The following is a 144,179-nucleotide window of genomic DNA, read 5'->3' on the forward strand; positions in this document are numbered from 1 at the left end:
GTCTTCTACAATATACAATAAATACAAGGACCACAAATTAAATATTCCTTGGCTTTGAGAGCAAGTTTCATTCAGGAAACGGATTTTCTTGCTTTCGATTTTATTAAATTTCGTTGAGATAGGTTATAGGTATTTGTTGGTAATAAAGTTGACACTGCTTTTACTTAAAAAAAAACGTCAGCACTTAGACCTTCTAATTATACCTTTAGCCATTTGCTTGCATTTTGTAAGGGATTTCGAAAAAAATGGGCATTTTTAGAAAATAAAAAATGGAATATTGCTCTAATAGGTCCAATACTGACAACGGTGATCGGAGTAACTTTCCAAGCTCTCGTAAAGACCAGAAAACGTCAGTGCATTTTCGTTCATTTGTCATTTCTGATAAGACTGCATTCTGACCACAATCAAACCAACTTGTTGTTATTTTCATCGCCGGCACAGAAGTTCATCGAACCCAAATCAAAAGTTACTCCATAGATTAAACATTTTGTAAACAAGAATGAATTATTCTCTTTATTCATCGGCAATTAAATTATTGCAATTCGTTAAAAAAAACTAGGTCACAAATTTCTCCTTATCGTCCTGCTACTGCTTATCAACCAATCAATTGAGAGAAACTAGATGTTCTGTGGTTGGTGATTACCAACGAGTTTTGTTGTTGTTGTTCTTGTTTATTTCATTTCCAATACCCATGTTTGTATGTAGGTACTTAAAGATAATCAAATCTAAACAATAATATGAAAAGACATTAGCACTTGTCCCAGCGTTGTTGTAGATATTGTATTGAAACGATGAATTAATGTAAAGATACGAGCGGAATATTAACTACGGCCCCCTGTTTTATTCATAATCTCAAATCAAATACGTTGTTATTTGTTGCTCTTGTCAAGAGAGCGCTTGAGAGGGAAATGTCATTTGTTAGGCGCCAGGGCTGGAAGGAATAAATTATAAAAAAATTGTTTTTAATTATTGCTGTGAATTAAGTTATTTCGCTGTTTTTTCTAGTCGTTGATTAATGTTATATTTAGAAACGGAATGTAAATTATGGATTTTCCTATGTTATAAATTAAATAAATGAAATAAATTATAAAATATTGTTTTTAATTATGTGTGAGTTATTAACGTGATATTTAGAAACGGAATATGAATTATAGATTTTCCTATGTTATATTAAACTATTATTCTCAACTCTATGGTCAGTATTTTGGTTTACACTCTGTTCGAGAACCTTGAAGAATCTACTATTTCGTATTATCGTGGAAAAAATATTTACATTCTTGTTTCTCTGGAACAGGTTATCAATTGCCTATAATATTCTGTTGTTTCAGTATTCGTTTTTTTTTGGTAAGTGAAAGTCTTGATAATGGCGCTGTGGTTTTCTTCAAGAGCTAGTTCTACCTTTATACCAACATTCTCTACTTCCCATCTCTGTAATATTAACTGCATTGTTGACAATTGTTTTCTCTCTCTCTCTCTTTAAGAGGAGAGGAAAAAATGCAAAAATAGGGAGCCCGCATTGACTTGTCGTGAAAGTAAGGGGGATTAGCGGTAATAAAATGGGAAATTATCGTTATTTTAGAGATATATAAAAATGTTAGCGAAATTGTACTAAAAAGTTTGTTTTAATACGAGTTAACAAATTCACTTAAATTGTCTGAAATTACACGCAAGGAGTTCTTTCTTCCCCTAAAGAAAATTGTCTTTAACGGTACGTGCCGATATTTTATATTATTTTAGCCACATTTTAGAATGAAATTTTCTGAAAATCCTCACAAGGAGTTCCTTCTGAGTACTTTACCCTTTACTTTATTTGGCATTTTGATGATTTTAGCCACATGTTTCCATGAAATTATCTAAAAATCCATACTAGAAATTCATTGTAAGCACTTTTCCCCCTGGAAGAGAAATGTCTATATAGGTTCACGATATCGCATAGCCCACATACTGTACCTCCCACAAACTGTACCTCCCTATACAGGATGAGATGAAAAAACTACAACCAACTTCAGAGTGCTGGCATTCGTCCGACAATTTGTAAAATTATTCCAGAGACAGCTCATTATATTGTTTACAAGCGTACAAAAGCAATTTAGTGAGAATTTTCCAGAAAAAAAAGTTATTCGTGATTGAATTCAAGCGTGATAGTGTGATTTCTTTATATTTGGCTGGAAAACACATGTGACTATCGTTAGAGCACTCCAGCATTTAAATGTGAATAAATCTTTTGTGTCTCGTTATCGTGATACTGGTAGCGTAGCCCGACGTCAAGGAGGTGGAAGTCGACGAAAGAAAAAAGCAACATCAGCAGAAATGGTTCGAAAAATAAATAAGCGACTTGATCGAAACCCGCGTCACAGTGACCGAAAATGGCTCATGAGCTGAACATATCGCAATATTCCATTCGGCAAATATTGAAAAATGACCTCGGGTAAAGCTGTTGAAATTTCAAAAAGTGCAAGAACTTACACCGCAATGGCAAAAAATATAGACTCAAAAGAGTTAAAGAGTTGCTTCGCTTGGCCGAAATTGGCGAATTTGGTTTTCTCCGAATTTGGATGAGCAAACATTCGTTGTCCAGCAGTTTGTAAAAAAACAAAATGATCGTGTTTACTTGCCAAAAAGTTCAGCTAAAAATGTGCACCTTCGGTTGGCCACCAGAACTCAAGCGGCCCACACCATCACCATAACAGCCGATGGTCGCTCCCGCTCGTATTAATCCACCGTGGCATCAGAATAAATGCCGAATGTTATCGCAAAAATATTCTGGAGGGTGTATTAAAGTCTTAGGCACGCAAACATTTTGGCAGCAGACCTTGGACATTTCAACAGGACTCAGCACGCGTCACCCAAGAATGGTTACAAAATGAGGTTCCTCGCTTCATTTCTAGCCCAAAAGGGCCACCAAAATCTCCGGATTCCAATCCGTTGGATTATTGTGTTTTGAGTATTTTGGAAAGCAAGATTGGCACTAAAAAAATCCAAAGTGTCGATCACGTCAAGCAAGCGCTTCGCCGGGAATGGGCCAAAATACAGCAGAGCAAAATTCGGGTAGCGTGTGACGGTTTCATTGGCCGTTTGAAGGCCATAATTCGTGCCAACTTTCGAACAAATCTAAACTTATGCTTTCATTTAATAAAATTTAAAAAAATATATAAAAATTATGGCTTTTGACTTTGTTGTAGTTTTTTATTTTACTCTGTATTTGGTGTTTTGGCAATTTTAGGTACAATATTCACCGAAATTTTTTGAAATTTCGTATTTGAAGTTCTTAAAAGGTACTATAAGGGCTATTTTCGGTATTTTTAAGATTTTAACACAATTTTTGAAGGATTTTATTATCTTCTGGTTTTTCGTTTGGCTCGAGGTCAGAATTTAAAAAACAGACGAATTTGTTTTTTTATATATTAATTTATTTGTCCGATATTTCGACTATCTTCGATAGTCATCATCAGGGATTTGACTTGAAAAAACAATTAACATTTAGTATAAATAAATAAAACAAAACACTATAACGATAATTACATTGGATTTTAACTCTTCTGTTTAAAATCCAATGTAATTATCGTTATAGTGTTTTGTTTTATTTATTTATACTAAATGTTAATTGTTTTTTCAAGTCAAATCCCTGATGATGACTATCGAAGATAGTCGAAATATCGGACAAATAAATTAATATATAAAAAAACAAATTCGTCTGTTTTTTAAATTCTGACCTCGAGCCAAACGAAAAACCAGAAGAAAATACATTGATCAAAGGTCAACAATAACTATACGGATTTTATTATTTTTTTTCCAAATTCGTTCCAAATATTGAAAAATTCCAAATTTTGAAAATTCCAAATTTCGACCCGGCAGAACTTACAAACAGTTAACAGTTTAATAAACTGTTTTCTGATTAAATACCATTACAGAATAAATTCTTATTCCATTGGTAACCCTAGAATTTAATTCATGAACAACAAAAAGTCATGCCGGTCACAAATAAAATGCACAGGATGAGCGATACCATTTCAGAGTACTTCATACATTCGTTGCGAAGAGAGGTTACTCCATTCCGCACAAACAGAACAAAGCGTGTACGTCTTTTTACTGTTGTTGTTTTTATTGTTATTATTTGAAAAGTACGTTTCCAGTTGATGATATTGACTGTTGAATGTAAAGCTTTACACACACGGGAGGTGTTATTGTCGTTATTTTGGAGGTTTTGCCTTTGTTTTTGATATTTGGTTAAGTGGTTTAAAGCAATTCCTAACAACAGCCAGTTGTTCAGCCACAAAATTTAGAGATAAAATCAATTATCAACAACGGAATATTAAAAAAAGATTGAATTTTTTCAATGGACATAGAATTTGACATTGTGTTTTCAATTTCAGAGTGTTTTTTTTTTTTGCTGTATCCAGAGAAATCATATCAAGCCATCAACACCTACTTGCCTATAAATTTCTACCTCATCAGCTCAGGACAAAGGTAAATATATAAATCATTTAAAATAAATAAATAAAAATTGTCCAACACCATAAATGTTTGCCTACTGCAAAGAATAAATGGCAAATATGTCCTGAATCCGGTTTTCGGGTGAATGACCTCCAATATCAACATTCCATACACTCGTTGTTCCGCCCAATATAGTTTTAGGGTTTCCCCACCAATACGAATTCGTACAAAATCATCAGTAACATATTTTAACATTTCTCAATGTCATTTATCTGTCTGACAAGTCGACCCATATTGTGCTGGTTGTTGTTGTTGTTTTCGATGTGCCTTTTATGTGACTGAGAGTTAAGCGCGAGGTCAATTGAACACTTTTTGTGTTTGATTTAATTTATTTAATGTTCTTTGCAAGAGACCGGAGAGAATTTCAATGAATTAGTGAGAGCGACAAAGAAAGAGGGAGAGAGAGAGTTGAAAAATATTGCTGTTTTTGTTTACAAAATATTCTTGCAATTTGAGAGACAATTAAGTGGGAGAGTTTGTGTTAGGCTGACCAGATGGGACAAAAAAGTTGACTAAAACAATTTTAACATCAGAAGCAAAATTAAAGCTTAATAAATCATAACGCCATAGGGGTAGATGGTACTCGGCCTGATTAATTTGCCTGATTGTTAAAGTTGCATAGGTTCGGTAAAAATAAAACAATAATCCTGGAATATTAAAAAAAAATGTTGGTAACGGAAAGAAGATTCTAAATTAAAGTTATTAGGGTTTGACCAAAGGAAAGGGAAGGAAATTAATATTACTAAAGCAGTGAAACATATATATCAATAATATATATTTATACCCTCTACCATACATAGTATGGAGGGTATATTAAGTGCGTCATTCTGTTCGTAACTCATCGAAATAATAATTACTATTAATAGACAAGGCACGGTCGACGAAGGGGTTTTTGTTGTAACAGACAAAACCAACTTACATGGTTATGCTACTTCGTTCAGGCTGAACGAAAGCATAACAAGTGGAGAAAGATGTAAATGTTTATAAGTGCGGTTGTAAGATTTAGAAGACTTTCCAAGAGAATTTTAGTTTTATTTAATTCTTTGGTTCCTCTTCTATTGAGCTTACGATCTCGTCACTTGGGTAAAAAATGTTTTTTGTCATAGAAGTTATTTTTTTAAATAACTTCTGGGGAGAATATCCCAGGCAAAAACAAGGGAACTGATGAGGATTGGTGGCTCTTTCCGAAACCTAGGTATTCCCTGCCTTACCCCCTGGTAAACATTACCATCGTTCTCCACTAATAAACAAACGTTGTTTTTATAAAAACAACAATAAAGGGATAAAGCCAGACCATTTTGCAAAAACAAAATACTACGGTATCCCGAACAAACAAGCCACACTGTTCTATTTTCACACATAGTAAAGTAGATATACTTATTCTTGATCAAAATTCTAAGACCTGTCCGTCCGTCTGATGTAATCACGCTAGAGTCAAAACGAATGAAGATAAAATCTTGCACAGATTAGTATTTTGTCTGCAGGCAGGTCAACTTCGAAGATGGTCTTTATCGATCCACTATATCATATAGCCCCCATATATCAGTACCCCCCCAATATTCAGTAATTTGATGATTGTAGCTAAAATTTTCAATAAAACTGTCTGAAAATCCATACAAAGAATTTCTTCTGAGTACTTTAAGCCCTGAAAGAGAATTTTGTATATAGATTCACGATATCGTATATCCTCCATAAAACGGTACCTCCTTATATTCGGTATTTTGATATTTTTGCTATATTTTTCAATGGAATTGTCTGAAAATCCACACAAAAAGTTCTTTCTAAGCACTTTACCCCCTGGAAGTGAATTGTGTATATAGGTCCACGATATCGTATAGCCCCCGATATTCGGTATTTTGATGATTTTAGCGAAATTATTCACCGGATTTGTTTCAAATTTCGTATTTAGAGTTCGATGTGAGAACTACAGTCTATGACAGAAAAGTGTCTATCCACGTCCAAGTCTTCATATAGGCCACATATATCGGCACCTCCCTATATTCGATATGTTGAGGATTTTAGGTACATTATTAAACGGAATTGTTTCAAATTTCGTATTTAAAGTTCGTAATGGATGCTACAGCCTAGGACAGAAATGTGTCTGTGCAGGTCCACGTCTTCGTATAGCCCCCATATAGCGGTACCTCCCGATATTCGGTATTTCGATGATTTTAGCGACATTATTCACGGGAATTGTTTCTAATTTGGTATTTGAAGTTTGTAATGGATATCACAGCCTGAGTCAGAAAATTGTCTGTGCAGGTCCACCTCTTTAGGGACAATTTTCACCAGAATTGTTTCAAATTTGATATTTGAAGTTCGTTCGTAACATTTTTGTATGCAGCCCGTATAGCCTCCATATAACGGTACCTCCCAATACTCGGTATTTTTATGATTTGTGCTGCATTATTCTCCGGAATTGTAACAAATTTCGCATTTAAAGTTCGTAACGGGTACTTAAGCCTATGATAAAAAAAATTTGTATGTATGTTTACGTCTTAGTATATCCCCCATATAACGGTACATCCTGATATTCGATATTTTGATGATTTTAGCGACATTATTCACCGGAATTGTTTAAAATTTGATATTTAAGTTCGCAATGGATACTACAGCCTATGACAAACAATTTCGTATGTAGATCCACCTCTACGAATAGTCTCCATATAACAGTTTTCATCTAAGTGGTAGCTTCCGGAAGATTTTTGAAATTTTTCAAGCTCCTTCCAAATAGCGGTGGTTATTAAAAGTTCGGCCCGGCCGAGATTAGCTGCTTTTTTTACATGTTTTCAATAAACAAAATAAATAATATATAAATTTTTTTCATTACAGTAACTAAACAAACATGAGACTAGTAATTTTGGAAACATCCGATGCCGTTGGTCTATGGGCTGCAAAATATGTGACAAAACGTATCAATGATTTCAAACCGGGACCAAATAAGTAATAAAACCCCATTGAAGTTCAAAATATGTTTAAAACTTAATTTTTGAATTTTCAGATATTTTGTATTGGGTCTACCAACGGGCAGTACTCCCTTGAGTATGTACAAACATTTGATCAAGTTTCACCAGCAAGGCAAGGTATCATTCGAATACGTGAAAACATTCAATATGGATGAATATGTGGGTAAGTGCTAAAAACTAAGAAAAAGCTATGCATTTTGCCGGAATATACTTGAGCCCTTATCCCTTTTTTTTAGGCCTTCCCCGTGATCACCCGGAAAGCTATCATTACTATATGTTTGAGAATTTCTTTAAACACATTAATATCGATCCGAAAAATGTCCACATACTCGATGGCAATGCTCCCGACTTAGTGGCAGAGTGTAATAAATTTGAAGAGAAAATCAAAGAAGCCGGTGGTGTGGAACTTTTCATTGGCGGCATTGGTCCCGATGGTCATATTGCATTTAATGAACCTGGTTCATCGTTGGTATCACGTACCCGCGTAAAAACCCTGGCCCAAGATACACTGGAAGCAAATGCCAGATTTTTCGATAACGATATGAGTAAGGTACCGCGACAAGCGTTGACGGTGGGTGTCGGTACTGTTATGGACGCCAAAGAGGTGATGATTTTAATAACCGGTGCCCATAAGGCTTTTGCCTTGTACAAAGCCATCGAAGAGGGTGTAAATCATATGTGGACTGTCAGCGCTTTCCAGCAACATCCCAACACTCTGATGTTGTGCGATGAAGATGCCACGCTAGAGTTACGTGTTAAGACTGTCAAATACTTTAAGGTATGCTGTATTGCAGATAATTTTTAGTTGTAGTTGAGGTGATGGTGTTGGTTTTGGAGATAGGTGAAAAGTAAAAAAGTTTAAGTATTGTAAATATTGTTAAGTTTATGGTGTAAATCATGGTCAATTTAATAAGGCCACACAGTAGGGGGATTAAGATCGTATCCTTCTCTTGCTGCCAGAAGTTTTTCTACGTGGAATCTTCTAAAATAGATGGAAACATTTGAAACCGTTTTAATTATTAAATTGTGTGTTTGGCAGCAAAAGAAGGCCTTGTAAATATACTTTTGTATACATTTGATATATAAATCAAAGAAACTGTAGATATTTGACCAGTCTTGAAGGTGAAACTTTAAAGCTATCAATATCTAAGTTGTAATATAATAAATATTCTAGTTTAAGACGGTATACTAATTTTGGTGCTGCAGTAATGGTGTTGGTTTCAAGATCCTTTAGTCAGCTAGTAATTTCTTTCTATTCTATACACTTTTGATATTATTTAAATTTTCCCCTTTGGGATATAGAATATATTCATTTTGTAATTCATTGAAATAATCGTTATACCCTCAGCCATTCGGCTAGCTATACACTCAGCCATATGGCTTGAGAGTATATATCATTTGATACGGCCATAACGTCCCTCATCGAAATAATGGTTTTAGACACTAGGTCTCTTTGGACCAAATCCGTTTTAGGACATTTGGAGTCAATCTAGAGATATCCGTCCGTCCGTCTGTCTGGCTCGAATAACTCGCGAGGGGAGTTACCGATTTGATCCAAAATTGGTACATCGAAATATCATAGTCAAACTTAGATCGAGTTCGGAAATGGGCAATATCGGTCCACTCCTTCTGGTACCCCCCCCCCCCCCACAAAATCTCAACATTTTAAAAGAAAATAATTTACTGCACAGAAAGAGGAACGATAATCCCATTTTGTTCCAACTTTGCAAAACCTAATATTTATATCAGTGCTAGGTCAGGTGCGAAAATGGAAAATATCGGTCGACTCCATCAAGTACCTATCTAACAAAGGGTCAAAAAATTTTGAATAATTATAAATCTTATAAAATGTGATGTAAGAGTCCGATTGTCTTCAAATTTCACACATCTCAATAATTTTATTAACCCAAGGTCTGGTGTGAAGATGGTCCCCCTCCATCTGGTACCTCCCCCACAAAGGGTTCAAATTTTGAATATTCATGAAGCTCATAAAACACGCAATTAACCTCCGATTCCATTCAGACTTGGCACATCTCAATATTTACTTGAACACAAGATCTGTTATAAAGATGGTAGAGATCGAACAATTCCTTCTGGTACCTCCCCCACAAAGGGTCAAAGTTTTAAATAACCAAATCGATTATAAAATCCGAAATAAGCATCCGGCTCTCTTTAAATTATACACATCACAATATTTTTCTTAACACAAGGTCTGGTGTGAAGATGGAGTATATCGGTCCACTCCTTCCGGTACCTCCCCCACAAAGGGTCAAAATTTTGAATATCAATGAAGCTCATAAAACGCTAAATTGACATCCGATTCCATTCAGACTTGAAGACCAGAAGATCTTTCTCCCATAGAAAATCCATAGAATACAAGAAGATCTTCTTCTCATAAAAGACCATAATGTCTTCTTCTCAGAAAAGACCAGAAGGTCCTCTTCCCAGAGACCAGAAGGTTTTCTTTCCAAAGAAGACCAGAACTTCTTCTTCCCATAGATAGACTTATATCTGTCATATCTTGCGACACAAGTCGGTGATTCTCAACAACTTGTTACATCTAAATATATCCCTTAGCCAAAATTTGATATGAATATGTAATTTATCGAATTTATGATTTCGTATAAAATTGGATATAAATGTTCGATTTCCTTCAAATTTTGCAAATACCAATATTTTTATCTGTATTAGATGAAGTATGAAAATGGTATACTTCGGTCTGCTATATCGAATATTATCTCGAAAATATTCTGGAGTGTGTATAAATGGTTCCTCGATTCATTTCGCTCGCATAACGGCCACCAAAATCTCCGGAGAGCAATCCGTTGGACTATTGTGTCTGTAGTATTTTGGAAAGCTAGATTGGCACTAAAAAATTCCAAAGTGTCGATCACCTCTAGCAAGCGCTTCGCCGGGGATCAAAATACCGTAGACCAACATTCTGGCAGCGTGTGACGGTTTCATTGGACGTTTGAAGGCCATAAGTCGTGCCAAGAGTGACCAATTCGAACAAAATCTAAACTTGTTCCAAAATTTGATGCTATTTCCGACATTTTTGCTTTTATTCAATAAAATTTAATAAAAAATGTAAAAATTGTGGCGTTTGACTTTGTTGCAGTTTTTTATCTTGCCCTGTAATTCCTATGTTTGTTTTTTTTAAACACACAAGTTAACACTTTTTTAAGTTATGATCCACATTCTTGCGGATCCACGTTTTAGTGGATCCGACAAAATATGTTGGTTCATTGTGGTTGGACGATTCTTAATATCAGCTTTCCAGAAAAGCTATTATTTAACATTGCTTAAGCATGACAGTTGTGGTGGAAATAATACATTAAGCACGGTCTAATTTAACCCCTCTTTTAACTTCTTGACTTTACGAACTTTTTTCTGTAAATAATTATCGTATAAAATTAATTTTCTTATTTTAATGAACTCAAATTTATGAAAGGCTTTGAAATTGTATTAAACTTTTGACGCTCTAACAGATTTGCTTCAAATTACAATTTTAGTAGAAATAGATTTTCGGTCTGCTTTTGTAGAATTGAGAAAGAACGAATTCGAATGATCACCTGTTTTTTATTTATTTATTTATTTAAATTATTGTATATTTTGGAGGAAAAAAATTTCAATTTAAAAAGCAAACAGTTGTAAAACTAAAAAAAGGGAAAATGTTTCCAGGTACAGAGCATTTTAGAATTCGTTCGATTGAATTTTACAAAAGACAGTCAAAAAAAAAAATATTTTTCTCTAAATTTTTTTATGTTGACTCATTTCATTTGTTTATATCATATAGGGTATTCAAAGAGATAACAGCACTGACGAAAAGGACACCAACTGAAAATTAATTATATAATAAGTATGTGTGTTTTATGTTTGATTTTATAGTTATAAACATATTACAATGTGAATCATAGGAGATTTGTGAATTAGGAGATTTGCTAAACAAAACAATGAGTTCGATGCGTTGAAATATTTTAGGAATTTAAATTAAAAATCAGTTCATGTTTTTATTTCATACTTAATTTTTTACTTATTTTATTGTATTTTTATAAAAATGTCTTTTTAATAACCTCCTTTATATATTCCTTTTACAGTGCCTAATGGATGTCCATATGAAACTCATTGATGGAATGTAATATCAACTGCCCCGATTTTACGGCATTGGAATATTTTTATCTGATACTAACTGTTTTTAGTACAATACTATATATATTTTTGAAAAATATAATTGTTTTATACATTTGCTCTTATTTTTTTATAATAAACACATTTTTCTAACAGAATGAATTAGAAATTAGTGAATATATGTTTGAGTTCGAAAAGTTTAAATATTACCAGTCCTTGGATATTTCTACAGGACTCAGCACCATCGCACTCAGCACGCGCCACCCAAGAATGGTTACAAAATGAGGTTCCTCGCTTCATTTCCAGCGCACAATGGCTACCAAAATCTCCGGATACAAATCCGTTGGACTATTGTGTCTGGAGTATTTTGGAAAGCAAGGTTGGCACTAAAAAATACCAAAGTGTCGATCACCTCAAGCAAGCGCTTCGAGTGGAATGGGGTAAAATACCGCAGAGCAACATACGGGCAGCGTCTGACGGTTTCATTGGCCGTTTGAAGGCCATAATTCCTGCCAAAGGTGACCGATTCGAATAAATCTAAACTTATTCTAAAATTTGATGCTATTTCCGACATTTTTTGCTTCCATTCAATAAAATTTAAAAAATGTAAAAATGATGGTGTTTGACTTTGTTGCAGTTTTTTTTATCTATTTTGAGGATTTTAGCGACATTATTTATCAAAGTTGTTTCAAATCTTATATTTAGAGTTCGGAGCTACATTCTATGCCAGAAAATTGTCTATGCAGGCCGAGGTCTTGGTATAGGCAACATATATCAGTACCTCCCTATATTCGGTATTTTGACGATTTTAGGTACAATATACACCGAATTGAATTTGAATTTCCTAATAGGTACTACAGCCTGTGACAGAAAATTGTCAATGCAGGTCTAGGTCTTCGTATAGGCCCCATATGTCAGTACCTCCCTATATTCGGTATTTTGATGATTTTATCTTTTATTCACCGCTTTTTTTCAAGTTTTGTATTTGAATATTGTTATGGCTTATGACAAAAGTTGCCTATGCAGGTCCATGTCTTCGTATAGACCCCAATATTACGGCTATATTCGATATTTTTAAGATGTTAAAGGATTTTTAACGGATTTTATTTATTTATTTTTTTTTTTTTTTTGAAGATTTCCAAATTCGGGTATTCAAAGTTTGGCTCTGCCGAACTTAGCTCCTTTTTTTCCTTTTTGTTATCTCTGCTTTCATAATCTGCTGGGTTTTTCCAGTTATTATACCCTACACCACAAGGTGGTCAGGGTATTATGTCTTTGTGCATTTGTTTGTAACAGGCAAAAGGAAACGAGATAGGCCCATAGTTCCTTTTGATGATCTGCATAGAATCACATTCTGAGTCGATTTATGCATGTCCGTCCGTCCGTCTGTCCATGTATTTTTGTAAACAAAGTACAGCTCGCATTTATTGCCCTATCCAGATGAAATTTTGCACAGATCATTTGTTTGGCCCAAGGACGAACCCTATTGAAATTGGAGATAATCGGTCAAAATTTAGATATAGCTCCCACACATATCTTTGTCCGATTTGCCTTTTATTGTGCACCAAACGTGTAATATCAGTTCGAATAGTATGGAATTTTGCATATACACCCAAATTAGGCCTGAAAATATGTATGCCAAATTTGATCGAAATCGGTTCAGATATAGCTATAGCTCCCATATATATTGTTCATCCGATGTGTTAATTTTGTCCACCGCCGCCGTAATATGCACTATGCAACAACAATATTTGGGGAAATATATCAAATACAGCTCAGGAATACATTTGCAAAATTTTATCGAGATCGGTTCATATTTGGATATAGCTCCCATATATAACTTCGTCCGATTTACCTTTTATTGTGCACCAAACGTCTAATATTTGTCCAAATGGGAAATGGAATTTGGCACTTACGACCGAATTGAGTCTAGAAGCTAGTATGTCAAATTCGGTGAAGATCGGTTCAGATATAGCTATAGCTTCCATATATATTATTCATCCGATTTGTTATATTTGTTACTCACAACCGTAATATGCACTCCGTAACAACGATATTCAGGGAAATATATCAAATACAGCTCAGAAATATCTTAGCCAAATTTTATCGAGATCGGTTCAGATTTGGATATAGCTCCCATATATATATTTACCCGATTTCAAATTAACTGTGCACCAAATGTGCAATACAAGTCCGAATTTAAAAGATATAAATGCTTCGGTATATTTAGTCCTTTGAACTTTAAATTATAATTATAATCATAGCGTGTATGATTGAATTCTCCCATAAAAACTTTTAATTGTTACGTGGAGCTCTACTAAATTAGCAAAGTGGTGTAGGGTATCATAAAGTCGGCCCCGCCCGACTTTAGGACTTTCTTTACTGGTTTTCTGTTGCATCTGTGATTTGAAAGTCAATAAAATATTAAAAAAATTAACAAAAAGGCGTTATTTTACTCATTATAATTTATTTATATATTAAAAATATTTATTTTTGGTTTTACTTCCAGTTTTTTAATTCTTTTAGTTTTTTTTCATAAAAGAAAGACAAAACTTTCTTCAAAAGTTTACAAATTAAAAATGTAATTTTTATATAGAGAGCTATATAAAGGACATTTTCGTGATTTTTCTCCTCAACATTTCCAAGTTTAAAACTTTTCTAAATTCTACTCATTTTCTTGTTCTTAATTCTATATACAAACTTTATATTTAAAATATAAAGTAAGATAAAAATTATGATTTCTTTTTTCAAATAAAAATACTTCGATCTTCCTGCGGATGTATCGAACCATTCACCATTAGACCCATCAGGGCTTTCATATAGAGAATCGAACGTATTGAGGCCTCCAACACCTTCTCATTGGCCTCGAGACGTTCACGATATTGTTGTTCCACCAACATTTCTTCTAACTTCTTGGCTCTTCGCGTCAGGCGACAGGCTTCGGTGTTACGTTCCCGTTTCAATTGTTCCTCCATGGAACGTTCGCGTTGCGGATGTTGGCGGGCCATATTACCATGATAACGACATACTTTATTGATAACCTGTTGGGAGACTTGAAATACCCCCTCTTTGGTTGCCAAGTGGAGGGCGGCTTGTTTGCGTAGATCATCATCAGCATCACCACCATCCATTTCACCATGTTTCCTTTTCAAATTTTGACTACGTTCGGCATAGATTCTCTGACGGGCTTCATCCAAATATGTTCGTGGTATCTTCTTGATACCCAAATCGCTACGTATGGATTTGTAGAAATAAAATTCACTGGCAGTTCCATTATTACAACTGGGCTTCCGGGATTTTCTTTGGCGTATTTTACTCTCTCGGAATAAACGACGTTTTACCTTTTCCACCGATGCCTGGTAATGACTCAGCTTTTGGGGCATCATCAGGGCGTTTACAGCATTCCAGAGGACACAACGATTAAACTCCACCGGTATGGTGGTCATTGTCGAAACATCACTGCCATGCAGGATATATATCTGGCGTATACACTCGTTGAGAAAGGAACGTTTGCCGGGCGATTTGAAATTCACCTCTTGGCGACAGTATTCACTGTAGTAGCCATGAGGGTCACACGAGTTAATCGATTCTTTGTCAACAACAACAATTTCGTTACTTTCAAACATATCTTTACAACAACAAAAGTCACTTTTGTTACGCGCGGATTTTTTTAAATAATTTGGGAGATGTTTTCCTTTTGAAAACTAACCTAAAAATAATACCTCTACTAAAGTTAACCTAACCTTTTATACCCACACCAGACCTGTGGCGGATTAACGGCCAGGTAGCCAGGTAACATGTTGTGGCATGAGTAACCCTAAAAAGGAGAATATGATTTATTGGGAAATTACATTAGGTTCGTGGAACATCAGGTAAAAGTGTTGTGGTGGCTATTTGAAACTTCGTCGAAAAGGTGTGCAGGGGAATAATGAATTCATGTAATCCCCGTTTAAAACATCTGATTAGAAATTTGCAAATCGTAGAACAGATGCTTTCAAGGACAAGGACTAAAAATGAAAGTAGAAGACATTATGGAAAGGTAAAATATGATTTAGATTCGAATTCGCAAAAAGGAAAGGACGATCTTGACTTTCTTTCTATAAAAGGCAGTTTATAAATTTGTTTCTTTGGTGGATTAATTTCAAGGGTCTTATTTTCACAGAAAATCTGGGAAAGGTAAATACCTTTGAAATGTCATCTTACTATCAGAGGTCTTATGTTTATAGGTGATCCGCCTCTAGAAGACCTTCGAAAGGTCTGATTATAGAATTTTGTTCGATAACTCGAAAGTTCAGTAAATGAGAGGGAGTGAAGAAGAGAGCAATTTTGACAGTTGAGTTATTGAGAGTTTTTCCGAATTCTTACTGGAAATACATTTTCATTATCTATCTATAGTATGTGTACGATTACTATACCCTCCACCTTACTATGGAGGGTATATTAATTTTGTCATTCCGTTTGTAACTCCTCGAAATACTCATGTCGTAAATGGGCCATGTAGGTCCACGTTTTCATACAGCCCCCATATAAAGGTACCTCCCGATATTCGATACTTTGATGATTTTAGCGACATTATTCACCGGAATTGTTTCAAATTTGACTTTTGAAGTTCGAAATGGATACTGCAGCCTGAGACAGAAAATTGTCTGTGCAGGTCCACGTTTTCATATAGCCCCCTATAACGGTACCTCCCGATATTCGGTATTTTGATGATTTTAGCGACATTATTCACCGGAATTGTTTCAAATTTGTTGTTTGAAGTTAGTAATGAATAATACAGCCTAAGGCAGAAAATTGTCTATGCAGGTCCACGTCTTCGTGTACTTCCCTTCCCATATAACTGTACTTCCCAATATTCGGTATTTTGATGATTTTAGCGTCATTATTCACCGCAGTAGTTTCAAATTATGTATTTAGAGTTCGTAATGGAAACTACAGTCTGTGACAGAAAATTGTCTATGCAAGTTCGGGTCTTCGTATAGGCCCCATATATCAGTACCTCCCTATATTCGGTATTTTGAGGATTTATGTACGACACTCACCGAAATTGTTTGAGATGTCGTATTTGAAGTTGGCAATGGAAGCTACAGCCTGTGACAGAAAATTGTCGTATAACTCCGATATAACGGTACCTCCCTATGTATGGTATTTTGATGATTTTAGCTACATTATTCACCGTTTATTTCAAGTTTCGAATTTGGTAATGGCTCGTGACAAACAATGCCTATGTAGGTGCGCGTCCTGCTGACCTAATATAACGGCTAGCAGAATATTTGGCGAATGTTATCTTTTTCGAAAATTTCCAAATTCGTTCTAAATGGTGGAGGGTATTTACTTTAACTTACGGCTTTTTTACTTTTTTTTAATAAAATTTTGCAGACAGACGTATACCCTCAGCCAATGTCCGATTTTTTCAAATATATTTTGACTTATGTTATGACTATTCAAATTGTTGACCCTCTATGGAGTAGCTTGCGATGGACAATATTGGTCCATTCCGATTTGGGCCTAAACAAATATTGTGACGAGCCTGGTGACTAAGTCGACTACTTCTTTCACTTTATATGAGATATATGGTAATTTTTAGAAAATGTTAAAATGTACGTGAGGTACCAGATATAGTCGACCAGAGTATTACATTTTCATGCTTCGTCAAAGCGAAATCATAAATTCCATTTCCATCTCAGGTTTCTGGTTGAGAGAACTATTTAGATATAGCAAGTTGTAAAAAATCGTTGACTTGTTTCCCAAGTTATGACAGATAAAAGTATTGAAAATTGAGACGCTTTGTGGGTGAGGTACCATAAGGGATTCGCAGATATAAATATAATCTTTACAACAGATCATGCGTTGGCAAAAATATTTGGATGTGTGACATTTGAAGAGAGTTGGATGCTTATTTAGCTTTCTTTGAGCGTTTGGTTTTTCAAAATCTTGAACCTTATGTGGGGAAGGTACCAGAAGAAATGGTCCCATCTCTACCATATTTATAACAGAGCTTGCGTTGATGGAAATATTCAGATGTACCAAGTCAGAATAAAATGGAATCGGATGTTAATCTCGCGTTTTATAATCTTTATGGATATTCAAAATTTTGACCCTTTGTGGGGGAGGTAACAGAAGAAGTGGATAAATAATAGGATCTGGGAAATATGAAGACAATCGGATGCTTATTTCGGATTTTATAATCGTTTTGGTTATTAAAAATATTGCCCTATTATGGGGGAGGTATCATAAAGAATGGTCCGAATTCTACAATCCTTATAAAATATCTTGTGTTGATGGAAATATTGAGATGTGCAAAGTCTAAATGGAATCGGATATTAATATCGCGTTTTATGAACTTAACAAATATTTAAAAAAATTACTCTTCGTGGCGGAGGAACGAGAAGAAGTGGACCGACATATTCTATCTTCACACCAGACCTTGGGTAAATAAAAATATTGTGATGCGACTAATTTGATTACAATCGGACCTCACATCACATTTTATAAGAGTTTTTACCCTTTGTGGGCGGGGCACTTGATGGAGCGGACTGATATTATCTATTTTTGCACCAGACCTAGAACTCACGCAAATATTAGGATTTGCAAAGTTGGAGAAAAATCGGATTATTGCTTCTCTTTTTGAAAATTGAAAATTTCAACCTTTTTTTTTGAAAATTTCAACCTTTTGTGGGAAGGTACCAGAAGGAGTGAACCGATATATTCCATCTTAACACCAGACCTTGGGTTAATAAAAATATTGTGATGTGACTAATTTGACGACAATCGGACCTTACATCACATTTTATAAGAGTTGTAATTATTCAAATATTTTAACCCTTTGTGGGGGAGGTACTTGATGGAGTGGACCGATATTGTTGACTTTCACACCTGACGTAGCACTGACGCAAATATTAAGATTTGGAAAGTTGGAGCAAAACCGGATTATCATTTCTCTTTCTGCCCAAACAATATATATTTTTGAAAATTTCGACCTTTTGTGGGGGAGGTACCGGAAGGAGTGGACTGATATTGCCCATCTTCGAACTCGATCTAAGTTAGATAAAAATATTACGATGTACCAAGTTTGGACCAAATTGGATACACCCTTCGAGAGTTATCGTGCGGACCAGCCAGACGGACATCGCTAGATCGACTCCAAATGTCCTGGAAAGGATTTGGTTAATAGAGAGCTAGGGTCTAAAACTGTTATTTCGATGAGTCACATTTTGGCCGTATCAAATGATATATGCCCTTTGTAGCCATATGACTGAGGGTATAAAAAAGATCGAAAATTTTTATGGCTACTCAAAATTGACAATATTTTTGGATTTTTTCAATATTTTTATTGGTGTTCCAATTTTACAATAAAGATTTTGGTGGAGATTTCTTAGATGTTTAGAAGGGTCTGTTTTAAAGATTTTTAAAGCACTCGGAAAGGACAAAAATGTTGAGTTTTTTAACTAATTATAGGAAGATTTTTTGAAGATCCTTAGAAAGACTCAAAAAGGATATAAGCTTGAATTTTTGAAGTTTTTAAAAATATGAGAATGAGCAATAAATATAGATTTCTTTGTGATTGTTGTTGGATCGACTCCAAATGTCTTGAAATGGATTTCGTCCAAAGAGACAAGGGCTCTAAAACCGTAATTTCGATGATCCATTTTGAGTCCCTTTGAAAATCTTTAAAAAAATCCTCGTTTATTGTGCACAATGGCACCTTCAAAAGTTGACGTTTATTGTGTACAATGGATCCTTTTAAATATCCTTCAAAAATCCACGTTTATTGTCCACAGAGGGTCCTTCAAAAATTCTTCCGAAATCAACGTTTATTGTCCACAGGGGGTCCATTAAAAATCCTTCCAAAATCCACGTTTATTGTGAACAACGGGTCCTTCAAAAAATCCTTTAAACCGGCCACGTTTATTGTGCACAGTGGGTCCTTCAAAAACAATTTTTTTGAACTTGTCATAGTAATAATAATAACAAAAAAGTTGAAATTATTAACGATTTTTAGAAGTATATTTGAAGTTTTTATAAGGATTCGAAATGAGCAATAAACGTTGTTTTTTCATAGATTATTGGGAGGTTTCAAAATGGACAATTCACAAGGATTTTTAAAGATTTTAAGCAGGACTCCAAACGAGCCACTCCAAGAAACGAATATTTTTTTGGAAAACAGACGAACGGACAACCCCTAGATCGACTCTAAATGTCTTTAAATGGATTTCGTCCAAAGAAACCTGGATCTAAAACCGTTATTTCGATGAGCCATTTCAAGCCCTTCTAAAAATCCTTCAACACTCCACCTTTATTGTGGACAATGAGTCCTTCAAAAAATTCTTCAAAAATCCAATTCTAGTTTTTGTAAAGATAAGAATGTAGAATTTTTTAAAAATTGTTGGAAGGATTCAAATTAACAAGTAACAAGGATTTTTAACGATTTTTAAAAGGACTCACAAGCGGGTTAAAGCAGACAACAAACATGATTTTATTAGAAGGTCCTATAGTGCCTATATACTATCAGAAATTCATCTACATTACATTAGTCTGCTGTAGAGGACTCTGAGGTTTGGTGCTCTACAGAAGACACCTTTAAGGACAGAAACTCTCCAGTAGAGAACTCCAAAGATCTCTCTTTGGTCTGCTATTTTAGAGTGTGGGCCTGTGACCCCAGCTTCTCTCAGCGTCTTTTCAAACGAATTCCCAACTTCTAGCGCCGATAATATTTTCCAATAAAACTTTTATTTTACCCTCTTTTCTTATTAAACAATAAGGATTTTCCGGAAAATCGCACACTAACATAAGTTAGATACCTGCGGTGAACAGAAGTTATAAGCCATGTACAGCCGCGATGGTGAGTAGCAGTTATAAAACGGATATTCCCGCGAAACAAAACTCCAGGTAGATAAACATGTGATTAGAGGGATAACGATTTACTCATCAATTTTCCAACGACAACGAATCGAATATAAGCGAACTAAATTAGCAGTGCCTAACAGCATAAGCAAGTCAGCAGCGAAGCTGTGCAGAACTTGTCAAATAAATTTTCTCTTAATTTTTTTCAAAATTGCTCCCACCACCCTTCTATAGAATATGGGCAATTACATGGACAAAGGTTCGCACACATTTGAAGGAGATGAGGAGAACATACGTTCCGACATACCAAATGATCACAACAGTTCGGAAGTGGACACCACAACCGATACCCAAAGTATCGTGAGTGCCACCTCCAGCATCGAAGTGGCTCAGGAAGCTGGCGAAAGTATTGATTATCACATCTTCTCGTACAAACAAAATATACCCTTTAAACAGCGACAGGTCTTCCGATGGGCGGCGGCAAAGCTGGCACTGACCGAGGAGCTGATACGAACAAATCAGCTACGATCCGCGCAATTGCAACAGTCATCGTATTTGGAAACGGATACGGAATATTTAAGCGACGATGAAATGGATGAGGTGACCATTGATCAACAGTTACATTCCCTGGAAAAATATCGTACGGAATTGGTACAGCTACTGGGACGATTATCGTTGAATTCTCGTTCAAAGGCCAAACGGAAGAAGACGAAGAAATTTAAACGGCGTAAGCTGATATCGAAGTGTAATAACAACAAAGTGCAGAGCAGCGATTGTGATTATGATTCGGAGATGTCGGAGGCGCCCAAGATTAGTTTGCATCTGACCATATGTCGGGATAAGGTGGTGAAACGTCAGCCATTGAAGATTAAAAATTGTTGAATGGATTTTGAGAAGGGAGATTTGTAAAATCTTGAGATTTTTTTGATAGTATAAGTCGAGCGAGGAAAATGTATGAAATACAATAACAAAATTTGAAGCGAGTTTTAAGATTAATAAATAAAAGTAATTTAAATAAATTAATAAAACTTTATATTAACAAGTAAAATAATATCAGTCGGTTTTGCCGACAGATTTATACCCCAAGCCTTGAGTTATAATTATTAAAACTGTTGACCCTTTATGGTGGAGGTTTTAAAGCAATTGGCCAATATTGACCAATTCGTATCTGACCTAAGACTGATAAAAACATCACAACGTGCCAGATTTGGACTATGTCGACTACTTCCTATACTTTATAATTTTTGAAAAAAAAAAAATATATATAGCGGACCGAAGTATTCCATTTTCATACTTCCTCTAACACAGATAAAAACCGGTAAAGAAAGTCCTAAAGTCGGATGGGGCCGACTATATAATACCCTACACCACATTGATTATTAAGTAGAGCTCCACCTAACAATTAAAAGTTTTTATGGGAGAATTCAACCATACACGCCATAATTTATAATTTAAAGTTCAAAGGAGTAAATATGCCGAAGCATTTGTATCTTTTAAATTTGGACTTGTATTGCCCATTTGGTGCACAATTATCTTGAAATCGGATAAAGATATATATGGGAACTATAAGCAAATCTGAACCGATCTCGATAAAATTTGGCAAAGATATTTCAGAGCTGTATTTGATATATTTCCCTGAATATCCTTGTTACGAAGTGCATATTACGGCTGTGGGTAACAAATATAACAAATCGGATGAACAATATATATGTGAGCTATAGCTATATCTGAACCGATCTTCATCAAATTTGACATACTAGCTTCTAGACTCAATTCGGTCGTAAGTGCCAAATTCCATCCCATATGAGCAAATATTAGACGTTTGGTGCACAATAAAAGGTAAATCGGACGAAGTTATATATGAGAGCTATATCCAAATCTTACCCGATCCCGATAAAATTTAGCAAAGGTATTTCTGAGCTGTATTTGATATATTTTCCCACATATTGTTGTTACAGAGTTCATATTACAAGCTGCGGAGGACAAAAATAACAAATCGGATGAACAATATATATGGGAACTATATATATCTAAATTTTTACCGATTACCTCCAATTTCAATAGGGTTCGTCCTTGGGCCAAACAAATGATTTGTGCAAAATTTCATCTGGATCGGGCAATAAATGCGATCTGTACTTTGTCTACAAAATTACATGGACAGACGGACAAACGGACGGACATGCATAAATCTACTCAGAATGTGATTCTATGCAGGTCATCGAAAGGAACTATGATGGGTCTATCTAGTTTCATTTCGCCTGTTACAAAAAAAAAACGCACAAATACATAATACGCTGAGCACCTTGTGGTGTAGGGTATAAATATTGGTATGTGCTAATTGTGAAGGAAATCGAACATTCATATCCAATTTTATGTGAAATCATAAATTCCGACAAGTTCTATATTCATCTCAGGTTTCTGGTTAAGATAAATACTTAGATATAGCAAGTTGTAAAGAATCGTCGATTTGTTTCGCAAGTTATGGCAGATATAAGTATTGGAAATTGTGACACTTTGTGGGTGAGGTACCAGAAAGGGTTCGAAAATATATAATCTTCACATTATTTCGCTTTCTTTGAGCGTTTTGTTTTTCAAAATCATGAACCCCACGTGGGGGAGGTACCAGAAGAAATGGTCCGATCTGTACCATCTTTATAACAGATCTTGTGTTTATAGAAATATTAAGATGTGCCAAGACTGAATGGAATCGGATGTTAATTTCGTGTTTTATGAGCTTCATGAACATTTTGGCCCTTTGTGGGGGAGGTACTTCATAGAGTGGACCGATATATTTAATTTGCACACCAGACCTTGGGTTAATAAACATATTGTGGTGTGTGTAATTCGAAGAGAACCGGATACTTATTTCGGATTTTATGATCGTTTTGGTTATTTAAAATTTCAACCCTTTGTGGGGGAGGTACAGAAGGAATGGTCCGATCTCCATTTTTAAAACAGATCTTGTATTTATGGAAATATTGAGATGTAACAAGTCTGAATGGAATCGGATGTTAAGTTCGTGTTTTATGGGCTTCATGGATAATCAAAATGTTGACACTTTGTGGTAGAGGTACCAGAAGGAGTGGACGGGTACATCCCATCATCACAGTAGATCTTGTGTTAGTAGAAATAATGGGATGTGTGAAATATGAAGAGAACCGGTTGCTTATTTCGGATCTTATAATCGTTTTGGTTATTCGAAACTTTGCCCCTTTGTGGGGGAGATACCAGAAGAAATGGTCCGACCTCTACCATCTTTTTAACAGATCTTGTGTTGATGGAAATATTGAGATGTACCAAGTCTGAGTGGAATCGGATTTAAATTTCGCGTTTTAGGAGCTTCATGACTATTCCAAATTCAGATCCGTTGTGGTGGAGGTACCAGAAGGAATGGTCCGATCTCTACCGTCTTTTTAACAGATCTTGTGTTGATGGAAATATTGAGATGTACCAATTCTGAATGGTATCGGATCTTAATTTCGGGTTTTATGAGTTTCATGAATATTCGAAATTTAGACCCTTTGTGTGGGAGGTACTTGATACAACGGACCAATATATTCCATCTTCATACCAGGCCTTGGGCTAATAAAAATATTGTGTGTAATATTAAGAGAACCGGAGCCTTATTTCAGATTTTATAATCGTTTTGGTTACTGAAAATGTTAACCCTTTGTGGGGGAGGTACCAGAAGGAATGGTCCGATCTCTACCATCTTTCAGGAGCTTCGTGAATATTCAAGATGTTGAACCTTTGTGGAGGAGGTACCAGAAGGAGTGTACCGATATATCCCATCTTCAGAGCATATCTTGTCTTATTACAAATAATGTAATGTGTGAAATATGAAGAGAACCGGATGCTTATTTCGGATTTTATGATCGTTTTGGTTTTCCAAAACGTTGACCCTTTATGAGGAAGGTACTAGAAAGAATGGTCCGATCTCTACCATCTTTATAACAAGTCTTATATTGATGGAAATATTGAGATGTACCAAGTCCGAATGGAATCAGATATTAATTTTGTGTTCTATGAGCTTCAAGGATATTCAAAATTTTAACCCTTTGTGGGGGAGGTACCAGAAGGAGTGGACCGATATATTTCATCTTCACACCGGACCTTGGGCTAATAAAAAATATTGTGATGTGTGTATTTGAAAGAGAACTTGATGCTTATTTCAGATTTTATAATCGTGTCGGTTACTGAAAATATTAACGCTTAAAGGGGGGGGGGGGGGTTGGGGGTGTACCTAAAGGATCCGATCTCTACCATATTTATAACAGATCTTGTGTTTATTAAAAATATTGAGATGTGCCAAGTCTGAATGGAATCGGATGTTAATTTCGTTTGTTTTATGAGCTTCATTGATATACAAAATGTTGACTCTTTGTGGGGGAGGTACCCGAAGGAGTGGACCGATATATCCCATCTTCACACCAGACCTTGGGTTAATAAAAATATTGTGATGTGTGTAATTTATAGTCAATCGGACACTTACATCACATTTTATAAGAGTTATAATTATTAAAAATTTTGACCCTTTGTGGGGAAGGTACTTGATGGAGTGGACCGATATTGTCCATTTTCGAACCTGACCTAGCACTGATGCAAATATTACGATTTGCAAAGTTGGAGCAAAATCGGATTATCTTTTCTCTTTCTGTGCAGTAAATTATCTTTTTTTTTGAAAATTTTGACATTTTGTGTGGGAGGTACCTATCCGTCAGCCAGACGTACAGACGGACGGATATCGCTAGACCGACTCCAAATATTCTGAAATGGATTTCGTCCAAAGACATATGTGGTTTAAAACCGCTATTTCGATGGGCCATATGGCCGAGGGTATAAAAATTACGTTTACTATCCATTTTAAGTCCACCTAAAAATCCTAATATATTGTGCGTCCGTATAAAAATCTTTAAAAAATGCACTCTATTCTACTACACTCTATTTTTTAAAAATCCACGTTTACTATCTGATATGGGCCCCTCTAAACAATTTTGAAAAATTACTTTTGTTGTTCAATGAAAGGTTTTCCATCTTTAGATAGGCTCCTGAATGGTATTCTGAGTTAGAGGACTTATTTTTTCTCACCTTAAGTATCCATCACCTGCTAGTAGTTGAACGCAATGTCATTGACATGTTGGCTGGTCAGATGCCAGCGCTGTGTCACTCTGATTGTTAACTATTCGATGACCTTTTTTCCTCTTCGGCATTCGTGGCGGTTTCTGGGTTTCCCGTGTGACTTAATAATTAAATAATCTGCAATTAACGTTCGCTGTTTACTTTTTTCTTGGCGCATCACTGCCATCATCGCCAGAGATTGTTGGTTCATCAATCAACGACCATAGCCTTTTGACGGTTTACTTGTTTTTTTTTATTGCGATGGCCGAAGTGAAATAATTAACGAGGTCATTCACCAACCGAGGGCTAATGGAAAACCAAATTAAATGTAATTGAAAGGTAAGTATTTAATATTTTCAATGAATACTGAAATGGGGAGGGAGTCGGGGATTTTTTTTTCGAAATTTTTAAAAAGATCCCAAATTGCACAAATAGCTAAGGATTTTTAAAGGTTTCACTGCATGACAAAATAAAATTTGTTTAAACAATTTTAGGAAAAAACCAGCAGACTATGAAAGTAGAGCTAACAATAGAAGACAATCATATTGGGGATTTGAAAGTTTACATGGAAAAATAAATAAAATAAATATAGGAGGTCTCTCCACGTTTTTTGTAATTTTCGGATTAAGAATCCCTGGAATCTTTACATTGAAGTTATATAGTGTCTTTGTGGATTATTTTGACTGAAAATGTTAACCCTCAAACGAGTCAACTTTGAGGTATTTTTGGTCCTTTTTCCAAAATATGGTTCAAAACTCCCTTTAAACGGGATCGTAGCAACTCAAAATATTTTATAAAATTATTTGTCATAAAATTCTTCTACATGTCCCGAAAGACATCAAAAGTCTTAATCTTATCTAAACCCCGGGAATTCATATATATTAAAAAACATTTAAGGTTAAAGTCGTACTTTATGTGAGTTTATGCCAAAATTTCCTATAAAATAAAGTTTTCAATGAATGACGTCGAAAACAAAAATATTCTTCATAAATTTCCACTATAAGCCACCAACGAAAGGATATCTTAATTTCCACGGCATATCGAAAAAATATTGCAATTAAGGTTAAAAAAAATATTCCCTTTATTTTTTCCGGTCCATTCCCTCACAAAGGTAAAAATTTTGAATAATTATAACTCTTATAAAATGTAATGTAAGATTTTGATTGTAGTGGTAGAGATCGAACCATTTCTTCTGTTATCTCCCCCACAAGTGGTCAACATTTTGAATTACCAAAACGAGTATAAAATCGGAAATAAGCATCCGGTTCTCTTCATATTTCACACATCCCATTATTTCTACTAACATAAGAGACGCTCTGAGGATGGGATATATAGGGAGAGATAAAAAAATGCAAAAAAGTCAATCGCCATAATTTTTACATTTTTTATACCCTCCACCATAGTATGGAGGGTATATTAAGTTTGTCTATCCGTTTGTAACACCTCGAAATATACATTTTAGACCCCACAAGGTATATATATTCCTGATCAGCATAAAATTCTATGTCGATTTATCGATGTCCGTCCGTCTGTCTGTCTATGAAAATCACTCTAGCTTCCGAACGAAATGAAGTAGGTTGATTAAATTTTACTCAAATGTGTACTATGTCTCCAGGACTCTTGGTATTGAAAATGGGCTATGTAGTCCACGTCTTCGTATAGCCCCCATATAACGGTACCTCCCGATATGCGGTATTTTGATGATTCTAGCGAAATATTTTACCGGAATTGTTCCAAATTTGGTATTTGAAGTTTGTAATAGATACTACAGCATAAAACAGAAAATGGACCATGTAGATCCACGTCTTCGTATAGCCCCCATGAAACGGTACCCCCCGATATTCGGTATTTTGATGATTTTAGCGACATTATTTACCGGAACTATTTAAAATTTGGCATTTGAAGTTCGTAATGAATATGACATAGTATTGTCTGTGCAGGTCCACGTCTTCGTATAACCCCCATATAACGGTACCCCCCGATATTCGGTATTTGGATGATTTTAGCTACATTATAAACAGATTTTTTTTCAAGTTTCGCATTTGAATATTGTAATATATTGTGACAAAAGTTGCCTATGCAGGTCCACGTCATCGTATAGACTCTAATATACGGCTACATTAGGGATTTTCAAGATTTTAATAGAATTTTTAACGGATTTTATTTTTTTGAAAATTGTTAAATTTGTACCAAATGGTGGAGGGTATTCAAAGTTCGGTCCGGCCGAACTTACAGTTTTTTATATAATAATATAATAATAAAATATAATAATATTATTATATTATTATATTATAATTTTATTGAATGAAAGCAAAAATGTCGGAAATAGCATCAAATTTTAGAATTAATTTAGATTTGTTCGAATTATGGCCTTCAAACGGCCAACGAAACCCTCACACGCTGTTCGAATGTTGCTCTTCGGTATTTTGGCCCATTCCCGGCGAAGCGCTTGCTTGAGGTGATCGACACTTTGGTACTTTTTAGTGCCAACCTTGCTTTCCAAGGGGTCAACGGATTGGTATCCGGAGATTTTGGTGGCCATTTTGAGCTGGAAATGAAGCGAGGAACCTCATTTTGTAACCATTCTTGGGTGACGCGTGCTGAGTGCGATGGTGCTGGCGTTGGAGTCCTGTTGGAATGTTCAAGCTCTGCGACCAAAATTTGTGCGTGTCCAAGGCTTAAATACACTTTCCGGAATATTTTAGAGATAATATTCGGCATTTATTCTGAAGCAACGGTCGATTAATATGAGCGGAGAGCGATCATCGGCTGTTATGGCGGCCCACACCATCACCATGGCCGGCGCTTGAGTTCTGGTGGTCACATTTTCAGCTGACCTCTTTGGCAAGTAAACACGATCATGTTGTTTGTTTACAAACTGCTAGACAACGAATGTTTTCTCATCGGAGAAAATCAAATTCGGCTGTTCACCACTTTCGCCCAAGCGAAGCAACTCTTTGGCTCTTTTGAGTCTATTTTCTTTCTGTTGCGATGTAAGTTCTTGAACTTTTTGGAATTTCAATGGCTTCACCCCGAGCTCATTTTTCAATATTTGCCGAATGATATATTGCGATATATTCAGCTCACGAGCCATTTTTCGGCCACTGCGACGCGGCATTCGATCAAGTCGCTTCTTTACTTTTCGAACCATTTCTGCTGATGTTGCTGTTTTCTTCCGTCCACTTCCCCCTTCCTAGACGTCGGACTACGCTACAAGTATCGGCTACGGTAACGAGCGATGGTACGAGACACAAAAGATTTATTCACATATAAATGCTGGAGTGCTCTAACGATAGCCACTTGTGGCTTTCCAGCCAAATATAAAGAAATCTCACTATCACGCTTGAATTTTATCACGAATAACTTTTTTTCTGGAAAATTCTTACCAAAATGTACGTACCAAAATGTATTTTGTACGCTTGTAAACAATATAAGGAGCTGTCAATGGAATAATTTTAACAGCTGTCGGACGAGTGGCTTAGAAATTACAGCAGTCTGAAGTTGGTTGCAGTTTTTTCATCTCACCCTGCGAGATGACATCTTTTGGGACCTATAGCAGAATTTTATTTATCATATATTGCTCGAATATTTTCACTGTCCCGTTTTAAGGACAGTTTTTATCCATATTCAAAAAAAGGACCAAAAATGCAAATTTTTTGACTCGCTTGAGGGTTAAAATTGTCGATCAAAATATTCTTCGTGTTTTTATCTGCAATGTTGCCGAAGACCCTATATACCTAAAATATAAGGATTCCAAGGAATTTTAATATGAAATTTTCAAAAAATGTTGAGGGAGTGGGAACTTGGTCCCTGGATTTCCCTGTAATTATTTTTTCAAAAACTTTCAGAAGAAGCCTAGTTGGAAACTAAATGCGGATCTGTTAATAATATTTGGAAGGATTCAAAATGGATACTAAATATGGATTTTAAAGATTTTTAGAAGGATCCTATTGGATTTGGATTGGATTTTCTTTAAAGATTTTTCAAGATTTTGTAAAATGTCCCAATAGATGTATAGTTTTTAAGATTTTATTAATCGACGATAAATCTTCGATAGAAAAAAGATTCCGAGAGTCCTTCTGTAGATAGGAAGCCTGTTAAGAGTTCTTCTATCTCTAAATTGATCAGTTTGTAGATGCATTGCGATAAGCGCAGGCGCATAAAATTCCCATCCTCATTATCCAGGGTTTAAAAGGAGATACTACCACATTATGCACATTATGATGTAAGAATGACGACACAGCACGCTGATAACAGCAGCATAAGGACAATGGCAGACACACATTGTTGCTCCAAACATCCGGCCAGTTCGCCTGTTGAGGGTGTGAATAGACAGAATGAATAATGAAATTGGCTGTACGGCAAATTTCCGCACTTGATGACAACAGTTGGCATTTGTCTTTCGCTTAAAACGGTCGTGTTGTTCGTTCGCCTAAAAGTAGACTTCAAAAATGGATTAAGGGAGTAATAAATGGAGAAATTAAATGATTAGCAAATGGATTTCTATTAAAATGTTGAGTGAAATATATTTAAATTGAAAAAATAAAATATTCAAATATATGTTGTGAACAAATTATTATTTTGTGTAGATCAAATTTTACAAATGAAAAATGCAATTTCTGGATAAAAAGTGAAGATTTATTTTCTTCCGTTGCCATATTGAAAATATTGTGAATTTTTTAAAGAAACAAATTTAAAAATTGCTATAAATATAACAATAAATAAATGTGATAAATACAATACAAAAAAGCCATAACAATAAAATTTAACAAAAAAAATTAAAAAAGGGATAACAAAATACAAAGGAAATAACCACAAAACAAACCAATAAACAAACAACCAATAACAGGACATACATTTCACATAATTGATTGCCACCCAATACCAATTAACACTGTTTTGAGATAAGGATAATACACAACAACAGAAACAACAACAAGATGACAAACACCATACTTGGCAGATTAAAACTGCCGATAATAGTTTTGATATTTCTAACCAATTTTGGTGACAACAAAAGGAATACCTGCGGAGGTAAGTGAAAAACACAGTCTGATATACTTTTTTTTGTAAATATGTATGAATACAACAATAGCAACAATACAATAAGGAATAAACCATGTTATCTAACGTGTTAGCCTCTCCCATTTTTTGTGTTTTGGATTACATTTGACGAATATCATCAGCTTAACTTGTTTTTTTTTTCTGGGTCATTACATTTTAACCACAACCTTGATATGGGAAGGAAATACACTTGGGATTTGCTTTTCACTCGAATCAAACAATTGGTTTAGAACTGTGTACATATGCATGTATGTTAATTATTCAGGAACATATATTCATAAATATATTGAAGCTAGTATTTAGTTAACAATTTAAAGTAGTAGTTAAAGTGTAGTTTTTTTTATGTTTTAGGAAATTAGATTAAAATATATTAGAATCAAAAACCCTGGATATTAAAAACAATATTTTTAATGGAAGTTTAGAATCGAAAACGACAATTAAAAAAAAATAGAGAAAACTATTGAAGTCATTTAACGTGAATTTTTATATTTTTTCAATGGTATAGAAACGTTAATTTTTAAATATTTTTGAAGGGACAAAACTGTGTTTTTTTTTTTTAAAATATTAGAAATATTAGATATGAAACCCTGTTTTTTTTTAATATTTTTGGAGACATGCACAGTTTTTAGTAATCCTGGATTTTTTTTATATATTTTTGGAGGGACGTGAATTTTTTTGAAAAACGCAGATTTTTAACAATAACCTATACTGAAACCGAAGCTTTAAAAAAATTGTTTGAAGGGACGTGGTTTTTTTTGCATAAGAACAATGGAACAATTGAAAACGTAGCTTTTTATACCCTCCATCATAGAATGTAGGGTATATTAAGTTTGTCATTGTTACAAAAACCTTGAAATATACATTTTAGACCCCACAAAGTATATATATATATATTCTTCATCAGCATAAAATTCTATATCGATATAACGATGACCGTCTGTCCGGTCCGTCTGTGGAAATCACTCTAGCTTCCGAAAGAAATAAAGTAGGTTGATAAAATTTTACTCAAATGTGTATTATGTGTGCAGGACTTTTGGTATTGAAAATGGGTCATGTAGGTCCAGGTTTTTGTATAGCCCTCATACAATGCTACCTCCCTTTTTTCGGTATTTCGGTGATTTAAGCGATATTCTTCACCGCAAATGTTTCAAATTTGGCATTTGAAGTTCGTAATGGGTGCTACAGCCTGTGACGGAAAATTGTGCGTGCAGGTCCAAGTCTTCGTATAGCCCCCAAATGACGGTCCCGCCCTATATCCGGTGTTTTAATGATTTTAGTGACATTATTCACCAAAATTGTTTCAAATTTCGCATTTGAAGTTCCCAAATGTGTACTACAGTCTATGACATAAAATTGCATATGCAGTTCCAAGACATCGGTACATCCCTATATACGGTATATTTATGATTTTAGCGACAGATCCGGTGAATCTGTTTCAAATTTCGTATTTAAAATTGGTAATAGGTACTACAGCACATGGTACAATGATATCAAGGTAGGGCTATGATACCATATGATTTCAATTTTTTCATTTTCTTGGCTTAATATGTCATCTTTATTTGTTTATGTATGCGTTTTCTTTTCAATAATAAAAGAATTGTTCAGAAAACATTCAAATTCGGATGTTTTCAAAATGTTTATTTCATCGTATGCATCGACAAAATCTAGAGTTTTTGTAGCGAAATAATCTTTAATAGAAATATAGAACCTGGTTTTGAAAAGAAGTGTTGACCTTTCATTCAGTTTTCGTGGTTTTCAATTATTTATTCAAAATAAATGCAACAAGTTGTATGATTTTTTTATTGTTTTGATACTAATTCTGACATTACAAGCCAAACAGGTAGACCTCTATACTTGCAATTTTTTCAAACTTGGCCTACCTTCTCTTCATTGTACCATGCTACAGCCTGTGACAGAAAATTGCTTATGTGGGTCCACGTCTTCGTATGGACCACAAAATAACGGTAACTCCTTATATTCGATATTTTTCAGATTTTAACGGATTATATTTTTTATTTTTATTTCTTTTTTTTTTGAAATTTTCAAATTCATTCCAAATAGTGGAGGATATAATTCGTTACTTGTTTAAACATATTTTTGAAGAGACGAAAAAATGGATTTTTTAAAAATATTTTTGGAAGGTGTTTAATGTAAACCAGTAAAGAAAGTCTTAAAGTCGGGCGGGGCCGACTTTATGATACCCTACACCACTTTGCAAATTTAGTAGAGCTGCGCATAACAATGAAAAGTTTTTATGGGAGAATTCAATCATACACGCTATGATTATAATTATAATTTAAGGTTCAAAGAACTAAATATGCCGAAGCATTTGTATCTTTTAAATTCGGATTTATATTGACCCTTTGGTGCACAATTAATTTGAAATCGGATAAAAATATATATGGGAGCTATATCCAAATCGGAACCGATCTCGATAAAATTTGGCAAAGATATTTCTGAGCTGTATTTAATATATTTCCCTGAATATCGTTGTTACGGAGTGGATATTACGACTGTGGGTAACAAATACGACAAATCGGATGAACAGTTTCTATGGGAGCTATAGTTATATCTGAACCGATCTTCACCAAATTTGACATACTAGCTTCTAGACTCAATTCGGTCGTAAGTGCCAAATTCCATTCCATTTGGGCAAATATTAGACGTTTGGTGCACAATTCAAGGTAAATCGGACGAAGTTATATATGGGAGCTATATCCAAATCTGAACCGATCTCGATTAAATTTAGCAAATGTATTTCTGAGCTGTATTTGATATATTTCCCCAAATATTGTTGTTACAGAGTGCATATTACGGCTGCGGAGGACAATCTGATTGTACGTGCAAAATTCCATACTATTCGGACTGATATTACAGGTTTGGTGCACAATAAAAAGCAAATCGGACGAAGATATATATGGGAGCTATATCTAAATTATGACCCATTATCTCCAATTTCAACATGGTTCGTCCTTGGGCCAACCAAATGATTTGTGGGGCAATAAATGCGAACTGTACTTTGTTTACAAAAATACATGGACAGGCGGACAGACGGACGGACGGACATGCATAAATCGACTCAGAATGTGATTCTATGCAGATCATCAAAAGGAATAGATCGACCCATAGATCTTGTTTCCTTTTGCCTGTTACAAACAAATGCACAAAGACATAATACCCTGACCACCTTGTGGTGTAGGGTATAAAAACGTAGAGTTTTTAAATTATGAGGACTATTAGAGACGAAAATGTTGATGATTTAAAAATATTTTTGGAGGGAGTTTAAGAGAGATTATTAGATGTGGAGACGTGGATTTCTAAAATATGTTTTTAAGAACTATTAAAAATTATGATTTTTTAAATATTTTTCGGAAGGGACTTTAAAGACTCAAACGTGGATTTTTTACAAATATTTTTGGAATGTCTGTTACAGACTATAATGTGAACTTTTTAAAAATATTTTTTAGTAATTTTTAAAAAATATTTTGGGAGGAAATGAATTTTCAAAAAATAAGAGAGGCTATTACAGACGAATTTAAAAAAAAATTGATGAGACTATGAAGACGAGGATATTTTGAAAAACAAAACGCTCAAAGAAAGCGAAATAATATATATGCTAACCCCTTCTGGGACCTCGCCCAATAAGGGTAACAATTTTCAATGCGAAACAATTCAGCGATTTTTTACAACTTGATATATCTAAATATTTCTCTCAACCAGAAACCTGAGATAAATATGGAATTCATGATTTCCCATAAATTGGATATAAACGTTCGATTTTCTTGTAATTTTGCCCAAGCTACCAAATTACCGCACATTTATATCGTATTTATTTAGGTCCGATACGAAATAGACAATATTGGCCCATTCCCTCAGAACCCACTCCTTAGAGGGTCAACAGTTTGACTAATCATAGCAGAAGTCAAAATATAGGGTATTCGTCAGTCGGCAGAACCGATTGATACTTTTTAACCTGTTAAAATGTAATTTTTGAGATAAGAAGAAGTACATTGAGTGAATTATTCAGGTTCGAATTCTCCTGCCAAACAGCACAAATATATAAATAATGACCCCCGCAACTTAGCTATAAAGGAATTTGGGCTGCATATTGTTAGTTTTTATTAAATATATGTCTCCAAATAATGACAAATATCCATTTCCGTCAGACAGTTATGCCAGTGAAAAATGACCGCAAATAATAAGCGTAACGTATTTGGACAAGGTTGCTTTTAAGAAAAATTTAATATACCCTTATTTCTAAGGTGGAGGAAGGTATAAAAATATTCATAATTTTGGGGATTGTCCGTTGTTTTCAAAATACTTCCATCAGTATCCATTTCCATAAATAGAATTGCATTTTTTATGAATCGTGTGATTTATTTAATAAGATATGTCTGTCGGCAGTGGGGGGTAGGGGGGGGGGGGGGTGATAAAGAAATAGAAAATTTATTCCATTCATATACTTTCGTACATTTAAATAACTCAATTTTGAATAACTTCAAGTTCAACATGAATGGGCTAGGCATTGCTTGCCACAAACACTTGCCCAGGGGGAGATTCCATTGTTTTCGGTTGATGGAGTTAATAATTTCAGTTTTACTTATGAAAACTATTTTTGGAGCGGGTCGATTTTTCATTGTAATGTTTGCCCTAACTAGCCGACGCGAATACCCCGTCTATGTAAATGGAGGCAACACATTTTGGTTTTTTGGGAGTGCCTAAAAGTATGTGTCTGTTTAAGTTTTGGCCACAAAAAAGGGGGCAAATATCATCTGACGACGATGTGGGTAAAAAGAGTGGTGTCGGTGGTGGTGGTTAATTTTATTTACTATTTTGTACTTGTTTTTCATTGTTGTTGTGTTTTTTTTTTTTTTTTTTTTTGTGGGAATACCGTGGAGAAAGACGCACCTCCTTACGTGTATTCCCCAACAAACAATTAGGGTATATATGAAGGGCTCACAGCTATACCGAACTAAGTCATAAAAACATAATTCCAAGATATTTAGAGGTAAAGTAAATGTACTGCAATTAATTTCTGGAAGCAATATTTTAGTCTACCAAAAGAAAATGTAAAAGTCTATATTCAAAATTAACTAATGATATAAAGTTAAAAGAAAAATAATTTAAATATATTACTAAAAAAATATTCAAAAACAAAAAACCTGCTTTGGTTCGTTATTACACTGAATAAAATTCGAAGGTTTTACAGCTAAAGCGAACCAAGTCAAAAAAATAAATAAATTGTTCATTTTATGACTAAATATAGTTGATGTTCCGCTTGTAATAAGCAACTGATGTTGATAGCTTTGGAAAAGGATGGCACTTCTGTATTCAGTGAGTCTCGAGCTAGCTGTGCTGCTTTTAAGTGAAGTTCCTTTTGCCAAATTAAATTTTTATTTTCGTCTTCATCGAATTTTATTTTCATGTTAAGTTCATCACATATTCGAAAGTTATCCTTATTCGGTCAGTGCTCCAGTGGTCCATTCCAACAAGTACCTCCCCCACAAAGGGTAAAAATTTTGAATAATTATAACTCTTATAAAATGTGATGAAATTTTCCGATTGTGTTCAAATTACACAGATCAGAATATTTTTATTAACCCACGCTCTGCTGTGAATATGGAATATATCGCTCCACTACCTCTGGTATCATCCCCACAAAGGGTCAACATTTTGAATATCCATGAAGCTCATAAGACGCGATATTATTCGATTTCATTCAGATTGGGTACATTTCAAAATTTCATTCAAGACAAGATCTGTTATAAAGATGGTAGAGATCGGACCATTTCTTCTGGTACCTTCCCACACAGGGTTCAAGATTTTGAAAAACAAAACTGAAAGAAAACGAAATAATCATCCAACTCCCTTTTGATTTCACACATACAAACATTTTCGCTAACACAATATTTGTTGTGAAGATGGAATATATCTGCGAACCCCTTCCGGTACATCACATCGGTCGGGCCGAGCTTTGAATACCCTCTACCATTTGGAAAGGATTTGGATATTAAAAAATACTTTTAAAATCATAAAAATACCGAATATAGAGAGTTATCGTAATATGGGGGTATATACGAAAATATGAAAAAAATTGGTGAATAATGTCATTTAAGTCATCAAAATACCGATACCAAAAGCCCTGTAGACCAAACACACATCTGAGTAAATTTTATCAACCTACTACAAACGCCTCGGAAGCTAGAGTGATTTTCACAGATGGACAGACAGACGGATGGACATCACTAAATCGACATTGAATCATTGCTGATATCTATATATACGCTGATTCAAAGTGAAACACACTGACTTGGTTCATTTTTGCTTTGAATAAAAACGAAAATGACAGTCGTGGACTTAGGTTTTTTAACGTTATCTTTGGAACGAAACACTTTTTGACATTGTGCTTTACAGAGTAAACAGAGTTGCCATATGCGGGGACATTGGCACTAGTTTCGGCATTTTTTATTTTTCATGACTTGGTTCGGTATAGCAGTGAGCCCTCCATATGCGAGCAAGGAACATCTGTGTGTGTGTGTGTGGGAATGTCGTCACGAATGTTTGCATTTGGTGGGAGGGGAATATGTAGATGTGTTTGCATTTTTACACGCATGTTGTTGGTAGTGCTTTGGTTATTTTTATTATTATTTTAAATTGAATGGTCTGAGGTTAAAAATAGTTTGGTAAAAATTAAAGATTGGTATTTGACATCAAAAAATTTAATCCATGATTTTCATTTGACTTAAAAAAAAATAATAAAAAAAACATAATTAGTTTTTGACCTCAAAAAATAACGTTTTTTTTTTTATACACGGTTAGTTTTTTTCAAAAAAAAAAAAAATATAAATAAATAAATAAATAAAAATCCACGATTAAATTCACAATTACCATTTGAAAAAAAAAAGATTTTGTTTTTATATCCACGTTTCGTATTTCATCCTAAAACATATTTTTATGAAAGTATATAACACGGTGCGACACAAAAAATAATTACAGAAGCTATTCAGTCGATTATGAAAGTAGAGCTAACATGTAAAAAAACTGTAAGTTCGGACGGGTCGAACTCTCCACCATTTGGAACGAATTTGAAAATTTTCAAAAAAAAAATAAAATCCGTTAAAAACGCTGTTAAAATCTTAAAAATACCAAATGTGGGCGATATTAGGAGAATATAGGCTGTAGTATCCCTTGCGAAAGTCAAATACCAAATTTGAAGCAATTCAGCTGAAAAATGTCGCTAAAATCATCAAAATACCGAATATAGGGAGGTACCGTTATATGGGGCTATACCAAAACGTGGACCTGCACAGACGATTTTCTGCCTTAGGCTGTAGTATCTATTAGGAACTTCAAATACCAAATTTGAAACATTTCCGGTGAATAATGTCGCTAAAATCACCAAAATACCGAATATAGGGAAGTACCGTTATATGGGGGCTATACCAAAACGTTGACCTGCACAGGCAATTTTCTGTCATAGGCTGTAGTATCCATTGCGAACTTTAAATACCAAATTTGAAAACAATTCCAGTGAAAAATGTCGCTAATATCATTAAAATACCGAACATAGGGAGGTACCGTTATATGGGGGCTATACCAAAACGTGGACCTGCACAGACAATTTTCTGTCTTAGGCTGTAGTATCCATTAAGAACATCAAATACCAAATTTGAAACAATTCCGGTGAATAATGTCGCTCAACTCATCAAAATAACGAATATCGGGAGGGGAATTTTCTGTCATAAGCTGTAGTATCCATTAGGAACTTTAAATACTAAATTTGAACCGAAAAACTCCAGACACAATAGTCCAACGGATTGGTATCCGGAGATGTTGGTGGTGCGCTGGAAATGAGCGAGGAATTCTTGGGTGGCGCGTGCTGAGTACAATGGTGCTGAGTCCTGTTAAAATGTCCAAGGTCTGCGGCCAAAATGTTTGCATGCTCAAGGCTTTAATACACCCTCCAGAATATTATTCGGCATTAATTCTGATGCCACAGTCGATTAATACGAGCGGAGAACGACTATCGGCTGTTATGGCGGCCCACATCATCACCATGGCCGGCGCTTGAGTTCTGGTGGCCAACCGAAGATGCACATTTTCAGCTGACCTCTTTGGCAAGTAAACACGATTATTTTGTTTGTTTACAAACTGTTGGATAACGAATGTTTTCTCATCGGAGAAAACCAAATTCAGCAGTTCACCACATTCGGCCAAGCGAAGCAACTCTTAAGCTCTTTTGAAACTATTTTCATTCTGTTGCGGTGTAAGTTCTTGCACTTTTTGGAATTTCAATGGCTTTATACCGAGCTCAATTTTCAATATTTGTGGAATGGAATATTGCGATATGTTCACCTCACAAGCCATTTTTCGGCCACTACGACGCGGGTTTCGATCAAGTCGTTTCTTTACTTTTCGAACCATTTCTGCTTATGTTGCTGTTATCTTCCGTCCATTTCCTTGACATTGGGCTACGCTACGTCAGTATCACGGTAACGAGCGATGGTACGAGACACAAAAGATTTATTCACATTTAAATGCTGGAGTGCTCTAACGATAGCTACTTGTAGTTTTCCACCCAAATCATACTATCACGCTTGAATTCCATCGCGAATAACTTTTTTTCTGGAAAATTCACACCAAAATGCTTTGGCACCCTTGTAAACAATATAATGAGCTGTCACTGGAATTATTTTAACAGCTGTCGGATGAGTGGCTTAGAAATGACAGCAGTCTGAAGATGGTTGCAGTTTTTTCATCTCACCCAGAATATGAATTCCTGGCGTTTAAGGTAGGATTAAGACTTTTGATGTCTTCAAGGACCTATAGCAGAATTTTATAACAAATAATTTTCTAGATTATTTGGACTTGATTGATTGACTTTAAAGGGAATTTTCAAACATATTTTCACAAAAGGACCAAATGGATGTGTTGACTTGTTTGAGGGTTAATTTTTTCTACCAAAATAATCGTCGTGTTTTATCTCATTCAACGGATTCGAAGTAATATTAACCCAGCCCACTCAATTGAAAGATTTTCAAAAAATTTTCAACCATTTTTTTTCAAAACAGAATCTCAAATCGAATGATTCGAAGTAATCTTAACCCGAAAAATTAAAAAAATGTCCTCAAAAACATTAAAACAATTTAGTCTTTTTTGTCAATTTTTTTTAAATCCACGATTATGTATTTGTCCTCAAAAAAAATTTGAAAAAAAAAAACAAGATATTGTCATCAAAAATATTTTCCCAGTCATCTCTCCCATTTGTATGGATTTTCTTAATTTATTCGTGACTCAATGGAAAATCTAAAACAGAGGAGTGACTCATTTGGTAAATCATTCGCTAAGTATCCAATTTCCGGCAATAAGATGCCAAACTGTTCTCAAACAAAGTGAATATGTAAGAGCATCTGTTCAATACGACATTCTAATAAAAATAAAATGAGAAAGTTATAAAATCTACGAACAAGAGAGAGAGAAAGAGAGAGAGAGAGAGAATTATAATTTAGAACTCATTAATTATGGGATTACGGTCTACTACACTGCCACTAATGACACACCTGGGGTCAATATTTGGCGCCAGCTATTAATGAGCGATTTAATTTGTAGCTGGGCATGTTATTGATTGTCGATTACCATAAAAATCCCATTAATTATGAATGAAAGAGTGCAAAAAATGTCTAAACATCTGGCCGGCCATTTCTCTTTTAGTCAGAGTTTTCATCTCCATTTTTTTAATAGCTTTTGAATGAAATTCTACAAGTTACCCGGATTATATTTCAAATTTGTGTAACAAATTTTTATTATTTACATTTTCGAATACGTATTTTTAAAATTATTTCAAATTGTGACAAGTCGACTTTCGTATACATCTATCCGACCAAGGCAGTATATCTGCCCGCACCAAAACCAAGCGTGGCACCTGTGTTGGCGGTAGCACCTGTTGAGGCGCTGCCAGCACCAAAGCTGGAGCCACCCAGACCCAAAGAGCCACTGGCACCGCCGAGGCCAAATGAACCAGCAACACCAGCACCCAAACCATGACCCAATAAACCACCGCCAGCAGCAAAACCTCCGCCAAAACCAATGCTACCAGCATTGGCATTAGCCGAGGCACTTGAACTGGCCGAGGAACTAGCCGTAGCACTTGAACTGGCCGAAGCAGTGGCACCCGCAACGGCATTCGAGCTCGCTGAAGCATTTGCTGTAGCACCAGCGGCACCCTGCGAAATTAGAGATGAAATAAATAGAAATTTAACAAAATATAACTTGGAAAAATATGATCTCATACCTTGGAGGACGCTGTGGATGATGCGCTAGCTGTGGCACTTGCACTGGAACCCACTCCAACACCCGAACCACCAAAGTATTTATTACCCGAGCCAGATCCATGACCGATTCCTAAACCAGCGCCGACACCAAAGCCAATGCCTGAGCCGCTACCTGCTCCAACTCCTGAACCATAACCGGATCCATGGCCTGAGCCAGAGCCGCTACCGGTTCCTGCTCCAGAACCATGAGCTGAACCAGAAGCACCACCTGATCCATAACCAGCGCCCGAACCGCTACCGGATCCATGACCAGAGCCAGAACCGCTACCAAATCCATATCCAGCGCCTGAACCGCTACCGGATCCAGAAGCACTGCCAGATCCATAACCAGCACCTGAGCCACTACCAGATCCAGTTCCTGCTCCGGAACCACTACCGGATCCATGACCAGAGGCAGAACCGCTACCTGATCCAGAAGCACTGCTTGATCCATAACCTGCTCCCGAACCGCTGCCAGATCCATGACCAGCACCTGAACCGCTACCAGATCCGGAACCACTGCCTGATCCATAACCAGCGCCCGAACCGCTACCGGAACCATGACCAGAGCCAGAACCGCTGGCGGATCCAATGCCAGAGCCGCTGCCTGATCCATAACCAGCGCCTGAACCGCTACCAGATCCAGTTCCTGCTCCGGAACCACTACCGGATCCATGACCAGAGGCAGAACCGCTACCTGATCCAGAAGCAGTGCCTGATCCATAACCTGCTCCTGAACCGCTGCCGGATCCATGACCAGCGCCTGAGCCGCTACCAGATCCAGAGCCACTGCCTGATCCATAACCAGCGCCCGAACCACTACCGGAACCATGACCTGAGCCAGAACCACTGCCGGATCCATGACCAGACCCGCTACCAGCTCCGGAGCCTACTCCGGAACCACTACCAAAGCCGCTACCAGATCCATAACCAGCGCCTGAACCGCTACCAGATCCAGTTCCTGCTCCGGAACCACTGCCGGATCCATGACCAGAGGCAGAACCGCTACCGGATCCAGAAGCTGTGCCTGATCCATAACCTGCTCCCGAACCGCTGCCGGATCCATGACCAGCGCCTGAGCCGCTACCGGAACCATGACCTGAGCCAGAACCACTGCCAGATCCATGACCAGAACCGCTACCAGCTCCGGAGCCTACTCCGGAACCACTACCAGAGCCGCTACCAGATCCATAACCAGCACCTGAGCCGCTACCAGATCCAGTACCTGCTCCGAAGCCACTACCGGATCCATGACCAGAGGCAGAACCGCTACCTGATCCATAACCTGCTCCCGAACCGCTGCCGGATCCATGACCAGCACCTGAACCGCTACCAGTTCCAGAACCACTACCTGATCCATAACCAGCGCCCGAACCGCTACCGGATCCATGACCAGAACCGCTACCAGCTCCAGACCCTACTCCGGAACCACTAGCAGAGCCGCTGCCTGATCCATAACCAGCGCCTGAACCGCTACCAGATCCAGTTCCTGCTCCGGAAGCACTACCGGATCCATGACCAGAGGCAGAACCGCTACCAGATCCAGAACCACTGCCTGATCCATAACCTGCTCCCGAACCGCTACCAGATCCAGAACCACTGCCTGATCCATAACCAGCGCCCGAACCGCTACCGGAACCATGACCAGAACCGCTACCATTTCCAGAGCCTACTCCGGAACCACTACCAGAGCCGCTGCCTGAACCGCTACCAGATCCAGTTCCTGTTCCTGAAGCACTACCGGATCCATGACCAGAGGCAGAACCGCTACCTGATCCAGAAGCACTGCCTGATCCATAACCTGCTCCCGAACCGCTACCAGATCCAGAACCATTGCCTGATCCATAACCAGCGCCCGAACCGCTACCGGAACCATGACCAGAGCCAGAACTGCTGCCGGATCCATGACCAGAACCACTGCCAGCTCCAGAGCCTACTCCGGAACCACTACCAAAGCCGCTACCAGATCCGTAACCAGCACCTGAGCCGCTACCAGATCCAGATCCAGTTCCTGCTCCTGAACCGCTACCTGATCCAGAAGCACTGCCTGATCCATAACCTGCTCCCGAACCACTGCCGGATCCATGACCAGTACCTGAACCGCTACCAGAGCCATGCCCAGATCCGCTACCTGATCCAGAAGCAGTGCCTGATCCATAACCAGCGCCCGAACCGCTACCAGAACCATGACCAGAGCCAGAACCGCTACCTGCTCCAGAGCCTACTCCGGAAAAACTACCAGAGCTACTGCCTGATCCATAACCAGCGCCCGAGCCACTACCGGAACCATGACCAGCACCTGAACCACTACCAGAACCAGAGCCATGACCAGATCCGGAACCACTGCCTGATCCATAACCAGAGCCAGAACCGCTACCAGCTCCAGAGCCTACTCCGGAACCACTACCAGAGCCGCTGCCTGATCCATAACCGGCGCCCGAACCACTACCGGAACCATGACCAGCACCTGAACCGCTACCAGAACCACTACCGGATCCATGACCAGCACCTGAACCGCTACCGGAACCATGGCCAGAGCCAGAACCGCTACCGGATCCATAACCAGCGCCCGAACCACTACCAGAGCCGCTACCGGAACCATGACCAGCGCCTGATCCATAACCAGCACCCGAAGCGCTACCAGAACCATAACCAGAGCCAGAACCGCTACCGGATCCATGACCAGAACCGCTACCAGATCCAACGCCTACTCCAGAACCACTAGCAGAGCCGCTGCCTGATCCATAACCAGCGCCTGAACCGCTACCAGAACCTGAACCACTGCCAGATCCATAACCAGAGCCCGAACCGCTACCGGAACCATGACCAGAGCCAGAACCGCTACCAGATCCAACGCCTACTCCAGAACCACTAGCAGAGCCGCTGCCTGATCCATAACCAGCGCCTGAACCGCTACCGGAACCATGACCAGAGCCGCTACCAGATCCCGAGCCACTGCCTGAACCATAACCAGCACCTGAGCCGCTACCAGAGCCATGGCCAGAACCAGTTCCGCTTCCAGAACCATAGCCATGACCAGATCCGGAACCATGACCAGATCCAGAACCGCTACCAGAGCCAGCACCGATGCCAACACCAACACCTACGCCGGCGCCAAAACCACTTCCACTACCGGATCCACTGCCGATGCCTACACCGGAACCATAACCGGAGCCGCTACCAGATCCATGACCATTCCCCTTTCCATTGCCGTTACCATTACCTTGGCCTTTTCCATTGCCGTTACCATTACCTTGGCCCTTTCCGTTGCCATTACCAAATCCTTGGCCTTTACCATTTCCATTGCCATTACCAAGTCCTTGGCCTTTTCCATTGCCGTTGCCATTACCTTGGCCCTTTCCATTGCCATTACCTTGACCTTTTCCATTGCCATGTTTGTCAAAATCTTTGCCATGTTCTTTGTCATGACCAAATCCATGGCCATTTCCATGATCGTAATGGCCGACACCTTTTCCATTTCCATGACTATGACCGTCACCATGACCGTGACCATGATCATGACCGTGACCACCACCAGCTAACAGGCCCAATCCAAGACCTTGGCCTTTGGCGCCCAAACCGGCACCAACACTGCCTGCCGAGACACCACCTTTTTTCGATGGACCATTACCAAGACTCAGGCCACCACCAATGCTTGCTCCAGCGCTGGCACTGCTGCTACTACTTGCACCTAATCCACCGCTAATGCCAATGCCATAGGCTGGAATAATTGAAAGATGACATTTAGGTTTAATTATTTTAAAATAAATTATTAAACATATGTATATCTGTATGTATGCACACAGACGTGTGTAGTCTCCAACCTACCATTGCAAACCGCCACACCTAAAACAATTAATCCAAATACTGCTACCACTTTCATGGTCGATAACGACTACCTGTCTGTCGGCACATGCCGGCCATCTGGCTTCTTTTATAGATTTTGCAAAGATGCTGAGAACTCGATTTCGAACATCTTTTCGGCGAGTCTGGCCAATTTGTTTTGCTTCGATGCTATCGCAAACAGTGCTGGTGGTGCAGCGCTTCGTTGGGGGACAGTACCGAAGTATTTAGAATTAAATATTAGTCAAATTCTAGTTTTGGAAAATATTATTTAAAAAACAACACCAAATCACTAGCGTCAGTCGGTAGCCGTTGCGAAGTTCCAGTTTCTATTTTGTATTTGTTTTTTTTTTTTCGAATTTATTTTCGTCTCATTACCATTTGATGAGGTAATAACTCGTTCATCCCGCTATGTTTTTATACCGATTTCTTTTAGCCGCCGGTCATATAATGTGTCAAATATAATTTAGGGTCTATTAGCTTCATTTATTTCCTTTGCGATGCCTTAGGGAATTTTTGCCAGGTGGGGAGTTTTGTGTGTGGGGTTATTTTTCAGAATTAATCAGAAATCCTATTAAGCCGAACATCATTAAAATGGTTTTTACGTCCACATAGGGATATATGGAATCGTGTTTTGAAAGTGTTTGTAAAATTCGACACGAGCGTCATTGCCAAAACGATAGAATTCTGTCCAAATCGTATTGGAGAACTAGATTTTCTGTAACACCACAAAACGTTTGTCCTAGACTCTCAAAAAATAAATGCATCCCGATAAGTGTCCATGGAAGCTAAAAACCCACACAAGTCACAAGTTAGAAAGCTTTAGTTGAAAACCCGACTTGAAACAATGGACCAATATTTCCCATTATCGTTCCTGACCTAAGTTTGATATAAATAATACCAGGGACCCAATTTGGATTTTTTCAAATTTGGTTAACATTAAGTTGGGCCGGACCGAACTTTTAATACCCTCCCCCATTAGCTAAAGAAAACAATTTTTTTTTAAACGTATCTGAATTGAAATGTGTTTCACCTAAAACTAGGCCAGTAAGACCGTTTGGATAATGCCGTCAAACTTTTTAAAAAACCATAAGGTGGCTGAGGCCGTTATATGGGGGGGCATACCAAAACGGGAACCTATATAGGTTTCGCCACCGGAGCTACAATCCATTATGACCTACAAATATCAATTTTTTTAGACAAATCCGTGGATAAATGTGGCAAAAATCATCAAAAGACCGAATATCGAGAGGTATTGTTATATGGCGGATATGCCAAACCGTGGACCGATTAACTCATTTTCAATACCTAGACACAAAAAATTTTTTGTGCCAAATGTTGAAACTCTACGTCAAATAATGTCGGCTGTATTGTGATTTCAACGAGCAGACAGACAGACAGACGAAATTACTTAAATCGACTTGGAATTTTATGCTGATCATGAATATACAGGGTGAGGTTAAAAAAAAACTGCAACAAAGTCAAACGCCATAATTTTTACATTTTTTTTAAATTTTACTGAATGAAAGCAAAAAGTGTCGGAAATAGCATCAAATTTTAGAATAAGTTTAGATTTATTGGAATTGGTCACCTCTGGCACGAATTATGACCTTAAAACGGCCAATGAAACCGTCAGACGCTGCCCGAATGTTGCTCTGCGGTATTTCGGCCCATTCCCGGCGAAGCGCTTGCTTGAGGTGATCGCCACTTTGGTATTTTTAGTGCCAACCTTGCTTTCCTAAATACTCCACCACCAATAGTCCATAATATCGGCCCGAATAGTATGGAATTTTGCACATACAACCAAATTAGGCCTGAAAATAAATGAACAATATATATGGGAGCTATAGCTATATTGTTCATCCGATTTCGATCAAATTTGGCAGATCGAAATCGGTTCAGATATAGCTATAGCTCCCATATATATTTTTCATCCGATTTGTTATTTTTGCCCTCCGCAGCCGTAATATGCACTCTGTAACAACAATATTTGGGGAAATATATCAAATGCAGCTCAGAAATACCTTTGCTAAATTTTATCGAGATCGGTTCAGATTTGGATATAGCTCGGATATATAACTTCGTCCGATTTACCTTTTATTGTGCACCAAACGTCTAATATTTGCCCAAATGGAATGGAATTTGGCATATACGACCGAATTGAGTCTAGAAGGTAGTATGCCCAATTTGGTGAAGATCGGTTCAGATATAGCTATAGATCCCATATATATTGTTCATCCGATTTGTTGCATTTGTTACCCACAGCCGTAATATGCGCTCTGTAACAACGATATCCAGGGAAATATATCAAACAGCTCAAACAGCTCAGAAATATCTTTGCCAAACTTTATAGGTTCAGATTTGGATATAGCTCCCATATATATCTTTATCTGATTTCGAATTAATTTTGCACCAAATGGGCAATACAAGTCCGAATTTAAAAGATACAAATGGTTCGGCATATTTAGTCCTTTGAATTTTAAGTTATAATTATAATCATAGGGTGTATGATTGAATTCTCCCATAAAAACTTTTAATTGTTATGTGGAGCTCAACTAAATTAGCAAAGTGGTGTAAAATCGGCCCCGCCCGACTTCAGGACTTTCTTTACTGGTTTCTTTCTGTTGAGGTGTTAGTTCTTGCACTTTTTGGAATTTCAATGATTTTACCCCGTGTTCATTTGTCAATATTTGCCGAATGGAATATTGTGATATGTCCAGCTCACGAACCATTTTTCGGTCACTGCGACGCCGGTTTCGATCAAGTCGCTTCTTTACTTTTCGAAATTTTTGCTGATTTTGCAGTTTTCTTCCGTCCAATTCCTTGACGTCGGGCTACCCTACCCAGTGTCACGGTAACGAGCAATGTTACGAGACAAAAGATCTATTCACATTTAAATGCTGGAGTACTCTAACGATAGCCACTTGTGGTCTTCCAACAAAATATAAAGAAATCACAATATCACGCCTGAATTCCATCACGAATAACTTTTTTTCTGGAAAATTCTCAGCAAAATATTTTTGTACGCTTGTGAACACTGGAATAATTTTAACAGCTGTCGGACAACTAACTTAGTAGTGACAGCAGTCTGAAATTGGTTGCAGTTTTTTCATCTCACCCTGTATATTTGGTATTGGGTGAAGAAATGAAGATAAAATTCTGAAATTTCATATTTAGATTACTGGTGGTATCTCTGTTTGATATTTGGCGGTGGTTTGGAAATGCGTCCTATATATATGGGGCTGGAATCCTAACAATTAATATTGAGATCTCTGTTACATGGACGTGGTTTTCAAATATGTACTAATTTTGAACGAAAAGTACTAAATAGCACTAAATTTCGTATTGGATGAAGGAATTGGGCTGAAATCCTGAAATTTGATATGGATGTCTCTGTTAGTGTCTGCGGTTAAGATATGAAGGTGGTGTTGGATGTGTCATATAATTGTTCGAAAAGTACAAAGTGGTACTAAATTTGGTATTGAATGAATAAATTGAGTTGAAACACTCAAATTTGATATTTGGGTCTCTGTTGGAATTTAGGATCGAGATATGGAGGCGGTTTTGAAATTGTGTTCTATAAGTTAACGAATTGCACTAAATACTACGAAATTTGGTATTAGGGAAGGGGAGAGAGCAGAAAATTTTATATTGAGATTGTTGAGAATAAAATCCGTTAAAAATTCTGTTAAAATCTTAAACATACCGAATGTAGAAGTTATACTGGGGTTTATACGAAGACGTGGCAACTTTTGCCATAAGCCATTACAATATTTAAATACGAAAACTGGAAAAAATCCGGTGAATAATGTAGATAAAATCATTAAAATACCCCATATGGGGAGGTACCGTTTTATGGGGATATACGATATCGTGGACCTATGTAGACATTTCTCCTCCAGGGGGTAAAGTACTCCGAAGGAACTGCTTTTGTGGATTTTCAGACAATTTCATTGAAATATTATTATTATTATTATTGTTATTATTATTATTATTATTGTTATTATTATTATTATTATTATTATTATTATTATTATTATTATTATTATTATTATTATTATTATTATTATTATTATTATTATTATTATTATTATTATTATTATTATTATTATTATTATTATTATTATTATTATTATTATTATTATTATTATTATTATTATTATTATTATTATTATTATTATTATTATTATTATTATTATTATTATTATTATTATTATTATTATTATTATTATTATTATTATTATTATTCTTATTATTATTATTATTATTATTATTATTATTATTATTATTATTATTATTATTATTATTATTATTATTATTATTATTATTATTATTATTATTACTAGCTGGCCCGGTCCGCGTTGCCGGCCCGTAGTTTTTGTCTATTATGCATATTTGTCAAAGCATAATTATTCACAGATATGACTGATATAAGTGTTTTAAAATACCTGTACCCATATTTAAGCCGTGGGCTTCAAAGGTGTGGATGTGCTATACAAATCTATTAAAAAGTATATATCAATCTTATCCCCATGTAAGGGATCAAATTAATTTTTAGTATGGTAAAAATCGTAGCAAAATCTTCCAGTGAAATGAGCAGTAATTTGGAATTTGCTGTATTTTGTACACCTCATAATTGAGCGCTGAATGAATTAAGAATAGCCAAAGTTAATTACTTTTTTAAGCCATTAGCACCTCAGATTGTCCATTAGCGTTCTTATAAGTCCCCCTAACCATGTCGGTCTGTTTGTCCGCCAAAAAGTGGACTTGAGGGGGTACTATTATATGGAAAAAATTCTAAAATTTGTAGATATGTTCATATTTTTGTGTAAGTTTTCACCCCCCAAATACACATTTTTAGCCAAATCCTTTGAAATATGGTAAAATCAGGAGATACTTTTACATGGGCACTACTCCGAGACATCGACCTACATTGAAAACATTCTTCTAGCCCTTATAATCCAATATGACAAATAGAGACCAAATCAAAAATTTAACAGAACAACATAGCATGTCAAACTGAAAAACATTCCGCGTGATTTAAATGAGTAAAAATAGTTTTATCCACCATATTATCATTTAGATGTATTTCCCAAATCTACGTTTCCAACCAATATTCTCTTGAGAGTTACAAATTCAATAGAATACAAAATTTTCTTTTCTGACCACACATTATATGTGAAAGTGGACTTGGGGATACTCCAATGTGGGGACTTTACTTAAATAAATTCCTATGTGGCAATTATCTGTATGATGGTTCTCTAACCCCTTAGAGACAAAGATGCCAAATATGGGCCAAAATATGAAAAAAGTGGCCAAGACCCCAAAAATAGCTATAGGGTTGTACCCTTATCCGTGAGTTATGATCGATATCATGACCTGCAAAAGTGATTTAAGGTATCTTGAATGTTTGGGAAGAATTCCTGGAAGGATAGAAATCCTTTTCTTACTAAAAGTCCCATTCGCTCTATTATTTTGCACCCTTTAAATTTGGTATTTTACTGATTGTACTTCCAAAGAATTTTGCATTTTGAGCTCTCATTGGACGGATTATTGTCACATGAAAGAAGTAGGTCCACGCTTTGAAATGAGCTCCATTAGGCTTTTTCTGTCATTTTTGGTTGTTTAAATGTGTTCGCAAATACAAATTAAAAAAAAATGACAAAAGAAGAATAGCAAATTGAAAAAATCTTCAACTTGTTCGCTGATTTATTACAGCAAATGTTTAAAGACCCTCACTATTTTTTTAAAATTCGATTCCACTGAAAATCTTTTCGATTTTTTCCCGATTTGAGAATTTTTGCAATGAGATCTCTTTTTCGTTATTTTTTTAGCGAATTTGAAAAAGTAATTATCTTTTAATTAATAATTATCTTTCTTTTGGTGTGACCGCGTTAAATTATTTCGATATCATCTATTCCGTTTCGCCACCATATAATTCGTTATTACACTTCCATGTAACCCGCCATCAATTTCAGTTCTCAAGAAATCAAGTCAATTAAATAAATTGGTTTTAATATTCGAATTCAAAAATAAAAAATAAAAAACACTACAAATGTACATTAGAAAAAAGCCAGTCAAAATAGAAAAAAATCATGCAAAATAAAACATTACTATTGTACATTTGAAAAGTCAAAATGAAAATGTTAATATATCACATTTTTACGCGATTTTTTTGGATATTATCCTTTTCGGAGAGGAGACAACTCCTAATTTGTGTGAATTGTTAAAATCAGTCAGCGGTTCTTAAGTTATAAGCGTAGTAACTAACACAACTTACATTTATATATATAGATTATTATTATTATTATTATTATTATTATTATTATTATTATTATTATTATTATTATTATTATTATTATTATTATTATTATTATTATTATTATTATTATTATTATTATTATTATTATTATTATTATTATTATTATTATTATTATTATTATTATTATTATTATTATTATTATTATTATTATTATTATTATTATATTATTATTATTATTATTATTATTATTATTATTATTATTATTATTATTATTATTATTATTATTATTATTATTATTATTATTATTATTATTATTATTATTATTATTATTATTATTATTTTGATGAGTTGCAAACGGAACGACAAACTCAATATACCCTCCATACTATGTATGGCGGAGAGTATAAACAATTTACCATTTTGGAGGTGAGACATTGATTTTAATTTTTGGGATAGGTATTTAAATTTGAGTAACATATTTTACAGAAACCCAATTTAATTGGAGAATTGTTGGGTTTTCGTTTGAGGTGTTCGAGTATAAAATAATGCATTTTTTCCTAAATCCATTATCAGACGGCGGATTTTGACAGAATAGAAAAGAGGTAGTCAATGAAGTAACTATCTCTTCTCTACGATTCTTCCTTCCAAAAACTGTTTCTTTCCAGAAAACTTAACTTCTGTAAATTGGACTAAAAATTGACTTTAAGATGTTTTAATACTTCTTCGGTTTTAGCATTTTGGTCAGAGAAGTCACAGGAAACTACTACTTCACTATCTTGAAATTTTAATGTAAGTTCATTTCTTTGACACATTTGAACTTCATTTTCTTGTACGGTGTAAGATTTCTATGCCGGGCCTCAGTTGTGATTTATTTTCGGATACAAATATGAAAACAAACGCCATATGTTACAATATTCTTCAAATTACCACTTTGCCCCCCCCTTTAAAAAATTACATTAGGCGTGACAACAAAGTTCTCTATTTAATTGAAATCATATTTAATTGCAAATGAGTTTCTATTCACATTTTTCCAATTTTTATTAAATGTCAATTAACATAAAAATAGAAATTGAATCCTTTTCGGTCCTTTGAAAGGAATTACAGTTATTATTACAAATTGTTAACTCCCATTTGTCATAAAATTATGGAGAATGAACTGTGTATGTGAATTGTTCAAAGACAGCCAGGGCACATAGAGGGAGAGAGGGTTGCACATAAAAATGGGCATAATTGTTATATTCGCATATGAAAGAATGTCTTTGCCCATTGTCTTAGCATCCCTTGGAAGTTACTTGTCATTCCATGTAGTCTCTAGGACAGGGACAAGGGGAGACAAGTTAGAGGCGGCTGTTAGATTGAAATTAATGTTTGCTTATATTTCAGACTACTTCAATGTTGTATAAACTTGTTTAGAATTACTGACTCAGATTTTGTTATTCCTATTAAAATTTCGGTAGAAAGACTAAATAACAGTTTAATTTAATTTTATTTCGAAATTTAAAGGAAAGATAGCTCACATTTTAGGGGAAAGAATCTGAGATAATACCCTACCATATTATACCCTAGATCTCTCTATACATTTAGCAGATTTAATATAATAACTACTTAGCTACTTCATCAGCAAATAGTCCACCTTTAAATTTTAGATTCGTTTAGTCTGTATGTATGTTATAATCAAGCGATTTTTTGAACCAATTGAGATAGAAGGTTAACATTTTGCAGACATGCATATCTTCCCAGTAGGCAGGTGAGCCATTTCGGCCCACGTTTTCGTATAACGCCCTTATAATGGTACCTCCCGATAATCGATATTTTCATTTCCACCTTATTCACTGGAACTGTTTTAAATTTCGTATTTGAAGTCCGTAACGGGTATTACAATCTATGACAAAAATTTCGTATGCAGGTCCACGTTTTCGTATAGTTCCCATGTAACATTACCTCCCGGTATTCAATTTATTCATGATTTTAACGAGAATTGTCTATATATTGTCCACGATATCGTATAGCCCCAATACAACGGTACCCCCGATATTCGGTATTTTTAAGATTTCAGCCAAAATTTTCAATGGAATTGTTTTAAAATCCACAAAAGGTGTTCCTCGTGGGTACTTTACGTTAATACGTACGTTGTCAATATTGATCATATATCCCTTACATAACGGTTCCTCCCGATATTCGGTATTTTGATGAATTTAGCCACATTTTTCAACTGAATTGTCTTAAAATTCTCGCAAGGAATTCCTTGAGAGTACTTACTTCCCTAGAAGAGAATAGTCCACATAGGTTCACGATATCGTATACCCCCCATATTAGGTACTCCCCGATATTCGGTTTTTTGATAATTTCAGCCAATTTTTTTTTAATGGAATTGCCTTAAAATCCACACTAGGGGTTCCTCCTGAGTACTTTACCCCTAGAAGGGAATTGTCTAAATAGTTCCACATTTTAGTATAGCACCCATACAACGGTACTCCCAGATATTCGGTATTTTCATGATTTTTTCGACATTATTCACCGGATTTGTTTCAAATTTCATATATAAATTTCGGAAACGTTAATACGGTATTTTTCGATTAATTTTTTTGAAATTTTTCAAGTTTCTTCCAAATGGCGGAGGGTATAAAAAGTTCGGCCCGTCCCAACATAGCTGCTTTTTACTTATTATAAATATGTTTATTTTTTTCTATCAAGAAATGCATGAAATGAAAGATTAACACTAAAATAAGCATCTCAATACCCCCTCCCCTTTACTTTCCGCCAAAAACAATCCCTCCACAACTTCAACTGAGTCATTCATTCAGGAAATTCAGACTAACTTCTCTTCGAACAAAAGAGAATTGATGAAAATAAAAACTCCAACAATATGTTTGGCGCCCAGTTGACGGGTATCCCAGCCCCGGCAAGAATGTCATGGTTTTCATTCATCTTTTTTTTTCCTTTTTACATTTCGTTGTGTTCCAATTTTTATTCAAACACTTTAACTTCGAACGGGGAGCAGGAAATAACATCACGACATTGTAGATGTAGCACCCACATCCACCGCCTCCGTCTCCATAAATGGTCCGTCATTATATTTTAATGGATCCATGTGTAACACCGAGAGGAGTTGTAGGAATGTCAGTTAAACTAAATGCTGTAGCAGCTCCTGTGTGGATGTGGACGGTTAAACGGAATGGATGTCAGTGTAAAATGAAGTGACATGAATTTCATAATTGAATATTTTGTAGGGGGCGGGGGAGCAAAGTAACCACAATTAAATGGAGCATCATAAATATCCCCATTCGAATGGGATGCAATTTTGAAATTTATAGTAAAGAATTATGGGATATTTGAAAAACTATTTTCAAAATATTTTTAAAAATTCAAATAACAATGTGCAACACAGAAAATAATTACTGAGGAAAATCCAGGAGATTATGAATGTGAAGCTAAATATGGAAGAAGCGTGTATCGGAGTTTTGAAGTTTTACATTGCAAAGTAATGTAAATAGAGGGGGCATGCCCCACTACCTTTCCTCACCTCATATCTTTTGAAATTTTCCGGTTGAGATTCCTCGGAAACCGTTGATTTTATGTATATAGTGTGGCAATATTACATATAACAAGTAAAAAATCAGTTAGTCCGGCCGGGCCGAATTTTAAAGACCCTCCACCATTTGAAACGAATTGGGGAAATTTTCAAAAAAAAAAAAAAAAATTCGTTAAAAATTCTATTCAAAACCTAAACATGCCGAATATAGCCGTTATATTGGGATCTATACGAAGACGTGGATCTGCATGGATAACTTTTGTAACATGCCATTACAATATTTAAATACGAAACTTGAAAAAATCCGGTGAATAATGTAGCTAAAATCATCAAAATACCGAATATAGGGAGGTACTATTATATCGGGGTCATACGAAGACCTAAACCTGCATAGGAAATTTTCTGTCACAGGCTATAGTCCTATTAGGAGCTTCAAATTCGAAATTTTAAACAATTGCGGTGAATATTGTACCTAAAATCGTCCACATACCGAATATAAGGAGGTGTCGTTATATCGGGGCCATACGAAGACCTGAACCTTCGTACACAATTTTCTGTCATAGGCTGTAGTTTCCATTACGAACTCTAAATACGAAATCTGAAACCACTCCGGGGAATAATGTAGCTAAAATCATCAAATCATTTTTTGTCATATGCTATAGTACCCACTACGAATTCTAAATATGAAATTTGAGAATTGTCCAACTATGTATGGTGGAGGGTATAAAAATATTTTAGAACTCCTCGTTGCCGATAATCCTTGAAAAAGTTTATATTTTCTTGTGCAAATCCTAATATTCTTCTCGATTAATCTACATATTTCTTTATCTCTCTCTCTCGCTCTCGCTCTCTTTCTCTTTTCAGCTTTCGATGTCTACTTCCCGATGACAGCGATTGAGCTGAATATGCCCTTCAATGAGAAATCGCAGAGTATTTTTTCGAAAATCCCAATTGGACAATTTCAAGTATTGTCGACGACGGAAAACACTCCCGCCCTCGACTACAGCTATAGCATGGATGACAACGATTTGCTGCGCATCAATCAGACAAGTGGTGAAGTTTTTCTCAGAGATGACTACAAAGCACCCACAGGCTCATTGCAGTTCAATATAAAAGCCAACAAGAATCGTAGCAATAATTTCTCCAAACCCACAACCAATACCCTATCGCAAATGTCCATTGAATTACATCCGCTAACGGAGGAAGAATATTGTGAAGATTTGGAAAACATTTGCTTTTGGTCATCGGCAAATTATATTATCATGGAAGATCTCGCCACACCAGCGGGCAATGGAAATTCAAAATTTAAACCAATTTTGGTCGGTTCCCTAAATCCCAGGGGAGCCAAATATTTGTGTCCCTACATGGATTTAAAATATCAGCTTTTGAATGCTTCGCAATTGTTTCAATTGCGTAATAATTTATTGATAACCCGTCAACCACTGGATTTTGAATCCCTCGATGTGGCCCAGCAAACAAATCTCTCCGTGGACATCAATTGTTTGGTTAAAATTAGCTCGAATCGTACGGAACAATTTCGCAAGCTAATTAATGTCCAGGTTATCGATCGCAATGATAATGGTCCGATTTTGCTGAATATCTCGAAGGTGTTTAATTTCAACATGGAAAGTGCCTACTTTAATGCGGTAAGTAATCAGTAATGTAAGGAGGATATGGGATTTCTTACAGGGTGAGATGAAAAAAACTGCAACCAAATTCAGACTGCTGTCATTTCTAAGCCACTCGTCCGACAGCGGATAAAATTATTCCAGTGACGGCTCATTTATTGTTTAAAAGCGTACAAAATCATTTTCCAGAAAAAAAGTTATTCGTCATGGAATTCAAGCGCGATAGTGTGATTTCTTTATATTTGGCTGGAAAACCACAAGTGGCTATCGTCGGAGCACTCCAGCTTTTAAATGTGAATTAATCTTTGGTGTCTCGTATCATTGCTCGTTACCGTGATACTGGTAGCATAGCCCGACGTCAAGGATGTGGACGGAAGAAAGTAACAACATCAACAGAAATGGTTCGAAAATTAAAGAAGCCATTTGATCGAAACCCGCGTCGCAGTGGCCGAAAAATTGCACGTGAGCTGAACATATCGCAAGATTGCATTGGTCAAATATGGAAAAAGGTGCTCGGAGTTAAGCCATTGAAATTCCAAAAAGTGCAAGAACTTACACCGCAACAGAAAGAAACCAGTAAAGAAAGTCCTAAAGTCGAACGGGGCTGACTTTATGATACCCTACACCACTTTACTAATTTAGTAGAGCTCCACATAACAATTACAAGTTTTTATGGTAGAATTTAATCATACACGCTATGATTATAATTATAATTTAAAGTTCAAAGAACTAAATATGCCGAATCATTTGTATCTTTTAAATTGGATCTTGTATTGCCCATTTGGTGCAAAATTAATTTTAAATCAGATAAAGATATATATGGGAGCTATATCCAAATCTGAACCGATCTCGATAAAATTTAGCAAAGGTATTTCTGAGCTGTATTTGATATATTTCCCTGAATATCGTTGTTACGGAGTGCATATTACGGCTGTGGGTAACAAATACAACAAATCGGATGAACAATATGTATGGGAGCTGTAGCTATATCTTAACCGATCTTCACTAAATTTGACATACTAGCTTCTGGACTCAATTCGGTCGTAAGTGCCACATTTCATCCCATATGGGCAAATATTAGACGTTTGGTGCACAATAAAAGGTAAGTCGGACGAAGTTATATATGCGAGCCATATCCAAATCTGAACCGATCTCGATAAAATTTAGCAAAGGTATTTCTAAGCTGCATTTGATATATTTCCCCAAATATTGTTGTTACAGAGCGCATATTACGGCTGCGGAGGACAAAAATAACAAATCGGATGAACAATATATATGAGAGCTATAGCTATATCTGAACCGATTTCGATCAAATTTGGCGTACTTATTTTCAGGTCCAATCTGATCGTACGTGCAAAATTCCATACTATTCGGACTGATATTACACGTTTGGTGCACAATAAAAAAAGGCAAATCGAACGAAGATATATATGGGAGCTATATCTAAATTTTGACCGATTATCTGAAATTTCAATAGGGTTCGTCCCTGGGTCAAACAAATGATTTGTGCAAAATTTCATCTGGATAGGGCAATAAATGCGAACTGTACTTTGTTTACAAAAATACATGGACAATTCGTAACAAAGGTGACCAATTCGAACACACGCTGCCCGAATGTTGCTCTGCGGTATTTTGGCTCATTCCCGGCGAAGCGCTTGCTTGAGGCGGTCGACACTTTGGTATTTTTAAGTGGCAACCTTTGCTTTCAAAAATACTCCAGACACAATAGTCCAACGATTGGTATCCGGAGATTTTGGTGACCATTGTGCGCTGGAAATGAAGCGAGGTACCTCATTGTGTAACAATTCTTGGGTGGCGCGTGCTGAGTGCTGTGGTGCTGAGTCCTGTTGGAATGTCCAAGGTCTGCGGCCAAAATGTTTGCGTGCCCAAGGCTTTTATAAACCCTCCAGAGTATATTCGCGATAATATTCGGCATTTATTCTGATGCCACGGTCGATTAATACGAGCGGAGAGCAGCCATCGGCTGTTATGGCGGGCCATACCATCACCATGGTCACCATGGTCGGCGCTTGAGTTCTGGTGGCCAACGGAAGGTGCACATTTTCAGCTGACCTCTTTGGCAAGTAAACACGATCATTTTGTTTGTTTACAAATTGCTAGACAACGAATGTTTTCTCAGCGGAGATCGGAGAAAAGCTCAACACTTTCGGCCAACCGAAGGTGCACATTTTCAGCCTTTTCAGACCTCTTTAGCGAATAAACACGATCATTTTGTTTGTTTACAAAATGCTGGGCAACGAATATTTTCTCATTGGAGAAAACCAAATTCGGCAGTTCACCACTTTCGGCAGTTCACCAAGTGAAGTAACTCTTTAGCTCTTTTGAGTCTATTTTCTTTCTGTTGCGGTGTAAGTTCATGCACTTTTTTGGATTTCGGATTTCAATGGCTTTATCCCGAGCTCATTTTTCAACATTTGCCGAATGGAATTTTGCGATATGTTCAACTCACGAGCCATTGTTCACTGCCACTGCGAAGCGGGTTTCGATCAAGTCGCTTTTATACTTTTCGAACCATTTCTGCTGATGTTGCTGTTTTCTTCTGTCCACTTCCACGGATGTCGGGCTACGCTACCAGTATCACGGTAACGAGCGATGGTACGAGACACAAAAGATTTATTCACATTTAAATGCTGGAGTGCACTAACGATAGCCACTTGTGGTTTTCCAGCCAAATATAAAGATATCACGTTTGAATTCCATCACGAATAACTTTTTTTCTGGAAAATTCTTTCCAAAATGCTTTTGTACGCTTGTAAACAATATAATGAGATGTCACTGGAATAATTTTAACAGCAGTCGGACGAGTGGCTTAGAAATGGCAGCAGTCGGAAGTTGGTTGCAGTTTTTTCATCTCACGATTGGCATTCGCTATGAAATTAATAAATCCGAAGGACAAGCTCTTCGTGTATGAGGACTAAATTTGGCATATTCCTCATGGCCAGCTGTTCCTCGCATGTTCAGACGTTGGTAGACCGAGCGATATGGTTGTTTACGCATTAAAATATTACAATACATAAATACGTTTTTGAAATTCTTAAATTTGTATTAAATTTTTTACAACACAAAAAAGGAGGTAGTGAAGCGCACCCGGTTCAGCTAGTATTATATAGTTTCCAATTTCCATTGTGTACTTTGAATCGGACCTGTACTTTCGACTATAGCTGGATTTTCTTCCATTCATATCCTTTGCTTACTCCTTCTGGCATTCAAGAGTTTCACATTGACTTTTGGTTGGCGACCAATGGAACCAAGTCTTGAATGTCGTTTCCGTCGTACATAAAATTCTTACGAACTTATAGGCCTTGGGTTTCCAGAACAGTCGTAATATTTGTAGATTTAATTCAAACGGGCGAAACTTATTTTATAAGTGAACTCATAATATCTTTACTTTCAGAATGAAAATATTGGCGAGAAAATATTATTTATGGACAAGGATTCGGTGGCAACGAATGTTTATCAGACCTATAAAATAATCAATGATACACTGGATTTAGTGCGGCCAGTTTGTAATGTTTATGAGGGTGAATACCCAAGAAGGAGGAACACCATGATAAGCTGTCGTAAGTTCAACGCGTTGCTAACGATTTTTTGGAATCCTTCTTATCCCATTTTTTTCTTTTACAGAAGTACGTTTTGCCCGCAATGGTGTGGCCAATCAGCCATCCTATTGTTTTGCCCTGCAGGCCAGTGACGAAACAATTGAGGGTGCCAGCCGAAATACGGTAATCAAATATTTCCCTAAATAAATATATTATTTAATTAATTTTTTCTTTCCAATCTAGGCCACAGCGAATATTTGCATTAAAACGGACCCCGAGTTAATCTTGGAAGCCAATCATCCACAGGCCTTGCCGCTGCGTACCAGGCAAAATCGTAAAATGAATGTTGTCAATACGGATGACAATGATCTGTTGAATTCGGATAGTTTTAGTCGCACCCTGACACGTAGCATACCGAACTCATATCCCAAAGATGTCTATGTGTATCGTACGGCCCAGCCAATGTATCGGGTGACACAGCCAGCAGATTTTCGTAATCTTATACGTTTGCCACAGCTAAAATTCACTTTGATTGAAGATCGTAGCCAGGCATTTGGTATAACATCGGCGGCTGGGATAATTTACGTTAAGGATATTGTCGCCCTGAAATATGCACCGGAAACTATATATTTGTAAGTATGTACAGGGTGAGATAAAAAAACTGTAACCAGCTTCAGACTGTTGTCATTTCGAAGTCACTCCTCCGACAGCTGTTAAAATTATTCCAGTGACAGCTCATTACGTGACGGAAAGTAGAAAAGCGACCGCGTCGCAGTGGTTTTCGGTTTTCTCCGAATTTGGATGAGAAAACATTCGTTGTCCAGCAGTTTGTAAACAAACAAAATGATCGTGTTTGTTTGCCAAAGAGGTCAGCTGAAAATGTGCACCTTCGGTTGGCCACCAGAACTGAAGCACCGTCCATGCTGATGGTGTGGGCCGCCATAACAGCCGATGGTCGCTCTCCGCTCGTGTTAATTGACTGTGGCATCAGAATAAATGCCAAATATTATCGCGAAAATATTCTAAAGGGTGTATTAAAGCCTTGGGCATGCAAACGTTTTGTCCGCAGACCTTGACATTCCAACAGGACTGAGGACCATCTCAGCAGGCGCCACCTAAATATGGTAACAAAATGAGGTTCCTCGCTTCATTTCCAATGCACAATGCACCAAAATCTCCGGATAACAATCTGGACTATTGTGTCTGGAGTATTTTGGAAAGCAAGGTTGGTACTAAAAAATATTAATGTGTCGATCACCTCAAGCAAGCGGTTCACCGGAAATAAAACAAAACAAAAAATGTAAAAATTATGGCGTTTGACTTTGTTGCAGTTTTTTTTTGTCTCACCCTGTAGTAAGAAGTTTGGCAATAATCAGGGAAGGTTTGATTTACCAGTAATAACGGATGGATACTTCGTCCAGAAAGGTATCAGCGAGGAATTTTAAGATTTGGTGTTTTAAGCATCGGCTATATTAGGAGTTGTTACAGGTTATGCCTGTCCTATAAAGAGAAGATTTGTTAAAGCACGGCGGCCCATTCTCATGATCCTTAATTACAAACATTAACTTACATTTCTCTTTTTAATCCTTGATTACCTTCACTCAATTTTCCATTTCCATCTCTCTCCTCATTGCAGCCTCAACGTAACCTGGCACGACATCTATCAGCGTTCCTTTGTAATCAATGTCCATTTGCGGGAGGGCCGACCGGGTAATGTAACCTGTGAACATAAAGTGAAATCGAAAAGTCAAACATGTGCCCAAATCAAATATCGCAACCAATGCCAATCGTTTTGTGGCCTAGCCACCAATGGCGGTAGTTGTGTATGGCGTGGCACCAACAGTGCTCGCTTCAGTTCAAATTATGCTTCCTGTGTTCCCAATGCCACATTTTGTCCTGACAATGTCTGTGATCCGTTGGAGGAGATCAACACCTTTGTCTGTCCGCAAGATTGTACGGGTGGTAATAAAATACTTAGCCCCCTGTCGGTGAGTGATAAACGTAAGGGTATTTCATCGGCCTCTGGCACCTGTACATGTGATGATAATGGTAATTGTGCCTGCACCCCGCTGGATGAGGATGAACCCAAGCCGAAGAAGAGGAAACAAAATAAGGGAGAAGCTAAAGCGGAACATAATGCCTATAGATCTGAAGCACCAACAATATTAGCGGAAAACCCTTCCCCAACTAATGCCACATTGAGAGAGGAACATAAATCCCCCACGGCCCGGGTGGAGGCTGAAAGTCTCATTAATGTCAAGGGATTTGAGTGTAATCAAACCTGTATAATAATTGCCATAGTATGTCCCAGCACTCTGCTGATACTTACCACATGTTTGTTGGTATCCCGTTTGGGGAGACGAAAAAAGTCACGCGACATGAACTCCCTTGGCAATAGAGATGGTGGGCAAAAAGCTGCCCTGGATGGCTGCCGGGAATCACAATGTAGTGCATCCGGCAGTGGCTTGCCATTGGTACAGCTGGAAAACAGCTACACTTTTCATAGTTCTGTGGTCGATTCAAAATGGGAATTTCCCAGAGAAAACTTGCAGTTGGATTCCATTTTGGGTGAGGGAGAGTTTGGTAAAGTTATGAAGGCATATGCCACAGATATTGCCAATAGTCCAGGAGTGACAACTGTTGCGGTGAAAATGTTGAAAAAAGGTGCCAATTCTGTGGAATACATGGCTCTACTCTCCGAATTCCAGCTGCTGCAGGAAGTATCCCATCCGAATGTTATAAAGCTATTGGGTGCCTGTACCAAAGGTGATACGCCGCTGATTATAATTGAGTACGCCAAATATGGAGCCCTTAGGAGTTATTTACGTTTGTGTCGTAAGCTGGAATATAGCGGTGCAGAATTTACCGATGGCATGGAACCAATGACTGTGAGGAGCATTCTCTCTTTTGCCTGGCAAATATGCAAGGGAATGGCCTATTTGACGGATATTAAGGTGGGTAGGAAAATATTTGCCAGAGATTATTTTTAATTGTTGTTTTTCATTTTCAGTTGGTCCATCGAGATCTGGCCGCCCGCAATGTCCTTTTGGCCGAGGGCCATATTTGTAAGATATCTGATTTTGGTTTGACTCGAGATGTCTATGAAGATGATGCCTATTTGAAACGTTCACGGGAACGTGTCCCGGTTAAGGTATGAAATTGGGTGGGCATCCAAAAATCATTGGAAATCCGCGGGGTTTTAAAAAACACTTTTAGAAGTGTTCTTGGAAATTTTGGAAATTTTTTTGTTTTTGGAAAAAAATTAGTCTCTCTAAAATTCTCATATTTTACCTTTTTAGTGGATGGCTCCGGAATCGCTGGCCGACAATGTTTACACTTCCAAATCTGATGTCTGGGCATTTGGTGTGCTGTGTTGGGAGTTAATAACCCTGGGTGCATCTCCATATCCCGGCATACCAGTACAGAATTTATATCATTTACTAAAGAGCGGTTATCGCATGGAAAAACCTGAAAATTGTTCGGATGAAATGTAAGTACAAATTTTAGAAAATTCTCGCTTAAAAACATTCGCAAACAAGTCAACATTAAAAAAAATATCTTTAAAAAATCTAACTTTTGTAAATTTAACGGTCCCCTAAAAAGAGGACTTTATGTATATAAGACCTCATGGAGGACTTCTATGTATGGAAGACCTCATGGGGACTTCTATGTATATAAGACCTCATGGGGACTTCTATGTATAGAAGATCTATAGGAGACCTTATGGAGGACTTCTTTTTATAGGAGACCTCATGTAGCATACTTCTATCTATAGAAGACCTCATGGAGGACTTATATGTATAGAAGACCTCATGGAGCACTTCTATCTATAGAAGACCTCATTGAATACTTCTATCTATAGAAGACCTCATGAAGCATTTCTATCTATAGAAGACCTCATGAAGCATTTCTATCTATAGAAGACCTCATGAAGCATTTCTATCTATAGAAGACCTCATGGACTATCTATAGAAGAGAACCAAAGAAAATGTTATAAAAAGCTATCGTCCTTTAATTTTTTTTTTTTTAAATATTTAAAGAAATCCACGTTTTTTTCCTTCACATAATTTTTCATAAATATTTAAAGAAATCCACGTTTTCTTCCTTCACATAATTTTTCATAAATATTTTAAAAAATCCACGTTTCCTCCTTTAAATAATTTTTCAAAATAATTAAAAAAAAAACACTTTTTCGTTGTTCAGAGAAATTTTCAAAAATATTTTAAAAAAATCCACGTTTTCGTCCTTCGAAATTATTTTAAAGCAATCCACGTTTTTGTCCTTCAAAGAATTTTTAGAAATATTTAAAAAAATAAATCCACGTTTTCGTCCTTCAAAGAATTTTTCAAAATATTTAAAAAAAATCACATTTTGTCCTTCAAAGAATTTTTTAAAAACATTTTTAAAAAATCCACTTTTTCGTCCTTCAAAGAATTTTTCAAAAATATTTAAAAAAATCCCCGTTTTTGTCCTTCAAAGAATTTTTCAAAAATATTTCAAAAAATTCACATTTTCGTCTTTTAAAGAATTTTTCAATAATATTTAAAAAAATCGACGTTTTCGTCCTTCAAAGAATTTTTTCAAAAATATTTAAAAAAAATCAAAAATATTTCTAAAAAAAATCCACACTTTATGACTCTGAAAGTACTATTTTTCTTAAGCTACGTTTCATACCTTTGATAGACTCTCAGAAAAAAATTTTAAATTACTTCAAAACCCCCGTTTTGTGATTCTAGTAGTCCTTTAAATATACGACTAATGGCTTCTAATACTTTATTTCCCCTTTTTTATTTCAGCTACTCATTGGTACAATCCTGCTGGATGGATGATCCCAATGCCCGGCCATCATTCAAATTTTTGGCATCAGAATTTGAAAAGCTGATGGGTAACAACACCAAATCCTTTTCGAATCCCACCTATTGCGAAGAAGAAGAAATTCACAGTCCCACAACATCTCACGCGGCCACAGACTTCAAGGAAACACCCCACAACGATGATGAATCAAATGTATTGGAAGATTTATGGAAACCACCAAAAGTCCTCTACGATATACAAGATTGTTCCAGCCGTGATACATTTTCATTTTCCAGTAGTTTTCTACCACCACCCGGTTATGATATGCCCCGGCCACTACATGAATCGCGAACACTTGATTCACGTTATGAAAATGATTTAAGATATCCAATGGCTACATTGAGGAAATCATCACTCGGTACACCATCGAGGGAAATGTATACACTGCCAGTGAAACGAGGACGTTCATATATGGATGTAACCGCTCGAGCTAATATGGCGGAAAATTGTGAAAAGATGGAGCTATCGAAAACGATTTCATTTAAATTTTCCAGTATACTCAATGTGAATGAGCAAAATGAGAGTTCGGCCTAGAGGACTAGCGGAGGCTACTCCAATTTTATAGACTGATTTTAGAAGTTGTTTTTCATTTTCTTTCATGCTATCAAAGTGCACTGAATATAAGGACTCTCTAGATTAGTGAGGTCACTTGCTATGGCTATACTCTAGACATAGACGTAAAATTTTACGTTTTTTTCTGTTTTATTTGTAAGAATTTTTATATGAAATACCCATAATTTGTAGCCAATTTTTTATTCGGAAAAAAGTTTAAGATCATCTTTTTATCTGCAATAATGCAATTGAAATAAATTATCTAAAATATCTCATTTCTAGTCTAATACAAAATCCAAATATATGTACATACCAAAATAAATATATAATCGTTTAGAAAAAATAAAATAACTGCCTTCACATTCTTGTTTTGAGACAGAATTTAAGGCATAGAACTCGCCATAATATTTACAGGTCTCATGAAGGCATTTTATCCACAGAAGACTCTATGCAGGCCCTCTATCCATGGAAGACCTCAAGGAGACCCTCTATCCATGGAAGACCTCAGGGAGACCTTCTATCCATAGAAGACTTCATGGAGACATTCTATCCAAAGAAGACTTCGTATAGGCTTCTATCCATAGATAGAAGGCCTCAAGAAGATCTTCTAACTATAGAAATCCATACGAATGGTTTCTATTTATAGAAGACCTAATGGTGGCCTTCTATCTAGTACAGGGTGATATAAAAACAAGTAAAAAAGCTGTAAGGCCGGGCCTAACTTTGAGTACCCTCCACCATTTGGAACGAATTGGGCAATTCTCAAAAACAATAAAATCCTTTAAAAATTCTGTTAAAATCCTAAAAATACCGATTGTAGCTGTTATATTAGGGTCTATACGACGACATGGACCTGCATAGGTAACTGTTGTCATAAGCCATTACAATATTTAAATGCGAAACTTAAAAAAATCGGTGAATATTTTAGCTAAAATCATCAAAATACCGAATATCGGGAGGTACCGTTATATGGGAGCTATACGAAGACGTGGACCTGCACAGACAATCTCCTGTCATAGACTGTAGTATCCATTACGAACTTCAAATACCAAATTTCAAACAATTCCGGTGAATAAAATCATCAAAATACCAAATATCGGGAGGTACCGTTATACGAAGACGAGGACCTGCACAGACAATTTTCTGTCTTAGGCTGTAGCATCCATTACGAACATCAAATACCAAATTTGAAACAATTCCGGTGAATAATGTCGCTAACATCAACAAAGTACCGAATATCGGAAGGTACCGTTATATGGGGGCTATACGAAGACGTGGACCTACATGGCCCATTTTCAATACCAGAAGTCCTGCAGACATAATATACATTTGAGTAAAATTTTATCAATCTACTTTAATTCGTTCGGAAGCTAGAGTGATTTCCACAGACGGATAGACGGACGGATATTGCTAAATCGGAAATAGCATCAAATGTTAGAATAAGTTTAGATTTGTTCGAATTGGTCACCTTTAGCACGAATTATGACCTTCAAACGGCCAATGAAACCGCCACATGCTGGCCGAATGTTGCTCTGCATTATTTTGGCCCATTCCCGGCGAAGCACTTGTTTGAGGTGATCGACACTTTGGTATTTTTAGTGCCAACCTTGCTTTCCAAAATACTCCAGACACAATAATCCAACGGATTGGTATCCGGAGATTTTGGTGGCCATTGTGCGCTGGAAATGAAGCGAGGAACCTCATTTTGTAACCATTCGTGGGTGGCGCGTGATGAGTCCTGTAGGAATGTCCAAAGTCTGCGGCCAAAATGTTTGGGTGGCCAAGGCTTTAATGCACCCCCCCAGAATATTTTCGCGATAATATTCGGCATTAATTCTGATGCCACGGTCGATTAATACGAGCGGAGAGCGATCATCGGCTGTTATGGCGGCCCACACCATCACCATGGCCGGCGCTTAAGTTCTGGTGGCCAACCGAAGGTGCACATTTTCAGTATAGGACACCTCATATAATCCTTCTATCTATTAAAGACCTCATAGAGGCATATAAAAACCTATTGAGTATTTCAGTCTGTAGAAGACCATATATCAGCAAACTAAACATTTTCAAATAGTTTTTAGAATCATTTATTTTTTTGTACAATTTGAATTGGTCCACATAATATTTTATTGTCATCTTTGTTCTCTCTTTTCTTTATTCGATACAAAATCTTAAAACAATAATAAACGAGTGTCTAAAATATCTGCTTAATATTTAACTAATACATTCTTACTTCTAAATAATCAACTAAACAAAGAAAATATGAAACCATTGAAATTACCTAATCGTCTGGAACGGCAAGATTTAAATTTGCCTTGCCCGAAATACTGCCAATAAACATTTCCTCATCGCCGCGCACCGACAACTCTTGAGCACCAGTGGCCACTTTACGTTCGCGTATCATTGCACAACGTTCCCAACGTGAACCGTTGCAATTGGAACAGCAGGTCTTGGGCAGTCTAAAGACGGACACAGTACGATTACCACAATCTTTACATTGGAAGAAACGTTTCTCCGCATCGACAACTTTCAGCGGATGTCGTTCCTGTTTACAGCGTTCGGCTGCCGAGAAGGCCGTGTATTTGCATGTTTTACATATAACGGCCTTGCAGGCCATTTTATAGGTCGATAACATTTTCTCCTCCAAAGCTTCCTTTTTCTCCAATTTACTGAAATACTTCTCCTGCTCCTCTCGTTCACGCATATCGATGAGATTGGTGTGTGACGATGTGGCATCCATAATGCGTTGTATGCGACTTTTACGTTCCTTTTCCCGCTCCTCCTCGTCCAGCTTCTGTTTCTTGGCATCATTGCTCATGAACTTTTCATTGAGATCATCGATGGCCCGACGTTTGCCCTCCCTGGTGCCACGCGTGGAATTGGGATCAATTTTTTGAATGGGTTTCTTTTTGAGAATCTCTAAAGCTTTTTGTTTAGCCAGTGAGGCACGTCTTTCGCCAATGTTTACCTCCAACGAAAAATTATCCTTCGATAAGGTGGGAGATTTGGTGGTAAAGGAAAATTCACGATTTTTAAATTTATCTGACGCACTTGAAAAGGATGATGATAGCGATGACGACGAGGTTGTGGGTGATGTTTGCTTTCCGGCTGCGGGTGTGGAGGTTTGTTGTTTGCTGAAAATTGAATCTCTACTTTTCACCGATTGTGGGGTACTAGGCGCTGCTGGGCTGGATGGTGATGATGCCCCGGTTTTGGCCGATTCTGCCTGCAGAATCTGTAATCGCTCCAAATCTTTAAGACGCTGCTTACGACCTGCCTCAACATTACATGCTATTTTTGACACCGGACCTTCTCGGGCTGCATAGGGTATGGTGGTTACACCCGTCTTCGGTTTTGATTCGTGATTCACACTGCCCGCAAACGGTGATATGGCATATTCTGATAAATTACTCAACCTTTGGTTATCTTTCGACGACAACTTGGCACTTTTCTTTGCCGGAACTGCTGTATAAGATTGCCCTCCATAGAATACTTCCGATTTTCCCAAAACCTTGTTTCGCAAATCCTGTAGACCACGACCAGCATTGGCGGACTGTAACTCAGAACGTTTCGACATTTTGGAGAATTCTTGTTTTACATGGAACACGCATGTGTCACATTCACTCAAATTGACCAGGGCATTACAAATTTCCCCATTTCGTTTCACCGCCTTACATGCACCCAAATCTTTGGATTGTCCCAAAATCATGACCTTAGCTGCAGTATCAATGGAAAGGCAAGCCACATCGGTATTCTCGCTACGTTTTTCAAAGACAGTCGGATTCAATACTGCCAGGCAAGTACCCTGTGCGGTCTTCCACAAATCTTTGTAGGCACTGCCAAATAAGAACAATGACACGGTTTTAATTTCGCCTCTCAAATCAGACAAACGCCATATACAAAAGGGTTTATCTTTTTTAGTCTTCTGCGTTGGCCCCTTGTGGGTCAGCACACCTCCAATTACCCAATCTTTTGTTAAATCTCCCGTCTGTATGTGACGGGCAATGGTGGCAAAAGCTACCGGTTGTCGTCCGGCCATTCTTTCCTTAAGCAACGAACTCGAAATCAGCGGGTTGATAATACGTAACCCAAAGACAGGATCCATATACACTGAACACTGTGAACTGCCGCTGGACAAGAAGGCCTGTTCATTAAGAGATTTTCCTTTTCCGGCTGCAGTAGTTTCTTCGTTTGAAACTTTAGCCTTGAAAGAATTCGTTATAAGAGATTGTCTCTTGACGGGATTATGTTGATTTTTGATATGTATATTCAGCGACGATTTGGGTATACCAGACTCCTTCTCTTTGATCATGGCATCGACCTCTTTCTCAACTCTAGCCTCTTTTCTGGCATCATTTTGTTGTTTCAACTTTTTATTAACATCGGAACCATACTCATTGTATTTCCTCTCCAAGAAGTTACGAACCTCTTCGTCATCGGATGAGTCTACCTCTTCCATGCGGCTCTCAGCCTCCTTTGCTGCCTTCTTGGCCAATTTTGTATCGACTTCATAGCTAAATGCATCTGCAAAAGTACTATCTTCCTTCAAACGTGGTACCGCCGCTGTTTTGGACTTTTCTTTTACGGCAGAATTGTCCGCCTCTTCCTCAGCTTCGGCGAGAATTTTATCCAGGGCCAACAGCTCTGCATCATCATCAATATTTTCTTTCGGCTTTGTCTTGGCATTATCTTTGCATGCGGGTGTTTTTGTTTTCTCTTGCTCCTCTGCCTCGCAAAGTATCTTTTCCAGGGCTAACAGTTCGGCATCATCGTCAATGGATTCATCATTTGTTCTCTCTTGCGGACTCATTAGAAGGCTTTAATTTACGTTATTTTTTTATTTAATGGACAATCTCACGTCTTCATTGACGGAAATGCTTGGAAAACTAATGGTGTGGGTCGGATCTGTTGTGAAATAAAATTTCTTTTTTTATGAAAATTGCGCCTTTTTTTCTCAGAGTTGATATGGGTGCAACTGTCTATTGAGATGAAATGGCATGGTCATACATCACACTGAACAATCTATGTGACTTGGCCACACATTGAAAAAATGTATATAAAATTTGATTTTATACAATTTTTGAATGTTTTCAAGAATATCTTTTACAATAAATGGGATTTTGGTACGCCGCGGTCCACGCAGTTGAAAACTATCACAAAATTATGAATAGAATTTAATAATTCTTGTAGCCTATCTTCAATGATTTGTTTTGCTCTGTAAAAATTCTACTGCTTTTCTTCAGAATTGTATGCAATGTTGAAAATTGTTAGCCTTGATGTCTTTAAAAACTGCTTGACAGTTATCATAATATTTTGAAGGTATTTGTAAAAGCATTGCAAAACTGTAGAAGATGGGATTATTTTTTAAGGAACAATTAGATGGAACTGAACAAATGTGATTATGTAACTGATAATCATTCAAAAAATCTTTCAAATCTACCATTACATGTTTAACAAGAAAAAAACAATATGTTTGACCGTGAATAACATCCACAATTTGAAACGAATTTGGCAATTTTCTAGAAAATAAAATCCGTTAAAAAGTCTGTTAAAATCTAAAAATACCGAATGTAGCCATTATATTAGGGTCTATACTAAGGCCTGGACCTGCATAGACAACTTTTGTCATAAGCCATTACAATATTCAAATACGAAACTTGGAAAAAATCAGGTGAAAAATCATCAAAACACCGAAATTAGGGAGGTACTGTTATATCGGGCCTATACGAAAATATGGACCTGAATATCGTGGACCTATGTAGACATTTCTCTTCCACGGCGTAAAGTGCTTAAAAATAACTTTTATGCCATTTTTACGTTAGAACTTTTTGTGGGGTTAACCTACTTTAAGAGGATTTATTTGAAGTTTAAGTAATGGATATGACAATTTTAATCCCAATCCAGTGGGTTAACCCATTTATATGTAAACGTACTGTTAGCGTGGATTTTAAGGCGATTCAATTTTAAAATACACCTAATATCATAAAAATACCGAATATAGAGGTACCGTTATATGGGGGATATACGATATCCGATATAGCCCATCTTCGAACTTGATCTGCCTGTAAATAAGAGACTGATCTGAAAATGTAGTTTCGTATTTTTATTCCTTTTGACTCTATTGTGATTACGCTGATCAAGAATATATAAACTTTGTTATGTCTAAAATTATCATCTCAATGAGTTACAAACGGAATGACGAACTTAATATACACTCCATGCTATATATGGTGTAGATTTTAAAAATCGTTCAGCCTATATTCTCGGCCCATTGCAAAAAGGGCAATTTTTCTCACAGTGCAATGTGTGCTGTCGTCAGGCCACTTTTATCGATAAATTGGAATCTTACGATAAGTCAGCTAATCGCAGTATTTCATAATCGATTTATAGAACCCTATTTTGCATTGTTGAAAAAAGCAGCGAATAAATGGTCATAGACATATTCTCTAAAGGAAAACACTAAATAAATTCAATGTGAAGAATAAATTCTTTAGAAAATAATAACTATTATTTGGTGAAATAAGTTTTGTAAGTGCTTAACAACAGCTGGAGATATTAGATTGGATAAAGAATAAAAAAATAAACTCCCCCACAGCAAACATACACATGCAGATTATTAATCGGCGACAGAAGTAATCATATTTTTTTTGCAGGGAGATAAAGAATTGTGAATTTTTCGCCGATGCAAGATAAACTGACATAAAAAATTGCATTTAAACAAAACAAGAAGTTGAATATAACAAATAAGGGGATAAGCAAATTGAAAAGCAGTTCTACGTAAAAAAAGGTAAGTAGAGCTACTTTTGCTGAAATAACTATGAAACAAAAAGACTTAACTTCTAAATGTAATTGATATCAATTGTTAGGTACAAACAATCAAACATACAACACACATATTTATCTGTGGAACCGGCTAAATGTTGTGCATTGGCCTTCAGTTTAGTTTTCCATCGAGTGTGGAGAATATTATTCAGCATAAATGAAATATACACACGTTTATAGTGTTCACATGTAACAGGGCACGATATTGATGTCTGTGGGGACAAACACGTGTTTTGCACACCTCAAGAAATGTTTGAGTTGGCGACAATTTTTTTTGTAATGCGAATCATATTTTTTGAGAAGTGCTGAATATGTGGAATTCAGTAAGGATCTAATCACGATTGTAATATGGACAGCATTGCAAAAATTATTTGCTTTTATTTACAAAGTCTAGGTATGTTGTAAGCTAAAGGGTTATCTTCTGCAGTTAAATTGATAAGAGAGCCCTGTATTTGGAAATATTGATTGAATACACTTTTCTAACAAATGTGTTTATTAATAGCAACAAAATAATCTAAAAATTGAGACAATCTAGACAACTGAACCGATGAATTTCGCCATTTGGATCGGACTAGTTTCTAAGCTCTCGAAATTATAATGTTGGTCTTTAAAATATGCTTATCTATATATAGGTTCTTGATGTGATGATTTATGGGCCAAGGGAAAACGAGATGAAAGAAGTATTTGTAATAATAGAGTTTGGGTATTGGTTTTACATAAATTTCCATGTAATGCTACCAAATCTTCGAGACACTTTATTTTTACGACTTGGATTGTTATTGATTTTAACCGTTTGGGGTTTCAGTAATTTACAATGTTTATATATTTTTATTCATTTATAATAGCTATATAATTCAGACAATACCTAGGTAGAATTTTATATGAATTATTAACTCATTTAAAAACCATATAGAGATACACATTCTCATTATTCAAATCTTATATATATTAAATTTATAAAAAGAAGAAAATAGAATGGATAGAAAAAATTCCACTCGAAAAATCTCTCAAGGGTATGTCCACTATTTGACATTGCCAATATATGACGGAGAGTCCTACCTGCAAAATTTTTTTTTTTTTATTTTTAACGAGTTTCTCTAATTTATGATTCGGGGTTCAATTTGATAAGGAAAAATGTTTAGATTACCTTGAAGATCTTGACCAAATTTGTTTGACGGAGTGACTGCAATTTACTTTGTTTTGAATACGTAAGTACATCATCGTAAAAATCTTCTGTTTGGGTCCAGGTTTTGGGATGTTGTGGGGTTTTAATGGCTTAACTCTAGCTTTGCTTAAAAATAAGAACCTGTTTCCTTCTATCAATGAATAGGTCAGATTTAAGGATCTCTGGCTGACCACTACAGTATGAGATACCCGATCTTAAAACGGAAAAGCTGTGGTCCTTACTACTGTAGATCTTGTGAGGAAAAAAAGCTAGCATCGATTAAATAGAAGATTATTTAGTAGGTGGAAGATAGGAGCTCTAACGTTTTTCTTAGCCATAATTTCTATCATCATCTATAAGTTTGGTAGAAATCTTCTGGCTAGGTTATCTACCCAACTTTTAGTACATCTCTACAACTCCCACTTCATTTTTCCACTTATATATAAATATTTTTTATACCATCGCCACTTCTTATTCTTCCTAGGGAAAACACAATGTTCCAAAGCTCTCTCTCTCTCTCTCTCTCTCTCTCTCTCATTATTTAGAGACAATGGAGCATGGCTAACAAATGCAATTTACATGTCAAATATCGAAGTCAACCTGGCCGAAAATTTCTCGTATTATAAAAAAAATCCATACTTTTCCTAATTATCTAAAAATTCCCTACTCTATCTACTTCGCAAATATGATATGGTTAGTAGCTAGATTCCATTATAATACATAAATTTGCTGAAAAAATTTTACACAAATGTATTTTATGTCTGCAGGACTTTTGGTATTGAAAATGAGCCATGCTGGTCCACGTTTTGGTATAGCCCCCATATAATGGTACCTCCCTATTTTCGGTATTTTTGTGATTTAAGCAACATTATTCACCGAAAATATTTCAAATTTGGTATTTGAATTGATACTACAGTCTATGACAGAAAATTGTCTGTGCAGGTCCACCTCTTCGTATAGCCCCCATATAATCTCCCTATTTTAGGTATTTGTGTGATTTAAGCGACATTATTCACCGGAAATGTTTCAAAGTTGGTATTTGCAGTCCGTAATTGATATAACACACTATGACGGAAAATTGTCTGTGTATGTCCACGTCTTCGTATAGTCCCCATATAACGCCACCTCCCGATATTCGGTATTTTGATGATTTTAGCGACGTTATTCAAGGGAATTGTTTCAAGTTTGGCATTTGAAGTTCGTAATGGATACTACAGCCTATGACAGAAAGTTGTCTGTGCGGGTCACCGTTTTGCTATAGCCCCCATAATATGGTACCTCCCTATATTTGGTATTTTGAGGATTTTAGCTACATTTTTCACCGATTTTTTCAAGTTTCCCATTTGAATATTGTAATGGCTTATGACAAAAGTTGCTTATGCAGGTTCACATTGTCGTATAGGCCCTAATATAACGGCTATAATAGTTATTTTTAAGATTTTAAAAGAATTTTTAACGGATTTTATTTTATTTTTTTGAAAATTGCCAAATTCGTTCCAAATGGTGGAGGGTGTTCAAATTTCGGTCCGGCCGAACATACAGCTTTTTTACTTATTCTAATAACAGGATCAGCCCAATTGGCTGCCGGTTTCCGAGAGAAGCTGCTGGAAATTATTATAATCATCCTCATCTTAAAACTTTATCTTGTTACTGTTTATTTATGGTTTCTTAAGGCGCTTGAATTGGGCTTTGCAAAAAACACCAATATTGACTCAGCGTTTGATTTGATTACTTTCCCCACACGGTGAAGGGGTTATAAACGACTCTATTTAAATTTTGCCGCCCAACATTTCACTTGATTGTCATTTGTGTTATTCTTTCGTTTTTTTTTTTTTTTTGGTGCCATTATTACTCTTCTTCTCGTTCAGAATTGTACTTTGACATTCTTAAGCAAATTTCTCGGTCATCAATGATGAGTTTGCCAATTTTACACATTTTCTTTGTTTTCTCCCTCCCTGGCGCTTGGCGAGACCACTTTCGTTCGTTGTGTGTTGCACTGATTTCCTTCAATGCATATTGTTTTGTTGATGGCAATATTATATGCCCCGTTGTGTCATCATCATCTGTTTTGTTGTTTGCCGTTCGTTCTTCTTGTGTGCTTTATTTATTTTTTTTTTCGCTGCGTTTATTGGTCTTTGGCTCCAAACAATGTTCTCGGTCGGCATCTGTCATTTGGATATTCTACGATAGGTGCAGTATTAGTAGTGGTGGTGGTGGTGCTGATGATGATGACCCAATCATATGATTTGTTCCCCTTCTATGATATTTTGATTTTGTGTTTAGTAACATATTTTCACTTTCTTCTGCAATACCAGAGCACCAAAGATCAAACGAATACTCAAAATATCTATAAATGTTGAATATTTAAAAAAGAATTATAAATTGTTTCCAAAAATAAAAAAAAAACCAAGAATACATCGAACAACAAAACATTGTTGCAATGTTATTGTGGCCGCTGCCATCAATTGATGTCATTTTGATTTTCTGACCACCTATCAATTCATTTTTCATTCATAGTTATTGTGATATTGTGCAAAATTTGTATTTTTGTTAATTCCCAATTCCTCCGTGGTTTCTCAAAGTGTTGGTGCCATCGTAGAAGCTCCAGTAGTGAAGAATAGTCAAAAATTCATGAAATCACCCAAAAATAGTTTCAATTTTAACTGCTATTATAAAGTGGCCAAATTTAATCCATTCCTAGTAGTGCAACCAAAACAGAAAATTGCTGTAGTAAAATTGTAAAAATTTAAGAAAATGTTGAGTTCTCTTGTAGAATTGTAAAAAAATATTATTGAATATTAAAAGTGTATGTGGTGCTATTATAGTATTTTGGCGACGGACGACCTGTGCTGTGTGCGGTGACCCCATTTCTTTTCATTTCTTCTTTTTCGAATTATTTTCGTTTTGTTGCTGGTTTGTGCATTGAATGTTCCTTAGAGTAATCTTCAAAGTATTGCCGGTTTGTATTTGCCATTAAGAATAAGTGGTTGTTTTATGCATTTATGTTTTTCAAATATATGTTTTTAGAACTAAAGGGGTTTTTTCGAACAGTTGTGAATCAAGGATATAAATTAAAATATAAATTAATTCCTACAGAAATGTGGTCATATTTCAGGTAATATATATTTTCTCCATCTAAAGGCTTTAAGAAGAATAACTTCAATCATTTGTGTTTTGGTTACTCAAAGCTTATTTTTACCCACTAAAAAAGGCCTTACCTATTTATTAAAGGAAATATAGTAACATATGCCAACAATATTCAAAATGTGTCACCATGCATCAGTATAGACAACAACGTATTAAACGAATTTTTAACCAAGATTCCATGTATTATTTTTAAACGTTTTTGTCTTGATAAAACAAGAACATTATTGTCTCAAGATTCCCTACCTAATTAATAAAATATAATAATAAAAATTATAATTAATCCTTCAAACAGTGGGAGATGTAAAGAGATATAAGAAATAATAGGTTACTGGAAGTCGTCTGTTATCCCGAAAGTTTTGCAAAAGTGAGCGGTTGGAGAGAGACATTTTGACAGTTCTTTCAGTGAGAGTTTGCAAATTCTTGCTAGACAAATTTCTTCTTGCAATCACTTGCAACTCTTCTTCTTCTAATTCATCGACATTCAATCAGATGTTTTCTATTGTTTGTTTATTTCTTTTTGTGCTTTCAATTTGAAAATATTTTTTTGGAATTAGCAAGACTAATAGTTTTTGGAGAACAACTTTACAAAATGTGAAAAACTTAAATATTAATATGTAAAAAGAAAATAAAAGACTATTTCCAACATTTTTATTTAAAAAACTTGTAAAATTAGTATTGCTTCCTTTGTTTTAATTCTCCTTATGGGGGACAAATTGTTTTGTTTTAACAAATCAGCTGATTAGTTGCAAGCTTCTGCAGGAATACCGTCTGTTTACTTTTCGCATTTTCCTTGCAAAAGAGAATAAAACTACCTTTTCTCTCAGAAAGAAGTTGCAAGACAATTCTTGCTGGAAAAGTAACCAGACACAACTAATAGAATGGGTAGAAGATATTCTCATGGCATACCTATCTACCGTTTTAAAGAGATATGTCTACGAAACGTCTCCGCACCAAATCAACTGCAGGTTTAGGTTCTCAAACGAAAAAAATTAAATATTGATTCGCTTTTCAACATAATGCCCATATATCGTCGAATGTCATTTAGAGTATTTTGAGGGTGCTGACAAAATTTTGTAAATTAGGAAAGAGTAGACTACTCCTCGATTGACACCATTGTCACATGTCAATGGTTTTTGTACTCTAGTCAACCTTTCCAGTTTGATCCTGTAGAAGCTATCTTCTATGGAATAAATACAGATCTTCTAGGATATGAAAAAGTCCTGGACTTAACTCTTTCCACGACGATATTCCTTAGTTCTTATGACTACGTTCCTCAGGAGACTCATCTCATATAAACCCGAGAATGACTGAATTGTATCCTTACCTTGATTTTTTCATTCACCGTTGGTGTTATAAAATCACTGTAAATCGATGGGAAATATCAACGGTGTTATACCAAATGGTAAATAGCCTGATGTTCTGTGCTTACCATTCGTATACAGGATGAGATAAAAAAAACTGCAACCAACTTCAGACTGCTGTCATTTCTAAGCCACTCGTCCGACAGCTGTTAAAATTATTCCAGTGACAGCTGATTATATTGTTTATAAGCGTACAGAAGCATTTCGGTGAGAATTTTCCAGAAAAAAAGTTATTCGTGATGAAATTCAAGCGTGATGGTGTGATTTCTTTAAATTTGGCCAAAAAACCACAAGTGGCTATTGTTAGAGCACTCCGGCATTTGAATGTGAATAAATCTTTTGTGCCTTGTGACATCGCTCGTTACCGTGATACTGGTAGCGTAGCCCGTCGTCAAGGAAATGGACGGAAGAAATGGCTCGAAAAGTAAAGAAGCGACTTGATCGAAACCGCGTCGCAGTGGCCGAAAAATGGCTCGTGAGCTGAACATATCGCAATATTCCATTCGTCAAACATTAAAAAATGAGTTTGGGGTAAAGCCATTGAAATCTCAGAAAGTGCAAGAACTTACACCGCAACAGAAAGAAAATAGACTCAAAAGAGCTATAGAGTTGCTTCGCTTGGGTGAAAGTGGTGAACTGCCGAATTTTTGTTTTCTCCGATGAGAAAACATCCGTTGTCCAGCAGTTTGCAAACAAACAAAATGGTCGTGTTTACTTGCCAAAGAGGTCAGCTGAAAATGTGCACCTTCGGTTGGCCTGTATATCTTTATACGATTTCGAGCTAATTGTTAAATCGTTAATAAAAGCCCGACCTGAAAGGCGCAAATGCCTCGACAAATTTAGTAGAAATCGATTCAAAGGAAGTTGTTGACTTTTTATAACCCTATAGATCGGTCAGTTTTTAGTTATGCATCTCCAGTGTGGTCTGTGCGTATTCTTCATGACACCAGTGTGCCATCCATACGAGGATGCGAAGTTTCCACACATACGTCACAAGCATTGTTTGCAGTCTTATTTGGGTGTGAAGTCATAAAACACATAACATCATATCGTGGAAAAACTCACGATCACGAGCTCATATGGATTAAACTTACTTTAATGCCATTTTATATTTACACAACTCTAGGTCAAGAAATCCTTGTATGAATAGAATTAATGTGACAGATATTTATTTGTAATTAAAATTGTCGAAATATATTACTTATATAGAAAGCTTCCACCCTTCGAAGATCTTCCTTAAACAAATAGATCATCCTTTTAAAGTATATTTACAGGTGTTTTAGAGATTGCTATAAGAGCTTCTTTATTGTGTTTTTTTTAGATATAAAACATTCCTATTTGTGATCTTTCGACAGTTTGTCTCTTATCGGTAGAAGTTCTGTTACAGTTCAAGCAATGAATTATTCTGAAATCACGAACATGTGGACAGATCTCTTCCCACCGTTACGGTCCCAATCCTCAATTTTTTTAGTAATTAATTACTTTGTTGGTATTGAATTCTTTTAAATTTTTAGAAGTAGGTTCAGAGAGCTTTAAATATCCTGCAACATTATGTTTCTAGTTTCGCGTATTCAGAAATTCTCTTAGATTTTATAGAAGTTTCAAAACTCCCTTCTAGCTGCCATCATGTAGCACGCAGATTCATTGCAACATTTCTCCCATTCTCTATTCATTTCAGTGCTGCAAAAAGAAAGACATGAGTACAACAAATAAATTTTTATCTTCTGAAAATAGTTTGGGTCATGACAAAGTTGCCATTTTAGATGCAGGTGCTCAATATGGAAAGGTATTGTATTAAGAATTGAAATTTTATTCATTTATCAATAATCAAGTGAAGTAATATAAAAATTTGGATTTCAGGGTAACGCAATCGGAACAATAGTATAATTAGTAGTTCTTCTAACAAAAAATAAATATTCCAAATTTTGTATTACCAAGCTTTTATGTTGTAAATGATCAGAATCTCAGCCAGCCATAATTTTTAAATTTATTCTTTTTTGTTTCATTTTTATTTTCATTTTCCCATAGGTTATTGATCGTAAAGTTCGCGAATTGTTGGTAGAATCTGATATTTTACCTTTGGAAACAACAGCGGACGCATTACGTTCCGGTGGTTATCGGGGTATTATAATATCGGGTGGACCCAATTCAGTTTATGCCGATGATGCGCCCAGTTATGATCCCGATATTTTCAAATTAAAAATACCCATCTTGGGTATTTGTTATGGCATGCAGTTGATTAACAAAGAATTCGGTGGTACAGTTCTCAAGAAGAATGTACGCGAAGATGGCCAACAGACAATTGAGATTGAACCCTCATGTCCATTGTTTAAGTAAGTTCCCATTTTTTTGAAAACTTCTTCAACGAAGGAAAAAGAAAGCGTTTATTTGTTTCCATTCTGAATAAATGCTGATGCAATCCTTCAAGATTAATTTTTTATTAACCATGACCATTCCATTATTCCCATGGTGTAGAGTATTTCATGTGGGAATACACATGGTTTTACAATTGATTATTGAAATTATGTACGTGTTTAGTTTACGAAGGAAAAGAAGGTATTTATTTTAAATGTTTTAAATAAATGCTGATACAATCCTTCAAGATTAATTGTTGTTCAAATGAGCAAACGAACCAAGAACATTCCATTAGCGTTGAGTTATACACAATGGACTACACGTGGTTTGACAAGCTATTTATAAAACATATTATTTTATGGTGTTTTATAGAAACCAATTGAAGTTGTATTCTTCGGACATAAATAATAATGCAATTTATTGTTTTCAAAATCTTATCATATCATTAAAATTTGAGGAGGATAAAAATCAGTATTTTATTGAGCAACGAGGAAATCAGCTATGTGTCTATGTCATTGAGCCATATTCGAACTGCTTGGAATAAGAGTGGTGAATTTCTGTTACAAAATAAATAAATAAAAATATAAAACAACTTAAAAAGTATCAGTCGGTACACCCTCAGCAAATTTTCGATTATTTAAATATATTTTGACTTCTGTTATGACTATTCAAATTGTTGACAAAGACATAGAAGTATAAAGATAGGACAAGACATAGTAAAATATGGCAACCCTGTGAAAAATACCCCTGTTGTCGTAACAACATAGTTACCAATGTTAAGCAACTTAAACCGCTAAGGCAGTATCCAAATAGTTGGGAAGGTATATGGAATAGAATTTTGAAACCAATATTTTGGATTATATAAACTTTTATTTGTCATTTTTTCCTAAAATTGTGTTTTTTTATATTAACATGCCTCTGTCATGAGCTGTTATTCAAGGTATTATAGCCATAAACCATTTGCTCAGAATGCATTTTGTCTAGTCTTTACCATTTTAGGTCTTTGTTGTTGACCCTCTATGGAGTAGGTTCTGAAGGCAAAATTACATGAAAATCGAACATTTTTATCAAATTTTATGTGAAATCATATATTCCATATTCATCTCAGGTGTCTGGTTTAGAGAAATATTTAGATATATGAAGCTGTAAAGAATTGCTGACTTGTTTCCAAAGTTATGACAGATACAAGTATTGAACATTGTGACACTTTGTGGGTTAGGTATCAAAAGAGGTTCGCATATATACATCATCTTCACATCAGATCCTGCGCTAGAATATTTGGATGTGTTAAATTTGAAGAGAGTTGGATTCTTGGAGGAGGAGGAGGTACTAGAAGAAGTGGACCAATGTATTCCATCTTCACAGCAGATCTTGTGTTAGTAGAAATAATGGGACACCTGAAATATGAAGAGAACCGGGTGCTTATTTCGGATTTTATGATAGTTTTGGTTATTCAAAACTTTGACCCTTTGTGGCAAAGGTATCAGAAGGAACTTTCCGATTTCCACCATCTTTATAACAGATCTTGTGTTGATAGAAGTATTGAGATGTACCAAGTCTGAATGAAGTCGGATGTTAATTTCGCGTTTTAGGAGCTCATGGATATTCAAAATTGTGACCCATTTTGGGGGAGGTACAAGAAGGAATGGTCCGATTTTCACCATCTTTATAACATATCTTGTGTTGATAGAAATATTGAGATGTACCAAGTCTGAAGGAAAGCGGATGTTAATTTCGCGTTTTATGAGCTCCATGGATATTCAAAACTTTGACCGTTTGTGGGGAGGTACCACAAGGAGGCGACCAATGTATTCCATCTTTATAACAGATCTTGTGTTAGTAGAAATAATGGGACATGTGAAGTATCAAGAGAACCGGGTACTTATTCCGGATTTTATGATCGTTTTGTTTAATCAAAACTTTGACCCTTTGTGGGGGAGGTACCAGAAGGAATGGTCCAATCTCCACCATCTTTATAACAGATTTTATGTTGATAGAAATATTGAGATGTACCAAGTCTGAATGGAATCGGATGTTAATTCTACTTTTTAGGAGCTTCATGGATATTCAAAATTTTTAACCTTTGTGGGGGAGGTACCAGAAGTAGTGGACCGATATATCTCATCTTTACACCAGACCTTAAGTTAATACAAATATTGTGATGTGTGTAATTTGAAGACAATCGGACTTCTACATCACATTTTTAAAAAGTTATAATTATTCAATATTTTGACCCTTCGTGGGGGAGGTACTTGGTGAAGTGGACCGATATTGTCCATTTTCGCACCTGATGTAGCACTGGTATAAATATTAGGATTTGCAAATTTAGAGTTATATCGGGTTATCTTTTCTCTTTCTGTGCAAGTGGACCCATATTGCCCATCTCCGAACTCGATCTAATTTTGATAATAATATTACAATGTGCCAAGTTTCGATCAAATCGGTAACTCCCTTCGAGAGTTATTGTGGGTACTCCAAATGTCCTGTCCAAAGAGAACTAGGGTGTAAAACCATTATTTCGATTAGTTATGCTTTGGCGGTATCAAATGATATATACCCTCTCTAGCCATATGGCTGAGGGTATAAAAATATAGAATAGTTAACTTAAAAAATTATATCTAAAACAAATCCTTTTTAACTGCTAACAAAAAATCTTGTATTTATTTTCCTTCCTGTTTTCTACTTACAGCCGCTTGAGTCGCACCCAAACTGTACTCCTTACACATGGCGATAGTGTAGAACGTGTAGGTGATAAACTCAAAGTTGGTGGTCGATCTTCGAGCAATATTGTCACGGCAATCTACAATGATTTGCTAAAGATATACGGTGTACAATTTCATCCGGAAGTCGATCTAACAGTGTGTGGTAAACAAATATTTACAAATTTCCTCTTTGAGATCTGTGGACTAACACCCAACTTTACAATGGGCAGTCGCAAGGAGGAGTGTATAAAATATATAAAGGAGAAAGTTGGCAATAACAAGGTTCTGGTAAGTAGACAATATCTCTATAATTGGAGACAAATCTAGAACTGTCTTATTTTTTCTCTTTGTAGGTCTTGGTAAGTGGCGGCGTTGATTCATCTGTGTGTGCAGCGTTGTTGCGACATGCCTTACATCCCAGTCAAATCATTGCTGTTCATGTGGATAATGGTTTCATGCGTAAAGATGAAAGTGAAAAGGTGGAGAAATCCCTAAGGGACATTGGCATTGATTTAATTGTACGCAAAGTAGCCTACACCTTCCTCAAGGGTACAACACAAATCAAGAGGCCCGGTCAATTTTCCATTGTTGAAACACCAATGCTATGTCAAACCATTAACCCTGAAGAAAAGCGTAAAATTATTGGTGATATTTTTGTGAAAATAACCAATGATATTGTGGCCGAAATGAAATTGAAACCCGAGGAAGTTATGTTGGCCCAGGGTACGTTGAGGCCGGATTTAATTGAATCTGCCTCAAATATGGTTAGCAAAAATGCAGAAACAATCAAAACACATCATAACGATACAGATTTGATAAGGTAAGCCGTGGCATTTAAATGTGACTTTGTTTGATGTATGTTTTACATTCTGCTTAAATTTTTGCAGAGAACTCCGTAATGCTGGCCGTGTTGTGGAACCTTTGTGCGATTTCCACAAGGATGAGGTACGAGAATTGGGCAACGATTTGGGTTTACCCGTGGAGTTGGTGGAAAGACAGCCATTCCCTGGACCTGGTTTGGCCATACGTATATTGTGTGCCGAAGAACCCTTCATTGAAAAAGATTATTCTGAGACACAGGTAAGGAAGGCAAATTTAATTTATTTTTATTCTTACCTATTTTATTTAAATATTTGCTTATTATATATTATATTATATATATATTATATATTATATATTATTATATATATTATTTATATATTATACCCTACACCACATAGTGGTGAGGGTATGCTGCCTTTGTGCATATGTTTGTATCATGGAGAAGGAAGCGAGATAGACCCCATAGTTACTTTTAAGGATCTTCATAGAATAACTTTCTGAGTCGTTTTATACATGTCAGTATTCTTGTGAACAAAATGTAGGTCGCATTTATTATCCAATTGAAATGAAATGGCCCAAGGACGAACCCTATTGAAATTGATGAAAATCGGTTTAAATTTAGACATAGCTCCCATATATATCTTCAACCGATTTCGGTTTCATTGTGCACCAAATGGCCAATATCAGTCCAAATTACCTGATTTTTGGTACATCCGACCGAATTCAGTCTAGAAGCAAGTACATCAATTTTGATCAAATCTGGATCAGATATAGCTATAGCTCCCATATATATGTTTCATCCGATTTGGGGTTTTAAGTCCCCCACATTCGTAATATGCGCCCCACAAGAATGATATTTAGTACCAGATATCAGATACAGTCCAGAAAAACCTCTGCAAATTAGATCAAGATTGGTTCAGATTTGTATATAGGTCCCATATATATCTTCAACCGATTTCGGGTTAATTGTGCACCAAATATCCAATATCGTCCAAATGATCTAAAAATATATATTCGATTATTATGTTATTTAGTACCAGATATCTTATAGAGCTCGGAAATACCTTTGCTAAATTTTCGGCTAAGATTTTGATGTAGCTCCTATGTATATCCTTAACCCGATTTGGTGGAACTCGGCTTAGATATATATATTTTTTATATAATTCTTCTCGAAGTGATATCATGCAGTCTATAGCAATGTTACTGGGTGTAAAAGATTAAAGTGTCTCCGTCAAATTTAGTGAAAATGGATTCAGAATCGGAGGCATAATGAATTAAAAAATTTTGTATTTGTCAAATAAAAAATGTAATTGTATTTTTTATTTTCGATTCTGTTTTACAAATAGGTGATTGCCCGTGTTATTGTGGACTATAAAAATAAATTGGAAAAGAATCATGCTCTAATAAATCGTGTCAGTGGTGCTACAACCGAAATGGAACAACACAAGCTCATTGCAATTTCTTCGTTTTCGCAAATTCAAGCAACCGTGTTACCCATTCGTTCAGTGGGTGTTCAAGGTATAGTTAAGATTTTTTAAAATACTCAAATAAATTTAAACTTGATTTATCTCGACTTTTATTACAGGCGATAAACGCACTTACAGCTATGTAGTGGCTCTTTCCAGTGCAAGTGAACCCAATTGGGATGACATGCTGTTCTTGGCAAAACTTATACCTCGCATCCTACACAATGTCAATAGGGTTTGTTATGTTTTCGGTGATCCCATACAATATCAGATAACCGATATTACACACACAACATTGAATAATTATGTCATCAAACAACTGAGGCAGGCGGATGCTGTGGCTAATGAAGTAAGTATTGTTTTGAATATCGCTCAAATCATTTACCCAAAGAGTTTTATATCTCAAAAAAATCATTTTTGAGAAAATGCATTTTGGATAAAATTTTTCTTTCCCCATGGATAAAATTTTTCTTTCCTCATTACCCAAAAATTACTATAACAACATAAACAGTTATTTTGTAAAGAGGTCACCAGATATGACTGCTAAATGTCTGTATAATTTGATACGGCCAAAATGTGCCTTAGACCCTACGTCTTTGGACCAAATCCGTTCCAGGACATTTTGAGTCGATCTAGCGACGTCCATCTACCCGTCTGTCTGGCTGGCTGGTGCGCACTAGCTCTCTAAGGGAGTATACGATTTGATCCAAACTGGACACATCGTAATATTATTATCAAACTTAGATCAAGTTCGGAGATGGACAATATCGCTCCATTCCTTCTGGTACCTCCCCCACAAAATGTCAAAATTTTCAAAGAAAATAATTTACTGCACAGAAAGAGAAAGGATAATCCGATTTTGCTCCAACTTTGCAAATCCTAATATTTGTATCAGTGCTGGGTCAGGTGCGAAAATGGTCTCGGTCCACTCCATCAAGTGCCTCCTCCCAAAGGGTCAAAATTTTGAATAATTAAAACTCTTATAAAATGTAATGTAAGAGGTCAATTGTCTTCAAATTACACACATCACAATATTTTTATTAACCCAAGGTCTGGTGTGAAGATGGAATATATCGGTCCACTCCTTCTGGTACCTCCCCTAAAAAGGGTCAACATTTTGCACATTTATGAAGCTCATAAAACGCGAAAATAACATCCGATTCCATTCAGACTTGGCACATCTCAATATCTCCATCAACACAAGGTCTGTTATAAAGATGGTAGAGATCGGACGATTGCTTTTGGTTCCTCCCCCACAAAGGGTCAAAATTTTGAGTAACCAAAATGATCATAGAATCGGAAATAAGCAGCAGATTCTCTTCAAATTACACATATTTTTTGTTAACCCACGGTTTAGCGTGCAAATGGAGTATATTGGTCCACTCCTTCTGGTACCTCCACCACAAAGGGTCAACATTTTGAAAAACCAAAATGATCATGAAATCCCAAATAAGCATCCGGTTCTCTTCAAATTACTCACATCACATTGTTTTTATTAACTCAAGGTCTTGTGTGAAGGTGGAATAAATCGGTCCACTGCTTCTGGTACCTCCCCCACAAAGGGTCAAATTTTTGAGTACCCATGAAGCTCATAAAACGCGAAAATAACATCCATTAAGACTTGACACATCTCAGTATATCCATAAACACAAGATCTATTATAAAGATGGTGGAGATCGGACCATTCCTTCTGGTACCTCCCCCACATAGGGTTCAAGATTTTGAAAAACAATACGCTCAAAGAAAGCGACATAAGCAACCGTTTCTCTTCAAATTTCACACACCCAAATATTTTTGCTAACGCAAGATCTGTTGTGGAGATGAAATACATCTGCGGACCCCTTCGGGTACCTAACCCACAAAGAGTCACAATTTCCAATACTTATATCTGCCATAACTTGCGTCGGCGATTCTTTACAACTAAATATTTCTCTAAACCAAAAACCTGGGATGAATATGAAATTTATTTCGCATAAAATTGGATATAAATGTTCGATTTCCTTCAAATTTTGCGCATATCAATTTTTTATCTGTATTAGATGAGGTATGAAAATGGAAGTCAGTTACCTCACGCATATTTCTACATTTTCCAAAAATTTGCACATATCACATTTAAAGTATAGGAAGTATATCGCCGACGCAAGTTATGGCAGATATAAGAATTGGAAACTGTGACTCTTTGTGTCCAAATCTGACACGTTGTAAAATTTATATCAGTCTTAGGTCAGATACGAATTGGCCAATATTGGTCAACTGCTGCTTCGGAACCTCCACCATAAAGAGTCAACAGTTTGAATAATCATAACTCAAAGCTGGGGATATACATCTGTCGCAAACCGACTGTTACCATTTTACATCTTCTATTAAAAATAATTCGTTGAAACTTTTTTTTTTTTTTTTTGTTTTGAAAAACATAATTCTTTTATTTAATTTTGTTTTATTTTATCTTCTAGGTAATTATGCAAGCTGGTCTTTATCGTAAAATATCACAGATGCCCGTTGTTCTGATACCAGTGCATTTCGACAGAGATCCCATTAATCGTACACCATCATGCAGTCGATCTGTTGTGTTGAGGCCATTCATTACCAGTGACTTTATGACAGGTGTGCCGGCTATTCCAGGATCCGAGCGTATGCCATTGCCTGTAAGTTTACCAGCTGATACTCCTCTTTTCGTTGGAATAATAACTAATTTAATATTGTTTTAGGTTCTCCACAAAATGGTTCAGGAAATTTCCAAGATTGATGGCATCTCTCGGGTCCTTTACGATTTGACATCGAAACCTCCGGGTACCACAGAGTGGGAATGATTAGATCAATTGCGTTTGTTTTATAGCCTAGCTGCTGCAACAGCGCTAGTCGCAGCAGCCGCCACCACAACCACCACCACCACCGTCGCCAGAATTTCAACATTGCATCAAACATTATCGACATCGTGTATTTTTGAATAATTTGACTGACTGCCTGCCTGTTTGTCCAATGCCCCAGAGTTATTGAAGAAAACAATAAATAAGAGCGTAAAACGATCATATTTTGTGTCCATAGCCGAGAAGTGGTAATTGTAATTAATTCTTTTTTTACATTTATTTTTTGCTTATAAATCATGTTATGGGAAATTTCAAATTAATTGGAGTTTTCCCAACCCCTCCCAGATTATGCTGTGTAATCAACAATCATTTCAATTTGTTACAATATGATAAAAGAAATAACTAAATAAAACTTCCAAAAGAAGATAACAAAGAAAGGCTCTCCGAAAAAGTATTTTTCTAAAAGAATTCAAATTCCAGCGAAAAAATGGGGTTTGGAGTGGAATCTTTTGTTTATAAAAATAATATTTGAAGGTCACAGTTTTAAAATTCGATGAAACATTTTAACAATGTTGGGGACAGTTTTATTTTTTTAAAGACGAAGTGCTTTGAATGCCTGGAGGCTCTAAACGAATTGTTGAGTTTGCTGGCGAATTGGTAATAAATTTAGTACACATGTTCCAATTCAATGATTTAAAACCAAATCCAAATTTCATGTCCTCCATGATTCTTTCTATCACACAACTTGGGATGTTTTTTTGTGTTAAATAAAATAACATTAGTTACATTTTTTATAATAATAATAAGTTCAAATTTCATTTTGTAAAATAAATTCCTAAAACCAAGCAACTATAACAGAATTTATTGTGTAAAGTCTGCAACAATTTCAAAAAACACAAATTATGTTCGAATTAAAATTTGAAATTGTAAAATAAAAAAAAGAGAAAACAATAAAAAATATATTCAAAATATATATATATTTGAAATAAAGAGAAAAGGTACCCTAAACACCAGAAAAAAATCACAAGGAAATAGAGGTTATCCTACTGGAAAATATACCAATCTAAGCGTGTGAAATAAAACAAAAAATTAACAACAAAAATTGTTATAAAACCTAATAACGTTTAATTTATTGATGATGAGTACACGTTTCTATATACATACATATAACAAAATTAATTTAGATTTATATATAAAATATCAAAAAATAAAAATGATATTTAAATGAGATAAATATTTCACAGAAATAATTTAGAAAATAAAAAAATGATATAATTACGAAGAAATAAAGTTGAATGATTTATATATGTATGTGTGTGTTTGCTGCATTTTAAATAAAATTATGTGAAAAGAAAATAGCAACAACAACAAGAGCAAAAAATATAATTATTAATTTAATATAATTAAATTCTTGGAGAAACAAAAAAAGGAAACATGCCTCATAAGTCTATTTTTAAAATAAAAAAAAATAAAATTATAATAGACAAATATGAAGTGTTTTTATTGAGGTTTTTAATTAATATTTAAACGTGTCAAAAAAGTTAAATTCCATAGAGGAATTATATAAAAAACAAGTAAAATAGTATCAGTTGGTTTTGCCAACAGATGTAAACCCCCAGCTTTGAGTTATGATTTTTCAAACCGTAGACCCTTTATGGGGGAGTTTCCAGAGCAGTTGGACTGATATAAATATTACAACGTGCCAGATTTGGACTATATCGACTATTTCCCATACTTTATATGAGATATGTGCAAATTTATGGAAAATGTGAAATATGCCTGAGGTAACAGATATAGCGGACCGAAGTATTCCATTTTCATTCTTCATCTAATACAGATAAAAATATTGGTATGTGCAAAATTTGAAGGAAATCGAACATTTATATCTAAATTTATGCTAAATCATAAACTACATATTCATATCAGGCTTTTTGATGGAGAGAAATATTTAGTTATAAAGAATCGGCGAGAGAGATGTATCGAGCCGAGTGAATGGAATATGACGTTACTTTCGCGTTTTATGAACTTCTTGGAGAAGGAGTGGATATATTTCATTTTCACGCCAGACCTTGTGTTAATAATAATATTGTGATGTGTGTAATTTGCAGAAAACCAGAAGCTTATTTCGAATTTTATGTTCATTATGGTTTTTTAAAACTTCGAATATTTGTGGGGGAGGTACCAGAAGGAATGATCCGATCTGTGCTATCTTTCCAACAGATCTTGTGTTGATGGAAATATTGAGATGTGCCAAGTCTCAATGGAATCGAATGTCAGTTTCGCGTTTTATGAGCTTCATGGATACTCAAAATTTTGACACTTTGTGGTGGAGGTAGCAGAAGGATTAGATCGATATATTCCATCTTCACACCAGACCTTGGATTAATAAAAATATTGTGATGTGTGTAATTTGAAGAAAACCAGAAGCTTATTTCGGATTTTATGATCGTTATGGTTATTCAAACTTCGAACCTTTGTGGGGAAGGTACCAGAAGGAATGGTCCGATCTCTACAATCTTTATAACATATTTTGTGTTGATGGAAATATTGAGATGTACCAAGTCCCAATAGAATCGGGTTTCAATTTCGTGTTTTATGAGCTTCATGGATGTTCAAAATTTTGACGCTTTGTGGGGGAGGTGTCAGAAGGAGTGGACCGATATATACCACTTTCACACCATAGCTTGGATTAATGAAAATATAGTGATGTGTGTAATTTGAAGACAATCGAACACTCACATCAAATTTTATAAGAGTTATAATTATTCCAAATTTTTACCCTTTGTGGGGGAGGTACTTGATGGAGTGGACCGATATTGTCCATTTTCCGACCTGACTTTGCACTGATGAAAATATTAGGATTAGTAAATTTGGAGCAAAATAGGATTATCCATTCTCTTTCTGTGCAGTAAATTATTTTCTTTGAAAATGTTGACATTTTGTGTGGGAGGTACCAAAAGGAGTGGACCGATATGGCCCATCTCTGAACTCGATCTAAGTTTGATAATAATATTACGATGTACCAAATTTGGATCAAATCGGATACTCCCTTAGAGAGTTATCGTGCGTACTAGCACCGTTAGATCGACTCCAAATGTCCTGAAATGGATTTGGTCCAAACAGACCTGTTATTTTGTTGAGACACGTTTTGGTCGTATCAAATGATATATACCCTAGCCATATGGCTGAAGGTATAAAGATCGCAGTTTTTACTCTTTAGAGTAGTCATGTATAGAAGTTTGTGGAACCGTTTATGGACCAATGGGCTATGTTACTGTACAAATTGAAAATAAATAAAAAAGAAAACAATATACTATTTGATAAAAAATCTTTGATATGTTTGACAAAAGCAACAAGTTCTCACGGAAGACCATGGTTTACATAAAAATCACCAAATCACATTAGTTCCCTTTTTTATATATGGATATTCTCCCCTGGAGTTATTTGAAAACAGCTCCATTGACAAAAACTTTGTATTGGATTGGAGGATTGCTCAATAGCAGAGGTCACATTCGACAGCACATTCAACCAAAATTTGGCTACCTCAATAGGCAACTCTGGACAGACGTTTTTGTTTCAAATTTCAGAATTCCATTTTCCACTAATTCGTTAGAATCCCCTAGTACGCCATTTAGTACCATGCTGCTTCATTACGTTCGTTGAACTAGAATGCTGTTGTGAACGAGTTTTCCATTTTATACCTCCAAGTTTTGTATTTACATCTTGGGAGGTAGCCAGTCACCAGTTTTAAAAAATGGGCAATATCCAATTAGGAAATCAGTGTGAACAAAATGCCACCTAAAAAAGTGTTAATAAACAAAATGGTTTTTAATTAACAGCTTTTAGTGTTTGACCAGCTATTTGTTTTGTATTTTATGAAGCGTAATATTGCTTGGTTGGCTGTTCACGAGTTTAATCCATTACAATAGCTAAGATCGAATACCCAGCTCTGTTTTTTTTTTTTATTTTAAAGAAGGAAAAAACATGACAAGGTTGTGTTAATGAAATACCATTTCACTACATACTCTTTAAATTTCTCTACGTCTTCACAGTCACTTCTCTTTTCTTAATCACCTCTATTATGTTTTGCTGGGTAATCACTTATTGATCACCACATCATTTGATTGTTTACATTTATTTGTAAGAGATTAAGAGAACACAGCAATCAGTCAAATGAAAAACCGTTACCCCCCAAAATGTCCAAACACGGAATTGTTTTTGCTCAGCTTCGTAAAAAAATCAGCGTATTACATTTAATCATTACTTAACATACCCTCGAATTGGACAAAGTGGTGTTTCCTAAAAAAAAAAACAACCCAAATAATTAAAGAATATCACCAAACCAAAAAGAAAATCCGCACAAAATGGATTTAGGTGATCCTACTTTGAAACCGATTAAAGTGTTGGGAGCTGGCTCCTTCGGACGGGTATTTCTATGCAAATATCGTAATAATCAGAAAGTTTGTGTCAAACGAATTATTGTGGTGAATCCCAAGGTGGAAATGGGCATGATATTGGAGGAGGTAGATATAGATATTAAATAAATAACTAACCACAACTAATACCTTACACTCAAAAACACTCGCATTAGGTTTACATAATATCCCAGCTGCAGCATCCAAATATTATACAATTCATTAGTTCCTTTATGCACGCCGGAACGGTTAACATCATCATGGAATATGCCCCCAATGGCACGCTTCAGGATCTCATCCATAATGCAAGACCCAAAGGTTTAACGCACAATGAAATTATGCGTTATTTTTGTGATGCCCTCATGGGTTTGGAATATTTACACGTACGGCATGTCATTCATCGTGATTTGAAGCCAGCCAATCTTCTCGTCGATGCCAATCACAATTTGAAAATTGCCGATTTTGGCATCTCTTTGGTACATGCCTCCAAAGTCCATAACCCTGCTGCACTGGGTACCCCTTACTATACACCACCCGAGGTATTACGGGGCGAACGTTTTGATTATAAATCCGACATTTGGTCATTGGGTTGTATACTCTATGAAATGTGCATGGGTCATGGCCCATTCTCACAAGCGGCCACATTGGACGAGCTGCGCTATTTGATACGTGTCCTAACACGTCAGAAAATGGATTGCAGTAATATACGCAAGCTATACGGTTGCATGTGGGCCCAGCTGTGCGAACGCATGATTGTGACCAATTTACAAATGCGCATCTCATTGCCGGAGATCATTGTTCTGGAACCCTCATTGACAATATACTATTATAATAAATATTTCGATTATAAGTATTAAGTGGGCGCGTGATTTATATATGTGTGCGTATGTATTAACTGTAAGTGTAATTTAGTGGGACAATATTTCAATTGTGTTATTTATAGAAAAAAAATATAGAATTATTTGTCAATTTCATTAATTTGTTTAAACTAAAATATGTATTTTTAATCGTGTCTATATATGTCAAATAAAAGAATGGTATTTTGTTTTAACAGAATAATTGAAACGTATGTATTTTGGAAGGAACCGAGCAACGATATCGGTTCTAATAATTAATTCTAAGTAGTAATAATAATTAATTCTAATAATTAATTCTAATAATGAAAGCAATATTTAAACATTATGAACTATTTGAAGGACCTATTAGAGTCAAGATTTTTATATCCTACACCACAAGGTGGTCAGGGTATTATGCCTTTGTGCATTTGTTTGTAACAGGCAAAAGGAAACGAGATAGACCCATAGTTCCTTTTGATGATCTGCATAGAATCACATTCTGAGTCGATTTATGCATGTCCCTTTCCAGATGAAATTTTGCACAAATCATTTGTTTGGCCCAAGGACGAACCCTATTGAAATTGGAGATAATCGGTAAAAAATTAGATATAGCTCCCATATATATCTTCGTCCGATTTGCCTTTTATTGTGCACCAAACGTCTAATATCAGCTCGAATAGTATGGAATTTTGCACATACAACCAAATTAGGCCTGAAAATAAATACACCAAATTTGATCGAAATCGGTTCAGATATAGCTATAGCTCCCATATATATTGTTAATCCGATTAGTTATTTTTGTCCTCCGCAGCCGTAAAATGCACTCTGTAACAACAATATTTGGGGGAAATATATCAAATACAGCTCAGAAATACATTTGCAAAATTTTATCGAGATCGGTTCAGATTTGGATATAGCTCCCATATATAACTTCGTCCGAATTACCTTACACCAAATGTCTAATATTTGCACAAATGGGATGGAATTTGGCACATGCGACCGAATTGAAGCTAGTATGTCAAATTTGTTGAAGATCGGTTCAGATATAGCTATAGCTCCCATATATATTGTTCATCCGATTTGTTGTATTTGTTACCCACAGCCGTAATATGCACTCCGTAACAACGATATTCAGGGAAATATATCAAATACAGCTCAGAAATATCTTTACCAAATTTTATCGAGATCGGTTCAGATTTGGATATAGCTCCCATATATATCTTTATCTGATTACAAATTAATTTTGCACCAAATGGGCAATACAAGTCCGAATTAAAATATAATATAAATGCTTCGGCATATTTAGTCGTTTGAACTTTAAATTACAATTAAAATCATAGGGTGTATGATTAAATTCTCCCATAAAATCTTTTAATTGTTATGTGGAGCTCTACTAAATTAGCTAAGTGGTGTAGGGTATCATAAAGTTTGCCCCGCCCGACTTTAGGACTTTCTTTACTGAATTTTTCTGGAAAATTCTTACCAAAATGCATTTGTACTCTTGTAAACAATATAATGAGCTGTCACTGGAATAATTTTTATAGCTGTCGAACGAGTAGCTTAGAAATGACAGCAGTCTGAAGTTGGTTGCGATTTTTTCATCTCACCCTGTATTTTTCGATATGGAACAGAATTTGGTCCATATCTTTCATAGATCTTTAACTATATTTTAGTTCTTAGCAGTAATCAAATATAAAAAGTAAAATAAATAGGTCTTAACCCTACATAACCTCAAAATAACATACAAACCCTGTAAATTTGGTTTTTTTTTTTAATTTGTTTTATTTCTATTAATTGAATTGTATTCACAAAATTTTCTTGTTTAGAACTTTGTTTTTTTTTATTTATATAATAAATATAAGTATGTACTCGCCTTTGGTTAACGAACAAAAGCCGGATAGTTAGTTTATTGTCCTGGCAACTTATCATGCAGTGACTTTGGGCAAACAAAAAATAATAATTCCATTCAACGTGGCACAGTGCTGGTCGTGTAACATCATTAATATCCTCTATATGTTTATGAATTCAAAACTCAATTACTAGAAAGTTGTTGTTGTTGTTGTATTTGTTTGTGGTTGTTGCATTTCATAATTAAATTATTTAATAAAATTAAAAATACAATATCGTAGTAAATAATATATATTATATAAGAGATGTAAGTATTAATGGTGTATAAATATGTTTGTTTTTGCTTTGCATTTAATAACAATTGGTATCGTTTTCTTCGATTCAAAAAAAAATTGCAAATATTTTTTTGTTGTTCTACATACAAATAATTTTTACAGACAATATTTAAATAAACAAAATATCATGCACGGTGAAGGGGAAAAAACGGAAGAAAAATTAAACTAAAATGAAATCCCAAATCTGCAATCAAAACGCAAATCGTTTTTTTCGAATCGATGTGGGGCAGGAAACGACATAAGAACATGGTAAGCTGAGGAAAACACAACTTAGTTGCCAGAGATTTCCTTCATGCGGTTGAGAGCGCTGCCGGCCTTGAACCAGGCGATTTGTTGCTCGTTCATGGTGTGGTTCAATTTGATTTTGTGAACCTTGTCGCCATTCTTGATTTCACAGTCGACTTGTTTGCCAGGGGCCAAGTTGGCCAAACCAAGCAAGGAGATTTTGCTGGTGGGTTCAACCTGAAAAACAAACATAATTATCATTAGAACACAGAGATAAAACCAATTGTTTCTACTAATCCTTTATACCTTATCGTAATCAGCAGGGTTGGCGAAGGTCAAGGGCAACAGACCTTGCTTCTTCAAGTTGGTTTCGTGGATACGTGCAAAGGACTTGACAATGATGGCACGGCCACCCAAGTGACGGGGTTCCAAGGCGGCATGTTCGCGAGACGAACCCTCACCGTAGTTATCATCACCGACAGCAACCCATTTAATGCCATTGGCCTTGTAGTCACGGGCAACTTCGGGAACAGTGCCGAATTTGCCAGTACGTTGATTTTTGATGTTGTTCATTTCATTGTTTTCGTAGTTGGTGGCACCAATGAACATGTTGTTGGAGATGTTGTCCAAATGGCCACGGTATTTCAACCAGGGACCGGCGGCAGAGATGTGATCGGTGGTACACTTGCCCTTGACCTTGATGAGAACGGTCAAATCGGTAAGATCTTTGCCGTCCCATTTGTCGAAGGGTTCCAAAAGTTGCAAACGTTGGCTCTTGGGGTCAACAGCAACCTTAACATTTTCACCGCTCTGGAACAAAAAACATACAAATCCATGTGGATTTTGGAAATCATTAAAATATTACATTCTAACTTACGGCTGGAGGAGCATCATAGGTGTCCATGCCGGGATCGAAGCCCTTGGAGGGCAATTCATCACCGAAGGGAGAGTCCAATTTGAATTTCTTGCCATCAGCACCGGTCAATTCATCGGTGAGGGGGTTGAAGTCCAAGCGGCCAGCAATGGAAAGGGCTGTGACCAATTCAGGGCTGAAATAAAAATCTTTATAAGTCTCTCTCTTACACCAATTTCCATCATTCTCTGTCTCTCCCACTTACCTGGTAACGAAGGCATGAGTGGCGGGATTGGCATCATTACGGCCAGTGAAGTTACGGTTGTAGGAGGTTACAATGGTGTTCTTGTCACCCTTCTTGATGTCCTTACGATCCCATTGACCAATGCAGGGACCGCATGCGTTAGCCAAGACGGTACCACCGAAATCATCGAATACCTTGGAAATGCCATCACGTTCAATGGTGGCACGAATCTGTTCAGAGCCGGGGGTAACATTGAAGGGAATCTTGGATTTCAAACCATGTTTCATGGCATTCTTGGCAATGCTGGCACAGCGACCCATATCTTCATAGGAAGAGTTGGTGCAGGAACCAATCAAACCAACCTTGATGTCCAAGGGATAACCGTTCTTCTTGGCGTTGGCACCCAATTTGCTGATGGGATGGGCCAAATCGGGGGTGAATGGACCGTTGACATGGGGTTCCAAGGTGTTCAAGTCAATTTCAATAACTTGATCGTATTTGCAGTTGCTGTCGGGAGACAAGATCTTGGCTTGGGCCTTCTTGGCCTCATCGGCAATGCCGGAGCGGCCAGTGGATTTCAAATAAGCAGCCATACGTTCGTTGAAGGGGAACACTGAGGTGGTGGCACCAATTTCAGCACCCATGTTGCAAATGGTGGCCATACCAGTGCAGGAAATGGAATCGACACCGGGACCGTGGTATTCAATGATGGCACCAGTACCACCCTTGACGGTCAAGATATCAGCTACCTTCAAGATGACATCCTTGGGTGAGGTCCAGCCACCGATTTTACCGGTCAACTTGACACCGATAACCTTGGGGCATTTCAATTCCCATGGGATGTTGGCCATTACATCGACGGCATCAGCACCACCAACACCAATGCACAAGCCACCCAAACCACCACCGTTGGGAGTGTGAGAATCAGTACCGATCATCAGCAAACCGGGGAAAGCATAATTTTCCAAAATGATTTGATGGATGATACCACTGCCTGGCTTCCAGAAACCCAAACCGTATTTGGCACAGGCACTGGCCAAGAAGTCGTAGACTTCCTTGTTCAAGTCCTTGGCACGGGCCAAATCCTTGGCGCCACCAATTTGTGCTTCAATCAAGTGATCACAATGTACGGTGGAGGGTACGGCAACCTTCTTCAAACCGGACGAGATGAATTGCAACAAGGCCATTTGGGCGGTGGCATCTTGCATAGCAACACGATCGGGACGCAAGCGCAAGTACGATGTACCGCGTTCGATATCCTGATTCTTGGGATCATCCAAGTGAGAGTACAAAATCTTTTCGGACAATGTCAAGGGGCGACCCAAACGATCCTTGACCACATCCAAAGTTTTTGCCAACTTATCGTATGGCAAATAGACGTCATTGTCGAATTTTGATAGCGCTACCTTGGCAGCTGTGGCCTGGCAGGCATGAAATTGACGAGCTTGGATGTCCAAGCCATATTGGCCGGCTTTGCGTACCTATAAAGAGATAACAAAAGGGAAGGGAAAGAGAGTAAATATTTTGATAACACAAATCTAAAGAGAAAAAATGAAATCGACTTCATACAGATGAGGTCTTCAAATGATCAATTATCCACTGCCAAATCGTCTGCGGTTGTGACGTAAAAGTTCCCAAGTCTTTACCAACTGAATGACAATGTAAATTTCTCTCCCAATCCACTCATAATTCGACAGCTTTACAAACTACATGACAGCCTAATTATGCGTTCGTTCACCATTCCGCTAGTGCTAATGACTAGTGTCAATTTTCCAGACCCCTATCGCTAATTGTACTAATCAGGGCAAACTGATATTATAATTTATTTGAATGTTGTAGTTGTTGTTGTTTGCGATGGTGGCCTTGAAAGTTGGCACTAGTTTAAAAAAAAAAAAAAAAAAATATTTAATAGACTTGCCTAATTCTCAACATTGGGAGAGAAGTGTTTGGCTGGGTTTCTTATCAATCAGTGTGTCACAAGGCAACAACAAGTAAGCACGAAAGAAATAAATATCAAAATGTTGTCGCAAAAACATAAAAAAACGTCACACGCAAATATTTGAGTAAAAAAAATTCGGCGTAATTTTCCGCGTCGTCTGGAGTCACGCGCATAGTGCTCAGCTACTGTTGTGCTCTGACAGTTTGGCAACATGTATACGTATTTTATTTAAATTTGAGCAGAATTTCATATTAGCTTTAAAGATTTTGCGATCAAAGTCCACGTCACAAGTTTCCTTCGTTTTATGGTACCCCAATAGATTTAAGGTCTGTTTAAGTAATTCTGACATGCCGAGAGCTTATTGATACAAAAATATATCACATGAAATATATTTGGACATTTCAAATTAATTTTGATGTAACAGACCAGTTTGATTTCAAAGTGGGTGGAAATTTTTCCTACAAAAAATCGCCATCTCCATATTTTGGTTAGGCCACTTATAATGGGACCGTTTTTTTTTGTTGCGATTCGCTTATGTTTTATGTAAAATTTTCAATAGATTTTGCAAAACATTTTAGATTAGAGTTCACATGGGTTGGAAAACCACGTTTCAAACCCTTTTCTAGATTATTCTGACTTTTTGGAATCTTTCCAAAAATTCTATTTTGCCTCAAATTTGTTTGAACATCCGAAATGCCTTAAATCGGTATCTGAATATGTTTTCAACATCCAAAATACAGTAAATCATTCGATACTGTTATTTGGAAGCCCTATCACAATTTGGATCTGTGTCCCATTTTCAATCACCAGAAGGAAAAACATTTAAATTCGTTGATATCACTCAAGAATAAAATTTTCGGTGATAGGGGAGATAGAGAAACGAGAAGGAAAGATTTATAGAGAGTAGTGTAGTTGGTCTATTATAGGAGGTGGTACAATTTTCAAATATCAAATTAAAAAAAATGCAATCGAAAAGTTCAATTATTTGAGGGCTATAAGAAAACATGGATCTTTATAGACACATTTCTGCCAGAGAATGTAGTCTCATTAAGAACTTAAAAAACACACTTCAAACAATTGGAAAATGTGATAAAAATATTGAAAATATTGAATATCAGGATATAATTATGATATGGAGGCTATAGAAAAAAATGTACATAATATAGAAACCTCTTTAGCGAAAGAAAATAGATGCATTAGGAATACAAAATAGTAAATTTCAAACAGTTCAGTTGCTGCAATCATCAAAATATCGGGAGGTACAATTATATGGGGGCACCCGAAGAACATACACAATATAGAAACCATTTTTGCCAAAGGAAATAGAGGTCATTAGGAATATCAAAACCCAAATTTCAAACAATTCCTTGGCTGCTATCATCAAAATGGGTGTTCCAGAAAAACGTACACAAGCTAGGCAGAGGAAATAGAGTCCATTAGGGATACAAAACACCAACATTTGAACAATTCCTTGGCTGCAATTCACAAGAACTGCTGCAAAAATGGGATATATCGGTCCACTCCTTCTTGTGCCTCCCCCACAGAGGGTAAAAATTTGGAATTTAGCTCGTAAAATGAGAAATATGCATCTGATTCACTTCAAATTTCACACATCTCAATACTTCTACTAACAAAAGATTTGCTGTAAAAATGGAATATATCGGTACACTCCTTCTGGTACCTCCCCCACAAAAGGTCAAATTTTTTATATCAATAGAGCTCAATTGTGAAGATGATATATATCTCTGAACCTCTTCTGGTACCTCACACTTTTACTGTCACTTTTATCTGTCATAACTTACAAAACAAGTCAGCGATTCTTTACAACATGCTATATCTAAATATTTCTCTCAACCAGAAACCTGAGATAAATATGGAATTTATGATTTCGCTTAAAATTGGATATAAATGTTCGATTTTCTTGTAATTTTGCCCATACCAATATTTCTTAATTTTTTATTTATCCTTTTCTTCCACAACTTTCTCTTCTAATTTTTCTTTCGAAAGAAATTTAAATGTTATGTAGAAAGCTATTAAAATGTAACCAAACGACTTTTACTTCTATTTCTGTTTATTTCCATTTACATAGAATCAAGAATAATCATCTGTATACATCCATATGATCCAAAAATATGCAAATTTCTGATCTATTTAATTATTATTGATTATTTAATTATTTAAATAGGCTAGACATATGACACTACAACTAACTTGACAAACACTGTTTACAGTGCATCGATAAATTATCGATGATTGAATAAAATACACTACTCTCTCTGCGAGAAATTCTGACAGAGATTCTCATCTCACTGTTACTTTTACCCCCCGTTGACACTTTATTATTCATTCCTTTTCAATTGTGTTGTCACAAGTGGTTGTGTGGCTAAAACTAAACATTTCCAGTATAAATTGCATTCGCACGACCGACCATGAACCAAGCAAAGTATTGAGAACAGTGTTTATTTGTTTTAATTACAACAGCTACAGTGCGACTGTTACAATAAAAAAAACAGGCAAAGCACGTGACTAATTATTTGTCAATTGATGGATATGCAAAATGCAATAGAGCTACTTTTTTCTTTGCTCGCCAATAAATAATAATTATTTATATTCACAGCTACATTTGCAAACTTTCATTTCTATTTTGAAAAGAAACCCTATTTAAATTTCCATACGTATGGAAGAAAATCTGATGGAGCTTTAAATAAACAGATAGACACTTGTATTAAAGTATCAAAGTTCTATTGACTCGCATATTTGAATTTAATTCAAAGCATGCTAAATGTTCTTTAAATTGATTACGTCGACTAAATGATTGGGTACTTCATCACAAACCTTTCTTATCAATTTCAATGAAGGAGGTATTCAACATACACACTCACTTCATTATAGAAATTCCCATTTCTTATCAGCCAAATGCGAGTCAAGTATATATGAGTAGGTGAAAAGAGTGTGTGGCGTCTGATTTATACACACATTCATATATGTACACAAATATAAGTATGTCTATAAAAATAGCTTATCATTGCAAGAAAAAAAATTCTGTTCATAATTTTTAATCTTATGACCAGGTATTATTCAACAGACTTTATACTATTTACGAAACAGCATTTCGTGTTTCACACAAAAAACGCAGTAAAATTGCTAAACAACAAAGGCTTTTGGAATTGTTTTGAAATGAAAATAATAACATAAATAAATAAATAATATAGGCATTCTGAAATATAAATCCGGACCAAATATGAAAATCCTTAAAGTCCAAGGCTAACATTCACAATATAATCTTATAATTTGTTGATTGGTATCAAAGTTTTATGTTCCACTTCAGTTTTGCAAATGGCTCATAAATTTTTACTAATCGTAGTGAAGTAGTGTAGGAAAGGATTTTGCTAGCATAATGTGGGTTAATTCGTGGAAGTATTGCTTTCTAGGAAAACTCTAAAAAGCAATATCACAATCAATGTAAACTTTTATGCAAGAAACCCAAAGAATAAGTCGCGTGGCACAGAGCTACCTCAGAAGTAAAAAAGCGAAAAGCAATTATTTTTATTGCTCTAGAACTTTCGTATCAAATCATTTAATGATGTCGTCTTGTATACCTACAACTAGAAACTCGTATGACGAGATTCCAAGCAAACGAATTAATTTTTTTGTAAAAATACAATGAGTAAATTTGTTAAAATTTCAAAAATGGCCTCCAGGTGTCACAGTTGAGGTGAGACTACATAAAACACTTTTTTGAATGGCTTAAGGCATCGGGTGAATTCTTCGTTGAGGAACAAAGGAGTTTTAGGTTGACTTAGTCCTTTGTTCTTTTTCGAAGAAGCCAGCCGATGACTTAGTCCAGTGAAAAAAAAAAAAAAAAACACATTTATGTATTCTCACCTTTATATCGATAACACAGATTTCTATAACCAATTATATATCAACGAGGTCGGTGCCCATTACAATCTCCAAAGTTTGATATAATTTGATTGAAAAATATGTGTAGCAGCTATATGTGGACTGTACGACGAGCTGGATTTGTACAGTACTTTTTCTGTCATCGGAAGTAGTACCCAAAGGGAACTCTAAATTCTGATTTTGAGATAATTCTTTTGAAAAATGTACCGTGGGGGTACCGTTATATGCCGACTGTACGTAGGCGTGGATCTGGACAGGAAATTTTCTATTGTAGGAAGTGGTTGCCATTAGGAACTTCAAATTCCGAATTTGAGGAATGTAGCTACAATCCTCAAAATATCGAATATTGGGAGGTGCCGTGATACAAGGGCTATACGAAGATGTGGATTTGAACAGGAATTTTTCTTGCGTGGGAAGTAGTACCCATTAGCAAATCCAAATTCCGAATTTGAAATTATTCTGGTAAAAAATGTAGCTAAAATTGTCAAAATATCGAATATAGGGAGGTGCCGTGATATAAGGGCGTGGAAATGAACAGGAATTTTTCTTAAAAATTCCGAATTTTAAATAATTCTGATAAAAAGCGTTGCTAAAATCATCAAAATACTGAATAAATGGAGAATCCGTTACATGTGCTATAAGAAGAAGAACACAGCACGTGCTCCAAATAACCAATTTGAAAGAATTCCGTTAAATAGTGTTTCCTACATACTGGGAACACAAACTGACAATTTATAATAATTCCGTTCAAAAAATATAATTAAAACAGCCAAAGCTAGCCGTATCATTTTATGAGGCAATAAGGACCTATATGGTAGATTTCCAATGTCAAAAATTTTACGGACCTAAACTGCACCCTGAACAATTGTTTTAACCTTTATTTTATGATCATTTCCTCCAAAAGCGGAGTAACACTGGGTCCCTATGACGAAATGTTAATAATAAAGAAATGTAAAAAAGTTTTAAACAAACATGCAAGAGCGGTAAAAGCAATTGGTCTGTCTATACCTGCAAGAATCTACTAATTTTGTAATTTTGTCCGATATCATACAGGGAAAATCGATTCAGAGTTCTAGACCAGTTAATTTTGAAAATGGAAAACTAATAAAACAATTCTGCCTGTCTAAAATTAACCCTATACTTTTCGAGAAATTACTGTAAGTTTCTGAAGGAATTTACAAAATGTTCTCAGTATAACAAAAAAAATTTTGGTGCCTCCAAAAAACGCACTCTTTTATCAGCACTTGCTGATTAATGTTATTTTAAACGAGTAAATGTTCTGGTAAACATTCGGGCTTAAAACCAAAAACTAAAAAAAAGCACTTGTAAAATGGCGTTTCCACTACACTTGATTCGCTCTCTATTCTTTGTTCGACCCTTAACTATGAAAAAACTACTTAATTCTTCACACAAAATTTCCTGAGCGAACACTTATATTTGTACATTGTTCAAATCAAATCACTCTCCGAACAACGAAGAAATATGTCCCATCCCTAACAAATGAGAGCATTTATCGAAAAAATAAATTATGACATTTAAAAATTAAAACTAGAAAAATTTAATGAAATTTTAAAAATTTTTGGGAAGACTGAAAATTATGAATGAAAACTACAATGTTGAATGGCGTATGTACATTCAAACGAAAGTACATTTTGTTTTCTCTTTCATTTGAGGTACGCATTTTGTCCACGAGTTGAAATTTCCACAGAAAACTGCAAACAAAAGAGCAATATTTTCAAAATGTTTGTATCGGCAGAAAAAAATTTTTGACAAGTGTCTCTCCAGCAGAATTTAAAATTAAAAAAATACAAAAATATGTTCAAAATGTCAATATTTACACAAAAACTTGAAAACATGTAAACATGTAAACATTGTAAAATTAATGATATAATTATTCTTTGGAAGAAAAACAATAATTTCTTCTATTCATATTAGTGAGAATTTCATGTATTTTTGTATAAATTCCCATTCAAATCAACAAACAAAATTTGTGAAAAAAGGAATTATTTCACTATGAATTACGAATCGTGCCGTATGAACGGGTTAATTCGTGTACCTAATTCTGAGAGCGAACAACGTGATTGAAAGTGTAATGAGAACATAGCATAATAGTTGACAACGGTCCATTTGGTTTCCGTTAAAAAGCCGTCGTAAACTCCCAAAACATACAACAGTGTAATGCTAGGAATACAATTGGAGCGAACGACGAATTTCGCCCTACGCGGCGACAAAATGAGCCGCGAAAATTCGTCGTATGGAACACAATACCGACGAAATTATAAAACAGCTGATGAAGTTGTTTACTTTTTGCTCATTTGTTGACTACAATGAATTATACAAGAACACATAATTCTTTACGTTCTCTATTATAATTTCACTTATGTCCATATTCTCTATTATAAATTCACTGATATCCATCTTCTCTTAGGCGCAAGTACACAAATAAATAAACAAATTAATCATGTTTTTTTATACGAGTAACAGATAGTAGAGTGACCATAACAAATTTTAAAGTAAAAAGTAACTTTATTTACTAAAACACATAAAATTCGTACAAGTATGGCCACCTTGTACTGTTTTGTTCGCCGGTCGCCGGCGTATGAAATAGAAATAAAGCTAATTGAGTTCGCGGCGACCGACGAAATTTTCGCCGGTGCCGTGATTGTGTGCACTTCCATATACACATATGTGTTTTATTTTTGACGACGAACATACGCCGCGAAAAAATTCGTCGTTCGCTCCAATTGTGTTCCTAGCATAATGCGTGCGAACAATTGTTGTAATCGATAAACATAATTCGATTACATGGTATTATTATTTAAGAGGCCGGTCGGTCATTGCAAAAAAAGCATTTGTTTACAACGTTTTATGGCAAAAACGTTGCTATGTAGCAGAAATTAAATAAAAATAAATTACTCTCACTACTTAAAAATAACCATAAATAAAACGTAGTTTAGAAAATGACAACAAGAAATTTGGCAAGTTGTCCAATTTTTTTCCTTTGTCAAAAGACAAGAGAACAAATAGAAAAAAAAAAAACAATGAAATCCCGAAGAAATTTTTTGATGATATGGCGCTCTTTGGCCTATTGCAAAGACTGCCTGCCAACAATTAACTCCTTTTAAAGCTTTACACCATTACAAACGAAATGGTATAATAATCCCCACTTAAAATGTAAGTAAATAGTCTTTGAGGTCATCCACCCCCACTACACCACACCACATTGCATCTTAAGCTTTTACAGATGACAATACGTATCACGATAACGAACGGGAGGGTGAACTTACTCTGATACCAACCAACAAAAAGAAGACATCGTTCATTCGGTTAGGTAACACTAAATTGAGGTTAGAATATCTTTTATGCAAACACTTTTTTGCCTAAAAAAAATACAATTGCACAACACCACCGACCATATCACTGGATAAATAGCCATCGGAGGAAATATTTCCAGGAAACGCATTGCGTTTGACACAGTTTTTTGTTTATTTAGCTCATTATCAAATACTTTTTTAGATAATTGTCAGAGGGAGAGATCATAATCCGAAAAAAATTCTTTCACATAATCAATCACTTGAAATGTTATTTTTTAATTTTGCAAAAATTCATAACTGCTTGCACACCGCTTAGAGCATTTTATTTATGTTTATAATTCCGGCATTTAGCACAAGCTTACCTGCGTTTGGAGCAATCTTAGTGTGGCTGCCATTGTGTTACTTAGATTCACAATTTCAAACTATTTTTCGACAAATCTCAAAATTCTTCAGCCTTCTCAGCTGGAAGAATTCAATACTGACTGACGAGACTGAAAATTGTTGTGGGAAATTGAAAAAAGAGAATAAAATCGACGAAAAATGTTATCGGTCGTTTCGATAACAATTGAGAGATTTCCAAGAGAATCGATGTTTTCTCTCTCTCGTTTGATGGTATTATGTTGAAGCGGCTTGGCAATATGTCGAATTTGTGATTGAAAACATGAAAAAGTTTTCATACGAAGTTAATTTACTATTGCCATGGATATTCGAAAAAGTATTGTTCAGAATTACAAACATGGTTCACACAGCACAATTTGTCAGTGTAGTATGTTCATTTATTTTTTGTTAATAAAATGTGAACATAGGAGTTTTCTTGATTTACCATTTCTTGTTGAAACTAGTTAATGCTAGGAACACAATTGGAGCGAACGACGAATTTTTTCGCGGCGTATGTTCGTCGTCAAAAATAAAACACATATGTGTATATGGAAGTGCACACAATCACGGCACCGGCGAAAATTTCGTCGGTCGCCGCGAACTCAATTAGCTTTATTTCTATTTCATACGCCGGCGACCGGCGAACAAAACAGTACAAGGTGGCCATACTTGTACGAATTTTATGTGTTTTAGTAAATAAAGTTACTTTTTACTTTAAAATTTGTTATGGTCACTCTAATATCTGTTACTCGTATAAAAAAACATAATTAATTTGTTTATTTATTTGTGTACTTGCGCCTGAGTGAAGATGGATATCAGTGAATTTATAATAGAGAAGATGGACATAAGTGAAATTATAATAGAGAACGTAAAGAATTATGTGTTCTTGTATAATTCATTGTAGTCAACAAATGAGCAAAAAGTAAACAACTTCATCAGCTGTTTTATAATTTCGTCGGTATTGTGTTCCATACGACGAATTTTCGCGGCTCATTTTGTCGCCGCGTAGGGCGAAATTCGTCGTTCGCTCCAATTGTGTTCCTAGCATAAAGCGCAAAATATCAATCTCACTATGAGATAAGTATATTACCCAGAAAGGAAAAACTAGAAAAGCGTCAAAACCACACGATAATCTGTCAAATTCAACATATCAACTAATCAGAAGTTGACAACAACCTTTTTATTTTTACATAGCTCGGTTAGGTTAATGAGGCGCGTGGTTGCTTTAGGATGAGCGATCTGGCTCACTTCTCTTCTCGGAGATTATAGGCAAGACTTTCCTAGGGTGATTACATGCCCTTTCATCTAGCCAATTTTGTTGCAATCTCTCGGAGTAGTGTTTATACATAGTAGAATTAAGAAGGTAAAGTTATACAATCATATGTTTAATTTTTTTTGTTCAAAATTATTCATTTGACAACATTTCATTTTCAAAATGTATACTGAACATGCAAATATAAGAGATGGGAAGAGATGCAGTGAAATTTGACGAGGTAAATTACAGAAAATGCAGAGATGGGAATGCTTATTTGAAATGAATTTACTTTCTTAATTTTACCATGTGTTTATGTATTGCGCGAAAGATGTGGCACAGGGGTGGTAGATGCAGGTAGACGCATCGATACAGCTGCTGGGACAATGAACTGTCGAATCAATTTTGAAATTGAAAATGTAGAATAAAAAACTATTTAAATTTGTAAAAAATGTTGAAAAACGCGTATTTTAATGAACTGCGAATGAAGTCGTATAAGAAAACAAATAAAAATCTACTTATATTTGAAAAAACATTTAAAATTTTTTGACATATCAATGTTCTAAAGCGTTGATGCATCTACCTGTATTCTTCTACCATGGGTGGTCTAACCGATATCTAAACTTTAATGACAGTTGATTCGAACCCCTTTCTTGCAAATTCATCTGCTGTCTCATTACCTGGAATCCAATGCCATGTTTACGTTAGAACTTTTTGTAGGGTTAACCTACTTTGAGAGGATTTATTTGAAGTAAAAGTAATGGATATGACAATTTAAATCCAAATCCAGTGGGTTAACCCTCATATATATAAACGTACTACAACAGAACTTGATGGACAACTCAGTATTATCCAAAGCTTTTCTGCACTCCAAAAATGCCATGGATTTAATGGTAAAAGAATTTAAAGCCTTCAGTGTCGCTTGTCTACCTACGCTAACTTCACTGTTCCTGTGGCACAGGGGTGGTCCATCCGATATCTAAATTTTAATGACAGTTGATTCAAACCCCGTTCTTGCCAATTCATCTGCTGTCTCATTACCTAGAATCCAACAAAACTTGATGGACAATCCATCCGACGCTAACTTCACTGTCCCTGTTTACGAATAGATCTATGGCATTTTTGACTGCAAAGAAAACCCTAGCACCTGTCCCACATTCCATCTAAAATACTTCATTATATAATAATAACGAGTTTTGCTTTATGATATCGAAATAATTAAAAAATAGTAGATTTTTGCAAGTTCTGGATAGGGGCAATTAATTGTTCAATATTATGTTTTTTGTTGTTCTAAAATGTGCTAAAAACACTACCTATTTAATATGACATGGTATGAATGCCATATGAGCATCAGTTTGCAATATTGCTGAGTCACTTAACAAGGAACTGTCAAAAAATGTAAATATTATTGCGCGGTAAGTAACAAAAGTGTTTTTGTAAACAAGGAAATATTCAGAATCCAAATATTAATTTAACAAGACAATGGAAATTAAGAATTAATTAAGTGGATGTTCAGAACAGAATACGTCCTTTTTATTCTTAGGTGTCCATACGAGAGTGTGGGCTTATGGTAGAGTAATGTACCCATGTAAAACAACGGATGACACAACCAGTGAGAAAAAGTTTGGTTTGTTGTTACGAAATTTTCGAATTGAATTATTGAAAAACAGTAGCTACAAGACGTTTTTTATACCCTACACCACAAGGTGGTCAGGGTATTATGTCTTTGTGCATTTGTTTGTAACAGGCAAAAGGAAACGAGATAGACCCATAGTTCCTTTTGATGATCTGCATAGAATCACTTTCTGAGTTGATTTATGCATGTCAGTCCGTCTGTCCGTTTATTATCCGATTGAGATGAAACTTTGCAAACAACATTTGTTTGGCCCAAGGACGAACCCTATTGAAATTGGAGATAATCGGTAAAAAATTAGATATAGCTCCCATATATATCTTCGTCCGATTTGCCTTTTATTATGCACCAAACGTGTAATATCAGCCCGAATAGTATTTTTTTGCACATACAACCAAATTAGGCCTGAAAATAAGTATGCCAAATTTGATCGAAATCGGTTCAGATATAGCTCCCATATATATTGTTCATCCGATTTGTTGTATTTGTTACCTACAGCCGTAATATTCACTCCGTAACAACGATATTCAGGGAAATATATCAAATGCAGGTCAGAAATACCTTTGCTAAATTTTATCGAGATCGGTTCCGATTTGGATATAGCTCCCATATATATCTTTATCTGATTTCAAATTAATTTTGCACCAAATGGGCAATACAAGTCCGAATTTAAAAGATACAAATGCTTTGGCATATTTAGTCCTTTGAATTTTAAATTACAATTAAAATCACACCGTGTATGATTGAATTTTCCCATAAAAACTTTTAATTATTAAGTGGAGCTCAACTAAATTAGCAAAGTGGTGTAGGGTATCATAAAATCGGCCCCGCTCGACTTTAGGACTTTCTTTACTGGTTTTTAATATGTTTTTTATATTTATTATTTTATTAAAACTAAATGCATATTACATTATAAAGTCTCCTCGCTCTTTTTCTGTTCTTATTTGTTTAAACGGTCCACTTCAAGCATCTCGTATCCTGATGCGTACCCAGACAACGGATACAACAATAACGTGTTCCACAAGCAGTGCAGGAATATTTCGAAAAATTACCACAGACGGCACAAAAGTGTCGCGCCGGTTTCGATGGCGGTGGGGCTAGAGCACTTGTATAATTTGGAGGATCAGGATTCAGTTGTTTTTCTTCATCCAATAGTTGAGCAAAATTTTTGCGATATTTTGCACGATAGTACTCGGGACCTTTACGTTTTGATTTACGATTTTCTTTAGGATTTTTTAGATTATCCTGAAATTTGGGAACTTTCTTTGACATAACCAAATCGGCATGGGGATCATCGTGGAAATTGTCTTGCTCTAGGGCTTCTAAGACTTTGCGGGCACGTCGCTGGCGAGCAGCTTCATCGAGTACGCGTTTCTTTTCGGCATCTTTAATGCGATTCGATTCACGACCAGTCATTTTGAAGGGGGATTTGTTATTGTTTATTTTTTTGGTTAAGATGTTGTTTGTTGTAAACTTCGTTAAGTTTAGGCTTCTTTCTCGTGTAACGGGAAACTGATACGATCCATAAGTTCATCAACACGTGCCTGCAAAGTTTCTACAATATCTGTGGATATGAACAGATGGCTTTCGTCCAAATCTTGTATGATAAATTTACGTCCCAAGGCAAGTTTCTCATCCAAATGTAATAAAAATTGTTTCATAGCAGGATCGCTGGAAAGAAACAAAAAAAATTGTTAATTTGATTTAAATAGTATAAAATATTCTTTGCAGAAAAATTACTTTCCAAATAGCATGAAAAATGTCCAAACGTAAGTCCCTATCGGCTGAAGAAAAACAAATTAAACTTTTGGAATTGTTCCATGAGACCAATGATGTATATCAATTAAAGGATTTGGAACGTATAGCACCTAAAGAGAAAGGTGTGGTCATGCAATCGGTAAAGGGTATTCTACAAGAGTTGGTCAACAATGGTCTCGTGCAATGTGAGAAGATTTCCGGCAGTTTCTATTATTGGTCATTTCCAAGGTAAGAATTCAAAGCTTCCAGTAATAAAATAAGTTATATAAAGTTTTACCGCCTCTTTCAAGTGAAACTTTGAAAAAACTTCAAAGAGAATTACAGGAGGTGGAGGCAAAAACTTGTCAACTACAAAAGAGCATTGATGCGGTGCAATCGAAAGTCCAACAGACCAACAATGCATTGGATGATCACCAAACCATAGAGACTTTGACGAAAGAAATCCAAGACCTTCAAGAGGAAAAGGAAACCTTGACGAAACAAGAAGCTAAATATAGGAATGATATAAATTATGAAGAAATTAAGCAAAAGGATCATGACGCAAAGGTAAGGGAAGTATTATAAATGTATGATAATAATAATAAGTAACAAGACAAAAGTTTGGAATAAGGGCTTGAGATCAAAAGTGGTACCTCAGGGAAAATATAGAATACCATCTAAGGTATTTTATCTGTGGATCTTCAGGACAACTATCTACACGCAATCTTCTGTGTAACAGGACCTCTTAGAGGTGAATATTATAAGAGAATTGTAAGGACTCTTATAAAAGAGTTTTAAGCTCGTTGATTGTTTAAAGGGTCATCTGAAATGTTTCGTGGATTCTGTTGAAGCTTTAATCTTAATATTTTTATGACCATGTTAGCTTAATCGTATTATTATACATATCTTTTGAATGATCGGCAGTTGATTTTCATAATTTCATTGAGCTTTATTTTTGACACAGAACTCCTGTACATAATCTGTCGCCCCTATGGTTTACACACTATAACTCTTAGGCTTAAAATGAGTTTAAGTCCCCTCGGGATCAATTGGAAAACGTTAACATATGATAATCTTGGTAATCTTTTCATTATTTCCAAGATAAATTTAAATCTGGGTTTAGCGATATTTTGAGATCTATATCTCAGGAACTATTCCGCAGGATAAATGTATATCGTTATATACTCTTTAGCAATACTTTTTACCATGCTCCCAGGCTACTTGCAGCGCAACTTCCTTCTGTCTATAGACGAGCTGCACAAATTTTCTATTGTGGTTTTTGTATATTTATCAAATTTGTTAAAGAAGAAAAACTGCACGTGTATTCTGGTGGGTCCTCTTTGAACTAAAAGCAGCAAATAAACAATATTTTGGAAATTCCCATTTACATCAACGGTCCTCATCCCCTTCCCTGTTTTTTCACAGAAACTTCTGGAAGCTGCCAATCGTTGGACAGACAATATTTACATGATTAAGACATGGTGTAAACGTAAATTCGACAAAGAAGAACGTGAACTGAATAAAGCATTTGGAATACCAGATGATTTGGACTATGTGGATACCACTTGATGTTTGTTTTCCTCATGGACATTTACACACACCGCACTCAATCCCACGATAAGCACTTACCATTCAACGAGAACTCCTTTCATTACATTCACCATGATTTATGCAATAAATTCATTACACTCTTTTCTCAGTGGAAAAAGAAAACTCTCGAGTTTTTCTTTTAATTTCGTAGATTTCCTGAAGAATGCCAATGCCGGAATGAAGCATAGGCATAAATGCGTGATGAAAATTAAAATCAAAGCAAATATAAACAGATAGCTTAGGGTTCTAAAAAGTTGAAAAATTCGTTCCAATAGGGTTCTAGAAATACGATTTGCTCTTAAACACAACAACTGTTTGTTCTCTGCAGAATTAAGGGGATTAATGTCGAATATATTTTAGTCTTTATTTATTTTCGCAGACTACATAATTTTAGAGAATTTCACACAACTAATTTACATGATGTGTTATCGAAATGGCTTTGATAGTTATGCTACAGATGCGACATCTATCATTGCCATTCAGTGTGGGTAGAGGGTATTTGGTAGACCTATGCAATTGCTGTGAACTTTGAATATGTTGTTCTCATATGAGTGGTGAGCTGGATGTTGTCTTTGCTAATCATTTTGTGCGTGTTATCGATAACTTTCATTTAATAATCATTTAGTTCTTTATATAATCGTTTTTAAGAAAATATTTTAGCGAAGAACACGCAAAAATCGTGGATTTCGGCGCAATCTCAACTTTAATCGTTAGGTTTTTGAACAAAAACTATAATTGACTGGCTTGGAATCAATGTACAGATTAAACGGCTGAAGCAAGAATCGTGAAATTTTGCATGAGGATCAGTCGTGGTGTGTAGGCTTCAAGTTGGGTTTTTTGGAAATTCGTACTAAAAGGGTCCAAAAATACTAAAATGTACTAATACTTTAATACTTTGTATTGGACAAACGGAATGAGCTAGAATTAGAATGAAATTTGAAATGAGAGTCACTGATTGAGTGCAGTATAGATGAACAAAGGAGTTTTTGGAAATTCGAATTTTTAGGTTACGAAAACTTCCAAAATCATTAAACTTCTAAAATGGCACCATTTGGTATTATGAGAACGTATAGATCTAAAAACCTGGAATTTAGTACAAAAATCAATGTTGGAAAGTAAATTTGATATGCCAAAATGGTTTTGGAAATGTATACTAAGTGTACGAACTATACGAAATTGTACTAAATTTATAAGAATTTGGTTTAGGGTAAACGGATGAAGCAAAAATTTTTTATGGGGGTCAGGTTGGTGGTAGGTTTGTGATAAAGAGGTGGTTTTGGAAGTGTACTACAAGTGCACGAAATTTAGAAAAATGTACTATACTTGATACAATTTAGTATTGGGTGAACAGATAAAGCTTGAAATCTTAAATTTGGTATTAGGATCGCTGTTCATGTGTAGCCGGGTTATATGAAGGTGGTTTCGGAAATATGTACTATAATTGTACGGAAAGTACTGAATGATACAAAACTGGGATTTGGGTGAAGGAATAGAGATAAAATTCTGATATTCGATATTTAGATTACTGATGGTATCTGCATTTGAGATTTGGAGGTGGTTTGAAAAAGCGTTCAAAATTTGTTCTAAATAGTACTAAAATTGGCACTAGGTGAAGGTATAGAACTGAAATCCTTAAATTTGATACTGATGTAACTGTTGGTATCGGTGGTTAAGATTTGGAGGTGGTTTTGGAAATGTGTACAATAATTGTACGAAAACTTCTAATAGTTCAGAATTTGATTTTGGGTGAAGGCATATAACTGAAATCCTATAACTACATAGATGTCACCATGGTAAAATTAAGATGGTAAAGTCATTTCAAATAAGAACTCCCATCTCCGCATTTTCTGTAACTGAGTTTGTCAAATCCAATCGTCACAACAAAAAAAAAATCTTTATTTACATTTATTCGGATATTCAATACTAAGTGGTACTAAATTGGGTATTTGCAGAAGGGATAGAGCTGAAAACCCTAATTTGATAATGAGGTCTCTGTTAGAATCTGGAATTGTGATTTGGAGGTGGGTTTGGAAATTCGTACCATAATTGGTGTGTAGAATAGAGAGATGTAGATTGTTTTGGATATGCATACTAAATGTTACAAAATTTGGTATTGGATGAAGGGATAGACCTGAATTTTTGAAATTTTATATTGAGATCACTGTTGGTTTCTAGCGCTTACGTATGGAAACATTAAAAAAGTTTTGAACTGAAAAAATGTGTATGAGACTACAATGCAATGGTTTTACTAGACCTCAAAATGAAAGATTTTGAAGACTTTTTGTTTTAAAAGGTAATACATTTTCCTATTATTCTTTTTATAAAAGGAAATGCTTGAATAATATATAACACCATGAAAATCTGAAAGTTTAGTACGATTTGTGAAGTTTCGATTAAAAACTTTTGTCAAAGTGAATAAATTGTGCATTTTGAGTACTAAGAAGGCCTAACAAGAACTGTTGGAACGATTTTATAATGTTAAGGAGGACTTTTCGCCGACGAAGTTGCGGGTACTTGCTATTATTTTATACTGGACTTTCAAAGCTATTAATGAGAATTTCTAAGAGTTTTTTTTTTTTTTTTTGTAAAAATCCCATCTACCATGTCGTCTTTCTAAAATCCTTCATCAATTCTAAAGCAACAAGTTACATTTTTCTTGCCAAAAACACATTTAGATAAAACTTTTCAAGAAAGCAATCCTTCCCTTTACCATTTCCTTTTTGAGAAAATACTCCTTCCCATATTTCTTAAAGAAATGAATGGAAAACTCTTATTATGATTTATGTACAAGTCATAATTTTGCCCACTTACAATAGCAGAAGAAGAAATCGGACAATAAACGAATAAATGGTTAAAAAGGCGATTAAATATGGCCTCCAAAAATGGTCGAAAGAGCGATGGACAATTGAATCAGACACACGCACACACAACCGCAAATAGTCCATGAACAACACGAGGACATCTAAGGATTCTTTAGGCGGGGGGTTGTGGTGGGAAACTTGTCAGTTTATTGTTAAAAAGTAATAATTTACCCAAACAACTTTAATAGGACAAAGATGTTTCGCAGAGTTCAAGAATTTGCCCGGTTGAAAGGAATAACAAGAAGGATATAACAATTGAAAAAGCCGAACTTTGTATACTCTATTTCTGAAAAAGAATTTCAAATTAAAAACTCGATGTGAAGTTTTTTTTCTAGCTCAGGTCAACTTTACGTCCAAGGCTTATATAAGGTCGGCCAGTAAACCCAACTGACAATTAAGTTTACTGTGAAAATAAATAATTTTGATTGAAATTCAAAGAGAGTCAAATCGCAAGAGCGTAAAAACTAAAATTATCTAAAATAATGGAAATTCCCATAATATATAATGGACAGTATAGGGTATAACGATTGGAAATTAATTAAAAAAGTATTAAATGAGGAAACAATTTTGAACAATGAAATCAGAATTTATTCCCACCCAGTGATTGTTTACCTTTAAGATTTCCCTTTTTAAAGAGGAATAATTAAATATTCTCCAAACGATTTGAGTTAATATTGGGTTACTATATGTTGCGAAAGGGGGATGTTTTATCTATTGCTCCTTCTGTTATGAGTGTATGACCAGTTTATTGATATGAAATAAATCTTCACTGCCTACTCAGTTAGTTGAGACTTTGACTTAATTGACCAAATAAATTACACACACAATTTGTTTCGTTTCCCAAACTGCGTGAAATAAAATACAATTGATGTTTTGATTTCCCAAAATAAACATAAGGACAAATTCAGCTGCTACGTATATTTCAGGATTTTGAATTGATTTTTGCATGAAAATAATTTTTAAATATTTTCAAAATCATCAATATCGAATAATTAGAAAGAGGTCTCCAATGAGCCGTTAAAAAAAAATATAATCATTTTTCAAGGACTTTCCTTCAAAATTTTTTGATTTTAAGGGACTTCTTGAACAATGATGACGGATACTATAGAAATACCAATTAAAAATTTTTCAAGTATAATTATAAAGAAAAAAATTTTTGATTTTTAGAAAATTTCATTTAAGGACATGAATGAATGTTAAAATAATTTTTTGAGTATTTCCCATCTTAATATTTTGAATTTTTAAGGACTTCATGGCCTAGGGTGGGAAGCTTTTAAAAAATATTTTCGAATATTTTTTAAGGAGTTGTTAATGTTATTCAAGAGTCTTCCTTAAGAGTAATTCCTTAAAAGTTTTGGATTTTTCAAGGACTTTCTGGCCAAAAATTGTGAATTTTTTATTAACATTTTTTTTTAAATTTTTAGGAAAAATTTTTTGTTTTAAGAATATTTACAAGGATATCACATTCGAATTTCCCAAAATAAACATAAGGACAAATTCAGCTGCTACGTATATTTCAGGATTTTGAATTGATTTTTTCATGAAAATAATTTTTAAATATTTTCAAAATCATCAATATCGAATAATTAGAAAGAGGTCTCCAATGAGCCTTTAAAAAAAATTATAATCATTTTTCAAGGACTTTCCTTCAAAATTTTTTGATTTTGCGGGACTTCTTGAACAATGATGACGGATACTATAGAAATACCAATTAAAAAATGTTCAATGAAAATTATAAGGAAAAAAGTCGTTGATTATTAGAAAATTTCATTAAGGACATGGATGTTATACTGATTTTTAAGTATTTCTCATCCAAATATTGTGAATTTTTAAGGACTTCATGGCCTAGGATGGGAAGCTTTTAAAAATATTTTCGAATATTTTTTAAGGAGTTGTTAATGTTATTCAAGAGTCTTCCTTAAGAGTAATTCCTTAAACGTCTTGGATTTTTCAAGGACTTTCTGGCCAAATTGTGATTTTTTTTTTAATATTTTTTCAAAAAATTTTTGTTTTAAGAATATTTACAAGTATTTCACGTTCAAAAATCGTGAATGTTTATGGATTTTTTATTTCACATATTTCAGGATTTTGATTTGATTTTTTTCATGAAAAGTATTTTCAAATGTTTGGAAAATCATAAATATCGAATAATAAATTGTAGAATTAAAACGATATCTTTAATTTGTCATCAAAAAAAAAAAAAATAAATAAATAAATAAATTTAAATTTTTAAAGCACTTTCCTGCAAAATTTGTTGACTTTTGACCAAGGATGGCGGATACTAAATATATTCTTCAAGAAATTTTAGAGCAACTGTAAAGTATTATGGCAATATTTTACAAGGACATTAATCGGAGATTTTAAAGAAATTTTTATGCAAGAAAAATTTAAAAATTTCTCGATAAAGTTCGTAGACCTAGAAGGACCCACTCCTTGGCTAAAGGATATTTGAGAATTTAAGAATTAGTTAATTAATTTAAGATTTTTTCCATGGTCTTTCAATCCAAAATCGTACTTTTTTTTTTAAGAATATTTTAAAGAAAAACTTCATGGCAAAAATAGAGATATAAAATCTTTTTCAAGGACTTGCTGGCCAAAAATCATGATTTTGAGACGTATTTTAAAATAAATTCATGCCAAAAGCAGGGATTTAATTTGTTTTCAAGGACTTTCAAGGAACAAATTTTGAATGAATTTTTGGCCAAGGAATGTGAATTTTTAAAAAAATATATTTTCAATTAATTGAGAATTTGTGAAGAATATATTTTATATTTACAAAAATCAAGGGATTTTTAATTTTAAGAGTCCATAATTCAAAAATCGTTTCTTAAGGATGTCTCTGCCAAAAATCGTGTATATTTAGGAAAAAAATACATATTTTAACAATAAGTTTACAATGAGTTCCCGGCAAAATTTATGTTTTAGATTTTCTTATAGACTTCCCAAAAAACTTGAGATTTTTAAGAATATTTTTTACACATACAAATGGCGGATTTTTATGGATATGGGAAATTTAATGGTCTTTCTACCAAAAACTGTGGACTTCGTAAGCAGATTTTTAAGGTTTCTCTACCGAAGGTCGTAAATAATTACTGGCGAAAATTGATTTTTAAAATTATTTTCATAGGGGGGAAAATCTTTGATTTTTAGGGCCTTCTTTGCCAGGGAAAGAAAATGTGGATTTTTAAAAATAATTTTTACAAAAAAATTTTAGATTGTCAACAAAATTTTTTCCAACAAAATATTCCACATACAGCTCACATCTCCTCCCTTTTTAAAAAAATTACATTTCAAATCTCATTTGTCATTGCCATGCAAATATGCGTGTTATAACGGCTGATAAGGAGCACATGAACCCTTCTATCGAATAGGTGGACATGGAAAAGGAAATGTTGACTATCAAGATATTGCAAAATCTTCCATGGCCATATTAAACAAATAAAGCTACCTGAGAGAATGCTCTTTGTTTTGTTTTTTGGCTGTGGCAAATATTTATCGCCAAATCATCATCACAAGGTACGAAAACTCCCCCTTTTTATGTGTGATTGACAAACCCAATCACATAAACACGGCAATGACAAGCAGACTTCCTCCGAAGCTGTTTTTTTCTTAAGGGATACATTGGTTGTTCTTTTCCTTGGCCAATGTTTGAATTGATTCGCCAGTGTCGATAGGTTGCTTTGGCTGAGTGATTTTTTATGTGTTCGGAAAAAAACTTGATACATGGGTGGATTTTTTTAACATAAAAAGTGTGTGGTGAGATTTGTGTGACAATTGTAAGGTTATGGCCAAAGTTGTTACAAGCCACACAGTGGTTTTAAAGTCTTCTTCTCCCAAAAAACTGAGTTGTATATGGTCTTCTCATAGAAGTCAGAAGGTCCTCTTATAGAAGACCAGTAGGGATTCTTATAGAAGATCAGAAGGAGGGCTTTTCATAGACGACCATCAGGAGGTCTTCTCATAGACGATTAAAAGGATGTCTTTTCATAGATGAATGAAGTCCTCTCATAGACGACCAGAAAGAGGTCTTCTCATAGACGACCAGAAGGAGGTCCTCTTCATAGAAGACTAGAAGGTCTTCTCATAGAGGACCAGAAGGAGGTCTTCTCATAGAAGACTAGAAGGTCTTCTCATAGAAGACCAGAAGGTCTTCTCATAGAAGACCAGAAGATATTCTCATAGAAGACCAGAAGATATTCTCATAGAAGCGCAGAAGATCTTCTCATAGAAGACCAGAAGGTCTTCTCATAGAATCTAGAAGGTCTTCTCATGGAAGACAAGAAGGTCTTCTCATAAAAAACAGAAGATCTTCTCATAGAAGACTAGAAAGTCTTCTCATAGAAGAGCAGAAGGTCTTCTCACAGACGACCAGAAAGAGGTCTTCTCATAGACGACCAGAAGGAGGTCTTCTCATAGAAGACTAGAAGGTCTTCTCATAGAAGACCAGAAGATATTCTCATAGAAGACCAGAAGATATTCTCATAGAAGCGCAGAAGGTCTTCTCATAGAAGACCAGAAGGTCTTCTCATAGAAGACCAGAAGGTCTTCTCATAAAAAACAGAAGATCTTTTCATAGAAGACTAGAAGGTCTTCTCATAGAAGAGCAGAAGGTCTTCTCACAGACGACCAGAAAGAGGTCTTCTCATAGACGACCAGAAGGAGGTCTTCTCATAGAAGACCAGAAGGTCTTCTCATAGAATCTAGAAGGCCTTCTCATGGAAGACAAGAAGGTCTTCTCATAAAAAACAGAAGATCTTCTCATAGAAGACTAGAAGGTCTTCTCATAGACGACCAGAAGGAGGACTTCTCATAGAAGGCTAGAAGAAGGCTCTTCTCATAGACGACCAGAAGGAGGTCTTCTCATAAAAGACTAGAAGGTCTTCTCATAAAAGAACAGAAGATCTTCTCATAGAAGACCAGAAGATCTTCTCATGGAAGACAAGAAGGTATTCTAATAGAAGACCAGAAGGTCTTCTCATAGAAGACCAGAAGGTCTTCTCATAGAAGACCAGAAGGTCTTCTCATAGAAGACCAGAAGATATTCTCATAGAAGACCAGAAGATATTCTCATAGAAGAGCAGAAGGTCTTCTCATAAAAGACCAGAAGGTCTTCTCATAGAAGACCAAAAGGTCCTCTGATAGAAGACCAAAAGGTCCTCTCATAGAAGACCAGAAGATCTTCTCATAGAGGACAGGAAGGTCTTCTCATAAAAGACCAGAAGGTCTACTCATAGAAGACAGAAAGGTCTTCTTATGAAAGACCAGAAGGTCCTCACATGGAAGACCAAAAGGTTTTCTCACAGAGGACCAGAAGGTCTTTTCACAGAAGATCTTCTCATAGAAGACCAGAAGATCTTCTCATAGAAGACCGGAAGGTCTTCTCATAGAAGACAGGAAGGTCTTCTCATAGAAGGCAGGAAGGTCTTCTCATAGAAGACAGGAAGATCTTCTCATAGAAGACAGGAAGGTCTTCTCATAGAGACAGGAAGGTCTTCTCATAGAGACAGGAAGGTCTTCTCACAGAAGACCAGAAGGTCTTCTCAAAGAAGACACAAAGGTCTTCTCACAGAAGACCAGGAGGTCTTCTGGTAGAATAACAAATTTTCTTCCATGTTACCACTGTCCTCCTTCCCTCGTCTTCATCGTGAAACTGTGGTTATCTTATTTTGACACATTGATTCCTCGCACATTCACTCACATGCAAAATTGAAGACAAAATCAAGATTTGATATACCTTTCACCCTTTGGCCCTCCCCCACCCCACCATGTTACCCCATTCGATTCAATGTTTTGCAAATAAATGGATATCAATAAAAAAACACTCCTTTGGGTGTTATCAGCTAACCATTATCATCGGCTATGTGTAAAGGGGTCGTTCGCCAGCCAAGAGAAGCAACAGCATATCATCCTCGTCATCATCATCGCTGTCACTATTATTACCGTTGAACATTTGACATGAAAGGATAAAAGGATACGGCGGCAATTTATTTGTTTATGCGAAATGAAACACCATCGACAGGGTCTTCCCCCTCCTCACCCCTTTAGCATGTGTGTGCAAAAATCTTCTGTGTCAACTCTTTGTTGTTGTTGTTTTTGTCGATTTCGCGTGTCGTCATTTCCAGCTAAAAAGGATTTTTATGACAATTGACTTCTACGTCTTCTCAGTTCGGTTTTTTTTTATTTGCATTTACTTACATTCACATGTGAATATGATTTAGATATGGAGGGGGTTCTAAGTTAAGCTACTGTGTGTGTGGGTGTTTGTCTCAATATGACTTTATCCACCCCGTTAAACCTTTATGCCGCCGTAAAAACCCTAACAAATAAATGTCCCATCAATATTTGTTGTGACTTTGTGTTGTTATATCGGAAAATCATATTTATACCCTACACCACAAGATGGTCAGGGTATTATGTCTTTGTGCATTTGTTTGTAACAGGCAAAAGGAAACGAGATGGACCCATAGTTCCTTTTGATGATCTGCATAGAATCACTTTCTGAGTTGATTTATGCATGTCAGTCCGTCTGTCCGTCCGTCCGTCTGTCGCATTTATTATCCGACTGAGATGAAACTTTGCAAACAACATTTGTTTGGCCCAAATTGGAGATAATCGGTAAAAATTTAGATATAGCTCCCATATATATCATCGTCCGATTTGCCTTTTATTGTGCACCAAACGTGTAATATCAGCCCGAATAGTATGGCATTTTGCACATACAACCAAATTAGGCCTGAATATAAGTATGCCAAATTTGATCGAAATCGGTTCAGATATAGCTGTAGCTCCCATATATATTGTTCATCCGATTTGTTATTTTTGTCCTCCGAAGCCGTAATATGCACTCTGTAACAACAATATTTGGGAAAATATATCAAATGCAGCTCAGAAATACCTTTGCTAAATTTTATCGAGATCGGTTCAGATTTGGATATAGCTCCCATATATAACTTCGTCCGATTTACCATTTATTGTGCACCAAACGTCTAATATTTGTCCAAATGGGATGGAATTCGGCACATACGACCGAATTTAGTCTAGAAGGTAGTATGCTAAATGATGATGAAGATCGGTTCAGATATAGTTATAGCTCCCATATATATTGTTCATCCGATTTATTGTATTTGTTACCCACAGCCGTAATATGCACTCCGTAACAACGATATTCAGGAAAGTATATGAAATACAGCTCAGAAATATCTTTGCCAAATTTTATCGAGATCGGTTCAGATTTGGATATAGTTCTCATATATGTTTTTATCCGATTTCAAATTAATTTCGCACCAAATGGGCAATACAAGTCCGAATTTAAAAGATACAAATGCTTCGGCATATTTAGTCCTTTGAATTTTAAATTATAATTATAATCATAGGGTGTATGATTGAATTCTCCCATAAAAACTTTTAATTATTAAGTGGAGCTCAACTAAATTAGCAAAGTGGTGTAGGGTATCGTAAAATCGGCCCCGCCCGACTTTAGGACTTTCTTTACTGGTTTTCTTTTGCTGGTGTGTTATTTTGATGGTTATTTTTTTGCAATAACTGAAAAAGGGTGAGGGAGAGTTGCTTGAAGGTTGGCATAATGGACTTATTATTGGATTTGTAACAGTTTAATATTTTGAACAGAGATCTGAAAGGATTTCAAATTATAAATAGTGATGGAGAGATTTTTAATAATAGGGGGACAATAATGTGTTTATATCCAACATAATTTTGGGGAAGGTACAGAAATGCTGTATTATTAGCAAGGTTCATCCGCCAAGATTTTGGAATATAAAAAAATTGATTTCAGCTGCATATATCTGCATTTGGTATCCTACTAGTATTTCAAAATGTCACATAAAGGTATACCAAATTGTGACAATTTTTTGCAGGAATATAGATATTATATTCAGAATTCCAAATATTAAATTACATAAAAATCTGTTAAAGAAATCTTGAAAAATCCCTTAAATTGTGGGTCGGGTTCTATGGAAGCTATATCAAAATCATGTTCAATATTTACAATTTTTGTCACATCAATTTGTTACCCTTTCCCAAACGAGAATGTAAGATTTTAGCAAAATCAATGAAAAACATACGGTAAAAAACCTTTAAAGAAGTAAAGTAGGGAATAAAGTTCTATGGGATCTACAGGGTGAGATAAAGAACTGCAACAAAGTCAAACGCCAAATTTTATTGAATAAAAGCAAAAAATGTCGGAAATAGCATCAAATTTTAGAATATCTTTAGATTTGTTCGAATTGGTCACGTTTGACACGAATTATTGCCTTCAAACGGCCATTGTAAACGTCACACGCTGCCCGAATGTTGTATTTTGGCCCATTCCCGGCGAAGCGCTTGCTTGAGGTGATCGACATGTTGGTATTTTTTAGTGCCAACCTTGCTTTCCAAAATACTCCAGAAACAATTGTCCAACGGATTGGTATGCGAAGATTTTGGTGGCCATTGAGCGCTGGAAATGAAGCGAGGAACCTCATTTTGTAACCATTCTTGGGTGGTGTGTGCTGAGTGCAATGGTGCTGAGTAGTGTTGGAATGTCCAAGGTCTGCGGCCAAAATGTTTGGGTGTCCAAGGCTTTAATACACCCTCCAGAATATTTTCGCGATAATATTCGACATTTATTCTGATGCAAAGGTCGATTAATACGAGCGGAGAATGACCATCGGTTATTATGGAGGCCCACACCACCACCATGGCCGGCGCTTGAGTTCTGGTGGCCAACCGAAGGTGCACATTTTCATCTGACCTCTTTGGCAAGTAAACACGATCATTTTATTTGTTTACAAACTGCTGGACAACGAATGTTTTCTCATCGGAGATCGAAGAAAACCAAATTCGGCAGTTCACCACTTTCGGCCAAGCGAAGCAACTCTTTAGCTCTTTTGGGTATATTTTCTTCCTGTTGCGGTGTAAGTTCTTGCACTTTTGGGAATTTCAATGGCTTTACCCCGAGCTCATTTTTTAATATTTGCCGAATCGAATATTGCGATATGTTCACCTCATGAGCCATTTTTCGGCCACTGCTACGCGGATTTCGATCAAGTTGCTTCTTTACTTTTCGAACCATTTCTGCTGATGTTGCTGTATTTTTCCGTCCACTTCCTTGACGTCGGGCTACGCTACCAATATCACGGTAACGAGTGATTGGTATGAGACACAAAAGATTTATTCACATTTAAATGCTGAAGTGCTCTAACGATAGCCACTTATGATTTTCCAGCCAAATATAAATATCACGCTTGAATTCCATCACGAATAACTTTTTTTCTGGAAAATTCTCCCCAAAATGCTTCTGTACGCTTGTAAACAATATAATGAGCTGTCAGTGGAATAATTTTAACTGGCTTAGAAATGACAGCAGTCTGAAGTTGGTTGCAGTTTTTTATCTCACCCTGTATATTGTTGATCAGCATAAAATTCTATGTCGATTTAGCGATGTCTGTCCGCCTGTGGAAATAGCTCTAACTTCCGAATGTTTATATGTATGTTTATAAAATTGTACTCAAATGTGTGTTTGGTCTGGAGGACTTTAGTTATTGAAGAAGGGCCATATAGGTGCACGTTTAGGTATAGCACCCATATATTTTTTTTAATTGATGATTTTAGCGACATTATTCTCCGGAATGGTTTCAAATTTCGTATTTGCACTTCGTATAGCCTCCATATATCGGTACATCCCTATATTCGGTATTTTAATGATTTTAGCTTCATAATTCACCGGAATAATTTCAAAAGTCGTATTTGCACTTTGCAGCCTGTGACAGAAAATGCACAAATTTCAAATTTTGTATTTGAATACTATGACAAAAATTGCCTATTCACATCCACGTTTTCGTGTGGACCCCAATATAACGTAAATGCCCTATATTTTAGAGATTTTTTAAGATTTAGATTTTTTTTTGAAATTTTTTTTCCATTTGGTGAGGGGTATTAAAAGTTCAGCCAGGCCAAACTTAATGCACTTGTTATTTATGCTATGTTCCAGCACCTGCAAGAATCTACTATTTTAGAGATTTTCTTCGATATCATAAAGGGGAAATCTGTAATGACAGCAAAAACTTTTAAATTCTTGCAGTTCTGGAAAAGATTATTAATAAATATACTAGGTTGAGCACCCAGGCATTGGCAAAGTTCTGTACCTCTTTAGTTCCTGTTTATAACGTCGACCATCGCATAGCAACTCTTTTAAAAATATGTCTATTAATATCGGAAATCTACTCTAGGTGTATCTATCATTAGAAATATACAATCCAAATTTCAACAAATTATCGGAAATTGTTCTGCTGCAGGAGTAGAGCCTTTTATTAACTCTAAATACAGGTTTTTTAACTATTCCTTTAGAATATATGGCAAAAATCGTGAAAATACCAGTTATTTGAGGGTTATACGAAAACGTTGACCGTTATGGATCATCTTCGAATTTGACCTGCATGCAGACAAAATACGATTCTATGCAAAATACTATATTTCTATCATTTGCCGTTTGGATTCTAGCGTGATTAAAACAGAATGTGGACTTAGAATTTTAATGTGACCAAGAATATATCTACTTTGTTGGGTCTTTACAGAAATGTATCAGTATAGGTGGACGTTTTGACGAAAGCCCCATATAGATGATCCGGCCGATTTTATTTGATTTCACAGTCCAAACTTTATTTTCCGCTTCAACAAGGCTTCTGCATATAAAAGCTCTGCTTTTGAATGCGGAAAACGAATCTGTGAAGGGTAATTTGAATTCGTCTTTGCCACGTACCCTATGAACGTACACACATTTATTTGTACATACTCATTTGTATGTAGGTATTGCGTTTTCTTGTGGTTTTCCTCTAGCCCCCTTTGTTGTCCTACATAGAAATATGATCAAATAATGATATTTTACACTTTTGCGTATATTTACACACATATATATTTGTATATATTTCATATTTTTGCACACGCATGCATACATACGCGTCTTTTGAATATTTACACAATTGATGCATTGCCATGACTTTTCGTCTTAATGGGATTAAGAACCACCCATCCCCACCGTCTTCTCTAACCCCTTAACCCCCGTTTCACTGCTTTATTGCCAATGATGTTGATGATGGATATTAAAAGGGTACAACGAGGTTATGTTATTGCAAAGAGAAAAGAAAGAAAGAAGAGAAATAAAAGAGAAGCAAAAGCTATGTCCACCGTTATTGAATGTTTATGTTTGACATTCGATATGCATTAGAATTCAATAATAATAAAAAATCAATATTTGTTGAGGTTCTTTTTTCTCGGTGACATTTCATAACGGTAGGTAGGTTGGTAGTTTTCTTCTTCTTCTTTGCCAATGTTTATGGCCTCCTTATTCTTTCTTGATATGAATTTATGAGATGACTCCCTATTGTTGTTGGTGAGTTGGATTGTTTTTGATCGTTAGTTTTTTTATATCAATATATATGGATATTAGACAATGGAAAGGATTATAATGTACATTGAGTGAAAGGGATGCTAAGAAATCCATCTATTATTATTTTAAAATGAATTTAGTAAATAAGAAAATCGTAAAAAAAAGTAATTTTGCCTGAATAAAGTAAGAATATTATTGAAAGGAAAGTCTACGCATGTTATCGATAACTGCCTAATTTTTTTTCATATGCAGGATAATTGTCATAAGAAACTGCATATTTTGGACTTTTCCCTAGGTTTAGTTACTCTATTTCGAAAAGTACATATATCCGCAACTCGGTCTCTTGACCAAGGAAAATTGTTTAGGATGTCATCTTTCCTCCCACAGACACTTGTATACAAATTAAAATTGTTATACCCTACACCACAAGGTGGTCAGGGTATTATGTCTTTGTGCATTTGTTTGTAACAGGCAAAAGGAAACGAGATAGATCCATAGTTCCTTTTGATGATTTGCATAGAATCACATTCTGAGACGATTTATTCATGTCCGTTCGTCTGTCCGTCTGTCCATGTATTTTTGTAAACAAAGTCCAGGTCGCATTTATTGCCCGATCCAGAAGAAATTTTGCACAGATCATTTGTTTGGCCCAAGGACGAACCCTATTGAAATTGGAGATAATCGGTCAAAATTTAAATATAGCTCCCATACATATCTTCGTCCGATTTGCCTTTTATTGTGCACCAAACGTGTAATATCAGACCGAATTGTATGGAATTTTGCACATACAACCAATTTAGGCCTGCAATAATGTATACCAAATTTGATCGAAATCGGTTCAGATATAGCTATAGCTCCCATATATATTGTTCATCCGATTTGTTATTTTTGTCCTTCGCAGCCGTAATATCCACTCCGTAACAACAATATTTGGGGAAATATATCAAATATAGCTCAGAAATACATTTGTAACTTTTATCGAGATAGGTTCAAATTTGGATATAGCTCCCATATATAACTTCGTCCGATTTAACTTTTATTGTACACCAAACGTCTAATATTTGGCCAAATGGGATTGGAATTGGACCTAATTGAGTCTAGAAGCTAGTATGCCAAATTTGGTGAAGATCGGTTCAGATATAGCTATAGCCTCCATATATATTATTCATCCGATTTGTTATATTTGTTACCCACAACCGTAATATGCACTCCGTAACAACGATATTCAGGGAAATATATCAAATACAGTTCAGAAATATCTTTGCCAAATTTTATCGAGATCGGTTGAGATTTGGATATAGCTCCCATATATATCATCATCTGATTACAAATTAATTTTGCACCAAATGGGCAATACAAGTCCGAATTTAAAAGATACAAATGCTTCGGCATATTTAGTCCTTTGACCTTTAAATTATAATTATAATCATAGCGTGTATGATAGAATTCTCCCACCAAAACCTTTAATTGTTATGTGGAGCTCCACTAAATTAGCAAAGTGGTGTAGGGTATCATAAAATCGGCCCCGCCCGACTTTAGGACTTTCTTTACTGATTTTGATATGCAGGATAATTGTCATTAAGAAACATCATATTTTGAACTTTTCCCTAAGTTTATGTTAATTTATTTCATATAGAATTTCCCAAGCTCGGTCTCTCGGCCAAGGAAAATTGATTAGGATGTCAACTTTCCTTCCATATACTCTTTTATAACCATTAGCTTTGTTGATATTTTTCGGTAGGAAAATGCTAAAATTACTAGAATATTATATTTTCTGTACTTAAAGTACTACATTGTACTATATTTGGTACTGGGTGAAGGGGTAGGTCTGGAATTCTAAAATTTGATATTGAGGTCTCTGTTGGCATCTGGAATAGAGATATGGAAGTGGTTTTGGAAATATGTACTATAAGTGATCGAAGAGTACTAAATAGTACTACAGGGAGAGACGAAAAAACTGCAACCAACTTCAGACTGCTGTCATTTCTAAGCCACTCGTCTGACACCTGTAAAAATTAATCCAGTGACAGCTTATTATATTGTTTACAAGCGTACAAAAGCATTTTGATGAGAATTTTCCAGAAAGAAAGTTTTTGGTAGTGGAATTCAAGCGTGATAGTGTGATTTCTTTATATTTGGCTGAAAACCCACAAGTGGCTGTCGTTAGAGCCCTTTAGCATTTAAATGTGAATAGATCTTTTGTGTCTCGTACCATCGCTCGTTACCGTGATACTGGTAGCGTAGACCGACGTCAAGGAAGTGGGCGAAAGAAAACAGCAACATTAGCAGAAATGGTTGGAAAAGTAAAGAAGCGACTTGATCGAAACCCGTGTAGCAGTGGCCGAAAAATGGCTCGTGAGCTGAACATATCGCAATATTCCATTCGGCAAATATTGAAAAATGAGCTCGGGGTAAAGCCATTGCAATTCCAAAAAGTGCAAGAACTTACACCACAACAGAAAGAAAATAGACTCAAAAGAGCTGAAGAGTTGCTTCGCTTGGTGACCTGTTGAATGTGGTGAACTGCTGAATTTGGTTTTCTCCGATCTCCGATGAGAAAACATTTGTTGTCCAACAGTTTATAAACAAGCAAAATGATCGTGCCAAAGAGGTCAGCTGAAAATGTGCTCCTTCGGTTGGCCAACAGAACTCAAGCGCCGGCCATGGTAATGGTGTGGGCCGCCATACCAGCGGATGGTCGTTTTCCGCTTGTATTAATCGACCGTGGCATCAGAATAAATGCCGAATATTATCGCGAAAATATTCGGGAGGGTGTATGAAAGCCATGGGCACGCAAACCTTTTTGGCCGCATACCTTGGACATTCCAACAGGACTCATCACCATCGCACTCAGCACCCAAGAATGGTTACAAAATTAGGTTCCTCGCAATATCCAGCGCACAATGGCCACCAAAATCTCCGGATACCAATCCGTTAGACTATTGTGTCTGGAGTATTTTGGAAAGCAAGTTGGCACTAAAAAATACCAAAGTATCGATCACCTCAAGCAAGCGCTTCGCCGGGAATGGGCCAAAATACCGCAGAGCAACATTCGGGTAGCGTGTGACGGTTTCATTGACTGTTTGAAGGCCATAATTCGTGCCAAAGGTGACCAATTAGAACAAATCTAAACTTATTCTAAATTTTTGTGCTATTTCCGACATTTTTGGATTTTATTCAATAAAAATTAAAAAAATGTAAAAATTATGGCGTTTGAGTTTGTTGTAGTTTTTTTATCTCACCCTGTGTATCTAATTTTAGAATTTCAGCTTTATCCCTTCACCCAATACCAAATTTAGTACCATTTAGTACTTCTCGTACAAATATAGGAAAAAAATTCTAAACCATCGAAAAAATATCAAACACAAATACTGTTTGAAACCTAAATATTAAATTTCAGAATTTTTTCTCTATACCTACACCTAGTTCTAAATTTAGGACGATTCAGTACTTTTCTTACAACTATAGTACACATTTCCGAAATCATATTCACATGTTCATGTGTAGCCTGAACTGAGATCCAAATTCAGAATTTCATATTTTTGTACCTAATATAGAACTATTTAGTACTTTTCGTGCACTGTTAGTACACATTTCCAAAACGACCTCTTTTTCACAAACCTTACACCAACAGAGACCACAATACAAAATTTCAAAATTCCAGCTTCATCTGTTCACCCTTAACGAAACTGCTCCCAATTTAGTACCATTTAGTACAGTTCGTATACTTAGTTGACATTTCTAAAACCACCTTCATGTAGTCCCTTTTTTAGGATTTTCGTATTCTTTAAGTTCGAATTTTCAATAACCCTTTTATACATCTATTCAGCACTCCATCGGTGACCCTCATTCCAAATTTCAGAATTCTAGCTCATTCCGTTTGTCCAATACAACGTATTACATTTTTTGTACATTTTAGTACGATTCGTAGCCTTTTAGTACGAATGCTGGTTGGCACAGATGTAAATACCATTGAAGGGTCCTTTATTTATTTCAAATCTTACCTTAAACTTGCTTCAGAAAATAATTTCTTTGGACGACACCTATTGACTCTCATGGGCCTCTCTTTGACACCTCCTTTTATTTGCTTGAAGAGTAACATTGTTGGTACCTTCAAATATTTTTAGTTAGATTGCCCTCCATCAACCAACCATTAAACCTTTCCACTTGTGGTGTTTCAAATCTTGGCCAACTAAAATTCGCCAAAGAAGAACAAGATGTTTCATTGTAGCTACAACTACCAGCAGGAACTGAAGGCGGGAGAGGCCAGGGGAAATGTTATTTCCCACATTTTGTGCTGACGTTAACTTGAAAATAATTTTATCCTTTCAATTAAAGTTGTTGTCATTCTACTCTTTATTTTGCAATCTATTACAACAATGTTGCTATTGCTTTCGTTGCTGTTGTTGTTGTTGTGCCTTTTTTATTATTGTTATTATTTCTAGATACTTACATTGTATTTTTGTTGTTGTTGCTGTTGTTAGTGCTGCTGATGCTACCATTTTTATGTCTGATTGCTTTCTAATAGATTTTCCCAAGTAGTATCAGTGTTAGCTATCTCTGCCAGGACCTAATGCCCTTTCTCAGCCAATAGTTGAGGTCGGCCTTCTGCATACACACATACAAACGTATGTATGTTTGCTTGGATCTTGGGTTTTGCAAGTTAGCCTTAGTTATATTCCTCAATCATGAAAAGCTGTTAAAACTTTAAATTGAAAATGTTTTTATGAAGTACCGAGGAGAACTAGTAGCAAAATTATGAGATTAATAAAAATACGGCTAAATAATTAATGACTAGGCAGGCAGGCAAGCAAGCTGGAAGGAGCAGTGGGAAGAAAACAAATGCCATTCTTAGGTGTATGGTAGTAATGAAATAATAAGTATATCTTGGAGTGGAGGTATTTGGAATAACGACGCCATAAACTAAAATATGGCGGACAACATGACATAAGAGATCTATGGAATCTATTCAATATATGGGAAAGTAAATATAGGAGAATATAATATCTAGGTCTGATATTGATACATATATCCTCCTAATTGTATCAAGCATGATTTTCACTTTTTTCTTGATTATGTCCGATGTGAAGAAACAATTCTAAGACATATAAGATGTCATATCCATGAAAATTGAAAAAAAATGAAAATGTATATTAGGTCTTAAATATATTTGGTCTTAAAATTATATTCTATTAAATTCTACGCATGTATATAATACCTTTAGACGAACTTCTAAAATTAAAGACCTAAGAATACCTTCCATCCATAGAAGATATTTCTGTGAGAGGCTCACTGGAAATGTTCCTTTCTAAAAAGAAGCCCTATTAAATGTACAAATTAGGAACCTAGTTCTCTTATAGGATTTGGGACTCTACAAACCGAGTACTATAAAATCCACATGGAATTTTCCACAACCCTGACTGGCTATTGGACTTCCTTTGACGAAAAATACACGTCAAAATTTTAGATTCCTTCCAAAAGTTCGTGTTAGACCTTTTTAGTTCTCAAAATTAACAAATTATTAAATCTGCATTTTTTTTAAATCAAAACTTAATATATCACATCCATGCTACTTATTTGTTAGGCAATTAAGGTTTTATATATTATAGAAGTTTTTTCTTCTTTCGGAAAGAATACAAAGCAAATATTACCTTTTACACCAAAAAATCTTCAAAATCGTTCATTTTCAAGTTTACCGAACAGGATATTAGTGCAGCTATTGCACAATGGACCCACAGTCAATTTTTGTGTCCGAAACTATTTCAACTTCTCCATATGTCAACCCTATAAACCTACCATAACCTCAATATTAAATTTCATGATTCGAGCTATATTCATTCACCCAATACCAAATTTGGTAACATTTAGTACGCGTATAAAATATAATAATCTAAATTTCTCCATTATAGACACCAACAGTGATCTAAAATTACTACCCATTAGTACTCTTCGAACAATTATAGAACGCATTTGCAAATCCAACACTAGATACCTATAGAGATCTTCACGTCAAATGTAGTACTTTTCGTGAAATTATAGCGTGAGATGAAAAAACTGCAACCAACTTCAGACTGCTGTCATTTCCAAGTCACTTGTCCGACAGCTGTTAGAATTATTCCAGTGACAGCTCATTATATTGTTTACAGGCGTACAAAAGCATTTTGGTGAGAATTTTCCAGGAAAAAAGTTATTCGTGATGGAATTCAAGCGGATGATTTCTTTATATTTGGCTGGAAAACCACAAGTGGCTATCGATATAGAGCACTCCAGTATTTAAATGCGAAAAAATCTTTTGTGTATCATACCATCGCTTGTTGCTGTGGTACTGTAGCGTAGCCCGACGTCAAGGAAGTGGACGGAAGAAAACAGCAACATCAACAGAAATGGTTCGAAAAGTAAAGAACGACTTGATCAAAACCGCAACCGCGTCACTGTGGCCGAAAAATGCTCGTGAGCAGAACATTTCGCAATATTCCATTCGGCAAATATTGAAAAATGAACTCCGATCTCCGATGAGAAAAGATTCGTTGTCCTACAATTTGTAAACAAACAAAATGATCGTGTTTACTTGCCAAAGAGGTCAGCTGAAAATGTGCACCTTCGGTTGGCCACCAGCCGCCGGCCATGGTGAGGGTGTGGTCGCTCTCCGCTCGTATAAATCGACAGGGGCATCAGAATAAATGCCAAATATTATCTCGAAAATATTCTGGAGGGTGTATTAAAGCCTTGGGCACGCAAACATTTTGGCCACAGACCTTGGAAATTACAACAGGACTCAGCACTATCGCACGCACCACACAAGAATGCTTACAAAATGAGTTTCCTCGCTTCATTTCCAGCGCACAATGACCACCCAAGATCTCCGCATACCAATCCGTTGGACTATTATGTTTGGAGTAGATGGGGAAGCAAAGTTGGCACTAAAAAATACCAAAATGTCGATCACCTCAAGCAAGCGCTTCGCCAGGAATGGGCCAAAACACCGCAGAGCAACATTCGGGCAGCCTGTGACAGTTTCATTGGCCGTTTGAAGGCCATAATTCGTGCCAAAGGTGACCAATTGGAACAAATCTAAACTTATTCTAAAATTTGATGCTATTTCCGACGATTATTGCTTTCTGTGTTTGTTTTCTCTTTCGAGACGAGCTTAATGATCAGGAATTTTGCAGTGAAAAGGAAAGCCAGATAGACACTATCACACACTCACCACTATGCGACGCGTTTCGCCGTTGGTTAAGCGGCTCATCAGGCATATTTGGTGTGGATGATGGCTTATTGCTTTCATTCAATAAAATTTAAATAAAAATGTAAAAATTATGGCGTTTGACATTGTTGCAGTTTTTGTTTGTCTCACCTGTATAGTGCATATTTCAAAAACCACCTCTATATAATAATTCGTGACACCAACAGTGACATTTATAACGAATTTCAGGATTTCAGCTCCATTCCTTTACCCAGTACCAAATGTAGTACTAGTTAGTACCAATATAGTGCTCATTTCAAAAACCGCCTTCATATTTCAATCCCAGATGCCAACATAGAACTCAATATCAGATTTTAGGAATGTAGCTCTATCTCTTCTCACAATACTTAATTTAGTACTATATAGTACCATTACAGTACATATTTCAAAAACCACCTCCACATCTTAACCACAGACACCAACAGTGACACCTATATCAAATTTCAGCTCTATCCATTTAACCAATACCACATTTAGTACTTTTCGTACAGTTATAGCAACATTTCCAAAGCCACCTCCATATCTCAATTTCAGATGCCAGCAGAGACTTCAATATCAACTTTGAAGATTCCTGCTTTATCCCTTCACCCTATACCAAATAAAGTATCATTTAGTACTTTTAGAACAATTATAGCACACTTTTCCAAAACCACCTGCATATCTCACTTTTAGACCGCAATATTAAATTTCAGTTTTTCAGTTCTATCCTTTCACCCAATTCCAAAATTAGTATCACTTGGTACTTTTCGTACAAATATCGAACGCATTTCCAAGCCACCGCTAAACCTCAAGCACAGATACGATCATTAATCTAAATATAACTCTATCCCTTCACCCAATACCAAATTAAGTACTTTTCGTACACTTATAGTACATATTGCTGAAACCACCTCCATATGTCCAGGCTACACATAAACAGCGACCGTAAACCGAATTTCGGGCTTCCAGCACTATTTGTTCACATTTCCAAAACCACTTTCATATGTCAATCTTAGATGCCAACAGAGACCTCAATATCAAATTTCGGAAGATTAGCTCTATTCCTTCACACAATACCAAATTAGGTACCATTTAGTACTTTTCATACAAATATAGGACACATTTCCAAACCACCGCCAAATCTCTAACACAGATACCATCAGTAAACTAAATATCACATTTCAAAATGTTATCTTTATCCTTTCACCCAATACCAAATTTAGTACTATTCAGTAATTTTTGGTACATTTTTTTTTCTGAAACCATTTCCATTATCCAGGCTCCACATGAGCAGTGACCCCAATACCATATTTCAGATTTCAAGCACCATCTTTTCACCCAATACAAAATTGTACTAAATTTAGTACTATTTAGTACTCTTCGTGCACATTTCCAAAATCACCTCCATATCTTATTTTCAGATACCAACAGAGATCTCAATATCAAATTTCGGAATTCCAGGTCTATTCCTTCACCCAACATCAATTTTTTAAGTAAACATTTCGAAAATCACATCCAGTTCTCAATTCCATATACCAACGGATAATATCGAATTTCAGAATGTTATCTCTATCCCTTCACGCAATACCAAATATAGTACCTGCAGTACTTTTAGTACAATTATATGTTCGTATGTCCAGGCTACACATGAACAGCTACCCTACTAACAAATTTCAGATGTCAAGCTCTATCTGTTCACTCTATACCAAATTATACGAAATATAGTAATATTTAGTACTTTTTGTGCACTTGCAGTTCATATTTCCAAAATCGCCTTCATATCTAATTTTCAGATGTCAACAGAGATGTCAATATCAAATTTCAAGACTTCTGCTCTATTTCATCACCCAATACCAAATTGATAGTACTCAGCACTTTCCGTACAATTATAGTAGATATTTCAGATACAAACAGTTATCTTAATATCAAATATCAGAATGTTATCTCTATACCTTCACTCAATATCAAAAATTGTACTTTTCGTACAATTATAGTACACATTTTCGAAATCACTTTCAACCATTTTGAGGTTTTGTTTGTTCTAATTTCGTAACCTTAGCATTCGAATTTCCAAAAAACATTTGGTATATCTATCTTGCATCATATCAGTTATCTCGTTAAAAATTTCAGAATTCTAGCTCATTCTAGCCTTTTCTTCAATACCAAGTATTCAATTTTTAGTACATTTTAGTACTTTTTGTACCCTTTAATACGAATTTCTAAACCACTACGCCTTCCTTGCCACACGTCTACACATCAAGATTGATCCTCGTGCAAAATTTCAAGATTCTAGCTTCGGCTGTTTCGTTTGGGCATTGATTCTCGATCAGTCAGATGTTTAAAAAGGATTCTCTATAAATCTTACATGAATACTGAAGTAACCTTAGCCTACGAGGAACTCACTTAAAAATAAGCTTGTTATCCCAATCAAAAAATCCTTTCTTTTACACAATTTTCCAAATTTACCCAGCCCTCGCTCAAACTACTTTCCCAAGGAAATATAACCCTCCCGCCCTATACATTGTTTTGTTAAGTAATTTTCTAAACATTATAAGGCTATAATACACTCCATATCATTGGCAACTACCAAAACACATCCGAGTATATCAAAAGCATCTCCCACCCTCCTTTTCCCTTCCCCTCTCACTCTCCCCTCACTCTCTCCCTCTCATCCCAAATCACAACACTATATTTTCTTTGTGATTTAGTTTTACCAGCTACTAAAAGTGTCTTCACACATCCTTAAGATAATAATATTTCTTTCATTGTCACCACCAACCCAACCAGTCAGCCTCTAGTTCCTTTTGGCCGTTCCATGGAATGATTTTATGGTTTTAGTGTTTTATGTTCTCATTAACTTTGTTATTTTTGTTGTTGTCTTTTCAAATGATTTTCCTTTTCGCTGGTGATGTTGGGTGTGAAAATGCCAGAATTTCATTTTTGTTTTGGGTAACTTGTAATGAGATTTAGTTGTGAGTGTCTCTGTGTGTGTGTATTATTGGCATACGCCAAGTCATATCCTTGTAATTAAATTTATAGTTTGTGTGTGTGTGCATAGTGTGTTTGTGAGTGTGTTGGTGCATATGAGTTTATTATTATCTATTGTTAGCAATTAAAAATAAGTTAAAAAAGAGCTGTGGCCGGCATAGCCGACTATGGGAGGAGCTACAGCAGTATACCTTTTGTAAATCTTTTATGACTAGAAACTCCTGAAAAAGACTTCGTCATATAGAAGACTTTCTATAGGTGAGCAAAAATAGGTCTTTTATACACAGTTCACTTTTTGGGTTTTATGTATTTTTTGAAGTTCTTCATATACCTTTCTTTTAAAGAGAGGGTTCCTTCTAGAGTTCTGCTCTGAACAAAATGTACTCAGGAGGTATTTAATGTCTTTTATAGGTGTGCGATGAGTCACATTTTTTTTTTGAAATTCGTACCATGTAGGTACAAAAAGTACTATGTAATAAATATAGTGAATCCTGAATTAATAAATATAGACATGGCTATAAGAATTTGGCAAAAACAACGATCTTTAGAAATTCGTACTAAAAACCTAAAGGAAGTACTAAAATGTAACAAATTCCGTATCGTTGATATTGAGCGATGGAAAATCAGAGCGCTAAAGATTTATTTGAGGCTGTTGTATTGGTGTCAAATTACGATACATTTTTGGAGTTTCATGCTTAAAATGTACGAAATGAACAAAAATGGTACTAAATAAATCACATGATCTTGATTGTTTGAAACCCGATATATTTCTACCAAAATTATATCAGGGATACCAAGTAAAAGAGAACTAAATGTACTAAATATTGTACCGTTTACATTAAGCGATCGTAAAGAGTGGAGCTTTGATATTTTTTTAGTGTTTTGTGCTGTAAACACAAAAATGTATAAATATTTTGAAATTTTGGAAAAAGGAGTGTTGGGGATATGGCATGAGGGTCAGATTTAGTAGGCATGAGTGAAATAGGCGAAATTCCTTTAAAATTGTACTTTTGGGTACAAAATGTGCCAAAAGGTACAACATGCCACTCTATTGTTCCGAGCTAACCGTATGAGTAAGAATTTTTAAATATTGGATCAGATGGGTGAGATATGTGAAATTTTTCGTATTTCGCAATTTGAGGATGCGAAAAGTACTAAGAGGTACAACATGGTACCACATGGCGTCACGTGAGGATGGGTGAAAGGGGCGAAATTCTTCGAAATTTTATACTTTTGGGCACAACATGATGCTCTTTTGTTCCGAGCGACCGAAAAGAGTTACCAATTTGAAATTTTTCGTAATTCTCGATTTGAGAATGCGAAAAGTACTAAAAAGTACAAAATGGTACGATAATGTTAGCGAGCGACCGGAAATATTAAATCTTTCAAATTTCCTATGAGGGTTGTCCATCGTGTTGTGGTGTGACACATCGTGGGATTTTTTTTAAATTCATACTTAAAGGTTACGAAAAGTACCAAAAAGGTACAAAATAAACAGCGACCGTAAACCGAATTTCGGGCTTCCAGCACTATTTGTTCACATTTCCAAAACCACTTTCATATGTCAATCTTAGATGCCAACAGAGACCTCAATATCAAATTTCGGAAGATTAGCTCTATTCCTTCACACAATACCAAATTAGGTACCATTTAGTACTTTTCATACAAATATAGGACACATTTCCAAACCACCGCCAAATCTCTAACACAGATACCATCAGTAAACTAAATATCACATTTCAAAATGTTATCTTTATCCTTTCACCCAATACCAAATTTAGTACTATTCAGTAATTTTTGGTACATTTTTTTTTCTGAAACCATTTCCATTATCCAGGCTCCACATGAGCAGTGACCCCAATACCATATTTCAGATTTCAAGCACCATCTTTTCACCCAATACAAAATTGTACTAAATTTAGTACTATTTAGTACTCTTCGTGCACATTTCCAAAATCACCTCCATATCTTATTTTCAGATACCAACAGAGATCTCAATATCAAATTTCGGAATTCCAGGTCTATTCCTTCACCCAACATCAATTTTTTAAGTAAACATTTCGAAAATCACATCCAGTTCTCAATTCCATATACCAACGGATAATATCGAATTTCAGAATGTTATCTCTATCCCTTCACGCAATACCAAATATAGTACCTGCAGTACTTTTAGTACAATTATATGTTCGTATGTCCAGGCTACACATGAACAGCTACCCTACTAACAAATTTCAGATGTCAAGCTCTATCTGTTCACTCTATACCAAATTATACGAAATATAGTAATATTTAGTACTTTTTGTGCACTTGCAGTTCATATTTCCAAAATCGCCTTCATATCTAATTTTCAGATGTCAACAGAGATGTCAATATCAAATTTCAAGACTTCTGCTCTATTTCATCACCCAATACCAAATTGATAGTACTCAGCACTTTCCGTACAATTATAGTAGATATTTCAGATACAAACAGTTATCTTAATATCAAATATCAGAATGTTATCTCTATACCTTCACTCAATTTCAAAAATTGTACTTTTCGTACAATTATAGTACACATTTTCGAAATCACTTTCAACCATTTTGAGGTTTTGTTTGTTCTAATTTCGTAACCTTAGCATTCGAATTTCCAAAAAACATTTGGTATATCTATCTTGCATCATATCAGTTATCTCGTTAAAAATTTCAGAATTCTAGCTCATTCTAGCCTTTTCTTCAATACCAAGTATTCAATTTTTAGTACATTTTAGTACTTTTTGTACCCTTTAATACGAATTTCTAAACCACTACGCCTTCCTTGCCACACGTCTACACATCAAGATTGATCCTCGTGCAAAATTTCAAGATTCTAGCTTCGGCTGTTTCGTTTGGGCATTGATTCTCGATCAGTCAGATGTTTAAAAAGGATTCTCTATAAATCTTACATGAATACTGAAGTAACCTTAGCCTACGAGGAACTCACTTAAAAATAAGCTTGTTATCCCAATCAAAAAATCCTTTCTTTTACACAATTTTCCAAATTTACCCAGCCCTCGCTCAAACTACTTTCCCAAGGAAATATAACCCTCCCGCCCTATACATTGTTTTGTTAAGTAATTTTCTAAACATTATAAGGCTATAATACACTCCATATCATTGGCAACTACCAAAACACATCCGAGTATATCAAAAGCATCTCCCACCCTCCTTTTCCCTTCCCCTCTCACTCTCCCCTCACTCTCTCCCTCTCATCCCAAATCACAACACTATATTTTCTTTGTGATTTAGTTTTACCAGCTACTAAAAGTGTCTTCACACATCCTTAAGATAATAATATTTCTTTCATTGTCACCACCAACCCAACCAGTCAGCCTCTAGTTCCTTTTGGCCGTTCCATGGAATGATTTTATGGTTTTAGTGTTTTATGTTCTCATTAACTTTGTTATTTTTGTTGTTGTCTTTTCAAATGATTTTCCTTTTCGCTGGTGATGTTGGGTGTGAAAATGCCAGAATTTCATTTTTGTTTTGGGTAACTTGTAATGAGATTTAGTTGTGAGTGTCTCTGTGTGTGTGTATTATTGGCATACGCCAAGTCATATCCTTGTAATTAAATTTATAGTTTGTGTGTGTGTGCATAGTGTGTTTGTGAGTGTGTTGGTGCATATGAGTTTATTATTATCTATTGTTAGCAATTAAAAATAAGTTAAAAAAGAGCTGTGGCCGGCATAGCCGACTATGGGAGGAGCTACAGCAGTATACCTTTTGTAAATCTTTTATGACTAGAAACTCCTGAAAAAGACTTCGTCATATAGAAGACTTTCTATAGGTGAGCAAAAATAGGTCTTTTATACACAGTTCACTTTTTGGGTTTTATGTATTTTTTGAAGTTCTTCATATACCTTTCTTTTAAAGAGAGGGTTCCTTCTAGAGTTCTGCTCTGAACAAAATGTACTCAGGAGGTATTTAATGTCTTTTATAGGTGTGCGATGAGTCACATTTTTTTTTTGAAATTCGTACCATGTAGGTACAAAAAGTACTATGTAATAAATATAGTGAATCCTGAATTAATAAATATAGACATGGCTATAAGAATTTGGCAAAAACAACGATCTTTAGAAATTCGTACTAAAAACCTAAAGGAAGTACTAAAATGTAACAAATTCCGTATCGTTGATATTGAGCGATGGAAAATCAGAGCGCTAAAGATTTATTTGAGGCTGTTGTATTGGTGTCAAATTACGATACATTTTTGGAGTTTCATGCTTAAAATGTACGAAATGAACAAAAATGGTACTAAATAAATCACATGATCTTGATTGTTTGAAACCCGATATATTTCTACCAAAATTATATCAGGGATACCAAGTAAAAGAGAACTAAATGTACTAAATATTGTACCGTTTACATTAAGCGATCGTAAAGAGTGGAGCTTTGATATTTTTTTAGTGTTTTGTGCTGTAAACACAAAAATGTATAAATATTTTGAAATTTTGGAAAAAGGAGTGTTGGGGATATGGCATGAGGGTCAGATTTAGTAGGCATGAGTGAAATAGGCGAAATTCCTTTAAAATTGTACTTTTGGGTACAAAATGTGCCAAAAGGTACAACATGCCACTCTATTGTTCCGAGCTAACCGTATGAGTAAGAATTTTTAAATATTGGATCAGATGGGTGAGATATGTGAAATTTTTCGTATTTCGCAATTTGAGGATGCGAAAAGTACTAAGAGGTACAACATGGTACCACATGGCGTCACGTGAGGATGGGTGAAAGGGGCGAAATTCTTCGAAATTTTATACTTTTGGGCACATCATGATGCTCTTTTGTTCCGAGCGACCGAAAAGAGTTACCAATTTGAAATTTTTCGTAATTCTCGATTTGAGAATGCGAAAAGTACTAAAAAGTACAAAATGGTACGATAATGTTAGCGAGCGACCGGAAATATTAAATCTTTCAAATTTCCTATGAGGGTTGTCCATCGTGTTGTGGTGTGACACATCGTGGGATTTTTTTTAAATTCATACTTAAAGGTTACGAAAAGTACCAAAAAGGTACAAAATGAAATAACGCTTTTATTGGGCGACCGTCAAAAGCTAGAACATTTTGTATGAGGATAGCCCTGTACACGGAAGTACAGATTTGATCGGATTCTGAAAAATGTACACTTTTAGAGTGGGAAAATTACTTAAAGTTACTAAATGGTACGATATTGTTACTGAGTGACCGATAAGAGCTATAACTTTGAAATATTATGTAATGGGTTTACTTCGTGTGGATGGGTGAGATATGCGATTTGTTTTGGAAATTTCGCTTTGAGGAACGGAAAAACTCAAGGATACTAGATGGTACAACATTGTTATTGAGCGATAGTTACGAGTTAGAACATTCAAATTCGAACTTTGAGGTTACCGAAAGTTCTAAAATGGCACTATTTGGTATTGTGTGCAGGGATAGGGCTAAAAACTTGAAATATGGTATAAGAATCAAGGTTGGAAAGTAAGTTTGATATATGAAGGTTGTTTTGGAAATGTGTAGTAAGTATGCAAACTGTGCTAAATAGCACTAACATTTAGGGTGATTTAGGAACGGATGAAACTGGAATTTTTGAAATTTTGTATTGGGGTCCCTGTTGATGGTAGATCTGTGATTAAAAGTTGGTTACGGAAATGTTTACTACACGTGCACGAAAAGTACTAAATAGTACAATATTGGTACAATTTTATATTGGGTGAACAGATAGTGTTGGGGTCGCTGTTCATCGCGAAATTTGATATTAAGGTCTCTCTTGGTATCTTGGATTGAGGTTTTGGATTTTGGAAATGTGTACTATAATTGTACGAAAAGTACTGCATGGTACTATATTAGGTATTGGGTGAAGGGATAGAGATAAAATTTGATATTTAGATTACAGATGGTAGCTGTGTTTGAGATTTGGCGGTGGTTTGGAAATATGTTCCATATTTGTATAACAATAACTAAATGGCTCTAAGTTATGTATTGGGCGAACGGATAGAGCTGGAATCCTTAAATTTAATATTGAGGTCTCTGTTGGCATCTGGGATTGAGATATGGAGGAGGGTTTGGAAATGTCTGCTATAATTGTTGAAAAGGGACTAAATGGCACCATATTGATTATTGAGTGAAGGGATAGAGGTTGAATCCTGCAATGTAATACATATGTCACTGTTTGTCTGTGATTAAGTTATGACGGTGTTTTAGAAAATGCGTCCCAAATTTGTAGGAAAAGTACTAAATGGCACTAAATTTGGTATTGGGTGAAAGGGTAGAGATGGAATCCTCAAATTTGATTTTGAGGTTACTGTTAATGTCTGTGGTTAAAAAATTAGGGGTGGTTTTGAAAATGTGTACTATAATTGCTCGGAAAATACTGCGTGGTACTAAAATGGGTATTGGGTGAAGGAATAGAGCTAGAATCTCGAAATTTTATATTGAAGTCTCTGTTGGTATCTGAGATTGTGATATAGAGGTAGTTTTGGAAATGTGTACTATAATTGTTCGAAAAGTACTAAGTGGTACTAAATTTGGTATTGGGTGAGGCGAAAAAGATAAAATTCTGAAATTTGATATATAGATTACTGGTATCTGTGTTTGAGTTTTGGAGGTAGTTTGGAAATGCGTCCTATATTTCAACGAAAAGTACTAAAATTAGTATTGGGTGATGGGATGAGATGTAATCCTTATGTTTGGTAATGAGGTCTCTCTGTTGGTTTCTGGTATTAAGATATATAAGTGTTTTGAAAATGTAAAATGTATATAACTAAATGGCACGAAATTTAATGTTTGCAATCATAATTGTTCAAAACGTACTAAGTCAACTTTTATCCCCTCAATTAATAGTCGACTTCTCGTTAACGAAATAGTCGAAATTTTATATATACATTAAAAAAGACTGTCCAGTGGTCCCCCATAAACTACTCTCTCTAGGGGCCACCGTTCCCCAGAATGTCTTATATTGGAATCTCCCTTACATATATTACTTTGCGTAGGTCTCTTTCTGTTGATATGTATGCCACAGTAGTGGAATGGTGTAGAGTACCAAAATTATAGATTTCCTTTCCCCTCACTCCGCCACCAAGTTTTCAACAAAGAAAGACAACAATTCAACCCTCCCATTAAACACTTTCTAATACGAAAGTTTTATTGGCGTTAAAGACATTCTCATGGCCATATGTTTATCAGAAAAACCGTCTTTTGCAGAGCTTTGCACACAGACACCCTTGTGGATATGAATAACGGCTAAAGATCTTCTCATTTATGGTGTTTATTAAATATTTTACATAAATTAACTTAATATTATTTTAGTCATAATTTCTCCTCAAAAATTGTAAACATTTTCTTTTCCAGTTCAGGAAGGATAATCCCACCACAACCACCATCAAAAAATTAAGTACAATTGTCCTTTTCCTCTTGTGTTTACAGAAT

The 144,179-nt window shown here is 35.7% G+C and overlaps 12 protein-coding genes and 1 long non-coding RNA gene across 19 annotated transcripts; 7 read left to right on the forward strand and 6 right to left on the reverse strand.

Moving 5' to 3' along the window:
- Nucleotides 1-4,008: 4,008 nt before the first annotated feature.
- LOC101889540 (glucosamine-6-phosphate isomerase) lies at nucleotides 4,009-11,677 on the forward strand. Of its 5 annotated transcripts, none has more exons than XM_020037093.2 (7): nucleotides 4,049-4,076; nucleotides 4,374-4,467; nucleotides 7,327-7,437; nucleotides 7,496-7,623; nucleotides 7,697-8,238; nucleotides 11,257-11,319; nucleotides 11,558-11,670. In XM_020037093.2, exons 3-6 carry the CDS (start codon nucleotides 7,340-7,342, stop codon nucleotides 11,299-11,301), a joined length of 813 nt encoding a protein of 270 aa, XP_019892652.1. In that variant the 5' UTR covers nucleotides 4,049-4,076; nucleotides 4,374-4,467; nucleotides 7,327-7,339; the 3' UTR covers nucleotides 11,302-11,319; nucleotides 11,558-11,670. The 5 variants fall into 5 exon arrangements, with proteins under 5 accessions (XP_019892653.1, XP_019892652.1, XP_058980695.1 ...); XM_059124710.1 differs by lacking the exon at nucleotides 4,049-4,076 and adding an exon at nucleotides 4,103-4,121; XM_020037094.2 differs by lacking the exon at nucleotides 4,374-4,467 and having other exon boundaries at nucleotides 4,009-4,076.
- Nucleotides 11,678-14,326: 2,649 nt separating this feature from the next.
- On the reverse strand, nucleotides 14,327-15,313 carry LOC101890890 (uncharacterized). Its single transcript, XM_005184508.4, has one exon. It carries the CDS (start codon nucleotides 15,212-15,214, stop codon nucleotides 14,336-14,338), a length of 879 nt encoding a protein of 292 aa, XP_005184565.1. The 5' UTR covers nucleotides 15,215-15,313; the 3' UTR covers nucleotides 14,327-14,335.
- Nucleotides 15,314-20,607: 5,294 nt separating this feature from the next.
- Nucleotides 20,608-21,451, forward strand: LOC101890716 (uncharacterized). The gene has a single exon (XM_005184507.4). The coding sequence runs from the start codon at nucleotides 20,670-20,672 to the stop codon at nucleotides 21,312-21,314; it is 645 nt and encodes a 214-aa protein (XP_005184564.1). The 5' UTR covers nucleotides 20,608-20,669; the 3' UTR covers nucleotides 21,315-21,451.
- Nucleotides 21,452-30,328: 8,877 nt separating this feature from the next.
- Nucleotides 30,329-65,447, forward strand: LOC101890374 (uncharacterized). The gene is made up of 9 exons (XM_011294625.3): nucleotides 30,329-30,584; nucleotides 55,426-56,207; nucleotides 59,605-59,770; nucleotides 59,835-59,932; nucleotides 59,993-60,381; nucleotides 61,386-62,703; nucleotides 62,760-62,900; nucleotides 63,049-63,239; nucleotides 64,546-65,447. The coding sequence occupies exons 1-9, from the start codon at nucleotides 30,491-30,493 to the stop codon at nucleotides 65,135-65,137; spliced, it is 3,771 nt and encodes a 1,256-aa protein (XP_011292927.2). The 5' UTR covers nucleotides 30,329-30,490; the 3' UTR covers nucleotides 65,138-65,447.
- LOC131803384 (uncharacterized) lies at nucleotides 43,779-44,616 on the forward strand. Its single transcript, XM_059124628.1, has one exon. It carries the CDS (start codon nucleotides 43,921-43,923, stop codon nucleotides 44,464-44,466), a length of 546 nt encoding a protein of 181 aa, XP_058980611.1. The 5' UTR covers nucleotides 43,779-43,920; the 3' UTR covers nucleotides 44,467-44,616.
- A 1,771-nt stretch (nucleotides 65,448-67,218) lies between the features above and the next one.
- On the reverse strand, nucleotides 67,219-70,590 carry LOC101890200 (protein MCM10 homolog). The gene has a single exon (XM_005184504.4). It carries the CDS (start codon nucleotides 69,963-69,965, stop codon nucleotides 67,437-67,439), a length of 2,529 nt encoding a protein of 842 aa, XP_005184561.1. The 5' UTR covers nucleotides 69,966-70,590; the 3' UTR covers nucleotides 67,219-67,436.
- A 942-nt stretch (nucleotides 70,591-71,532) lies between these two features.
- On the forward strand, nucleotides 71,533-88,239 carry LOC101889367 (GMP synthase [glutamine-hydrolyzing]). Of its 3 annotated transcripts, XM_011294609.3 has the most exons (11): nucleotides 71,533-71,683; nucleotides 71,809-71,942; nucleotides 79,329-79,436; nucleotides 79,679-79,983; nucleotides 82,695-82,995; nucleotides 83,061-83,527; nucleotides 83,595-83,787; nucleotides 84,876-85,047; nucleotides 85,115-85,344; nucleotides 87,449-87,640; nucleotides 87,704-88,239. In XM_011294609.3, exons 3-11 carry the CDS (start codon nucleotides 79,347-79,349, stop codon nucleotides 87,803-87,805), a joined length of 2,052 nt encoding a protein of 683 aa, XP_011292911.1. In that variant the 5' UTR covers nucleotides 71,533-71,683; nucleotides 71,809-71,942; nucleotides 79,329-79,346; the 3' UTR covers nucleotides 87,806-88,239. The 3 variants fall into 3 exon arrangements, with proteins under 3 accessions (XP_011292911.1, XP_058980582.1, XP_005184556.1); XM_059124599.1 differs by lacking the exons at nucleotides 71,533-71,683; nucleotides 71,809-71,942 and adding an exon at nucleotides 75,568-75,612; XM_005184499.4 differs by lacking the exons at nucleotides 71,533-71,683; nucleotides 71,809-71,942 and adding an exon at nucleotides 75,952-76,101.
- LOC131803375 (uncharacterized) lies at nucleotides 78,996-84,803 on the reverse strand. The gene is made up of 3 exons (XR_009342550.1): nucleotides 84,594-84,803; nucleotides 84,227-84,529; nucleotides 78,996-79,330 (listed from the first exon to the last, which is right to left on the reverse strand). It is a non-coding gene; the product is annotated as an uncharacterized LOC131803375 (long non-coding RNA).
- A 3,733-nt stretch (nucleotides 88,240-91,972) lies between the features above and the next one.
- On the forward strand, nucleotides 91,973-93,276 carry LOC101889191 (serine/threonine-protein kinase nekl-2). Its single transcript, XM_005184498.4, has 2 exons — nucleotides 91,973-92,325; nucleotides 92,394-93,276. The coding sequence occupies exons 1-2, from the start codon at nucleotides 92,167-92,169 to the stop codon at nucleotides 93,072-93,074; spliced, it is 840 nt and encodes a 279-aa protein (XP_005184555.1). The 5' UTR covers nucleotides 91,973-92,166; the 3' UTR covers nucleotides 93,075-93,276.
- A 1,817-nt stretch (nucleotides 93,277-95,093) lies between these two features.
- Nucleotides 95,094-106,235, reverse strand: LOC101888255 (probable aconitate hydratase, mitochondrial). The gene is made up of 5 exons (XM_005184492.4): nucleotides 106,077-106,235; nucleotides 96,580-98,039; nucleotides 96,339-96,510; nucleotides 95,768-96,271; nucleotides 95,094-95,698 (listed from the first exon to the last, which is right to left on the reverse strand). The coding sequence occupies exons 1-5, from the start codon at nucleotides 106,107-106,109 to the stop codon at nucleotides 95,507-95,509; spliced, it is 2,361 nt and encodes a 786-aa protein (XP_005184549.1). The 5' UTR covers nucleotides 106,110-106,235; the 3' UTR covers nucleotides 95,094-95,506.
- A 3,689-nt stretch (nucleotides 106,236-109,924) lies between these two features.
- On the reverse strand, nucleotides 109,925-110,393 carry LOC101888427 (zinc finger HIT domain-containing protein 1). Its single transcript, XM_005184493.4, has one exon. The coding sequence runs from the start codon at nucleotides 110,391-110,393 to the stop codon at nucleotides 109,926-109,928; it is 468 nt and encodes a 155-aa protein (XP_005184550.1). The 3' UTR covers nucleotide 109,925.
- A 68-nt stretch (nucleotides 110,394-110,461) lies between these two features.
- LOC101889012 (general transcription factor IIH subunit 5) lies at nucleotides 110,462-112,565 on the reverse strand. Its single transcript, XM_005184497.4, has 2 exons — nucleotides 112,344-112,565; nucleotides 110,462-110,648 (listed from the first exon to the last, which is right to left on the reverse strand). The coding sequence occupies exons 1-2, from the start codon at nucleotides 112,376-112,378 to the stop codon at nucleotides 110,462-110,464; spliced, it is 222 nt and encodes a 73-aa protein (XP_005184554.1). The 5' UTR covers nucleotides 112,379-112,565.
- LOC101888592 (meiotic nuclear division protein 1 homolog) lies at nucleotides 110,709-112,427 on the forward strand. Its single transcript, XM_005184494.3, has 3 exons — nucleotides 110,709-110,963; nucleotides 111,026-111,281; nucleotides 112,140-112,427. Exons 1-3 carry the CDS (start codon nucleotides 110,737-110,739, stop codon nucleotides 112,281-112,283), a joined length of 627 nt encoding a protein of 208 aa, XP_005184551.1. The 5' UTR covers nucleotides 110,709-110,736; the 3' UTR covers nucleotides 112,284-112,427.
- Nucleotides 112,566-144,179: the final 31,614 nt, after the last annotated feature.

This window comes from Musca domestica, unplaced genomic scaffold, assembly GCF_030504385.1.
Source record: "Musca domestica strain aabys unplaced genomic scaffold, Musca_domestica.polishedcontigs.V.1.1 3, whole genome shotgun sequence".
NCBI classification, from domain to species: domain Eukaryota; kingdom Metazoa; phylum Arthropoda; class Insecta; order Diptera; family Muscidae; genus Musca; species Musca domestica.

What these genes read in the sequence shown, in the direction of transcription:
- LOC101890374 (XM_011294625.3), top strand. Translation starts at nt 30,491, where the DNA reads ATGACAAACACCATACTTGGCAGATTAAAACTGCCGATAATAGTTTTG. An exon ending in AAAGTGCCTACTTTAATGCG is followed by an intron (nt 56,208 to 59,604) that starts GTAAGTAATCAG and finishes CTTTACTTTCAG; the next exon opens with AATGAAAATATTGGCGAGAA. An exon ending in CCTATTTGACGGATATTAAG is followed by an intron (nt 62,704 to 62,759) that starts GTGGGTAGGAAA and finishes TTTCATTTTCAG; the next exon opens with TTGGTCCATCGAGATCTGGC.
- LOC101890200 (XM_005184504.4), bottom strand. Translation starts at nt 69,965, where the DNA reads ATGAGTCCGCAAGAGAGAACAAATGATGAATCCATTGACGATGATGCC.
- LOC101888255 (XM_005184492.4), bottom strand. Translation starts at nt 106,109, where the DNA reads ATGGCAGCCACACTAAGATTGCTCCAAACGCAG. An exon ending in TAAGATTGCTCCAAACGCAG is followed by an intron (nt 98,040 to 106,076) that starts GTAAGCTTGTGC and finishes ATCTCTTTATAG; the next exon opens with GTACGCAAAGCCGGCCAATA. An exon ending in CCTATGATGCTCCTCCAGCC is followed by an intron (nt 96,272 to 96,338) that starts GTAAGTTAGAAT and finishes TTTTTGTTCCAG; the next exon opens with AGCGGTGAAAATGTTAAGGT.
- LOC101889191 (XM_005184498.4), top strand. Translation starts at nt 92,167, where the DNA reads ATGGATTTAGGTGATCCTACTTTGAAACCGATTAAAGTGTTGGGAGCT. An exon ending in TGGGCATGATATTGGAGGAG is followed by an intron (nt 92,326 to 92,393) that starts GTAGATATAGAT and finishes CACTCGCATTAG; the next exon opens with GTTTACATAATATCCCAGCT.
- LOC101888427 (XM_005184493.4), bottom strand. Translation starts at nt 110,393, where the DNA reads ATGACTGGTCGTGAATCGAATCGCATTAAAGATGCCGAAAAGAAACGC.
- LOC131803384 (XM_059124628.1), top strand. Translation starts at nt 43,921, where the DNA reads ATGGCCAGAACCAGTTCCGCTTCCAGAACCATAGCCATGACCAGATCC.
- LOC101890716 (XM_005184507.4), top strand. Translation starts at nt 20,670, where the DNA reads ATGGGCAATTACATGGACAAAGGTTCGCACACATTTGAAGGAGATGAG.
- LOC101889012 (XM_005184497.4), bottom strand. Translation starts at nt 112,378, where the DNA reads ATGGTGAATGTAATGAAAGGAGTTCTCGTTGAATG. An exon ending in AAAGGAGTTCTCGTTGAATG is followed by an intron (nt 110,649 to 112,343) that starts GTAAGTGCTTAT and finishes GTTTCTTTCCAG; the next exon opens with CGATCCTGCTATGAAACAAT.
- LOC101889367 (XM_005184499.4), top strand. Translation starts at nt 76,069, where the DNA reads ATGTTCCTTAGAGTAATCTTCAAAGTATTGCCG. An exon ending in TAATCTTCAAAGTATTGCCG is followed by an intron (nt 76,102 to 79,328) that starts GTTTGTATTTGC and finishes TATTCATTTCAG; the next exon opens with TGCTGCAAAAAGAAAGACAT. An exon ending in TCGTTCAGTGGGTGTTCAAG is followed by an intron (nt 85,048 to 85,114) that starts GTATAGTTAAGA and finishes CTTTTATTACAG; the next exon opens with GCGATAAACGCACTTACAGC.
- LOC101889540 (XM_020037094.2), top strand. Translation starts at nt 7,340, where the DNA reads ATGAGACTAGTAATTTTGGAAACATCCGATGCCGTTGGTCTATGGGCT. An exon ending in TTCAAACCGGGACCAAATAA is followed by an intron (nt 7,438 to 7,495) that starts GTAATAAAACCC and finishes TTGAATTTTCAG; the next exon opens with ATATTTTGTATTGGGTCTAC. An exon ending in AGACTGTCAAATACTTTAAG is followed by an intron (nt 8,239 to 11,256) that starts GTATGCTGTATT and finishes TATATCATATAG; the next exon opens with GGTATTCAAAGAGATAACAG.
- LOC101888592 (XM_005184494.3), top strand. Translation starts at nt 110,737, where the DNA reads ATGTCCAAACGTAAGTCCCTATCGGCTGAAGAAAAACAAATTAAACTT. An exon ending in TATTATTGGTCATTTCCAAG is followed by an intron (nt 110,964 to 111,025) that starts GTAAGAATTCAA and finishes GCCTCTTTCAAG; the next exon opens with TGAAACTTTGAAAAAACTTC. An exon ending in AAAAGGATCATGACGCAAAG is followed by an intron (nt 111,282 to 112,139) that starts GTAAGGGAAGTA and finishes GTTTTTTCACAG; the next exon opens with AAACTTCTGGAAGCTGCCAA.
- LOC101890890 (XM_005184508.4), bottom strand. Translation starts at nt 15,214, where the DNA reads ATGTTTGAAAGTAACGAAATTGTTGTTGTTGACAAAGAATCGATTAAC.